The sequence below is a fragment of the Mirounga leonina genome, unplaced genomic scaffold, assembly GCF_011800145.1.
Source record: "Mirounga leonina isolate KUSES-001 unplaced genomic scaffold, KU_Mleo_1.0 Mir_115, whole genome shotgun sequence".
Lineage (NCBI taxonomy): Eukaryota > Metazoa > Chordata > Mammalia > Carnivora > Phocidae > Mirounga > Mirounga leonina.
The window spans coordinates 37,073,850-37,178,206 of NW_023270268.1; the positions used below are offsets into that span (position 1 = coordinate 37,073,850).

The 104,357-nt window shown below is 41.8% G+C and overlaps 1 protein-coding gene, 2 long non-coding RNA genes and 1 pseudogene across 4 annotated transcripts; 2 read left to right on the forward strand and 2 right to left on the reverse strand.

Moving 5' to 3' along the window:
- The first annotated feature begins 23,468 nt into the window (after positions 1 to 23,468).
- GRK7 (G protein-coupled receptor kinase 7) lies at positions 23,469 to 63,890 on the forward strand. Of its 2 annotated transcripts, XR_004677643.1 has the most exons (8): positions 23,469 to 23,680; positions 25,811 to 27,421; positions 28,807 to 29,244; positions 47,261 to 47,535; positions 55,198 to 55,671; positions 57,738 to 57,806; positions 59,458 to 59,525; positions 63,200 to 63,890. XR_004677643.1 is itself a non-coding variant. In XM_034996049.1 (5 exons), the coding sequence occupies exons 2-5, from the start codon at positions 26,810 to 26,812 to the stop codon at positions 55,532 to 55,534; spliced, it is 1,662 nt and encodes a 553-aa protein (XP_034851940.1). In that variant the 5' UTR covers positions 23,469 to 23,680; positions 25,811 to 26,809; the 3' UTR covers positions 55,535 to 56,461. The 2 variants fall into 2 exon arrangements, 1 of the variants encoding a protein (XP_034851940.1); XM_034996049.1 differs by lacking the exons at positions 57,738 to 57,806; positions 59,458 to 59,525; positions 63,200 to 63,890 and having other exon boundaries at positions 55,198 to 56,461.
- LOC118004623 lies at positions 38,654 to 51,128 on the reverse strand. Its single transcript, XR_004677645.1, has 3 exons — positions 51,042 to 51,128; positions 42,465 to 42,624; positions 38,654 to 38,734 (listed from the first exon to the last, which is right to left on the reverse strand). It is a non-coding gene; the product is annotated as an uncharacterized LOC118004623 (long non-coding RNA).
- Positions 63,891 to 73,613: 9,723 nt separating the features above from the next.
- LOC117999968 lies at positions 73,614 to 87,800 on the forward strand. The gene is made up of 3 exons (XR_004676357.1): positions 73,614 to 73,643; positions 86,831 to 86,956; positions 87,616 to 87,800. It is a non-coding gene; the product is annotated as an uncharacterized LOC117999968 (long non-coding RNA).
- A 9,814-nt stretch (positions 87,801 to 97,614) lies between these two features.
- Positions 97,615 to 98,583, reverse strand: LOC117999974 (annotated as a pseudogene).
- Positions 98,584 to 104,357: the final 5,774 nt, after the last annotated feature.

The following is a 104,357-nucleotide window of genomic DNA, read 5'->3' on the forward strand; positions in this document are numbered from 1 at the left end:
TTTATTTTTAAAGATTTTATTTTATTTTTAAGATTTTTTATTTATTTGAAAGAGAGTGCACAGTGGGGAGGGGCAGGGAGGGAGAGAGAGAGAGAGAAGCAGACTCCCTGCTGAGCAGGGAGCCCAAAGTGGGGCTCAATCCCAGGACCCAGAGACTATGACCTGAGTGGAAGTCAGATACTTAACCGATTGAGCCACACAGGCACCCCGATTTTACTTATTTTAGAGAGCACACAAGTAGGGGAGGAGCAGAGGAGAGGGAGATAATCTCCAGCAGACTCCATGCTGAGCACAGAGCGCAGCACTGGGCTCAATCTCAGGATCCTGAGATCATGATGAGCTGAAGCCAAGAGTCGGACACTTACCTGAGACATCTGGGCACCCCAGATGGGCTTCTTTCCTGTAGAGTTACTTTTTCCCTTTTCCATACGGCATTCTTTGGGAGAAAGTCACTAAGTGCAGATAACACTTAGGGAGTGGGAGGTAGGCTTCTACTTTTTGAGGGTAGAGTATTCCATTATTTGGAATTCTTTAGCATTGGATATTTATCTTTTCTCCATTTATATAATCACTTACCTATATCAGTAAATAGTGAAGAGTCCTTTTGGAGAGATTAAAATTTACCAATTCCATGGAAATGAAGGGTTCTTAGATTACTCTGGATAGAACACCATTTTTCTAATGATACCTGTATACAGAATGATAGGGGGATAAAAAAGAAATACAAGGAAAACAGTTTAAGCAACATATTCCTAACACATTTTAGATTAAATCCCAAAGTTTAATCACGCTTTCAACATCTCATTTTGAGGTCTCCAAAAATTCTTAGTATATGCATACCAGAATTTCTTTCCCAACATACTAATATACACAAAATTGAACAGTAGAATCAAGTTCTAGCTGGTTGCTTTTCAAGCTATGATCTTTAATACTTCAGACCTTCCAAACATTTTTGTTTGCCTTAGGTAAACCTAAACAAACATTAAATTGACGCATAACACATCATGTTAATAAAAAAATGGTTTGGGTTTTGATTTTGTTTTGTTTTTGTAGAAAACAGCCATGTGATTAACGTCATATCTTACAGAAAACTGTGACTGAGAGCTATAAGTATATTACTAGCAAAGACTTAAAAAGTTATATGAGTTTCATATGGTAAGTGCTTCATTGAACATCTGTTGAAACCTTAGAATTGAGCAGATTTAAGGGTAAATATGGAGGTAAAGACCTAGAGGAATGACAAAGTGGGAAAATCCCCCTACAGAGATGTAGTTATTTCAAGCCACTATCTCTGCCCCAAACCATATATCACAACACATCCTACATAACCCCTATTTTTTCAGGGATTTTCAACTGAAGAATCAATATAAAGAGAAGAATGAAAATAAAGCAAAAAAAAATAACATTAATGGGGGCGCCTGGGTGGCTCAGTCGTTAAGTGTCTGCCTTCAGCTCAGGTCATGATCCCAGGGTCCTGGGATCGACCCCCGCATCAGGCTCCCTACTCGGTGGGAAGCTTGCTTCTCTCTCTCCCACTCCCCCTGCTTGTGTTTCCTCTCTCGCTGTCTCTCTCTCTCTGTCAAATAAATAAAATCTTTTAAAAAAAATGATAGTCAACCTAGAGAAACATAGTATTGCATCATAAAAGATTAGAAAATATTACCTAAAGACATTTAATTTATTGACTGTGAAAGATGGACAAAAAAAATTTTTTTAAGGATTTATAGGAACAAGCTAACCTGACTATGTTAAGCTTTTTTTTTTTTAAGATTTTTATTTATTTGACAGAGCGAGAGAGCACAAGCAGTAGAGGGAGGGAGAAGCAGGTTCCTCCCAGGACCCTGGGATCATGACCCGAACTGAAGGCAGATGCTTAACCATCTGAGCCACCCAGGCGGCCCTGGATAAAATTTTGTTACGCATGATGTACTGCATTCCTCTTTAGAGTATTTAGAGTAAGTAGCACATAAAATGTTTGCAATATAGTATAGTGTATACAATACATAGAATATAGATTTTATACTTCTAGTACAGATTTGTAATTTTATAGGTAGTAAATTATATGTAGTACAATATATAGTACAGTGTATTATAAATAAAGGTAGATAGATGGATAGATAGTATTGCTTTTTCCTTGCCATAGGACCTGTTGCTTAGAGAAACATTGAAGCTGATCCGTCTATTCTTACCATTTGGTATTGTTTCAAAGATGAATGGCCCCATGGTAACTGTTGAGACATATGCTAAGAAAATAAACACTGAATAAGATGTTACATTGCATCTGAAATGAGGAATACATTTAGAGAGTAAAACGTGAATGCGTTTTTAAAATTGGCATTGTATACTGCTATTTCTTTATCCCCTCTGAGGAAGTCATTAGTCATGCTGTTTCTTCCTAGTAAACTTATATTACATTGACCATTCTGTTTTAGGCACATGTTCTGTAGATGCAGAGGAAGATTTAGAATGTGTACTAGTCAAGCAGCTGAGAAATTACTCTCTCACAGATGATGAGCACCAATACAGATAGCTTAGTGATCAGCCTTATATTTCCATAGTAGTAATTTGCCACGGAGACAGTCCAGCATACTATTTTCCCTGTATCTAGAAAAAAAATAGTAGTTTTTCTTAACAGGATTCATTCTTTTTGCAGTGACTGAAATTAAAAAAAAAAAAAATCTCCATAAAAGCCAGTTAATACAGTTATAAATATACTGGTTCACAATGGGAAAATAGGATTCCATTTCAAATCCCTCCCCCGCCGAAAAACAAGGCATATTTTGATTCAAATTTGTTGAACTTAGATTTGGCTTATTTCAAGCGTATGTGTGTGTATGGATATGTGAGTGTAATATGACACATGTATATGTCCATTCATTAATGTGCTTTTAACTCACTGTTCTCATTGTCCGGGTATATAAAAGAATCAGAAAAGTAAACTCCTTGAAGGATATTTTTGTTTTATAAGAATATGCTAGAGCTGCAACTAGAAAATGTGTGTACCCTATGCAGCAATCAGAAAACATATCTGTAGACAGGACAGTAATGAGTTTTCGGATAGTGGAGTGACTGAGTAGAAATTGATGAGAAAACCACTGAAACATAATATCTGTTTCTAGAAGAAAAACAATAAATAACATAGGAAGGATGAATGGATGAAAAGCTTGAGGAAAGCCCCTGTGAGCCAAAGAATGGGGAAGAAAGACATCCTTTACCATGTAGTAGACATTGAGAAATCAGATATCTATATTTAATAATTCTTTACAAAAATAATATATGCAGAAATGTGTTCAAACAGTATACCTAATCTAACAAAACTAGTCTGATAGTTACATAGGAGTTGGGCATTTACAGTAAGATCAGTGTTACCATATTTAACAAATAAGTTACTGTGAAGGGAGTAGAAATAATTATGAAGGAGTTTGTGTAGATTATTTTATATTTATATTTAATTCCATTTAGTGTGCATAATTTAGACATCATGCCTCACTTGTAAGTTTTTTAAATGGATTGACTATTTTGCATTTATAACATACTTTTGAATGACAAGTTGTTACTGTCCTTATTTGAAAGTCAAGAGAGCTGAAATGTCAAGAGAACTGACCTCGTAACATTTTAACAGATTCCAACCAAAATCCTTGTTTTGGATTTTTGGGGGCACCTTGTCTCAGCTTTGAGTAGCAGTTGGAAAGAGTGTTGCCCCCATCTTCGTAGTTTATCCAGATTGTTTTTCTTTTTTGTAGATTAATGACAACACCTACAAATAATTTTTTTCAGTTTTTCTTTAAAATTATAGTTAGGCTTTTTAGTTTGGGGTGTGTGTGTGTGTGTCCTTTTTCAAGTTCTGTTATTAAAAATGCTTTTCGGGCACCTGGGTGGCTCAGTTGGTTAAGTGACTGCCTTCGGCTCAGGTCATGATCCTGGAGTCCCGGGATCGAGTCCCGCATCGGGCTCCCTGCTCGGCAGGGAGTCTGCTTCTCCCTCTGACCCTCCCCCCTCTCATGTGCTCTCTCTCATTCTCTCTCTCTCAAATAAATAAAATCTTAAAAAAAAAATGCTTTTCTAGGGCATATTTAATGTAATAACTTTGCTAATGTGGTTGATTTTGTAAAGTATATCGAAACATTTGTGTATTGATTAGAAATGAATTTTCTTTCTTGTTTTTCATAATCCTGGTTATGTACTACATGCATATTAAATAACAATAGATTTTTAAAAATTTATTACAATACACAAATATGTTTGACCACTCGAATGTTGATCATTGTACAGTGAGCTATTTGAATAGCTTTTTGTTTGATGTTTTTAAAAGGATGTATTCATAAAATGTGAACCAAATATTTGGTTTGCAGTGAAGAGAGAAATAGTAAGAATGTCAAGTTATTTTAGTCGGTATGACAGTACATAAATAAAATGTGAAGGATGGTGGTAATAAGTAGATTTTCCACACAGCTAAACCACAGGCCCACCGCCTAACAAAGCTGTTTCTACTACACATCAGCATCTGAGGGTAAAAGAGGAGGAGGGGCTGGGACAAAGCAGCACTGATTCTACCCATCCTGGGATGATATCAGCTCATCTGCATAGCCATCTGAAAGTTTAGTACATATTGTTTCATCAGAAAGAACACACTGTGACATTTAATAATGAGTACCAAAGCAAAAGTTAAGCATTGAACAGATTTTTCTTTCCATTTGATTAAACGATGTTGAATTTTATTTTACTAGTATATTGGAAATATGTTTGTCATCTTTAGCTCCTTAATTTTCTGTCTATGCAAGGTGCATTCGTCTATTACAGCTGACATTCAAATCAGTAAATCTTACCCCATCAAACCCATTACTTCTTTTTTTAAATTTAATTTTATTATATTATGTTAATCACCATACATTACATCATTAGTTTTTGATGTAGTGTTCCATGAAACCCATTACTTCATATACAATATGTTCCCATTACTATCCTGAAGTGTAATTCATAAATGTCTCCACACATAATTAAAATATGTATAATAACTTAATTGTAATACCTAAATATGTAATATAAAATAATATAATATGGGAATAAAGGGAAAGTAGTTTATAAGTATTTGCATTTCAGTATCTAAATACTTGGGCATAGTTACACCTGAAGGCATAAAGAAGTAGGCTGATGCATGTCTGGATGTGTGTGTATGTGTCATCACTACAGATAGACAGCAATAACGCGGACTGTTGTGACTCCGTAACATGGGAGCATTTCCACTGATGGTAAGAACTTTCCCACCCAAATGGTGGATCGTGCTTAGTAAAGCTCTGAACAAAACAATGTACAATCTTTTGATTTACATGTTAGTTGCATGGTTGGACATTTCAATGACATGGTTAGTGAATATTCACTTGGCAGTCTTCTAGGCCTAAAGAATAAGCTCAAAATTGTTTTATTTAATTGAAGCTAATGTAGAAGTCTTCAGAAAAAAAAAAAAAAGTTTAAGTGTTCCTTTAGAAGTTTAGCAGACATCTGATAAGAAAGGTAACTTTTTAAAAAATGCTTTTTTGCTTTTTGAAGTTACTCCCAAGAACTAGCTTTTCAGGGTAATGCTCTGAAAAGAAAATTAGAAAATTTCCATGTTTAGTTTAGTAAGCCCAGTTTAAAAATATATATTTAAAGGAAAAATTACATGTGCTCACTTCGGCAGCACATATACTAAAGGAAAAATTACAAGAAAAATTAGAAAGTACAAATATATTTGAAGTTTTAAGCTATTTTATATTGAACATTTGAACGATATAACAAAACACATGACAAATGTTTGTATGGAAGTTCCTCTTTTGCCCTTTTATGTCATTCTGTTTCTGCCATGGTTAGGTTTTGTTCAACAAAATAATGTCTTACAGGAAAATATCTTCTCCGCATTTTGACACTCAGTTAGTGGCTCAGAGCTGACTCTACAGCCAGGATACCTGAATCTGAGTCCCAGCACCTCCACTTGGGTGACCTTGAGTGAGTCACTTACCTCCATTTTCTCTTATACATTGCAAATAACAATAATACCTTCCTCACTAGATTGTTTTGAGAATTGAAGACTAAATGAATTCATACACAGGTAAAACGCTGAGAACAGTTAAGTACCACTGTTACTTCATTTTAGTCAATTTTGGAAGCTCCTCTAATAGAAGTGGCACTTACAAAATAATGTATTTTGGGGCGCCTGGGTGGCTCAGTTGGTTGAGCGACTGCCTTCGGCTCGGGTCATGATCCTGGAGTCCCTGGATCGAGTCCCTGGATCGAGTCCCTGGATCGAGTCCCGCATCGGACTCCCTGCTCGGCAGGGAGCCTGCTTCTGCCTCTGACCCTCCCCCCTCTCATGTGCTCTCTCTCTCTCATTCTCTCTGTCTCAAATAAATAAATAAAATCTTTAAAAAAATAATAATAATAATGTATTTTTAGTTATGGGGTAAAGCACTCTTAACTGTTCTCAATAAAAATTTTGTAAGAAAAAGTTAATTGTAAATACAGGTTACTTGTTGCACTGTGAGCTTTTGTGAAGAGTCATCAGTGAGGCTTTTAATGACTTGCCTGTCACATTTTTTCTAATCATGGGGTCAACATGATTTCCAGATTTTATATTAAGAAAAGGTTTTGTAAATATTGAGCTCTCACTTTAATTTTAGGTTTTCCATCTTAGTAGAAATATTTTACTGGCTGTTGCAGATAAGCATATGGGGTATATTTTTTGATCACTTGATTTTGCAGGAAACCCATATAGCTTAGCAAATTTACCTTTCTTTAAGCCCTCAATTTTCATCTTCATAGCCTTTCAGAACAGTAGTAAGTTTTACAATCAGCCTGCTGCTTTCTCTTGTCTCTACACTCAATAAACCTGGGTCAGTGATCAGAAGAGAACCTGCTTTTCCTAAGTGGGCTGCAAGCAGGCTTTCTCTGGGTGAGTGTAGCTGTGGTATAGAATAGTAGAAAGACTGCAATTTAGGAGTCACTCAGCCTGGCTTGGAATCTTGAGTCTATCATTTACTACCTGTGTGATCCTGTACCAAGTTCTTAACGTCTCTGTCCCTATCTCCTCAACTAAAATGGGAACAACAATATTACCTACCTCATAGAGTTGCTATGAAGATTAAATGAGTTAATACATGTTAACTACCTGGAACAGTGCCTAAAATATAGTAAGCACTCAATAAATATTAGCCATTATTATAGATCAGTATTGCCACTGTCGATTTCTGCCTTCGAGAATGGCCTTGAGATGATTCTTGTAGGAATTAGGATGTTTGTGTGTACTCACAACCTGTGCACAACTGCCAATATGAGTTTTTAGGAGAATGGTTTTCAATTGTTTAAAAACCACCCCAAGGGCGCCTAGGTGGCTCAGATGGTTGAGCGTCTGCCTTCGGCTCAGGTCATGATCCCGGGGTCCTGGGATCGAGTCCCGCATCGGGCTCCCTGCTCCTTGGGAGCCTGCTTCTCCCTCTGCCTCTCTCTCTCTGTCTCTCATGAATAAATAAATAAAAAATCTTAAAAAAAAAAAAAAAAACCACCCCAAGACAATCTGAAAAGCACATTCCCATCAGCAACAATGGGCTCTGCCACAGTGGTTTTCAAAGAAGTGTATGTGTATAAACCAGGCAGGGAGGAGAGTTAGAAAAAACAGCCCAGATGAAAATCTCAGTTAAAAGCTTTTGGAACTATTTCAGTACGGATAAAATGTTCTACGGCATTTGCATTTTATCCTAGCTTTTAAGGAGCTACCTACTAACTCAATTTATTAAGAATTATATAAGAAGTCCAACTAAATTATTTGTACCAAAATTGTATGTAATAAAATAATCAGAATTCTTGCCAGACCACCTGGGGCGAAATTTTATAAAGCAAAAAAATACATAGTATAGAACAAGCTTTGTGTGGTTGGCATAATACAATTGTCATCTAACTCTTTTTTTTTTTTCTTTTTAAAGATTTTATTTATTTATTTGCGAGAGAGAGAATGAGACAGAGAGCATGAGAGGGAGGAAGGCCAGAGGGAGAAGCAGACTCCCTGCTGAGCAGGGAGCCCAATGCGGGACTCGATCCCGGGACTCGATCCCGGGACTCGATCCCGGGACTCCAGGATCATGACCTGAGCCGAAGGCAGTCGCTTAACCAACTGAGCCACCCAGGCGCCCTGTCATCTAACTCTTTAGTGGTGATTCTTAGACCTTCCTTGTGAATTAACATCTGCTATACTAACTCCTGCTCTGCTTTTTCTACCTTTATAGAAATTATATGTTTAATAATAGAAATTTATTATTCACTGCTTGCCTCCTATATATGAGGCTCTGCCTTAATGGTAGAAAGAATTTGAATACAAGTAAGTTTCCTATCTTCAGAGACTGCAGGGTCCGTTAGGGAATGTTAGATTCACAATAGATTTGTAAAGTGTAATGTAATGAACCTTTAAGAGACACATAGTGCCTGGGAAGTCGAAGGGACAAACCACATTCACTTGCAGTATATACAGTATATGATTACAAAGACCATCTCTTGTGTGGATTATGAAAATTCATTCCTACACTATTTAACAATATGTGGTATGTAGGTGCTCCATAGCATTTCTGGGGAAAGAAATGCTCTGTGTCCATGTGTCCCCTTGAAGTAAGTTGTTCCCGTAGCTTCCACTCCCTCACCTACCTACCTTGCCTTCAGCACTTTACATACTCTCATATTTGCCTGCTTGTAACCTTCTGTATAGGGCAGGGGGAGAAGGGGGCCTGCCCACTGACAAAAAAGCCTCCAAAGGAAGAAAATAACATTTAAAATAATTTCTTGAAGGGTATAGGTCTGTGCTATCCAATAATGTAGTCACTAGCCACATGTGGCTATTTACATTTGTATTTTAATTAAAATTTTAAATTTAGTTCCTTAGTCACATTAGCCACGTTACAGGTGTTCAAGAGTCACATGCGGATAATGGCTTCCATATTGGATGTTCCAGAATAAAACATTTCCATCATGGAAGAAAGTTCTGTTGGACAGTGCTGGTGTACCTCATGTGTTTTTAAGACCTATTCTGTCAGAATATAGGAATCATGGAGTCATCAGTTATATCAAATTTAAGTGACCTTCCACCTTCCTTTTAAAGATTATCTTTGGAAACTAGAATGTTGAACATGAGCCTTATTTTACTAATTAAATCTTATCCTTGACAAAGAGAATTACATACTTTTAACTGGTCAGTTCACTACACTTAGGGAAAAAAATTAACCCAAATACAAAGATCCAAAATTATATTGAAACACCTTAGTTTAAAAAAGGATTGTTGACATAGTTTCCTGTTCTTTATATTTTGTAAGAATTTCTTATGTTTTCAAAATGTCTTAATATTTGAAACTATAAATTTGAGGGCGCCTGGGTGGCTCAGTTGGTTAAGCGACTGCCTTCAGCTCAGGTCATGATCCTGGAGTCCCTGGATCGAGTCCCGCATCGGGCTCCCTGCTCGGCGGGGAGTCTGCTTCTCCCTCTGGCCCTCCCCCCTCTCATGTGCTCTCTCTCATTCTCTCTCTCTCAAATAAATAAATAAAATCTTTAAAAAAAAAAAAAAGAAACTATAAATTTGAAACTGTGTAGCTGCTTTTGTATCCTTGATAGATTTATAGCAGTGGTTCTCAACCAGGTAATGATTTTGCCCTGCAGGGGACATTGGGCAATGTCTGGAGACATTTGTGGTTGTCACAACTGATAGTAGTGCTGGGATCTATTGGGTAGGGGCCATGGATGCTGCTAAACATCCTACAGTACACAGGACAGCCCCCCACAATAAAGAATTATCAAGTCAAAAATGTCAGTAGCCCTGAGGTTGAGAAACCATGATTAACAGTAATTTATATACATTTTAATATTTTTGAGAAGTTAGAATTCCCTCTTAGAAACTTCCTGAAATATGGTCAGTAATGATAATAAAACTTACGTAACACTTACTAGGTACCAATTTATCCTCTAAGAGCTTTACATGTAGGGTGCCTGGGTGGCTCAGTCGTTAAGCGTCTGCCTTCGGCTCAGGTCATGATCCCAGGGTCCTGGGATCAAGTCCCACATCGGGCTCCCTGCTCGGCAGGAAGCCTGCTTCTTCCCCTCCCACTCCCCCTGTTTGTGTTCCTGCTCTCGCTATCTCTCTCTCTGTCAAATAAATAAATAAAATCTTTAAAAAAAAAAAAAGAGCTTTACATGTATTAACTCATTTAATCTTAACAAAACCCCCTTTCTGTTATCAACTCCTTTTATAGCTAAAGAAATATAGACATTGAGAGACTGAGTAACCTGCTGCTATGGACTGAATTGTGTCGCCTTCCCCCAAATTCATATGTTGAAGTCCTAACCTTCAATGTGATTGTATTTGGAGGTAAGGCTTTCACCCAGGCACCCCTAACTTTCTGTTATTTAAGCCACTCAGTTGATGGCATTTTGTTATGGCAGCCTGAACTAAGGCATCTGCCTAAGGTTATAAAACCAGTAAATGGAAAGCAGGATATAAACCCAGGCAGTCTGGTTCTAGAATCCATGTTCTTCACTGCTAGCTTATACTGTATTAATAGAATACCTATTTGAACATATTTTATTCCAAGATTGCTTTTCTGAAGTTTGTCCACATACATCTGTTTTTAGTTCTGTAAAGTTACACACAAACCTTTTCATTTATACTTGTATTTTAGAGCTGTATATTTTATGTTTTCAACTATTGGCCAAGCCATTTCATTGTGTTCTATACCATTTCGTTGTGTTCTAGCATACTACTATCATATATGACCTAAATTCGAACATTCATACACTGAAAGCGTAGTTTATATTTGTTCTCAAAGAATAGAAGCATATGAAGAGATCATTGGTAAAAAAAAATATTAAAATGTCTGGTATATTTTTTTTATAAATGCTAAAACAATATTAGAGCAGGTTATTAATAGATTTATCAATTTTTTTTAATTTGGTTCCTAGAGTAGATAATATGGTGAAAAATGTTAAGCCCCTTCTGCTTAAATAAAAGTATAATTATGTCTCAATACTTGGAGTTCCTAGGAAAACCAATTATATCCTTAATAAAGCCAGGCTCAACAGGAAGATATTGGAGCATAATACAAAGAGTTAATTTCATGTTTGGTATGATACCTTCTTTTAAACACTAGTGAATCAGCTGGCAGTACATTTTTCTTCCAACATCAGAAGACCTGACTACGCTGGTTTAATCAGCTAGTGGTTTATTGTCTCACACAACAAGAAGTCTAGGAAGATTAGGGTTAGTACAGTGATCAGTAATGCCCTCGGGAGCCACCCTCCTTCTTTCTAGTCTCAACATCTTCAGCATGAAGCCTTGTTCTCTCCCTCGTGGTCCCAAGATGGCTACTATATTTTCAAGTCTCATATTCACCTTCTTGGGGAAAAGTGAGGGGCTAAAAGATTTCTTTTTCTTTAGTAAGAATGACTTTTACTTGGGAAAGGGTGCCCTCGCTGGTGTCTTTAGTCTATACCACATTGGTCAGAATTACATCCCAGAGCCACTTCTAGATGCAAAAGAAATAAGAGGTGAAGTATTTGGCTTTCCAGCTTTTATTTTTTATTTTTTAGAGGAGGTGGAGTGGGGGGTGGAGAGGCAGAGGGAGAGAGAGAATCTTAAGCAGGCTCCATACCCAGCACAGAGCCTTACACAGGGTTCCATCTCACAATGCTGAGATCATGACCTGAGCCGAAAAATCAAGAGTTGGACGCTTAACTGACTGAGCCACCCAGGTGTCCCTGGCTTTCCAGCTTTTATAGTAGAGGAAGAAAAGGGGAACAATGATTGGAAATAGGTGGTGAATTAATCAACCTATATTATTGTCTGCCATTAGTATTAATGACTAACTTAGCAATTGTTAATACTTGGACAGGTGCTGCTATGTGTACTTCCCTGTCATAAACTCTTAGAATTGGAAGGGATCTTAACAGATCATTTTATCTCCAAAGCAACATCTTTGTGGCTACATTTTTTTAAATGCTGCCTTGTAAAGCAACTTTTCAATGAGCCTTTAGCATGTGTTCATTGTGACATAAATTTGGATAGTCGAATAAAATTATGTTTCAAAATATAACTCCATATGGAAAAAATATGATGTTATATAGACTGTGACACTACTTTTAGATATTTCCCCCAACCCTAATTTTATGCTGAAGTTAGAGAGTAATTGTTCTTTGGGTTCTGAAACAGAACTGAAATAGCACATGGAGCCTTTAACAGATAAAATCATTGCTTCTACAATTGTCCTGGGAAATTTAAACTGTTTGGAAAGATCCAAATCTCATGCTTTTAGCCAGCTTATCTGATTTCTGCCACTGCTGCCTCGATGTCTGCACAGCATACAGCTTCTCCACTAAAGAACATGAGCAGTCAACAGATTACTGCCGGATGAGGCCATATTCTCAACAAAAGCTTCAAGAGCTGGATAACGGGCAAAAGTATTGAAAAGATACTTCACAAAAGAAGACCTACAAATAGGCAGTTAGAACGTGAAAAGGAACCTAGCCTAACATTTCTCATCAGAAATGCAAGTTAAAATTACAACAAAATACCTCTACACAACCCCTAGAATAGCTCAAGTTAAAGAGACTGTTAACACCACGTCTCAGTGAGGATGTGGAGGCCCTGGAACTCTCATACATTGCTGACGGGAATGAAAACTGGAACAGCCAAACAGTAAGGCAGTATCATAAAAAGTTAAATATACATCTACCCTATGACCCCAGCAATTTTGTTTCTAGGTATTTGCCCAAGAGCAATGAAAACTTATGTCCACAAAAAGACATGGATGAATATTCAAAGCTGAATTTTTATATGTGTAACAGCTCAAACTGGAAACAACCCAAATGTCCATCAACAGAAGAATAGTGGTATATTCATAGAATGGAATGCTACTCAGCAGTAAAAAAAAAAAAAAAAAAAAAAAGGAACAAACTGATACATGCAACAACATGAATGAGTCTCAAAACATTATGTGGAACAAAGAATCCAGACACAAAAGAGTACTTAGCTGTATGATTCTGTTTATACGAAGTTCAAGAACAGGCAAAATTAATCTACAGAAATCAGAATGGTTGCCTCTCACTGGGGATATTGACTAGAAAAGCTTCCAGTGGCCATGGCAATGTTGCATATATTGATTTGGATGATGGTTACATGAGTGCATACATTTGTCAAAACTCATTGTTCTGTATATTTTATTCTATGTAAAATAAACCTGAATATTTTTTTTAAAAGACAGGGGGTTATTATTATTTGAGACCACAACCAACACCCTTTCATATTTGCCACTAAGTGGAAAATACAAGAAAATGCATTAATGGTTGTTCCATTTGTCTTATTGTTCAACTCTTCAAGAAAGCACTCAAATCAAAATAATTGTGTTTCTGATCTTGTTCTGGTCCCCTGTGGAGGTAATCTGAGAAAGCTCCTTGGAGTTCATTAGAAGTGTTTCATTTTCAAGAAGTTTATCAAAATGCAGAAGAAATCAGTAATGGAAGAGGTATTTTTTTTAAAAGGGAAGATGTTTTATTCATCCCAGCTCTCTTCTAAAGTATTTTTCAGGGTTTTAAGTGTACAAAGTCTTAGACCTGCTATCAGTCATAAGCTGGAAATTTTAGTGTACCCTGCAATTCCTCACTGAACTCTGAACACCGAACCGAACAACACCGACTCAGGATTTTTCTAACAATAGGCTTAGAACTTAAGGATAAAAGATACGGACTAGGGTCATTCCCATACCTTCTGCTTTCAAAAGCTCTTGACGGCCCTGAGGCTGTAGTGCTGGGTTTCTTTTGGACAGAGGGCCTGGAACTGAGTGAGGTCTTGCGAGTGAGCACACACAGACCCCTTGATAAAGCTTAGGAGTGCTGGAGCCCTCCCATCTCCACTGCAGCCCTGCTGTTAGGTCCTTAGGTGGATGCAAAGTAAAAGGAGTTACCCTTGAAGTCCTGGTGCAGCCCTAAAACCTGCATCTAACCACAAAAATGCCCCAGATCCTTCCAGCTCAGCTCAGACCACCCCTCTGCGAGCTCCACGCACATGGACCAGGTGGGAGGGTGCCCAAGTACTCTCCGTAAGACCTCCCACAACTCAGTGGTCAGGTGGGTTCAGTAGTCTCAGCTCCAGCATCCTGCGTGCCCACACCAGGCCAACACCCCTCCCTGCCCCAAATCTCAGGGCCTGGCCACCACCACTGAGTTATTGAGCCATCAATCTCATCTTGCCTTTCATCCCTAGTTAGGTCCGAAAACACAAAAAATCCATACTTTCCAGGTCACTTCACATTCTCTCAAATCTAATCCCAAGTAGTTCTTTACATCCCCTTATATTCCTTCTTCTCCCACTCCTCCCAACTTCTGAAACTTCCTCTGTGCCCTCCGGTAGTTATACCAACAAAATTTTTCCATCCTCATCCTCTGAAAGTTCCCTTTGCTTTTTTTTTCAATTGAAATATAGTTGACACACAGTGTTACATTAGTTTCAGGTGTACAGCATAGTTATTTGACAAGTCTCTACATTATGCTATGCTCACCACAAGTGTAGCTACCATCTGTCACCATACATGATATCATGGACTACATTCCCTAATTCGTACCTTTTATCCCCATGATTTACTGATTTGATAACTGGAAGCCTGTATCTGCCACTCCCCTTCACCTATTTTGCCCAGTGCTCCACCCCAGTCCCCTCTGGCCACCACCAGTTTGTTCTTTATATTTATAGGAGTTTGCTTCTGCCTTTTGTTTCTTTGTTTATTCATGCATTTTATTTTTTAGATTTCACAAACAAGTGAAATCAAATAGTATTTGTCCTTCTCTGTCTGACTTTCAATAAAGATAATACCCTCTAGATCCATCTATGTTGTCACAAATGGCAAGATCTCATTCCTTTTTATGGCTGAGTAATATTCTACTATATATAAATACCACATCTTCTTTATCCATTCATCTATTGATGGACATTTCAGTTGCTTCCCTATCTTGGCTATTGTAAATAATGCTGCAGTAGGGTTGCATGTATCTTTTTGAGTTAGTGTTTGCATTTTCTTTGGGTAAATACCCAGTAGTAGGATTGTTGTCATATGGTAATTCTATTTTTAATTTTTTGAGGACAGATGGCCTGGAACTGAGGTCTTGTGAGTGACTATAGACAGACCCCTTGATAAAGTTTAGGTGTGCTGATGTATGTAGTCCCAGTAGTTCATTTTGCTTTTGTTTCCCTTGCCTGAGAAGGCATATGTAGAAAAATGTTGCTATGGCTGATGTCAAAGAAATTACTGCCTATATTTTTTTCTAGGAGTTTTATGATCTCAGGTCTCACATTTAGGTCTGTAATCCATCTTGAGTTTATTTTTGTGTATGATGTTAAGAAAGTGCTTCAGTTTCATTTTTGGCACATAGCTGTTCAGTTTTCCCAGTACCATTTATTGAAGAGACTGTCTTTTCCTAATTGTATATTCTTTAAAAAAAAAAAATTATTTATTTATTTATTTGAGACAGAGAGAGCATGAGCTGGGGGAGGGGCAGCAGGAAAGAGACAAGCAGACTCCCTGCTGAGCATGGAACCCAGTGTGGGGCTCAATCCCAGGACCCCAAGATCATGACCTGAGCTGAAGTCAGACACTCAAACCACTGAGCCACCCAGGCACCCCCCTAATTGTATATTCTTGCCTCCTTTGTCAAAGATTGATTGACCATATGATTATGGGTTCATTTCTGGGCTCTCTATTCTGTTCCATTAATCTGTGTGTCCATTTTTGTGCCAACACCATACTGTTCTAATTATTGCAGTTTTGCAGTATACCTTGACATCTGGCATTGTGATACCTCCAGCTTTATTCTTTTTCAAGATTGCTTTAGCTATTCATGGCCTTTTGTGTTTACGTACAAATTTTGCTATTATTTGTTCTAGTTCATGAAAAATGCTTTGGGGGAAAAATGCTTTTGGTATTTTGATAGGGATTGCACTGAATCTGTATGTTGTTTTGGGTAGTATAGGCATTTTAGCAATATTAATTCTTCCAATCTATGAGCATGGAACATATTTCCATTTGTTTGTGTTGTCTTCAATTTCTTTCACCAATGTTTTATAGTTTTCAGAGAACCAATCTTTCACCTCCTTGGTTAAGTTTATTCCTAGGTATTTCATCCTTTTTGGAGCAATTGTTAATGGAAGTACTTTCTTAATTTTTCTTTCTGCCACTTTGTTATTAGTGTATAGAAACACAGCCGATTTCTGTGTATTAATCTTGTGTCCTGCAACTTGGCTGAATTCATTTATGAGTTCTCATAGTTGCTTTGTGGCATCTTGAGGGTTTTCTATGTATAGTATCATGTTATCTGCAAATAGTGACAGTTTAACTTCTTCCTTGCCAATATGCCAATATGGATGCCTTTTATTCCTTTTTTTGTTTGTTTGATTACTATGGCTAGGACCTCCAGTATTATGTTGAATGAAAGTAGGGAGAGTGGAATCCTTGTCTTGCTCCCAATCTTAAAGGAAAAGCTCTCAGTTTCTCACCATTGATGTTAGCTGTGTGTTTCTTTCTTTCTTTTTTTTTTTTTTTTAAAGATTTTATTCATTTATTTGACAGAGAGACAGCGAGAGCAGGAACACAAGCAGGGGGAGTGGGAGAGGGAGAAGCAGACTCCCCGCAGAGCAGGGAGCCTGATGCGGGGCTCAATCCCAGGACCCTGGGATCATGACCTGAGCTGAAGGCAGACGCTTAACGACTGAACCACCCAGGCGCCCCAAGCTGTGTGTTTCTTATATGGCCTTTATTTATTGAGGTTCATTCCCTCTAAACCTAGTATGTTGAGTTTTTATCGTGAACAGATGTTGAATTTTGTCAAATGCTTCTCTGCATCTATTGAGATCATCATATGATTTTTATCCTTCATTGTGATGAAGTGGTGTATCGTGTTGATTGATTTGTGAATATTGAACTGTACTTGCATCTCCAGAATATAATCCCACTTGATGGTGGTGATCCTTCCAATATATTGTTAAATGAGGTTTGCTACTATTTTGAGGATTTTTGCATCTATGTTCATCAGGGATATTGGCTTATAATTTTCTTTTCTTTTTTTAGTGTCCATGTCTGGTTTTGGTATCATGGTAATGCTGGCCTCTTTAGAATGTATTTGGACATGTATCATATGATCTCACTGATCTGAGAAATTCTTAATCTCAGGACACAAACTGAGGGTTGCTGGAGTGGTGGGGGGTGGGAGGGATGGGGTAGCTCGGTGATAGACACTGGGGAGGGTATGTGCTATGGTGAGCGCTGGGAATTGTGTAAGGCTGATGAATCACAGACCTGTACCTCTGAAATAAATAATGCATTATATGTTAAAAAAAAAAGAAGAAGAAGAAGAAGATAGCAGGAAGGGAAAAACGAAGGGGGGGAAATCGGAGGGGGAGACGAACCATGAGAGACTATGGACTCTGAGAAACAAACTGGGGGTTCTGGAGGGGAGGGGGGTGAGGGGATGGGTTAGCCTGGTGATGGGTATTAAAGAGGGCACGTACTGTATGGAGCACTGGGTGTTATACGCAAACAATGAATCATGGAACACTACATCAAAAACTAATGATGTAATGTATGGTGATTAACATAACAATAAAATTTAAAAAATAAATAATACATAAATACATAAAACGCCTAAAAAAAAAAAAGAATGTATTTGGGAGCTTTCCTTCCTCTTGTATTTTTTTTGAATAGTTTGAGGAGAAAAGGCATGGACTCTTCTTAGTATTTGGTTGAATTCCCCTGTGAATCTGTCTGGTCCTGGACTTTTGTTTGTTGGTCGCTTTTTGATTACTGATTCAATTTTGTTATTACTGGTTGGTCTGTTCGGATTTTCTTTCTTCCTGATTCAGGTTTGGAAGATTTTATGTTCCTAGAAATTTATCTGTTTCTTCTTGTTGTCCAATTTGTTGGCATATACATTCTTTGTTGTAGTCTCTTATAAACCTTGGTATTTCTGTGGTGTCAGTTGTTACTTCTCTTTCATTTCCGATTTTATGTATAGGGGTCCTCTCTCTTTTTTTCTTGATGAATCTGGCTAAAGGTTTACCTATTTTTGTTTATCTTTTCAAAGAATTAGCTCTTGGTTTCATCCATCACTTTCTTATTCTCACTGAAACCTGTCCCTCCTTTGAGGACACTGCTTCTTCTGCAACCTTCCTGCTCCCTCCTATCACTGAAGCTGGCAATGGGCAAGGCACCTTCATTTCTTTCTGTTGCTGCTTCCCTCCCTAAAAACATCCAGCTCTGACTCTCGGGTCATTAGACCACCACTCACCACAGTCTTCCTGTGGGCCCAGTCACTCTCCTTTGTTCTTTGAAGATGCTAGCCCCGCTCTCTGTCAGTTCGTCCATCACTTCCCTTTGGGTAATTCTTGGTGATTTCAATATTCACATGGATGATGCTTCTAGTACCCTGGTTTCTAAATTCCCTGACCTCCTCTCCTCCAGCAATCTTATCTCCCCCCTGCCCCGCCGCCCCCACCTTAGCTACTCACTCCAGTGATAATACCCTTGAGCAAAATTCCTCAGGAGACTAGCTTATACTGACCCCATGCCTCCAGTTTACCTTCTTCCATTCGCTACTGAACATACTAATAAAGGTTTCATCATACCACACCATTGAAACTGCTCTTGTCCAGCTCCCTAGTGACCTCCAAATTGCCAAATCTTTTCTGAGTCTCAATATTTTATTAAAATAGCACGTTTAACCAGTTAACCAATAATACATTAACTGTCTCTCCCTGGCAACCCCCCCACCCCCAGAATATGCAGCACAACACCGAGTGACTTCAAATATCCTTGATCATGAAAACTCACAGAAATATAATCATGTTATGTCATGAGAACTCACAGAAATATAACGATGTTATGTGGTTCAACACTCTGATGGCCTCCCGTTGTTCTTAGGACAGAGACCAAATCCTTAAAAGGATGGTTTGACTCCTGGCTGTCCCTACAGCCTCGTCTGGTACCACAGATCTTCCCCCTCATTCACAATACTCCACTGGTCTTTGGCATTGAATTGGCTGCTCCCACTTCTGGAAATGTTCCTCCCCTCCCTCCCTTTCCTTCAGAATAACACTCAGCCCTCCTGACCTGCCTGGCCGATTCCCCTGCCATGCCTGGTCATGGTATCACATAACCCCTGCTGAATCACCTGACACAAATGGAAAATCACACGTTTAATTTTGTCTTCCTCACTAGATGACAAGTTCCATGAGGGCAGGGACCACATCTGCTTTGGCTCCCCACTGTGGCCAGAGCCCCAGCACAATGCCAGGCCTGTAGGTGACCCCAATAAAGACATGTTGAAGAGAAGAACAAAGAAGGCAAGTGGCAGGGCTCTCAGTCATCATTGTACCCGCAGGCCCTAGTTGTGATCTCTGATGCACAGTAGGTGCTCACTCAGTGTTCTGAGTGAATGAATACATGTGTGAATGTTTTCACATAGCCCTTGGCCAGGAGGAAGTAGTAACATACCCAAGTTATAAACGATTTTAGGATAAGCTAAACTGGGTTGGGTAATAAAAAAAACCCCTACATGTCAAGGCTTAACACATAGGTTTGTTTCTGGATAATAGATCATATTAAAGAATATTGGTAATTGTATTAAGGGTGAGAATGGCACAATCATTACACTGATCACTGGCCTATTTGCTCACAGATACTTTCTCTGACTTTGCCCTTTTCTGGTCTGTATCCCTGGGGGCTCACCTCCCATCCTCCCTTGCTGTATTAGCCTGCTCTGGCTGCCACAGCAAACTACCATAGACTGGGTGGCTTACACAACAGAAATTTATTTTCTCACAGTTCTGGAGGCTGGAAGTTCAAGATCAGGGTGCCAGCATAGTTGGGTTCTGAAGAGAGCACTCTTCCTGGTTTGGAGTCTCCCTTTTTGCTGGGTCCTCACATGGCAGGTGTGGGGGTAGTGGAGAGGGATCTTCCCCTCCTTATAAGGCCATAAGTTCTATAGGGCCCCACTCTTATGATCTCATTTGACCTTAATTCCCTCATAACAGCCCCATCTCCAGATACAGTGGCATTGAGGGTTAAGGTTTCAACATATGAATTTGGAGGCAAGCAGTTCAGCCCGTTAGCACTTGCCTCCCGGCTTCTGGCCAGATTCTGCTGATGACGACAGGATACTAGGGTTTCTCTCCTGTCTCTCTCAGGTTCAGGTGGCATCTCTGGCGGCATCTTCTCTGACATCTCAGCTCCCACTGGACAAACTCTGCCTCCCTGGCCCCAGCTTCTACCACACAGCCCCTGTATTACTTTCCTATGATTGCTGTAATGAATTACCACAAACTGGGTGCTTTGCAACGAGTGAAATTTATTCTCTCACAGTTCAGAAGACCAGAAGTCCAAAAGCAAGGTGTCAGCAGGGTTGGGTCCTTCTGCAGGCTCTGAGGGAGAGTCCATTCTATGTCTCTCTCCTAACTTCTGGTGGTTGTTGGTAATCTTTGACATTCCTTGGCCTGTAAATGCATCCCTCCAATCTCTGCTTCCATCTTTATATTGCCTAGTCTCTGTGTGTCTCTTAATCCACATCTCTCTCTTTTCTTATAAAGATACCAGTTATTTACCCACCCACCCCCAATCTAGTATAACCTCATCTTAACTTGATTACATCTGCAAAGTCCCTTTTCCCAAATAAGGTACATTCACGGGTACCGGGGTTTAGGACTTGAACATATCATTCAACCCACTACAGCCCATCATGGTTCTGTGGGTCATTATGCATTTGTGGCCCAAGGGCTCTAGTAACACACCTCATCTCCCCTTTGACCCTCCAGTCCTCAGGTTGGGAGCAGCTTTCTGCTAAGGGCTAATCTCTAAGCTGCTTCACCAACCCCTGCTTGTTATATTATATAAAATATAAATATATAATATGTGTATGTATACAAACATGTATGTATATGTGGTATATATAAATACCAAAGCATTTACAGATATAATGACATGGGATCTTCTTTAAAATAATCCAGCAGGAAAAAAAGGGGTGGTAGGAAGACCCCACTGTAAAATATGAACTTTGGGTGATTATGATGTGTCAGTATAGATTCATTAATTGTAACAAATGTACCACTTGGAAGGGGAGGGGGATGTTGATAGTGGGGGAGGCTGTGCATGTTGTGGGGCAGGGAGTATATGGAAAATCTCTGTACCTTCCTCTTAATTTTGCGTGAATCAAAAACTGATCTGAAAAAATTAAATTGTTAAAAAAAAAAAAGAGGGGCGCCTGGGTAGCTCAGTTGGTTAAGCGTCCAACTCTTGATTTTGGCTCAGGTCCTGATCTCAGGGTTGTGGGATTGCCCGCATCAGCCTCTGCCCTGGGTGTGGAGCCCACTTAAGATTCTCTTTCCCTCTCCCTCTGCCCCTCACCCACCCTCATGCTCTCTCTCTCTCTCTTTCTCAAAAAAAAAAAAAAAAGAACAAACAATACAAGAGGGTGTTCGATGAAAATGAAAGAAAATTGGCAAAATGCTAATAATGCCAATAATAAAGTTGGGTGATGAGTATGGGGAAGTTCATTTTACTATTCTCTGTACTTTTATGTATGTTTGAGATTTTCCATAACAAAAGATCTCTAAAAATGGTGTGATAAAATTGTGATTTTCATCTCCTGTATGATTTTTATACTTAGTTCTCTGAAAATACCTTGTGTATCACTCCTTTCTAATTTCCCTAAGAAAACTTCAGATGTCTCTAGAACTCTGTTGCAGAAAATCCAGCTGGACCACCCATTGGTCTTACTATTCAGTATTTCAACAGAAAAGACAAAGTGCTTGAAGACTAATTTTTTGTGAGAAAACTCTATAACCACATTGAAACAGTAGTCTACAATTTATCTAGCTCCCTAGGTTCTCTGTTTAGTATTCAACAAATTTTATTAATTAATTAATTTATTTTTTAAGATTTTATTTATTTATTTGACAGAGAGACACAGCGAAAAAGGGAATACAAGCAGGGGGAGTGGGAGAGGGAGAAGCAGGCTTCCCGCGGAGCAGGGAGCCTGATGCGGGGCTCCATCCCAGTACCCTGGGATAATGACCCGAGCCGAAGGCAGATGCTGAACAACTGAGCCACCCAGGCGCCCCCATTCAACAAATTTTAACCAATAAGATATCCTTGACTTCCTCAAATCATTAAAATATAAAGTATGCTCAGCTGTTGTTGGAAGTATAAAGACTCTTTTGCTTTTCCTTCCAGTAGAGGGCTTCTACTAAAAGAAAAAAGCAAAATCTTTACTATGGAAAGATTTAAGTCAGAAGTTGAGGAATAATCTGGCTTCTTTGGGTATCCTAATGCTAACCTATTAATCTGCTTCAGAACTTACATTCAATGTTCAAAAGATCTTGTTTCTGAGATCACATCATATCAAGTTGTATTATTTCATAATTCTCCGTCCTCCAATACATGTGCTATTGGGCCATGCAGAGAACTGTCGATTGTAAAAGAGGGTCATGTTCTTTCTAGAAACCTTGCTTTACTATTTTCTTTATCCTAGGATGTATTTTCAATGTTAAAAATCCTTAGAGAGGGTGCCTGGGTGGCTCAGTTGGTTGGGCGACTGCCTTCGGCTCAGGTCATGATCCTGGAGTCCCGGGATCGAGTCCCGCATCGGGCTCCCTGCTCGGCAGGGAGTCTGCTTCTCCCTCTGACCCTCCTCTCTCTCATGCTCTCTGTCTCTCATTCTCTCTGTCTCAAATAAATAAATAAAATCTTTAAAAAAAAAAAAATCCTTAGAGAAACAGACCAAGCCTACCACATTACTAATTTAACCTAATTTTTATTTATGTTCTATGAGTTTCAAATGTCATATGACATCAGAGCATTTTAAAATTTAAGAACATACATATCAGGGACACCTGGGTGGCTCAGATGGTTAAGCATCTGCCTTCGACTCAGGTCATGGTCCCAGGGTCCTGGGATCGAGCCCCGCGTCAGGCTCCCTGCTCAGTGCAGAGCCTGCTTCTCTCTCTCCCTCTGCCATTCCCTCTGCTTGTGCTCTCTGGCTCTGTCTATCTCTCTGTCAAATAAATAAATAAAATCTTAAAAAAAATACATATCAGAAATAATGCTTTAAGCCACATGCTGCAAAATGTAATGGAAGACGGGGCGCCTGGGTGGCTCAGATGGTTGAGCGTCTGCCTTCGGCTCGGGTCATGATCTCGGGGTCCTGGGATCGAGTCCTGCATTGGGCTCCCTGCTCCTTGGGAGCCTGCTTCTCCCTCTGCCTCTCTCTCCCTCTCTCTCTGTCTGTCATGAATAAATAAATAAATAATCTTAAAAAAAAAAATGTAATGGAAGACGTGGGTAAAGAGGTTTTTTTTTTCTTTTCTCTAGGTTACAAAATTAGTCATAAAAGATAGTAAAATATTTTCATTGTTTTCTCCATCATAAAAATTTATTTTCCTTTCAAAATGAAGTATCTCCTCTTTCCACATGACAGAGTTTAATCTTCTGTGTTTATGGCAGAATGTCATAAATCATTTCGTTGCAGCGGTTTATTGTTAGACGTTGTGCTGTCACTTAACGAGTCTGTTCTCTCTGTCTTCCAGCTGCACCAGACCCCACAGCTTTCCAAGGTCACATGAAACCCTGGGTTGGCTGCTCTATGCTAGGTGAGCATTGCACACAGAAGCCCACCTTCTTCCTCATTGCTTAGGTCTCTCCTACCTCATCTCTGCATATCAGAAAAGCATAATTTTAGATGCAGTTTTGATGATAGTCATCATTTAAAAGCAAGTACAGTTCACTGTGCCAACCATTATTTGGCATTTAATTCTCTAAAGAACCTACTCAAGAATCAACACTGATTATTTCCGTTTTCAGATAATGAGACCGAAGCTCAGAAAAGTTAAGTAATTTGCTGAATATCACACAGCCAGGACTTCCTAGAGCCGAGATGCGGCTCTCCCAAGCGGTGCTGGAGTTAGTGCTTGTACCCGTTGGGTCACATCTCCAAGTTTTCTGGTACTTTCCCCACTGACACAGGGTATCCTGAATGTGCCCAGCATTTGGCTCTGCTTTTAAAGCTAAAGATACAATGCTGTTCTTTAATTGGATCTACAGTTACTGTTTCATCAAGTTGGGAACAGCCCTGGACCCTAATTGTTAGTAATCACATAAAGTGTTCCATTTTAAACAGACCTTTTTTTTTTTCACATGCGTAAAACTTAAAAATAATGATACTCTGTTTTAAATTGCCAGTAGGCAACATGTAGTCATTGTGTAACTTTTAAACTTGGTGTTCAAATATTATCTAAATTGTGTTCTCATCAGTCAGATAATTTTTTTTTTTTAAAGATTTTTTATTTATGTACTTGACAGACAGAGACACAGTGAGAGAGGGAACGCAAGCAGGGGGAGTGGGAGAGGGAGAAGCAGGCTTCCTGAGGAGCAGGGAGCCCGATGCGGGGCTCGATCCCAGGACGCTGGGATCATGACCTGAGCGGAAGGCAGACGCTCAACGACTGAGCCACCCAGGCACCCCCAGTCAGATAATTTTTAGTGAATAAGAGAGTGAGTTTTGTTTTGTTTTTTTACATAGATGGTCTATGGGATTCCTAATTAGAAAACAAACAAACCTAAGAACAATTTCTCTTACTTAATGACAAAACTAGGTAAGGAAGGGTTAATTTTGTGTTGTCCAATAAGGTAGCCCCTGGACACATGTGTCTGCTGAGCATTTGAAATGTAGGTAATTTGAATTGAGATGTGTGGTAAGTGTCAAATACAAACATATTTTGAAAACTCAGGACGTAAAAAAGGATGTAAAATGTCTCATTAGCAACTTTTATATCAGTCACATGTTGAAATGATAATATTTTGCATATACTGGGCTAAATAATTACTAAAGTTCATTTCACTCGTTTTTTCTTTACCTTTTTTATTGTGGCTACTAGAAGACCTTAAACTCCCTGTGTGGTCTCGCATATTTCTGTTGACAGAAACTATTGACAGTGCTGGGTGAAGTGATGACTAGATGACTAGTCCAAGTGGAATCAAGCAGTTCATAGCATGTATGTTCGTCAGTGAAAAGCATTCTTTTTTTTTTTTGGTGATAAGGTTAAATATCCATGGGATGACAATTCTACCATTTTCTCAAAGTTCTGCCCTGTTAGATTGCTATTGTATTCATAAGAACCACAGGAAAAGGCATTTCCTCCTGAAGAGTGATTCTCAGACTGATTTTTCACTACTCAGAAATGTGGCCCCAGGATGACACATCAAGAACAAAAAAAAGTACCAACATTTCTTGTGTGAGATTCAAAGCCGATGGTGTGGTTCCTTCTGAGCAGTGGTCACTGGTGTAGCTCACCCATCTCTACCATAGGGGTGATGGTTTACAGCACAGCAGTGCAAAGCCAAAGGGCACCCACGAGTTCATTACATAATTCTTGGTAGCATGAGGCCAAGCGTGCATCTGCTCTGGGGAACGGTGGGCAGGCTCTGACAGGCAGACCGAGGCGGTCATGACGATGTTTTGACAGAGTGTTTGCTAGAAGTTGTTTGTTTGGAAAAAGGCTTACCGGCTTTTTCCCCCCTCCTCCTTTCTCTCTCTCTCTCTTTCTCTTCTTCCCTTTTAAACACTCTGGCATAATACTGAATGACTTTGTTTTTAAGCTGCCTTAGCCTTGCTTTGTGAAGAAAAAGCCTAAGTACTCTTGCCCTGTAGGACACAAGTGTTATTTTTGGAGCAGAGGTTCTTAGCCTGATCTCTGTCTAAACCAATTTCTGTTCTTTGTGAGGTCGTGGTCCGTGGTGGCTCTGAGTGATCTCCATGGAGGGAAGCTTCCTGGCTCCGTGAGGGAGTGTTGGCAAAGATGTCGAGGGGCCACGCCTGAAAGTGCCCTGCCCTGGGTCTCAACACAGAAGGCTCCTTCACATTCAGATTCCACTCAATAGATTGTGCCCTCAGGACCGTTGCAACCACATGTGGTGAAGTGGTGTTCTTTTTCTGCTTATGTCACTTGATGGGATGTTTTGGGTCAAGATGACCCCCCCTTTTCTTAGCCCAGCACTTTAGGTCCCAGGCTCCTGGGAACGAGGAAAGCCATAACTGGACAATCTCTGCAGGCTGTTCAGTGTGCAACTGGCTGTGGGACAGCCACCGCCCACTCCGAGGGCCACAACGTGAGTCCCCGAGGACCTCTGGGAACACGTCTCAGGCCTCAAAGTTCAGAGCATCCCCTTCTGTAACCTGCTCTGAGTCGGGCTGCTGGACAAGGAAGAAAACCTCTCCTGCTTCTCACCATTCCTTTTCCTGACCTGGCATTCCTAGGAGTTTACATAGCTTGAGCCTGCTAGGAGACATGTCAAATTAGAAACAGTTTAGTAAAATAATGCCGTGAGCAACAAATAGTATATCACCTTATGATGACTCCTTTCCTTTGGAAAGTGGTAGCTGCGTATTCCGGGAGCAGCCGTGCATGGAAAAGGCCCCCATGATGAACAAGTAGCCCCCGCAGGTGTGTCAGGCTGCTTTCCTCTCGATGGACGGGAGCGTGACCTGTGCTGTGCCCTTCGCTGGCCGGCTATACATAGCCAGCAAAGCTTCTTACCAGAGAAACCTCTTTCTGTACCCTCCACCAGGCCCACCCGCAGACTAGAAGCCTCGCTGTAAATCCTCTGCAGGCTACTGCACCTGGCAAGGGAAACCGGCCAACTGGCCCCAGACCTGACTGGGTCCCCACCACAGCCTTCCAGCCTTCCTTTTCTTTTCCCGGGAGCATACCCTGTGTTCAGCCATGGTCGACACGGGGGCCCTGGACAACCTGATCGCCAACACGGCCTACCTGCAGGCCCGGAAGACCTCGGATGGAGACAGCAGGGAGCTGCAGCGGCGGCGCCAGAGCCTGGCCCTGCCCGGGCCACAGAGCTGCACCCAGCTGCGCCAGTCCCTGCCCCGGGACTTCAACGGCCTGTGCGAGCAGCAGCCCGTCGGCCGCCGCCTCTTTCGGGACTTCCTAGCCACGGTGCCCCCATACCAAGAGGCCGTGGCCTTCCTCGAGGAGGTGCAGAGCTGGGAGCTGGCCGAGGACGGCCCCGCCAAGGGCAGCACGCTGCAGGGGCTGGTGGCCACTTGTGGGGCTGCCTCTGCTCCAGGGCACCCGCACCCCTTCCTCAGCCCAGCGCTGGCCGCCAAGCGCCAAGCAGCCACCGCCGAGGAAGGGCAGCTGGCCCTGGTAGCACAGGCCAAGGCTGAGGTCATGGCCTTCCTGCAGGCCCAGCCCTTCCAGGATTTCCTGGCCAGCCCCTTCTATGACCAGTTCCTGCAGTGGAAAGCCTTTGAGATGCAACCGGTGTCAGAAAAGTCCTTCAACGAGTTCCGAGTCCTGGGGAGAGGTGGTTTTGGGGAGGTAAGTGTCTCAGAATGGCCAGACTGGAAGGTGAAGTACACAGCATAAAAGGGGTTTGTTTTGCCTTTAAAAAAAAAAAAAAATCTTACGAGAACTTACTTAGAACTAATTTCAGTGCCGCCTGTGGAGAATTCCTAGCTCACTCTCACATCTTTTTTCTGGTCACCACGTGAAATAAAATAAGAGTGGCATAGGAAAGACAAACAAGACGTGGAGCTGGCCAAGAGTCTTTATCATGGGGTCTACACCAGAAGCACGCTGAAGTGCCCTGGACGCTTTGGAGAACGATAGCAACACACAACAGCGGGAGCTCTCCCTTTCCCTTTAATTGTGGTAATGGGTGTAACTTGAGAAAAACTTCAGATATCTGAGAAAACACTTATCTTGAAGTAAAGTCTAGAATCAGTTTTATACCACTGCTGTGGTCAGCCCTTTCTTTTTTTAAGTAGAAAAACATTTTCTAGTATACGTGCTGCCGAGGCGAGCACTAGAAAGACATGTTTTGAGGTAAAATTCGCATAACGTAAAATTAACCACTAACAACAACAACAAAAAAGTATACAATTCAGTGGCACTTAGTACATTCATACTAATGTTGTGTAGGCATCCCCTCTATGTAGTTCCAAGACATTTTCATCACCCCTGTACCCGTTAACAGTTACTCTCCATCCCCCTCCCAACAGCTCCTGGTAACCCCTGGTCGGCTTTCTGTCTCCATGGTTTTGCCGACTCTGATGTTTCGTGTACATGGAGTCACGCGATAAGAAGACGCGCTTCTTTCACCGAGCGTAGTGTTTTAGAGGTTCATTCACATCATAGGTCTACCAGTACTTCATTCCTTTTCATAGCTGACTAGTCTATTGTATGGGTACACTACATTTCACTTATCCATTCATCTGTTGATGGACACTTGGGTTGTTTCCACCTTTTGGCTGTCGTAAACAGTGCTGCTATGAACGTTCATGTACGTGTATTTGAATACCTGTTTTCATTGCTCTTGTGTCTCTGCCCAGGAATGGAATTGCTGGGTCATGTGGCAATTCTATGTTTAACTTTCAGAGGAACCACCAAAATCTTCCACATTTTAGGTTCCCACCAGCAAGGCATGAGGGTTCCAGTTTTTCCACTTCCTTGCTGGCACTTGCTATTTCCCCTTTATTTTTCATTATGGTCCATCTAGTGGGAGGTACAGTGGTACCTCATGGTGGTCCCAGCTCTTTCCTGAAGAACCCCTATTACTCACAGCTTCTCTTTTTCTCAGAAGCCTGCCGTCTTTTTACCTCCCTTGATTTCTGCCCTTCCACACCCTGAATCAGCCTTGCTCCCTTTCCTCTCCAGTGCTTCCTTCTTCTACCTCATCCACTCCCCTTCTTTCTCCCCTTAAGGTGTGTGCTGTCCAGGTGAAAAACACTGGTAAGATGTATGCCTGTAAGAAACTGGACAAGAAGCGGCTGAAGAAGAAAAATGGCGAGAAAATGGCTCTTTTGGAAAAGGAAATCTTGGAAAAGGTCAACAGCCCTTTCATCGTCTCTCTGGCCTACGCCTTTGAGAGCAAGTCCCATCTCTGCCTGGTCATGAGCCTGATGAATGGGGGAGACCTCAAGTTCCACATCTATAGTGTGGGCATGCGGGGCCTGGCCATGAGCAGGGTGGTCTTCTACTCGGCCCAGATGACCTGTGGAGTGCTGCACCTCCACTCCCTCGGCATCGTCTACCGGGACATGAAGCCTGAGAACGTGCTTCTGGACGACCTCGGCAACTGCAGGCTGTCTGACCTGGGGCTGGCCGTGCAGATCCAGGACGGCAAGCCTGTCACACAGAGGGTGAGTGGCTCTCCTCGGTCCTAAGGGTAGGGCACAGAGTCGGAGAGGAGGGGAGAAGGCTGATCTATTCCCCAGGCAAACGGAGCCTTCGGCATAATTCTTCTAATTTCCTTCTTCCTAAAGCCATTATGCTGTCATCTTGCCTTGAGTGGAATGATGTAAGAGGATTAGCTTAACTGGCTATTTGGGGGCTACTTTGCTCTCTTCTTCTGGCAGGCACAGGGAGCCTTCTTTGTGAGCTGGAGATAGTCTGTGCTTTCATGGTGAGATGGAATGAGCTAAATCCATAGTGGGCATCTAGTATGTTCCACCAATAACCACCTCCCCAGTGCCATGATCCTGAGTCAATAGAGACTTGGTTTCCTCCTCTGGAAAATTTTAGGGGTTGGGTCCTAAAATTCCAGGATCCTGGCAGGTAAACTTCAATAGGATAAGAAAAAGAAGAAACCTGGGCGCCTGGGTGGCTCAGTTGGTTAAGTGACTGCCTTCAGCTCAGGTCATGATCCTGGAGTCCCTGGATCGAGTCCCGCATCGGGCTCCCTGCTCGGCAGGGAGTCTGCTTCTCCCTCTGACGCTCCCGACCCTCCCCCCTCTCATGTGCTCTCTCTCTCTCAGTCTCTCCCTCTCAAATAAATAAATAAAATCTTAAAAAAAAAAAAAAGAAGAAGAAACCCCTAATACTTAGTACATTAAAGTAAGTATCTCCTTTCCCACTGAGTGCAGATTGGCGGGGGGGCAGGGAGGGGTTACTTTGGATAAAGGTGAAATTTTGAATGAAAATGTATAGAAGAGAACAAAGGCAACTGATATTTATTTTGATCATTTTGGTTCGAAGTGGCTTGCAGAGAATTCTTTGATTAAAAAGGTATTAATTCTTTCATTAATTTAGCAATTATTTAAGTAAACAATACAAACTCTCTTTGATTCTGACAGGTCTTTACCACTGAGTTTCTTTGCACAAAGGTGGGAGAAAGCGCAGGAAGACAAGGGCCTAAGTCAGGCTCTTAAATATTCACTTGAAACTTTGTTTTTGTACAGTTTCCAACTTATAAGGCAGAGAGGATAATTGGGCAATGAAGTGAGGAAAACCATGGCAAATTTGGGAAAGTGCAGGTGATTTTATGTAGCTGTAATATAAGGGGTGTTGACAAGATGTGTAGGGTTCATGCAAAGTCATTGGAATGCTTTCTTGTGGGGGCCAAGGAGCCATTGAAGGCTTTCAAGGGGAATGACATGAGTAGATTTGCATTTTTAAAAGACCAATTTGAGTTGTAGATGGGAGGCAGAGGACCTAGTTAAGAGGCTAATGCAGTGACCCAGGAAGAGATGGTGGGTACTTGTAGAAAATAGTAGGATTAAAGATGTGGGAGGAGATTGTCACCATTGGAAAGAGACCTGCTAGGACATCAAGACCAGCTGGGTATGATGGTGAGGAACAGAGAAGGTCTCTAGCTCCACTGACTAGAAGGAAGAGCAGAACTGTGGAAAAGCTAGCAAATTCAGTCAGTGATGATTGTGTTGTATATGAGACAGACAGGTAGAGATGTTCCCTGGGCATTTAGACCTGTAGGTCTGGTGCTATGGAGAAAGGTCTGGGCTAGATATTGGGATTTGGAGTCACTGTGACTTGGGAAGTGTCAGGCCCCACTGAGTCACATGGGAAATAATGAGGGAAGAGGACTAGGAATGGCAGCTGGGGAATATCAATATGTAGGGGATGTGGAAGAAGAGCCTTGAAGAGGTTAGGTTAAATAAATAGGATGAGTGGTAGGAATGGCATAGTCATGGGAGCTGTATCAGTTAAGGGTTGATTTCAGCAGCATATCGTAGAAAACCCAAATAGCAGTGGATTAAACCAGACAGGGGTTTATTTTCCTTATGTAACAAGTTGTGTGGAGATTAGTGGCGCTAGTGTTAGTCAGCAGCTGCAGGATGATGAGATCAATATCTCTGGCATTTTGGCCTTTTCCATGTGCCATAACCATCTGAATCTGGAAGCAAATCCTGGGCTCCAGGTAAGAATGCCGCCCAGCAGATATCTTGACTTGGGTCTTGTAAGATCCTAACCAAAGAACCTTGCCATGCTGTACCCAAACTTTTGACCTACAGAACTGTGAGCTAATAGAAGGTAGCTGGGGGAAAGATTTTTGTATGATAGCATTAAAATTAATCAAAAAGATAGTAAGGTGCTAGACATTGTGAGAGGGACAATGTTTTCCTTTCCAACAGGGCTCAGAATGTGTACCATCTATTATAATAGAACTTGAGGCTGTAATAGAATTTGAAACTCTGGACTTGATTCTTCCAAGTGAGTAATTCTTCCCTAGGTAGGAGCTAGTCGTCCTTGAAGGGGTACAGGCCCTTTCAGGCTATTGGGGGATATTAGGTGACGCACTTTGGACATCGCTCTATAGGCAACAGAGAGCCACTGAAGGTTTTTCAACAAGAAAGTGGCATGACTGGAGTGATTCTTTAGGAAGATGATTTGGACACTGTGTAAGATGAATTAAAGAAGAAAGAGACTGGGGGTGGGGGACCCACAAGCAGCTACTGAAAGGATCCACACATGAGGTGATGTGGGTTGAGGAAAGGCCTTGGGCTCTGAGCCGTCCTGTGTCCACAGTTCAGCCCCCCTGGCCTCTCACCTAGGCTCCATCAAGACGCACACCTGAAGGAAAAAAAAAAAAAAAAGACCCACACCTGGACTTCCTTCTCTTAAAACATGGCTGTCCTCAGTGGAGGGGATGAGAAAAGCACGGAACCACGCTTAGAATATGGTGACAGGAGGCACCTCAGGGAAGAAAGACACAGGTGGCTCTGCTCAGGTGTGAGAAAGATGGAGGCAGACATACCAGGAGAGGCAGGGAAGCTTAGGAGTGCTGGCTGGGGAGGCAGAAAACCTGAGTCCCTATCCCAGCTGTGTCACTGACTTACAGTATGCCATCTTATGTAGGCCTTAAGGCCTCCTTCATCTCCAAGTTTTGAGAGAGTCTATGAGAGAGTCTTTGAATTATTTGGAAGAAAAGTCTTGTAAATTCAAAAGATTAACATATGGAATAAGTTACTGTGATTTACTAGACTATCAGTCAGGGTTCTTGTGGGACAAAATGAAGTTATTTAAGAAATGAAATTAATGTTTTTCATACCTAAGAAGCTCAGAGGCTTGGCTTGATCCAGGTGCCTGAGCAGTGGATTCCCTGAGAATCTCTGAGCAGTGGAGGATTCCCTGAGAATCTCTTCCCGTTTCCCTGCTCTGGTGTCCTCAGTGTTAGCCTCACTCTCACTCAGGTGATCCCTGCGCAAAGGCCACCAGCATCTCCATACATATCCTACCAACTGAGCAACCCCATGGAAAGAAAACACTTCTTTACAAACAGTTCTTTCACATTTCCCAGGGTAGACTCTCAATGGACAACTCAAGTCATATGCCCAACCACAACCCATTCCACTGACCAGGATGAGATCACTGCTGTTCCCAGGAGCCAGGGGGAAGGTCTGTCCTGTCTAAATCTCATGGACTGACATCAGAAGAATGTGTTCTCCAAAGGAAAATTAGGATGGAAAAGAATGAGAAATGGATGTCAGCTAAGCAAAGAGTGGATACCCCTAGTAACTGCTGTTACCTCCATGGTTTGAAAAGTTTGAAAGCTTTCTGACCCCTTAATCAAGAGACGATGGGATCTAGATCTTTTTTAAGAAGATTCTATGAGGTAGGAATATTATTAGCTCCGTTTTACAGATGGAGAAATTGAGACCCAGAGAGGTTAAGTTGCCCACTCAAAGACACATTTCTAATATGTGATATGAACCCAGGTACATCAAATTCAAGGGCACTTACAGTCTTGATTCTACCCTGTTAAATGCACACAGCAGGACATGGCCTAGGTTTTTAATGCTATAAAAGGCTTTTCTCCAGTAAAACTCAGAATAAGTATATGTGATGACATTAGCATATCTTCCTCAGGCTGGTCTGATATGGATATCAACCAGAAGTCCAGCTGAACCTCTGACAGAGTTAAGACTTCAAAAAGGAGCACCCCCACCTACGGGAACGATGTGACTAATGTCTCAGAGCCAGCCTCCCACACATAGGCACAACATAAATAAACATGGTCCCAGCCACTGTCTGCGTTCACTTTTAATAAATGTGATAAGCACTCCCGCCTCTATTCAGCTGACATCTACATGCATACAATAAAACTAATTCACATCACTTTTTTAGAGACTCTGGGAAAATATAATAGGAACATTGGGAAGTGGGGTTCATGCTGGGACTTTCAAATTCCTTATTCTAAGTGGAGAACAGTGACCTTCAGATTTTATGGAACATGAATCCTTAAGACGTGTTCTTTTGTCAGGAGTGGGAACGAAGTTGGAACTGTGAGCCAAAAGCTCGTGACACATTTGGTTACCTTGTCCTGCTCTGAAGCTTCTGACCAACTCCTCACATTCAGAGGGAGGATGGGTGACAGAGGATGGGCATTATATTTAGTCTGAAGCTTCTATTGTCCTGAATACAGTGCTAGAGACACACTGAAGAAGTGATTTTTAAAAGATCTCAGAATGTGTTTCATCAAAATTAACACCTTCATACCTCACCATCATTATGACCCTGCTCCAAAATTCTTTCTCTTTGAGAACTCACTTCTGAGAAATAGTGGAAGAGCCTTATAGGAGTGGAATTCTGGTTACTTCTTGGTCACACGTTGGTCTCCATCAAAATTATAACCACCGTCATTGACTAAATTTAGTTCCTAGTAATTTTTTACCACTACCATCCAATCCATTCTGAAAGTATTTATCACTATTAAGGGCATTCAAAAATATTCATTAAAGCCTAAGAATTATTTTTAACATCTCTTCATTCATTCACTCACTCCTTCATTCACCATATATATGTATTGAGCATTTCCCACATGCCAGGACTGCGCTAAACCTAAAGGATAAAAAGATGAGCAAAAAATGGACATGATTTCCTGCCCTCATGGAACTTAGTCTAGGGAAGATAGAACTTAAAAATCACTCACAGGAATATAAAGTGTCAATTATAATAAATGCTGTGAAGATGTGATACATGGGGCTCTCCAAGGAGGATTTGACTTAATTTGTGAGAATCCGAGCGTTAACCATAAGGGGAATACAACTTAACTTGCTATCAGAGGGCTATCAGCAAAGTCCTTGGAGTAGTGTCTTAGGCTGGGTTCCCTGGAAACACACTTGGAGACACGTTTCCATGTGGAAGACTTATTAGGGTGCATTCTCAGGAGATCTACGCATGAGGAAGGCAGGATTGGGCAGAGGGAGAAGCTGATCCACAATGAAGTGGAACCAAGACCTCAGTCTATCCTTCAACAAGCTCTTGAGTTGGGATGGCCCTTCAGAGTTGTCCCAAATAGGGGACAGAGTTTAGGTTTTTGTATGCCCCCATGGGCCAGTCAGTGGCCTTGGCTGGCTGCTAGCAGGGGGGCAGCTTAGGCTAGGCAGTTGCCTGGGGCCGAGAGCAGGTCCCAGGGTGAGGTGCAGCTGTGAGCCATCAGCAGTCAGTGGTCCCAGCTAGGGCTGGCTACATAATTTTCCAGGCTCCTCATGAATTGCACATGGGGGACCCTCATTCAAATGCCGGCAGAAAGCTCTCTCGTTTCTTCCATGATTAATCTTGTTGAAAGTCATGGTGGTTTTTGCTATTCAATGTCACACTCCCTTAGGCTTAGAAAGATAGGAGTAAGGAAGACCCTCGTAGGCATCAGGGCCCCACCCAACGGGTGGGCCTGAGGAAGCAAGTGCCTGACCCCAACCCTGAGCCCAACCCTGCACCTGAGTCCAGGCCCCCCACAGCGGCAGAGGGTCACAACAGTTGCCAAGCGGAGACAGTGGAGGAAACAGCCAGGACGCCAGGGCTAGGAGGCAGAAATGTGGCGGGAGACAGGACTGTGTGTGAGCCAGGCTCCCTACCCCAAGGGCATACTCTATCATCTCACTGGACTTAATTGACAAGATCCAAGATCCAAATTCAGAAATGTGTCAAGACAGCTTCCGCACAGCATCGAACCCCAGCACAGGGCTACTGCTGAGCACAGGGCACGGTTCAGCTGCACCACAGATTGGCCTGATCCCAGCAGCAAGGGAGGCCACACCTGCAGAGGGGATCTGGGCAGAGTACCACAGTCTCCACTCCAGGTGGCAGAGCCAGTGCAAAGTGCCCGAGTACAGGGAACCAGAAGGCCCCAGGACCAGGAAGAGACTGACAGTAAAAGGGTGGTTAAAAATACATGGTGACCAAAGCTGTCCATGTTGGGTGCATAGGAAGGGCACCCAGCCTGACATAGGATTACGGTGTCAGGAAAGGTTTCCTGGAGGAAATAACAACCAAGTTGAGATGTACAAGGCAAACAGAAGCTAGGCAGGTAAGGAAGAAAGAGAATGGGCTATGCAGAGGGTCAGCATAGGTCGTGGTCCTCAACTGAGGGCAATTCTGGCCCCCAGGGGAATTCTGGCAATCTCTGCAGACATTTTGGTTGTCATGATGGGGAAAAAGCTACTGGCATCTAGTGGGTAGAGGCCAGGGATGCCGCTAAACATCTTACAGTGCACAGCACAGCCCCCACCACAAAGAACCATCTGGCCCACAAAGTCCATACTGTCACAGTTGAAAAATCCTGCCCAGCTAAAAGCCTGGAACGAGAGGCCTGGGGCTCAGGCACAGAACGTAGTGACTCTGCAGCTGCTTAGAATGCGGAGTCACAGGGTTGGAAGGGGGTGACAGCCGGTGAGCATAGCAGATGTCAGTCCCTAGGAGGCTGGAGGAGTCCGACAAGGGCATTCCAACTGAGCGCCTAGGGTGTTGGGGAGCCACTGAAGGCTTTCGGGCAGGGAAATGACAAAAGCAGCTTTGGAAGGACACTCAGGAAGAGGGAGCCGGGATGAGAGTAAACAGGAGGGAGTGAGGCAGAGGGCCTGAGACCTGGGGGGGCCCTGGCAGCACACTGTCCAGGGAATTGTAAGAGCGAGGAGAGAGAGCCCACAGGGGCGGCAGGAGGGGACTGTCATGCAGGATGCTATGATCAGGGACCAAAAGGTTGCATCATCGTTGTTGATATGGACACATGTTGGAAGCTCAGAGCGTCCATCCAGATCGAGTGCAGCTGATGAAATACGGCCCGCAGGGCCAACCAGAGGGAAGAAGTGTGTGTGCCGGTCCTGGCTCTGCCACTTCCTATGGCTGCTGGGACAGATGCACAGGCTGACCCCTCACTGGGATGCCTATACGTAGGGACACTGAGGACTGAGGGCCAACTCATGCTCTACATGCCAAGCCATGCAGAGTGCCTTCCGTTAATTGGCACAGACATGCCACTTAGTCTGGCCATAGCCCTGCGCTTGACCCCGGGCAAGTCATGCCTCTTCAGTGAGCCTGGTTAATACAGCCCGCCTCTGAGGTTTGATGAGAAGATTAAGAAGCAAGGCAGATAAATGCCTAGCAGAGGCTCAGCCCTTGGTAGGCACTCAAGGAATGATTGCTGTGATTATTCTACGAAGCCAAGTACCAGACCCCTCGGTCACAATCCCTTCTGTTGCACTGTTTCTGCCTCCCCTGTCGGCACTGTACCTTCTCAGGTAACCTTTGCACCTGTGCTTTGTTCTCTGAGAGGCACAGGGAGCCTGCAGGACCCCAGGGCTGCAGTGTGTACAGTGGGGTGGGGGGCGCACAGCTCCCCTCTTGACCGAGCCAATCAGGCACACGCAGTTGCCTTGCTTGTCACATCCTAGAGACACCATGGAAAATATGCCTCAGCCCGCTGCCGGAGAGATCCAGGGAACATGAAATCACCAAAGAGCACACTCCAGTGGAAGAATCACAACTCTTGATCTCTGCCCATGTGCCAGGCCCTGCCTTTCAATCTGATGGAATCTTAGAGGCTTTGGAGTTTTTCTTCTTGTGTAGCTGTCCTGCCTGAGACACCCGGAACCCAGACTTGGTGACCATGGTCTCTAACACCTGTTGAGGGCCCGCTGTGTGCCAGGCTTTTGGGAGGTACTCAGTGTTTTATCGCTTTAATCCTTATCATGGCCCTGTGGAGGAGGAGCTGTGAGGCTCAGAGAGGTTGAATAACTGGCTGGGGGTGACCAGCTAGTAACTGGGAGAGCTGGGATCTGAGCCACCACCGAATGACGCCAGGCTGGACAGCTGTGGAAAGCAGTATTGCAGAAACCTCTCTTTTGGATCCCTTGCAGGGTCTCTCTGGCATGGGTGTCCTCCCAGGGGTGTCAGAAAGAGCAGGAAGCTGCGTCTGGTGATGTTCCTGCTGCACCTAGGAAGTGGCCAGCAGAAAGCAGACGGGGAGCAAAAGCAAGCCCTCTGGAGGCTGCAGCCTGGGGCTGCGCACGCAGGCGGAGCCTCGAAGCTAAATCCCCTGGGGTCTCAGGCCGCATTCCTCTGAGGTCTGCAAAGGCCACCGCTTAAAGGCGCAGAGGAGCAGCTGGGAACAAGAACAAAGCGGCCAGGCCCCCCTCGGAGGAAGGAAGGAGCGAGCCCCAGGAAACAGCTGATAGCGCTAAGCTCAGCTTGTTTTTTTCCTCTGCTCAACAGTTCTCCTGCCACGGCAAACAAAAGATGTACATTCTGATTCCCTCTTCTGTTTGGATTGTGCTGCCGAGTGGATCTGGTTTGTGATGAGCTGGGGGGAAGAGGCACCCGCGGGCAGTTTCTTGCTCCGCTGGCCAGTTTGCTGGGCCACCACCAACAAACGCAGAGAGCTTCCTTTTCGGCATCTTTCTCCCCGCCCGGTCATCAAATCCAGCTTGGCCTGGACACACCGGGGGCACGATGCTGCCGTTTCTTCTAATTAAGCTTGCCGCCTTTTCAGATTCATTGGGAGCCTGAGGCTTACTGGTTATCTTGACCTTGAAGGACCGGCAACGTACACCTGCATGAATTCACACACACACTTTTTCATGGATATATAAAGCTATTAAGATGTGAACTGTGCCCTCTCAGTCCCACTGAAAGGCCCCTCCCTGTTCTCAGCACTGCCAAGGTCACAGTCCACTGCTGCCCAGAGTCACATTGGGACTGTTCAGAGGACAGAATCCGCCCAGCCTGGCCTTGCCACCAGGCTCCCATGGGCCCAGGGGTAAGGGTGACAACAGCTACAGGGTCAGTGGAAGCCAGCATCCAACAGCAAGGACAATGGAAGGGGTGTCTGCACAGGTCCGGATAGGCTGGCTCTGATCCTGATCCCACCGTAGGGTGTTCACCCTCCTCAAAGTTTCAACACCTGTAGGTGTCCGGTGGTCCTGATGGGCCTAAGCAATACACACGCGGTTGACTGTAGTAGTTGTACTTCTTGCTGCCCCCTGGGGGGCAATATGGAAGGAGGCGTTATTACTGGCTTCCTAAACCCTGTGAGGTCTGATGCTTGATGCCCTGCCATGCTGGGTATACCTTGTTTTGCCTGACCAGGTGTTGACTATGTGGGTCCATCAAAAGGCACTATAAAACAAAAGCAAAACAAAATGAAGGAAACAGAACAAAAAAATATATACAGAAAGCTCCCCTGAGAGTTTTGTGGCTGCTGACACTTGAGTGATCCCTCTAGCCCTGGCAATGGCTGTTCTGGTCACATGGACTGAAAGTGACTGTTTTGATGACACAGAGACTGATGTGTGGAGGCCCTTTGTAACTGCAGGAGTTAAACTGAGCTGTGAGAGGTCAGCGTGGTTGGACCCTGCCTCATGCTGCTTGGCCCGTTCTCTCCTCCCACCCCACTCCGAGGAGGCAGTCCACATGCAGAAGACAAATGGCATAAAGGGCAGGCAATTAATTTTTTCAGCTGGAGGCTGAGATGGAATTTGGGTGCTTAGAGTCTGGAGTGCGCCTCTAATTCCATTCTTCTCTGTGAAATACCTCCACTCCTTAAGGAGGTGATGCCCTTCAAAATTCCATCACTGACATTTTCTGTCTTTAGGGCCAAGAGGTAAATTTAGTCCTGAAAATTATTTGGAAGGGATCTAAAGCTACCCTGCATGCTGTCTTGTGCTCTTTCCATTACACCAAGAGGCTATAGTGCTGTAAAGATGGCGGGCTGATTCTTCATTTATTTCCCTGGGGAGGGAGCAAGGTGGTCCCGGAGCATGGCTCGGGATCTGGTTCCCTCCTCCTAGCAATCTCGGGTAGTGTGGAGCAGCCCAGCCAGCCTGATTAGCAGAGATACAGGCAAAGGATGTTGGGAAAAGGGGAAGGGAAGCAGCTTAAGCAGGAATGGACCAAGATGAGGTCTTGGTCCTTGGTAGATGGGGAGATGGAAGGAGAGGACGCTAAGGAGAGAAAAGAAATCCTGAAGGGAACTTGGAAGGGTAAGAAAAAGCCACATCACCTACTTCCAAAGAGGCAGTGTAATGTAGTGGTTCTAAGTGCAGAGATCTGTGTGAATCTTGCGTGGATGACCTTGGGCAAGATTTAAACCCTCTGTAGTTCAGTTTTCTTTCTTTTTTTTTTTTAGATTTTTTTTTTTTAAATTTATTTATTTGAGAGAGAGAGAAATAGAGAGCACAGGAGGGGGGAGTGTCAGAGGGAGAAGCAGACTCCCCGCTAAGCAGGGAACCCGATGTGGGACTCGATCCCGGGATTCCAGGATCATGACCTGAGCTGAAGGCAGTCTCCCAACCAACTGAGCCACCCAGGCACCCTGTAGTTCAGTTTTCTAATCTGTAAAATGGGAGATAAAAATTGTTTCTATCTCATAGGGTTATCATAAAGATGAAACAAGGGATGCCTGGGTGGCTTAGTCAGTTAAGTGTCTGTCTTCAGCTCAGGTCATGATCCCAGGGTCCTGGGATCGAGTCCTGCATTGGGCTACCTGCTCAGCAAGGAGTCTGCTTCTCCCTCTGCCTGCTCTACCTGCTGTCCCCCCTGCTTGTGCTCTCTCTCTCTCTCTCTCTGACAAATAAATAAATAAATAAAATCTTTAAAAAAAAATAAAGATGAAACAAGAAATTCACATAAAGCACTTGAGAAAATAATTAGCATGTAATGAGCACTTAATAAGCATTTTACATTATTATTTCCAATTTTTCCCCTAGCTGTGTCTCACATCCTTTGTTAGGACAAGGCGTGTTCTCCACTTTCACCCTATACCTTCTACTGAGCAACTGATATTTATCTGGTGACCCAATTAACTATTTTGATCACTAAAGTCACTTGCTTCTGAAATCTGCTCATTGGAAGGGTGCCACACACAGAGCGAACTCACAATCAGTGTTGCTAAGTAGAATTTACCAATCACCACTGTCTGAACTGCAGTTGGATATTGTTTGTAGTCTTTCTCCCTGCTTCTCCCACCCCAGCAGAAGAGATTGAACCAGAGAGAAGCTGGACACAGGAACATATAGTCCAACTGAGAGTTGTAGAGCATGAAATACTATGTGATGTGGGGAGACCCTCAGTCCCCTCCCCACCTTAGCTCCCAGAATGAGAGCAAGCAGGCTGACCCCTCTCAAATGGGGTATTGGAGCATATCTCTCTCTGAGGAAATGGAGTAGCCTAACACAAAAGGTCTGTGGGTACTCACAGGTGGCGTCCCCACTGAAATGGCTTGGCAAGATCACCCTACAGTGAATCCATCAGTTGACAAGCTTCTTGTCAGCTTTTTGGTGTTACATTCTTAAATACAAGTAGTCAAAGATCACTTGTTATTTGAAGGAACCCTCCAAAATGAAAGACTATGCAAAAACAAACAGAAGAGAGAAGCTTATAGAAAGTAGGAACAATGCAATGAGTAGAAGGTAACATTTTTTAAAAATGTATAATTAATATCTTATGAGATTTAAGAGAAGATATTGCATCCATGAAGCAAGAACAGATGCTAGAAAACAAGGAACATTCAGAGAAGAAAAAGGGCATTTGGAAATAAAAAAATTCACAAATAAATTTGCAGGGCAACATGGATAAATCTCAAAAACATTATGTTAAAAAAAGAAGTCAGACACAAAAGAGTATCTACCATACAATTCCATTTACATAAAATCCAAGAACAGACAAAACTAATCTATGGTGACAGAAATCAGAAAGTGGTTGCCTAGGAAGTAGAGAGGAGAATGGACTGGAAAGAGACACAAGGGGACTTTCTGGGTGGATGAAGTATTCTATATCTTGTTTGGGTGGTATTTATGTGGGTGTATTCAATTATCAAAATTTACTAAACTGAACATCTATGATCTGTGCATGCTATTATATGTTAATGATACTTTAATAAAAAACATTTGCAGAAATGAAATTTCAGTAGAAGGATTAAGCCTCTAGATCTAGCTATTAATTCACAGGAAATACAAAGAATAGGGGAACATGTTAATTGACACCACAGGGAGGCAGTCAGCAAAATCTGACCTGGGGCATTCTAGAATTTAGCCAGCTTTTCCAACAAAATCTTCCAGGGGGCTGGGGAGGCAGACAGATGAGGAACTTATATATTCACAGAGATTAAAGAGACATACCAAACAATGACACTGTGTGAACTTTATTTAGATCCAAATTTAAGCAAACTATTTAGAGGACAATTTTATAGCACAATTGGAGAAGTGTAAACATGTCCAGATATTTGATAATGTTAAAGAATTTTTGTTATTTTTAAAGTGAGATAATGATATTGTAGTGCTTTGGTTTTGTTTGTTTGCTTTTAAGTGGCCTTACCTTTTAGAGACTCATAGTGAAATATAAATGATGATGTCTAGGAGAGTCTGGGCCAGTAGGAGTGGGTAGGGGACACAGATGAAACAAGACTGACCATTTGTTGATAATTCTTGAAGCTGAGTATAGCATATACTGGGTTTATTATTCTAGTCTCTCTTTTGTATATGTTTGAAATTTACCATAATAAAATACTTAAAAAAAAAATAGAAGAGTTAGGGAAAAAATAGAGGAAGTTCTCCTAGAAAAAATAAAAAAAGGAAATCCTAGAAAAAGACAAAGAGATGGAAAATAGAAGCAAAAGATAAGCGTAGGGGATACGTTCGGGATTTCCAAAAACAAAAAGAGAGGAAAGAAAATGGAAGGGAGAAAATGATCAAAGAAGTAATATAAGAAAGTTTCCCGATTCTGACAGCCTTTAGATCCTGGATTGAGTGACCTGCCAGTAGCCAGCATCACAAATGAAAAAGCCCCATACCAAAGTAAATCATTGAGAAATTTCATCAAGTTGGAGTACTGGGCCACAAACCTCACACACCTTCTAACAGTCTCTCTCTGCCTCTTCTCTCGCTCCTGGACAGCACTCTGTTGGCTCCACTTGTAGGCTGAGTTGCACCTCCTCTTTTAGAATTGGAGGAAATATCAGACTGCAATGTGAATCCTGGTTTCTAGCAAGCTGCTGAAGGTCTGGACAACATCTAGAAATACAGACAAGTTAGCTTTTGGGTAATCCTTGACAAATGGAAATAGGAGATGGGAGGGAGCTGGGTAGATGGATTCCCTCTTCTTCACTCTCCCCTGTAGGTCCTCTTTATGACCCTTGTAGAAGATTCTATTGTGCCTGATGGACCAGCAGCTACGTATTGCATCCCCTTCTCTCACTCCTTTTCCCCTCCGCATTCTTTTTTTTTTTAAGATTTTATTTATTTATTCGAGAGAGAGAGTGAGAGCACGAGCGGGAGGGAGGGGCAACAGGAGAGGGAAAAGCAGACTCCCCAATGAGCAGGGAGCCCACAACACAGAGCTGGATCCCAGGACCCCGGGATCATGACCTGAGCCAAAGGCAGACGCTTAACCCGCTGAGCCACCCAAGGGCCCCCTTCCCTCTGCATTCTATTATAAAAACTTTCAAACACACAGGAAAGTTGAAAGAATTTCACAGCAAGCACCTGTATACCCATTACCTACCTGTTTTTGTTTGTTTGTTTGTTTTGTTTTGTTTTTTAAAGATTTTATTTATTTATTTGAGAGAGGGAGAATGAGAGACAGAGAGCATGAGAGGGAAGGGGATCAGAGGGAGAAGCAGACCCCCCGCTGAGCGGGGAGCCCGATGTGGGACTCGATCCCGGGACTCCAGGATCATGAACTGAGCTGAAGGCAGTCATTTAACCAACTGAGCCACCCAGAAGCCCCATTACCTACCTGTTTACCATGAACATTTTGAACAGCTTTATTGAGATATAATTTAAATACCGTAAAATTGACCCATTTAAAGTATACAATTCAGTGGGTTTTAGTATATTCATAGAGCAATGCAAACATTATCACAATTTTAGAATCTTTTCTTCACCCCAAAAAGAAACCCCCTGCCCTTTAGCAGTCACTCCCATTCCCCCTGTCCCAACCCTAAGCAACCACTAATCCACTTTCTGGCTCTGTGGAATTGCCGATTTTGGACATTTTACATAAATGGAAACACAATATGTGGCCTTTTGTATTTGGCTTCTTTCACTTAGCATAATGTTTTCAGGGTTCATCCATGTTGTAGCATGTAATTAATACATTCCTTTTTATGGCCAAACAATATTCCATTGTATATCATTAATATTTTATTAGATTCACTTTATCACATGTCTCTCCATCTATCCATCCCTCTATTGATCCATTAATTTGTCTTATATCTTTTAGGTATTTCTAAGTAGGCTTACTCCCCTTTTTCCACAACCCTCAGCACCTTTGCCTTGCATACCTCTCAAATAAAGCTCATATCACATGGTCGCCTTAGGTACAAAGGAAGCTGAGAGATGGAGTGCTCAGCCTTCTGACCTCTCTGGTAGAGGGATACAAGGGAAAAGGGGGACTGGGAATGAATTTTTCCTATTTTGGCATACAGTGTTTCTCAGTCTCATCCACATCTCTTCCTCTAGTCTCCCCTCCCACCATTACATCCCACAGATCTTGTGTTCCAGAAATGCCAAATTCCTTAAAGCTCCCTGAACACCCCACATTATTTCTGGCTCCATCTCTTGCACGTGCTCATTAGCTGGCTAGCCTACTCAGGGGGACAGATTCTTCCCTCATGATTCAGCTCAGCTATCACTCTTCAGTGAAATATCCCCAACACACACACACATACATACCCTCTCACCTCCCTGTGCTTTTTTTATACTCCCATTACAGCATTTACTGTACTCTATTTAATTAACCTTTTGACCTGTCTCCATCAGCCTGTAAATCCTGAAGGGCAACAGCCAGGTATCATATGTCTTGGTATCCGTAGAACTCAATATTGGTTGCATAGTGAATGGAAAACATCTAGTTACCATCTTTACTGTTGTTTATTTAACAAACATTTTGTTGGGTATGCAGCGCGTGAGGCCCTATAGTAAGTTCCTAGTTTGGATACAAAGTCGAGTAAGACTACATCCTGGGCCTCAGGGGAACCTACAGGACCCTTCTGTCTGGACAAATGCAAAACTAGACAAGATGCCAGGACAACAAATGTAAACTGGGACTGTGCTGGGCAAACCGGAACATATGGTCACCCAAATTATATATCAGCTTCTACGAAAACAGCAGTACCATGCTGACTCATGCCCGGCCTGTCAGACCCAGTCACTTCCAGACAGGCCAATTACTTCTCATTAGTGCTTGGGTCATATATGCTTTTCATTGTTGTTACCCATGTAGAAATTATCCATGAAATTTAATATTCCTAGGGCATTATATATATAGTGCATGTAAAAATATATACTTAAGCAATTAGAAAAAAATCACCTGATAAAAAACTAAAAACACTTTCCAGCCTTTTTTGATGTACTGGAATGCATATTTGTAATCAGTGTGTGAAATATATAGTATTAACAATAGACTCTAGTCTGTTGTCTTTATTGACGGGCTTTTGGAGTTTTCCAGCTTGTGACCATTATAAATAATGGAGCTATGAACATCTCTATGTAGATTCCTTTTTCTTTCTTCTGAGTCATTTCTTGGAGGTATATACTCCGAGATGAAGTAAACTGATTATTTTCTGTGACTCTATCTTACTGCTCTCCTAAAAGTCTGGGTCAGTTTACAGAGCACATCTGTTTTTCACAACTCTGCCAGTAATTTATATGATCATTTTTATGTACTAATAGAAGCCTATTGTCATTTTAGGGTGTTCTTTGAATTTTTCCTTTTTTTTCCTTCAAGATTTTATTTATTTATTTATTTATTTATTTGAGAGAGAGAGAGCAAGAGAGAGAAAGCACGAACCAGGTGAGGGGCAGAGGGAGAAGCAGACTCCCCGCTGAGCAGGGAGCCTGCCATGGGACTCAATTCCGGGACCCCAGTATCATGACCTGAGCCAAAGGCAGACAATTAGCCAACTGAGCCACCCAGGCGCCCCAGGTGTTCTTTGAATTTTTAATTGCTGCAGAGGTTATACATTATACTTTAACCAAAAACAAGTTAGTTTTTGGAAAACAATGTGTTTGTGTGTGTGTGTATGTATATATATGTATATTTTATATTACAAGGTATGTTATAGATATTCATTAAATATTTATTGGGGGTACCTGGTTGCTCAGTCAGTTAAGTGTCCAACTCTTGGTTTTGGCTCAGGTTGTGATCTCAGGGTTATAGGATCGAGCCCCATGTGGTGCTCTGTGCTTGGCTTGGAGTCGGCTTGAGATTCTTCCCTCCCCAACCCTCTACCTCTGCCCCTCCCCTTGTGCACACACATACTCTCATTCTCTCTCAAATAAGTAAATAAAATATTTTCAAAAATTTGTCAAATTAATGAATGTATTAAAATAACACATTCACAAAAAGACAATAACTGCATGATTCCCCATACATGAGGTACCTAGAGTGGTCAGATTAGTAGAGACAGAAAGTAGAATGGTGGTTGCCAGGGCCTAGGGAGTGGGGGCAATGGGGAGTTGTAGTTTAATGAGTATAGAGTTTCAGTTTTGCGAGATGGAAAGTGATTATGGTTGCACAACAATGTGAATGTACTTAATACTCTTGAACTGTACATTTAAAAATTATTAAGATGGTAAATTTTAAGTTATATGTATAAATATATATTTTTTAACTCAATGGTCATTTGGCATGTACTGTCAGTAGAAATGTGCCTACAAAATATAGTCATGCATGTTAAATGAATTTTCATGTGTGGAATTTTTTAGATTAAAATGACTGTGCTAGTTTTTCAATGCAGGGATAGGCAGAGATGTGTGATATTAATATCATTATATAGCAAATAGAGGAAGAATCACAGACCAGGTAATATATGAACATTCAATATTAGCAATAAAGTGTTCAACCTTTAAAACCATGCATCTAATTTTCTATTATCTGTGAATAAAATACAGAGGCAGAGCTTAGGGGAATCACAGAGACATCCACTTGAACTTTTCACCTTAATGATGAAATGAGGGGCTAGGTGACTTCCTCATTTCAAGGGCAGCCCATCTGTCCCTTTATTTTATTTATTTATTTATTTACTTACTTATTTACTTACTTATTAAACTCCATGCCCAGCATGACTCACGACCCTGAGAAGACCTCAGCTGAGATTGAGTCAATTGTCTCAGTGATGGGTATTAAGGAGGGCATGTATTGCATGGAGCACTGTGTGTTATACGCAAACAATGAATCATGGAATACTACATCAAAAACTAATGATGTACGTATGGTGACTAACATAACATAATAAAAAATAAACAAACAAATAAATAAAATATTAAATTATATCCATAAGAAAAAAACACAAAGTACGTGATTTCATTAAAGATGATAGGTTGGCATTACTTTACTGAAAAAAATATTTAAAATAAAAGAGTCAGTTGTCTGAACCACCCAGGCACCCCTCATCTGTCCCTTTTATAATGCACTCCAGCTAAATCCTCTTGGCCAGAATGGATGACATGGCCTACCCCAGCTGCCCCAGAGGATGCTAGGAGAGCAAAGACTAGAATAGGTTAGACACATTGCCACCCCAAATACTTAGGATTCACTTAACAAAGAAAGAAAAGGAGAATGGGTATTGGATAGGCAATCAGCAGCATCTGTTACACTCAAATTAGTGTTTTTGTTTTGTTTTGTTTCTTGTTTGGGCTGTTACAGGCTGGAACCAATGGTTATATGGCTCCTGAAATCCTAATGGAAAAAGTGAGTTATTCCTACCCTGTGGACTGGTTTGCAATGGGATGCAGTATTTATGAAATGGTTGCTGGACGAACACCATTCAAAGATTACAAGGAAAAAGTCAGTAAAGAGGATTTAAAGCAAAGAACCCTGAAAGAAGAGGTCAGATTCCAACATGATAACTTCACAGAGGAAGCAAAAGATATTTGCAGACTCTTCTTGGCTAAGAAACCAGAGCAACGTTTAGGAAGCAGGTAAACTACCATGTAACAGAGGTAATTAGCAATGTCAGCATTGTCCACAGGTTTGGATTAATGATGAGGACTTGGGATTAGGTATTATTATTTTCCTATTATTATTTGCATATTATATGGTCAAGTGTTTCTGATACTTTCAAACACTGTGAGCACTTGATGTGGAATGATCTCCAAGATATATTTTAAAGTAAAAAAGTGAGTTGCAAAACAGCATACATCAAAGAAAGAAAGAAAGATAGAAAGAAAGAGGAAAGGGGAAAAGAGAAGAGAAAAGAAAAGTGATCTATAATTCAAATAGTTGCATAGAATATTTTGGGCAGAGTATACAAAGAATGTATATGATTGGTGGTCTCTAATAAAAAGAAATTAGGGGCAGGTGACAGGGATGCAAATGAAGATTTTCACTCTATAGCCCTATTATCTCTTGAATTTTGAATTGTGAATAAATGATTCAAAAAGGAATACAATTAAAACTTAAAACCCATCAGTACCAGGGCACTTTCCTTTTGAAGAAAGTCGAGTTTTATTGCTTATAGGGAATAATAAGATCAAGCTATTTTAGAAGAAACAAAATAAGTAAAAGCTGAGCTGTAAAAAGGCCCTTGGCAGTGGGTAACTGTGTTATATAGAGAAAAAACCAAGGGCTTTAGATTCGCAGACATAGACTCCCATCCCAGCTCTGTATGTCATTTTACCTCAAGCAATTGAATTACTTTCTCAGAGTCTCAATATCCTCATGTATTAAAATTGGGGATTTATGGGTATGATGATTAATTTTATGACAACTTGACTAGGCCACCATACTCAGATATTTGATCAATTATTCTAGATGCTTCTGTGCAGGTATTTTTAAGATAAGCTTAATATATAAATCAGTAGCCTTTGAATAAAGGAGATTATTGTTCATAATGTGGTTGGGTCTCATCCAGTCAGTTGAAGGCCTTCACAGAAAAGGACTGACTTCCCTGGGAGAAGAGGGAATTCTGCTGGCAAACCACCTTTGGACTTGAACTGCAACTCTTCCCTGGGTCTCCAGCTTGATGACCTACCTTGCAGGATTTGGACTTGCCAAACCTCTACAATTGTGCGAGCCAATTCCTTAAAATAATCCATCCATCCTTCCTCCCTCCTTCCCTCCCTCTTTCAATCTCTCTTTCTCTCTCTCTCCATGTCTCTCTCATATACATGCACACATATTGTCAGGGAGAAAAAACTTCTCCTCTACCTTCTTAGAGGCCTACAAACTAAACTGACAAAACACAGATTAGTAAGAGAAAAGACAGGCTTTTTTATTTATGCACGTATACAAGAGTTCACAGAAAAATGTGACTGGGATCAGTTAGAATTATAGACCATCTTAATAGGGTAAGGGGAGGAGCAGAAGGGTACTTGCAGGAAAACAAATAATTTCTTAGAATTGCTGGGGTGGGGGGAGGGCACTTATGGGAGAACAAATGACTTTTAGGAGAATAGGTGGGAGATACGAGAGTTTTGTGACAGTGGCTATTTAGGTGTGGAGCCGACTTCTGTCACTGGTGCTAAGAGTCAGTCTTTCCCAGTTCTAAGACTCCCAGAGAGAAGATTTATGAGTTCAGTTTTTGAAGTCTCTGCTTCTAGGCAGATAAGGGAAATTCAAAACCTGTATCTGTTGACTCGCAAATGCCTTCAGCCCAAAATAATTTTTATGCTACCGTAGTACATTCTGGACCCTTTCAGCATCCTGTTGGTTCTGTTTCTCTAGAGAACCCTGACTTACACAGTCGGAAACTTTGAGGTTTAGATATAACATATATAAAGTAACTGATAGCAATTATTACTAATTTGTTCTAAGAGAGATACCAGATAATATTTTGACTGAACTATGAGCTTGAACGTCTTAAATTCTTAGATTGAATTTTCAAAATTTAAAAATATATACAAATATGAAAACTACAACATGAAGTAATATGACTGCTTTTTACTACCACCCCAGAACATAGGCAGTAAAATTACCCTCAATCTTCCAAGTAGCTGCTACCGAAGGCTCTAGAACAAGGCTGCCTCAGTTCAAAATATTTGAGTATGGAGGTAAGCTTTTAATTTTCGACCTCATTGTTTTAAATAGCGAAACAAGATCCATTTGTAATGACTTTCAAAGCATGACAGACACCAAACTAACAAATGAGTATTTTGAAATTTGACGGAAACTCTACATTTAAGCGAAGGAAAACGTGGAACTGATTTTCCTGTGTGGAGTCCAACGTTGTTGCATCAGTGTGGTCGGAACAGGCCGCGTCATGATAACAAGCAAATCCCAAAGTCTCTGAGGCTTGCAACGACGGGAATTTTTTTCTCCCTCGCACAGAGTGCCTTATGCGTGCAGCAGCACCCTCTTCGGGTACCTCCCTTCGGAGCAGAGGCTCAGAGAGCCAGGCTGCATCCATCTGACGGCTCCCCTGGAGCTCGTGGCTTCCCGTCGCTGTAGCGGAGAAAAGAGCATCCACAACCCCGGGGAGCTTTGTACTGACTCGCCCAGAAGTGACCCGCTCGCGCATCACTTACACTCGCTTGTTTGCCCTGCGCAAGGTCCAAGGGTCTGGCTAGTGTCGTCTTCCCTGTGCCCAGCGAGGAGAGGAGAACTGGAAATGGTGACCCCTGACCGTCTCTACTGCCCGGGTTCTCAAGTGCAGGGAGTCTAAGAGGGCATCCCAACAGCGGCGGAGGCCGCAAAGAAAGCGAACAGCCTCTTCAGGTGACCTCCCTGAAGGTGGCTTTGGGGAAAAAAGAGACAACCTGCCCGCTTGGTATGTTTGATTGAAAAATCTATCTTGACACTCTATAAACACACTTTGGGTATAGAAAATGAAATATTGACAAACTTCTTCAGGAAAATGCCACCTTAGAGCACTGGATCATTGCCTGAAGCTGCTCCATTAAGCAAAACCTTTTTATAAAGCATCTGTTGTTGTGACTGTTTTGAATAAAACTGTTTACAACATTCGAGAAAAGGCATTTAAAAACCAGCTGTTCGGTGAAAGAGAAAACCTTCCAACATTTTCATTTCAACTCTCTGTATTTTTTTTTAATTCAAATGAGATAATGTTTGATTAATCTAGTGGTGTCCTTCAAAGCCAAGCAAATGCCTACTCAACATATTACACAGAAGAGAGGTCAAGTGCCCCCTCCCTCTTGCATTCACAAACATTTGAAATAAATTTTAAAACCCTTTTCCCTCTTTAGACATCACTGAAAGGATCTCCTCCTTTGTCTTCATAGGTCTGTGAATTAATTTTGTTTTGCATGGAAGTTGAAAGCTTTAAAAAAAAAATAAATTGAAAGCTTTTCTGAGCATCTCACAAAAGCTCCAGATAGAGTTTATGATGTTTTCTAATAAAATAAAAGCTGAAGATTACTTAAACATTTTGCAGGTTTTCTGATCAGTCACTGCAGCAGAACAAGATCAACTAATCATGCAAGTCTGACTTAAGTGCTTCTCCGACACATAATTTCATACCAATACATACTGTTCTTGGCAGACCAAACCCCACAGAGTGGTCTTCATGTATGGTCAGGTGGTATCTTTTCTTCATTGACCGTTCCAAGAAAATCCATTGTAATCTCTATGTAGGGTTCAGTAACACAAGAGCTCCTATAAATGCTCCGAAATAGAACCTACTCCAGTCAGCAGGAGAAGTCTTCCTGCAGCTGCCAGGTTGGCTAGGGCAGAAGATGTTGCCCCATCAACAGCCTCTCTTATTTGTCCAAAGTGCACTGCCTAAGGATGGGCCAAAAGATCCCTGCATGAAGCTGCCAGGGCAAGATTCAAGAGTAAAATAACATCCATGCTATTTCTAATTACAGAACTGAGGTAAGAGTCATTAGTGCAAAAGATAAAGTGATCAGATTTGTCGTGGTCCAGACACTGAGTAAAAGGAATAGGGACTGGAAAACCTGGTCTTTTGTTGTTGGCATCAGCAACCACAGACACTTAGTGAGAAAGGGCATAAAGCCTAGGCCCTGCCCTCCAGGGTCACCTAGTCAGGGCGCTGAGGAACATAAAGAAAACCTTTAGTGGCCTGTTGTTCCCTTATCCTCTGTGGCTCGTTGCAAAAGGGCTGAAGTGGCCATCCCTGTCGGGCAAACCAAGGCCATTTGGGCCTGTCACTTGAGGTGTTCCTTGAGAACTGTTCATACTGATGTCAAGACTGGCTTGGCGAATTTCTCAAGGTTACTGAGCCCCTGGGAACTCTTTGTTTATCCAAGTTAAGGCTGCTCAGAGTGAGTTTAAGTTGCTCTCTTGACCTGGGGGATACTGCATTCACGCCTGCTGGTGGCCCTCAAGGTGGTACAAGCTCCTTCCTCACGTCACCTGGTCCCATTCCAGTTCCTTTGTTTTCTTTGAGACACAGAGTCTTGGGGTTCATTCCTGATTTACATAGATGGAATTCTAGCTCTATCCTTGTCCTGCCACCTTTAAATTCTTTTTTTTTTAAGATTTTTTTTTTTTTTAAAGATTTTATTTATTTATTTGAGAGAGAGAATGAGACAGAGAGAGAGAGCATGAGATGCGGGAGGATCAGAGGGAGAAGCAGACTCCCTGCCGAGCAGGAAGCCCGATGCGGGACTCGATCCCGGGACTCCAGGATCATGACCTGAGCCGAAGGCAGTCGCCCAACCAACCGAGCCACCCAGGCGCCCTTTTTTTTTTTTTTTAAGATTTTAATTATGTATTGGAGAGAGAGAGAAAGAGACAGAGATAGCGAGAGAGAAAGAGAGCAGGAGCAGGGAGGAGAGGGAGAAGCAGGCTCCCCGCCGAGCTGGGAGCCCCACACGGGGCTCGATCCCAGGACCCCTGGGATCATGACCTGAGCCGAAGGCAGACGCTTAACCAACGGAGCCACCCAGGCGCCCCTCTATCCTTGTTCTGCCACATTTAAATTTTATCTAATACCCTCCCCGCCACCAAAATCTGATACCTTAAAATGGTGAATGTTGCTGTGAAAATTATACCTCAATAAACCTAAGAGAAAAATCCATCTTTGAAGCTTCGAAGCTATCTCAGTAACCCTCCCTCAAGGCTCTGACTCTACAGGATGTAAACCACACAGACATTGGTCAGTAGGTTCTAGTAGATGGCAAGCCTGCATTTTCCTTCCTTTAAATTGATGGAGACTTGGTGGCTTTGGGGAAAACAGAGACAGCTTGTAGTATCTCATGATACAGTTCTCCATATCTGTTTTTCAGTTGGGTCATAATGAGATAAGTCCAAGGAGTCCTGCATCATTCTGGATGGGGCTAGGCCTGAACCACAGAACAACCCAGGGAATGGCTGGACATCAGATGCCTACAGCTGGATTTCTCTTTTCCATAATAATATTTGATTACAATTTTCCTTTGAAAAATTCACCTATGTTTGGCTTTTTCAGATGCACAGCCATTTATGAATGCAGAAGCAAGTGAAGAGGTTAAAAGTACAATGAAAAGACAGACAGGCATTGTTGTGATGGTAAATGTGATAACATAAGTGCAGAGCTTAACTTTGTATTAGCTGAGAGTAGGTTCTGGATAAATGCCAGTTATTCCCACTATTATTATTAGTAATGTCATTACTGTGTTTAGAACTGTTAGAGTTCACTGCAGTAATTATCTGACATAGCAGGGAATCTGTAAGGGGGCATATGGGAGAAATCCTCAATTCTTTTCCTAAAAGTTTTTGATAACTGGAATAAAAGTAAAGGAAACCTATGAATGTGATTAATTTTTACCAAGGTTGATTTACGACAGAAATTGACTTTTCCCTAAGGGGAGACATTTCTTTCTTTTTCTTTTTTTTTTTTAAGATTTTATTTAATTCAGAGAGTGAGAGAGAGCAGGAGCAGGGGAGGGGCAGAAGGAAAGGGAGAAGCAGAACTCCCCACTGAGCAGGGAGCCCGATGTGGGGCTCAATCCCAGGGCCCTGGGAACATGACCCGAGCCAAAGGCAGATGCTTAACTGACTGAGCCACCCAGGCACCCCTCTTTTTTTTTTTTTAAGATTTATTTATTTATTTTAGAGAGAGAGTATACAGGGGGAGGGGCAGAGAGAGAGGAAGAGAGAGAATCTCAAGCAGACTCCCTGCTGAGTGTAGAGCCCAAGGTGGGATTCAATCCCACAACACTGAGATCATGACCCATGTCAAAATCAAGAGTCAGATGCTTAACGAACATATCTACTCACATAAAAAGGAAAAAATCATTTGAATCTGATGCCACAATACAGCCCCCTTTTTATTTCTTTAAAACCTGGACTTAAGTGTGGTCCCCAAAGATCTCCATCTCCTGTTATCCACACTCTTGTGTAATCCCTTCCCTTAGGGTGGGCTGGACTTAATTCATTTGCTTCTAACAATATGGCAGAAGTGATGAGATGTCATTTCCAATATTAGGTAGTAAAAAGACTGTGCCTTTTATCTTGGGCTCAGGGGAAAGCCAGGTGTAAAGTTATAAGGTAGCTTTGTGGAGAGGCTCACATGGTGAGGGATGGAGACCTGCCAATAACCATGTGAGTGAGCTTGGAAGCAGATTTCCTCCCCTAGTCCCAGTTGAACCTTCAGATGAGACCACAGCGCTGATGAACAACCTCATGAAAGACCTTGAGCCAGAGGCACCCAGTTAAGCCATTTCTAGATTCTTCACCCACAGAAACTGAGATAATAAATATTTGTTGTTTTATTTTTTTTTTTAAGATTTTATTTATTTGATAAAGAGAGACACAGTGAGAGAGGGAACACAAGCAGGGGGAGTGGGAGAGGGAGAAGCAGGCTTCCCCGTGGAGCAGAGAGCACGATGTGGGGCTCGATCCCAGGACCCTGGGATCATGACCTGAGCCTAAGGCAGACGCTTAATGACTGAGCCACCCAGGCACCCAATGTTTGTTGTTTTAAGCTGCTGAATGTTGGGGCAGTTTGTTACACAGCAATAGATAACTAATACAAGAAGTTACACAATTGGGAACATACATTCCCCCCCCCCCCCTTATTCTAAGGCAAATACTGGCATAATTTCTAGCACAAGGAAAGAGGGCTTGGTAACCAATAACCATAGTCTTGAGCATTGAATGTATGCTCATTCATGCTACTAAAAATTACTAATGGATTTTTTTAAAGTCTTTAAAAGTATTGTGGCAATGGGGGAGGTAGGTGGAGCTCCTAAAAATCATGTCATATGAAGACTGAGGCAATATGGGTGCTGTTTTTTAGGATGTGAGTGAGGCTGTGTGTGGATAGACATGCTTCCCTTGTTCTATGTGACCCTGAAGGGTAGAGCAAAATGCAATGGCTGGAAGTTGCAGGGAAGCAGGTTCTGGCCCCACTGAATTTTGCTTGTATTTCCACAAAACACTAAGAATAAAAGTCATGTCAACTGCTTGACTCTAAAAATTAGATCTACATGTGAAGGTTATCTGCAAACAATGAAAATGCTACTGTCTGCATAAGATGGAATTGCGGGTGATTTTTTTAAATTGTGGCTGAAATTTAAAGTTATTATTTTTCCAAAGTATTCTTTACATCGTTATATTGTCTTTGCAATTAAAATGAAATCGTATTACAGGAAAAGAATGCTAGACACTTCGTATTGTTAGAACATTTCCTGTTTTGGTTTGTTACTGTGTCTCAGGCTGACCATCTCCTTTCTTCACAGAGAAAAGTCTGATGATCCCAGGCAACACCCTTTCTTCAAAACCATCAATTTTGCTCGCCTGGAAGCTGGCCTAATTGAGCCCCCATTTGTGCCAGACCCTTCAGTGGTTTATGCCAAAGACATCGCTGAAATTGAAGATTTCTCTGAGGTTCGGGGAATTGAATTTGATGATAAAGATAAGATGTTCTTCCAAAGATTTGCAACAGGTGCTGTCCCTATAGCATGGCAGGAAGAGATTATAGAAACGGGACTGTTTGAAGAATTGAACGACCCCAACAGGCCTGCAGATTGTGGGGATGGTAATTCATCCAAGTCTGGTGTGTGTTTGTTATTATAAGTTGTTCTCTCCACCAGATAGGCAGCAGGAATCTCAGCTGACATAATCCTCGAACGTTCCTAACACATGAAAATCTGTTGAATGAGGACTGATCAATCAGGAGGGGCATTTCAACCACAGAACAGTTCAAAGGACAGGTGAGCTCACCACTAGGACACATTTTTCTCCCCTCTCTCCTTCCCTTCCTCTTCTCCTCTCCTTTCCTCTCCTCTCCTTCTTTCCCTCCTTCTTTCTCTCTCTCTCTCTTTCCCCCCACTTCTTTCTTCTTTCTCTCTTTTTTCATAAAGATGAGTAAAGTCTCAGTTTTCACTGAGGACTGGGAAAAGGAACACTCAGGTTTATTTTGATAAACTAAAAGCATGAGCCCTCCACCATCATGTCCCTGAAAATTACACCAAGTCCTAGGAATAGAGAATGGAACGTTGTGGTATACTCAGAAAATGAGCATTTGCAATTCTTGGTAAATAATCATTTTAGTTTTTCTTTGTTTATATCCTTTCTTCCCTTCATCTTTCAGTATTTCTTCTGCTTCTGTACTTATAAAAAGGATTTGAAAGCTGGAAATAAATGTTCCTGATATTCTCCCCCTAAAAAGGAGTGGATTGTAATATATTGGCAATATTTTAAATTACAGAATAATTTTTAATTTACCGAGAGTCTCTTTTTCATATTTTTGAAATATTTTACCATTATAATGTTGAAGTATTTTAAATGGAAACATTCATGAGATCTGTGAATTAAGGTATTCTGTAAGTTGAGTCCTTTAGGTAACATGCTACAAATTGCTTACATGTATTTTTCCACATGCCATTGGTTCCCAAACTTTGCTGAACTTTAGAATCACCTAGGGATCTTTTAAAAATATCAATATCTGACTCCTACCCCCATATTTTAATTGATCTGGGGGAGGCAGCCTGGGCATCTAGATTTTCAGAAGCTCCCCAGGTACTTCTTTTTTTTTTTTTAAGATTTTATTTATTTATTCATGAGAGACAGAGAGAGAGAGAGGCAGAGGGAGAAGCAGGCTCCCAAGAAGCAGGGAGCCCGATGCAGGACTTGATCCCAGGACCCTGGGATCATGACCTGAGCTGAAGGCAGACGCTTAACCATCTGAGCCACCCAGGCGCCCTCCCCAGGTACTTCTGATGTGTGGCACGTTTGAGAACCAGAGCCATGTAGGCTGAAACGCTGTTATGTATGGGTTCCTGTCTTGGTTGCTCAAAGTTTCAATTATACATTTGACAGCAACTTTTCAAATACCCAAAAAACATGTAATTTTGGCAATTGCAGTATATATGAAACTGAACATCATCTATATTCATCTTGTAGACTTTCCTGTCCTTGTACACTTTAGTTCTTCCCACATATCTTGTGAAGTAGACTCTTGGCTATTTCAAGACCTGAAGGAGAAATATGGCCTTGGCAGCTGATTTGAACAAATGGTAGCCCTCAGTTCAAGTGGCTGCCCAGCCAGCACTTTACTGTAGAATTAGCACTTCTCAAGAGCACAGCCGAAGTGAAAATTCTAAGGGTGTAAAAAAATATTCTGGACACAATTATAAATCTGAGATGATTATACTTATAAAGAAAAAAGGGGGGGGCACCTGGCTGGCTCAGCTGGTAGAGCATGTGACCCTTGATCTGGGGTTGTGAGTTCAAGCCCCATGTTGGGCATAGAGCTTATGAAAAAAAATAATAAATGAAATCTTAAGAAAGGATAAAAAAAGATATATGTATGCATAAGGAAATCTCACTTGTGCCAGTGGTGACAAACCTGGCTGAAATCATTTTAAAAGTTTTATCTCTTGGGCACCTGGGTGGCTCAGTTGGTTAAGCGACTGCCTTCGGCTCAGGTCATGATCCTGGAGTCCCGGGATCGAGTCCCGCATCGGGCTCCCTGCTCGGCAGGGAGTCTGCTTCTCCCTCTGACCCTCTTCCCTCTCATGCTCTCTGTCTCAAATAAATAAATAAAATCTTAAAAAAAAAAAAAAAAGTTTTATCTCTTGAGTACAGGAGCCAAGAGTTGCAAAAATACTCGTCAAAAAATATTTGGTTAACTGGAACCCAGCCAACAGTAATCCTCAACTACAAGACAGCATTGGCCATATCCTGCACAGTAAGTAAGAAGTAAGAAATCCTGTCAGACTTGAGTCCTGGGTTAGTGCACCTGCTACTCACCTTCCTGCTCATTCTCTATCCTCAGCAAGCTCTTGATGCTCCAAATACTGCCCTGGAGATACTGCAGAGACCTGGGTCATCAAAGCACATACAGGTGTGTCCAGCAGATTCTTTTTCCTAAGGCAAGAAAGTAGATTAAAATTTGATGAAATTCGTAACAAGTCTATTTTAACAAAAAACAAATTCACAGTTAACAGAAATCCAACTAACTAGAGCATTCCAAGAGTAGAGGTCTTAGTATTTAGCTTTATAATTAGACATTTAAAAGTAATGTCTTATTGCATTGGTTCCTTAATGTGAATGTCTATTGCTTTTGATAAACTTTAATACAAATCTGTGTTTCATTTCTTTTTTTTTTTTTTAAAGATTTTATTTTATTTATTCATGAGAGACAGAGAGAGAGAAAGAGGCAGAGGGAGAAGCAGGCTCCCAAGGAGCAGGAAGCCTGATGCGGGACTCGATTCCAGGACCCTGAGATCATGACCTGAGCCGAAGGCAGACGCTTAACCATCTGAGCCACCCAGGCGCCCTGTGTTTCATTTCTTAAAACTAACTCAGGAAAGTAATTGAGTAAGATAACTATATTCAAACAATCACCAAGTAAATATGTATTGAGCTAAGTTACACATTGAGCCCTATCCTGGACATTTGGGGGACACCATTGAGAAATAAGACAACTGTCTAAGAGAGGCTATATGGTGTAGGGTAGAATGCAGACTCCTGTCATTGCTATTATTCACATTTTAAATGAGAAACTGGGGCACCTTGGTGGCTCAGTCAGTTGAGCATATGACTTTTGATTTCAGCTCAGGCCGTGATCTCAGGATCATGGGATCAGGCCCAGCATCAGGCTCTGTGGTCAGTGGGGAGTCGGCTTGGGATTCTCTCTCTCCTTCTCCCTCTGCCCTCCTCCCCCACTCCCTCTCTCTCTGAAATAAATAAACAAATCTTAAACAAATGAGAAACTGAAGCTCAGAGATGTTCTGTAGCTTGTCCAAGGTCACACAGCTTTTCAGGGAGGGGTGTAGCAAAGACTAGAAATAATGTATATGAAGCACATAGCACATGACTTGCATACTGTAGGGGCATAATAAATTGAAGACTATAGTCAGTAAGTAGCATCAGGTCAAATGATTCTAGGTCAGGGAACACACTAGTAAGAGCTAAACTTGGCCACCTTAGTTAAAAGGTCCAAAGGAGGTGAGAGATGGAAGAGAGCTGCGTCCCAGGGAGCAGTTTAAAAGGAAAGTTTTTATGCACAATGAAAGAAAAAACTAATTAGAATAAATGGAGACATTGGAGTCCATCCCAGGCCCCATCCTCATCACATGCTAGGTACAGGACCCACCTGGGCCACTTCAGAGTGAAGGAGGCTTCTGGCTAAAGGGTGGGGCAGGTGAGAGACAGAGCTGATCCGGGAGATTAAATATCGGAGATGGAGAGAAATAAGTGAATGTAGAGCCATCTGCACAGGTCGTGGGTGGGATTTAAGTAAAGACTTAAATAAGACGAAACCAGATGTTTCACCAAAAGAAGAAAGTGATTTTTGAAAGGGGATGATGCTTGCTTATTTTCCAAAAGTGAAATTGAGCTTATGTTTTTATAGAGAAGTTTCATAAACATAATGAAACATCAGGGGAAACAAACACATATATGAGTGAGGTATTCAGACAAAGAAGAACCAGAGTGAAGTCATCTTTATTCTTCCAGTTTGTCAGGTTATCTGGAATGTTTGTTTCCTACAGGAGGAGATCGGTTTAAAGGAGATGGATAAGTTGCAGGAAGGGACATAGAGGTACCATCAAAGCAGAAGGTATGCATGAGGTTTTCAAAGAAAACAGTGATGAATTCTTGAGTTTAAGATTGCACGCCACAGGGCGCCTGGGGTGGCTCAGTTGGTTGAGCGACTGCCTTCAGCTCAGGTCATGATCCTGGAGTCCTGGGATCAAGTCCCACATCGGGCTCCCTGCTTGGTGGGGGGTCTGCTTCTCTCTCTGATCCTCTTCCCTCTCGTGCTCTCTGTCTCTCATTCTCTCTCTCTCTCAAATAAATAAATAAAATCTTTAAAAAAAAAAAAAGATTGCATGCCACAAAGAGTTAAAAAATACTCTCAATTGTTTATTTTCAATACCAGGTTTAAGATGTTTTTTATTTAGGTGACCAGGCATGGAAGTGAAAATTCAATTAATTGGCTTCTTAGAAATTACACGTCTTGAAATCATGAGAGTCTACCTGATCAATTTTTAAAGGTTATTATATTGTATGTATCATTAGGGCATTTTAATAATAAAACTTGATTTATGTAAATTGTTTGGACATGAAAACAAGTGAAAATACATAATCCTTGCTTCTTAAAGAGATGTCCTGGGCAGTTTTAAATCTTAAGAGTTTAAAAAAAAAAAAGACACAAGGAAAAAAAATAAATGCAAGAAGGGGGGTGCCAGGAAGACTTATCATATGAGCCATTTTTTTTTTAAAGATTTTATTTATTTGACAGTGAGAGAGACAGCGAGAGAGGGAACACAAGCAGCAGGAGTGGGAGAGGGAGAAGCAGGCTTCCCACGGAGCGGGGAGCCCGATGCGGGGCTCGATCCCAGGACCCTGGGACCATGACCTGAGCCGAAGGCAGATGCTTAACGACTGAGCCACCCAGGCGCCCTCATATTAGCCATTTTGATTATCAAAAAATTTTTCAAAGACTTACTGAGTTTTCTTGGATCATCTAGGATAAATAATTGCAGTTATTTAGGTTTAGTTATTTGTTCAATACATACCGCTACCTGCGTGTGCCAGGCTCCATTTTGGTTTGGGGAGAGATGCTTGGTTTTCTCCCTTTACGATTTTTAGATTGGAAAGTGCTTTTGTTGCCCATGTGTGTCAGTAAACCTTTATATCTCTCTGGGTAGAGATGAATTTTGTTCTTCCCACTTTTTCTCAAGTTTTCTGTACTGACCACATTTTTATTTTAAAAATCAGGAAAAAAATGTATTATTTAAAGCAAGTCGGGCTCCATCATAGCTGGACCTCGGTGTGTGGGGCATGCCCAAGCTGGCTCTGGCAATAATCAGTCCCTGAGGACCCCTTTCTGGCTGAAGGGTATCAGCCTGGATCCTGGGAGTTTCACCAGACCTGACTCCTGGTCTAAACCAGCAGAGTCCCCTTGGACAGAGCCAGCATTTGGTGCCTAAAGTTAAGCCAGATTATTGGTTCCACAAACTAGACTATGAGCTGTGGTGGTTCCTGGTGAGGTTTTACCAAACCTCAGAGAAATGAAAGCAAGTACAATGCAGCAAAGTTTCTCATGCACTATTTACTTCAAAATATCTTTTTATGCAGCAGCTCTTTCTGCCATGGGTCCTATCCCCATGCTTTAATAAAATCACCTTTTTGCGCGCACACACACACACATACAAATCTTTTTATGAAGCAGCTGATATTTTATTTATTTATTTTTTAAAGATTTTACTTATTTATTTGAGAGAGAGAGAGAATGAAAGAGAGAGAGAGAGAGAGAGCACATGAGAGGGGGGAGGGTCAGAGGGAGAAGCGGACTCTCTGCTGAGCAGGGAGCCTGACACGGGACTCGATCCCGGGACCAGGATCATGACCTGAGCCGAAGGCAGTCGCCCAACCAACTGAGCCACCCAGGTGCGCCGCAGCTGATATTTTATAAAAGTAAAATTGGAGACCCTCTGACCATCCCTCAAATTTTTTTTGAAATTTTACGGACCTGTGAGATTTCAAAATCTGGGAACCCCTGAACCAAATGACCTTGAACGCTCTGATTGTAAGGAAACATTTGTGCTTCAGTGGAAAACTGATGCATTGCCTGGAGGAGGATATGCAAACTTCTGTAAAAGACCAGAGTGTAAATATTTTAGACTTTGCAAATGGCAACTACTTATCTCTACCTTTGTAATAGGAGAGCAGCCACAGATAATGCAAGAAGGAATAAGTATGGCTGTGTGCCAATAAAGTTTTATTTATAAAAAACAGGTAGTAGGGCGCCTGGGTGGCTCAGTTGGTTGAGCGACTGTCTTCGGCTCAGGTCGTGATCCTGGAGTCCCGGGATCGAGTCCCGCATCGAGCTCCCTGCTCGGCGGGGAATCTGCTTCTCCCTCTGACCCTCCCCCCTCTCATGCTCTATCTCATTCTCTCTCTCAAATAAATAAATAAAAATCTTTAAAAAAAACAAAAAACAGGTAGTAGGACTAGATTTGGCGCACAAGCAGTAATTTACGGATCCTAGTCATAAATTATCTTACTACTAAACTGAAGAGGTTATCTGACTCTAAAGGAGCTATTTTACAACTCTATTAACCAGATAACTAATGGGAATGCAAAATAATTCTTGTCTATAGACATGCAAATAACCCCCCCCCCACCGCCATTAGTTGGTCAGGGCTAAGATAACAAAGTACTGCAAACTGGGTGGCTTGAAAACCAGAAATTTATTATCTCACAGTTCTGGAGGCTCCAAGTCCAAAGTCAAGGTGTCAGTGCGACTGATTTCTTTTGAGGCCTCTCTCCTTGACTTCTACAAGACTGTCTTCTCCTGTCTGCCCATGATCTTCCTGCTGTGGGTCTCTGTGTCCTAATTTATTCTTATAAGGACACCAGTCATATTGGATTAGGGCCCATCCTAATGACCTCATTTTAACTTAAGCGCCTCTTTTAAAGACCCTATCTCCCAATACAGTCGCAGTCTGGGGTACCTGGGGGTTAGGACTTTATTTTTTTTTTATTTTTAAAGATTTTATTTATTTATTTGAGAGAGAGAATGAGAGAGAGCACATGAGAGGGGGGAGGGTCAGGGGGAAAAGCAGACTCCCTGCTAAGCAGGGAGCCTGATGTGGGACTCGATCCCGGGACTCCAGGATCATGACCTGAGCCGAAGGCAGTCGCTCAACCAACTGAGCCACCCAGGCGCCCATGGGGTTAGGACTTTAACATAGGAATTTTGAGAGATACAACTCAGCCCAACACCCCCTAAGCCAGTTTTATGTGTATTTGCTCTTTCATTTCAACATTCCTTTATTGCATACAGATGTATGGTTTTTATTACCTTTTTTCAACTGGTTGTAACACCAGTTTTCTCATGAATGCGTTAAATAAAATCTTTAACATGTATTCATTTTTATTTCTGTATGACAGTCACGATTTTACTTTTTTTTTTTTTTTTTTTTGGAGGATTATCCATTGACACAGCCCAGAATGTCATAATGCCATCAAGGACCCTGAGGCATATTTTTGAAATTCTGCTTCCATTAACGAAAGTTCACACCAAGAGCCCTTTCTCTTGTTGTTCTCTTATGAAACACACAGCAGAAAGAAGAGCCCCTAAATAGGGGGCTGGTGGGAGTGGTGGCAAGCCCAGAAAGCAGCTAGCATTTCCCCAGCAGTTTGGTTGAGGTGCGTGGGCCAGCTGACTAGTACATATTTTTAAACCAGTTCTCTTCGCCCTGCCTCTCCCATCTGCACCGCCAGTTGTCAAGTACATTCCTGCCGTGCCCATACTTCCTGCGTGCCGTGCCGCAGGAGACGCTACTGGGGAAAGAGAGGCAGAGAGGAGAAAGCCAGGAGCCAGAAGAACCAAGAACAGCTTCAGAGGTTCACCTGCTAGTACACAGTGTGCTGAGCCCCCGAGGCAAGCAGGCATTCCAGAGACACACCCAGTGGCAGGCACCATTTTCAAGTCCCTGTGCTAACAACTCCCCGGCAAGGTTTGCCAGGTCCAATGCAGGATGTCAGGTACGTTTGAATTGCTGAAAGCAAATTAATTTTTTTTCCAGCATCATTAGGTCCCCGATGTTGCACCAGACATACCTCAGCTAAAAAATTATCTGTCGTCCATGAGTATAGATAATCAAATAAGAATAGTCTGTGGTCAGGATGGGAGAAAACACAGGAAAACCAGCCCAGCACCTGGCTCACAGTCAGAGTGAATTGCCTGGATCTATCAATTCTGTGCTGCAATACAGCTTCTGCAAATTTCTGTGGCCAGTCCACACGTGTGCTCGCTCCCATTCGAGGAGCTGGCCAGGCGCTGTGGGCAGCATCACCGCTGCTACTGCCAATAATAATGATGCAACAAAAGTTTCCATTGGCTGAGCACCTACTATGTGCTGGGCACTGTACTTGGTACCTTTTGTGTATTACTCCCAAGGCTCACACTCATCCTGTGAAGTAGGTATTATTTTCTGCACTTTATTGATGAAGAAAAGAAAGCTGCAGAGGTTAATAGTCTTCTTCAAGTACACAGTTCAGTGCTGAGTAAACCCAGGTCCACCTGACACCTCTTGGCTCTGAGGTCATTGGTTTCCCGGGTGGGAGCTGCCTCTGTCCCTATTCCCGGCAATGTTTCCTGTGAGGCTCAGAGCAGACTTAGTGGACCAAACCCAAGGAAGAAATAATTTCTAAGAAATATTCTGTAGGCCCTAGATGGAGTAGCAGGGCTGGGACTAGAGTGAGGTGAGCGGGGCAGCCAGGGTATAATATTTAAGGCAGCGCTCGGTCTCAGGAGCACACAAGTGGCATGGAAACGTGCACAAACTGAAAGTGAATGTTCCAGTCGCGCACCTTGGACCTTGCATCTCACTCACCCAACTTCTGGTCCTGTGGGCTAATGGCTCGGGTGTAGATACTTAGAAAAATCCTTTTGAAACTACACTTCTTTATTTCTTTGTCCCCTCAAAAATAATCATATACATTCACTCGTTCAACAAATACTAATTCAGGGTTTACCATGTACTAGGCCTTGTGGTAGGAGACAGGAATGGAGCCCAAGACAGACCATGACCATCCTGAATACTTCCCCCTTTGGCTGGATATCTCTATGAGCCAATGTGGGTCAATAATTTTTCCTGCTTCTCTTTAGTTGATGCCAAGGACCAAGAAGCATAATGCCTAGGGGGATTTAAGAACCAGAATCCAGTTTTCCCTCTTCCTTTCCTCTTTATAAGAATTTCTCGGGGCGCCTGGGTGGCTCAGTTGGTTAAGCAACTGCCTTCGGCTCAGGTCATGATCCTGGAGTCCCGGGATCGAGTCCCGGATCGGGCTCCCTGCTCAGCAGGGAGTCTGCTTCTCCCTCTCCCGCTCCCCCCTCTTGTGCTCTGTCTCTAAAATAAATAAATAAAATCTTAAAAAAAAAAAAAAAAAAGAATTTCTCCCAGGTTTATGCTTTAAAAATCCTTGTTCTTGGGGCGCCTGGGTGGCTCAGTTGGTTAAGCGACTGCCTTCGGCTCAGGTCATGATCCTGGAGTCCTGGGATTGAGTCCCGCATCGGGCTCTCTGCTCTGCGGGAAGCCTGCTTCTCCCTCTGACCCTCCCCCCTCTCATGCTCTCTCTCTCTCTCATTCTCTCTGTCTCAAATAAATAAATAAAAAATCTTAAAAAAAAAAAATCCTTGTTCTTAAAAAGCTGTGCAATTAGGACTTGTAAACTCCTTATTACATCTCCCTTAAAGTGGAAAGTTACAGGCAAGCTAAAAGACACATCCAGACTGGATCTCGGCGAATGTTTTTTTAACAAATGCCAGTGGAATGAAGGGGAGAAGGCCGCTTGGGCACATGTCATAACTGGTAACAAGGCAGACAATGGTGAAATAGCAACTCAACCAAACAAACATTCGGATGCCCTTATCCACGCCCGGCTTCCTGGGGAGTGGTATGCCCTCCGGCCCTCACCTTTGCTTGGTTCTGTGCTGGGCTGGGCCCATAAAACAGAAGAGCAGATACTGCAGGGCAGAAGTTTGCCCGGGCATGTGGAATTTTCACTGTTTTTATTACTTTATGCATCTTCACTGGCAACATTTCATAGTCCAGCGTTTGATCAATTCTGTCACTTAGTTCTGACATGCAGTGTGTAGGCTGTTCAGTCATCTTGCCTCTCCCTCCCACAGTCCCCTCTAGTCACTTTGTCACTCACCCTGCCCTACGCCACCATGTGTGGCGATGCACAAAGGAAGTGAAATAAATCCCTCCATTTGATTTTGGAAGAGGAGTTTAAGAAGAAGGTAGAAACCATGAACTGACATCTGGATTCTCTGAGAATTTAAATTATCTACTCTATCTGCTCACCTTCTCCCACCCACCACCCCCTTCTTTATTTTCCTGTAGCACAGAAAGCTCAGCTAATTCATCTCAGGTGTTACATTAAGTTGAGAATCTTCTTGTGTGTAACACTGGAGACCCACGGAAGGAGCCAGTTGCTTTTCCTCCTCCCCTGCATGGTGACTGTCTTGCCGGTAAAAGTGACTGATTATAAGCCAGCATTACTCCACACAAGGAACAAGGAACAGTGGAGAAGACAATGAGCAAAATGCAATTCTAACTCAAAGTTTACTTTCAGTCACACTCCCATGCCACCAAAGCCTGACTTGGGGAGAATGGGTGTGAAAAGTTTCCTTTGGCAAAACTTCCAGAGGGAATGTTTGGGAGGTAGCAGACTACTGCAATATCGCGTCGCGAGGACAGACCTGCCCTTGGCCCAGGGAACAGATGGTGTGCACCTCTTCTCAATTCCACTTTCAGCCTCCCCTGACTTCATCTTGGTAGCTTGAATTAGGCCATGGTGGGTAGATCTGCAACCCAAAAAAACAGCGGATCCCACAATTAAGGGTTTGTTTTCCTGGAGAGTGGGTTGTTAAGCATTTACCAGCACTTCACTGACTTGCCCCTGAAATAAACTGTGGTTGGTTAGTTGTGACTCGGTCCAGAATCTGGCAAGGTGTACCCCAAGCTTGGTTCCATTTTTAGGAGATAGACAAGGTTGTAGGGGAGAAACCAACTAGAGTCACAAGTCACAGCCCATGGAAGATATTCACCAGACAGAGAGGCTAAGAAATGCCAGGGAAAGCTAGATACAAAGCTTCCAATATCTAAAAGATGAGAGAACATGAAAGTCAGGGGCAAGGACCAGAACCAGAACAACAACCAAAAAAGAAACAAATACAGAGATAGGAAAACAGACTGAGTGGTCTATAAACTCACTACAGAAATTTTACATAATGTCCTGATAGCTTGAATCATCACTCCACAGTGGGGGGTTCATTAAAAATGTGATGAAGCTCATGGTGGCACGTGATTTATTTGATTAAAGTTACTTTACATTAATGGGATCTGCCACTTCTTCCATATGCACTGTCTTAAAGCAAACCTGATTCATTTACCTGCAAAAGTAGAAAACAGAGAGAGTTGCAAGTGTCCCCCATAGGCTCCTGAGAAAGACTTCCTTCTAATGAGAATTCTGTCCTTCAGGCATAAACACCACCCCAAGCACCTGCCACAAACCTAAACCATAGACCCCAAACCTGCAATTATGAGCGGCTGGGTTGCTGAACATCATTGAGAAGACATTGGAACTCCCTCCTGCCCTGAAGTTCCCCCTTCTAAAAGTTTTGAGATTGGAGGATCAGGAACATGTGGTGGGCTGAATATTCGTGTCCTAATTCCCTATAAATGCTATATGGCAAAAGGGGCTTTGTAGACGTGATCAATTTGAGGACCTTGAGATAAGGAGATGATGGTGAACAATCACAACCCTCCTTCTAAGAGGGATACAGGAGGAGTTGGTCAGAGAAAGCTGTGTGATACAGAGAAGCTGATGCCCTTGGTGGAGTCATGCACACTGAAGAAAAAGGCCCACAAGCCGAGGAATAAAGGAAGTCACTAGAGACTAAATAAAACAAGGAAATGGATTCTCCCCAGATCCTTGAGAAGGAACAAGCCCACAGCCAATACCTGGACTTTCAGCCCAGTGAAACTTTTGGGTTTGGGATTTCTGGCCTCCAGAACTATAAGAGAATAAATTTGTGTTATTAATTTTGTGGTAATTTATTACAGCAGCCATAGAAAACTAATACAGGATATAACATACTTTTCCCAGCCTTGGAATTAAAGAATTTTCTGAGGCCTTAGGAGAGTTAGGAAAACACAAGGTCAAATTATTCTGCAAAAGGATAAATATGAATTTCACTAATGAGCAGACCATGTCCCCTGTTCCCCAACCCTGACCTTGACCCTGCCCAGGCCTTCTACTTTCTAGGCTTGTTAGAGGAAAGACATGAGAGGAAGAAGAAAGGGGTTATATATCAGCCTACCCAAAAATGACCTCTCCTCCTTCCTTGCACACAGATGTCAAATATTTCCGAGGGAAGCCACATGCCCTGACCTAGAGGATGAATTAGGATTGGTCTTTTTGCCAGTAATTGGGCTAGACATTGTCATGTGACCTCACCTTGGTCAATGAGAGTAAACAGCTGCTTGTTGGGCTGTTCTTAGATGGATTTTTTGGCCTAAATAAGAGAGAGACATGTGAAAAAAAAAAAAGCCATTTTGACCCCTTCCTTTTTTATGTCATCATGTTATAAGAAGACAATGATGCCTTGCCCTGGGGCAGCCATCTGCAACCGTAGGTCATGGGCTTGAAAACAAGAGCTAACACACCAGGAGGCAGAGCGGCAAGATGGAAGGACCTGGGTTTTCGATGACATCACTGAGCTGTCACACATACTGGGCAACCCTCCTTCTTTCAGACTTCTTAAGGAGCTCGTAGCCTCTTTAGAGTTTAGATTTGCACTGACAGCCGAGTTTCTGGCTACTTGCTGCCAAACACATTTAAAGAATGAAAGAAGGAAGGAAAGAAGAAAGAAGGAAAGCCAGAGGAATGCAGGTCGGCCTTTGCAGAAGTGAGCTGTCAAGTCTATAGCTGCTGCCAGAGCCCCAAAAGTGAGAGTCCCCGAAGTGGACTGGAGGACTTCCTGTGGGGGCAGGGGGCACCCAGCACACCTTTGGCTAGTAAAACTACATTTGTGCTCTGCCTGCTTACCACAGATCCCTTCTCAAACCCTGGGGCCAGTTATGCAAGTGACAGTGTCACCTAGGGCACCACCACCAAAACCATGAGAAAAGCATGTGACAGCAAACACCGAATAGTCATAGGGAAAAATTAATTTTTTTTAACTCTCTTACCCTAATCCAGAATTTGATGTGATTTGGATTTGGATTACATATGGTAAGAGGCACACTATTTTTGGTGTTCCAACTCCCAAACAATGAAATCACAGAGTCATTAATTGTACCAGCCCTAGGGCCAGGGGGCTTAGGTGTGAATCCTAGTTCTGTTACTCACCGGTTGTATGACCGTGGGCAAGTTGCTTGGGTGCTCTTGGTCTCAATTTCCCCATCTCTAAAAAGGTAATGATGCTGGTAATAGCACTTGCCTCTTACGGTTGTTAGGAGGCTTTAACTAGTATTTATATCTAACATTTAGACAGTGCCTGGCACAGAGCAGAGGCTATATCTTTATAAGTTGCCGCTGTTATGACTATTCTTACTGTTAGAACCTCTAAATATCTCAGCCTGGTCCCCTTGGTCACAGGGAAATGACAAGACCCAAGGTCCATCAGACAGAGACCTCCCCTGGTTGTATGACTGAGAGCGGTGGGACCCGTCCCTCCCTTGCTGAGAGGCTGTGAGCTGACATGCCTGGGACTCAGGTCAGCAGCATGAGAGTAATAAGCCCAAGGCCCTAGGGACACTCCGCATCCATCAGCCACCCCTCCCTCTGCCTGCACTCCAGTGGGATCACAAGAGCCAACTGTTCCCCACATTCACTCGTCAGAGGTGGGTTTCTGACACTTGCACGGAAGCTAGTCTTGACTGAGATGTTTGCCTGATGAAGATCTGGCCTAGGTCTGTGCAGAACTGCTCTTACTTGCTCCTGATAAGATTAAAAATGGCAATGCTCTGGACCACTATGAATATTGAACTAATTTTCTTATTATTTGGCCTGTAGTTGGAATGAAATGAAAAATAATTCCTCTTATACAGTCTTGAAAAAATTTTAAGTCATTTTTTTCTATTAAAAATACAAGGTGAGGGGCGCCTGGGTGGCGCAGATGGTTAAGCGTCTGCCTTGGGCTCAGGTCATGATCCTGAGGTCCTGGAATTGAGCCCCACATGGGGCTCCTGGCTCAGCGAGGAGCCTGCTTCTCCTTCTCCCTCTGCCTCTCTCCCTGCTCATGCTTTCTCTCTCTCTCTGTATCTCTGTGTCTCAAATGAATAAATAAAATCTTTAGAAAAAAATTACAAGGTGAAACAAAATTGGTCATAAGCTAATAATTGCTGAAGTTGATGGGCACGTGGCCACAGTGGGGATGGGAGTGGGGTAGCTATCACAATTCTTTCTCTTTTTATGTTTTAATTTCTCCAAAACAAACAGAAAAAAGCACATGTTCATTGTATAAAACTGATTTTTAAAAGAAGGAAAATACCAATCACTATCTTGAGATTAGCTCTCTTTATATTTTAGTGGCTATATTTAGTGGACTGGTAATAGATTTGGTTCATTTGGTGAATTTTTGGTGGATCTATCTATCTATCTATCTATCATCTATCTATATCTATATTGGTTTTTAACCCTTCTGGGATCACAATGTATATATATTGTTTGATAATCTGTTTTTTCATTTATATATATATATATATATTTTTTTTTTAAGATTTTATTTTTTTGACAGATAGAGACACAGTGAGAGAGGGAACCCAAGCAGGGGGAGTGGGAGAGGGAGAAGCAGGCTTCCCGTGGAGCAGGGAGCCCGATGCGGGGCTCGATCCCAGGACCCTGGAACCATGACCTGAGTTGAAGGCAGACGCTTAAGCGACTGAGCCACCCAGGCGCCCCTTCATTTAGCAATATATTGTAAGCATCTTGCCATGTCAAAAAAAAATTCCTTGTTAATCATATTTAGAACTGCATTTCATTACATGGATGCACTATAATTTGTCTACCCAATCCTGTTTTTATTATCACTATTTTCCAGTTTTTCCTTATTACAAATAATCCTGTAATGAACATCCTTATGGCTATCTTGCAACATCCTTTATTATTTATCATTGTCCTAGTATAAACTCCTAGAATTGGAATGTTGAGGTATAAATACTTTTAAGGCTTTTGATAAATATTGCCAGATGACCTCCAGAAAGGTTATACTGGGTTGTACTTGCCAGGAGCCCCAGGTTGTGATCTTCTGATAAGATAATAGAAGACTAGCAGCACCGGAGATTGGTGGCCAGCTACCTCCCCAGCCTGTCTTTACTGGGTTGCCTTGTGTCAAGGACAGATTCTACTTGTAGGCCTCAATATTTCCATTAGGAAAATGCAAAGAATGTAATTCTAGGCTTTTAAAGTCAGTTTGGACCTTATCTGGACAACTCCCTCATTTTACAGATAGGAAAATTCAGCCCCAAGATTGCACAGCTAATTAAAAACTTTCTGGAATTTCTGTAGTACAGAAGAGCTATTGTGATGTTGTAGCCCCGATGACAATAATAGCTAACATCTGTTGAGCACTTACTCTGCTTTCCATGAATTGATCATTTGATCCCTCCCCAGCCCCATGGTGTTGGTACCATTATATCCCCATTTTACATTTAAGTTAAGGGGGCACTAAGAGGGGAAGTAACTAGACAAAGGACGTACAACAAATACTTTGAGAATCCCAGGTTCAAATCCAGGTACACAATGTCCAAAACCCAAATTTAGCCATAGATTGTCAGCACATCTGTTATTTTTGATCATGGAAGGGAAATTTACTCTATAGTTCCTCTCAAGCCAGGACTCTTGTCCCTACTATTATATACCTCACCTACCCTCCTGCCTGTCACTGCTCACCTCCTCACAATGGAAGGATTTTTTTTTTTTATCAAACTTCATTTTTATAAATTTCTTTTCTGATCAATGATAGAAACTACTAATTTTTTTTTGATTTATTTATTTATTTTAGAGAGTGAGAGAGCAAGAGCATGAGCTAGAGGGGTAGAAGGAGAGGGAGAGAGAATCTCAAGCAGATGCCACACTGAGCTTGGAGCCTGACACAGGGCTCAATCCCGACACAGGGCTCGATCCCAGGACCCTGAGATCACGACCTGAGCCAAAACCAAGAGTCAGACACTTAACTGACTGAGCCACCCAGGTGCCCCGAGAGACTATTATTCTTAAGCCAACCCTTTCTGGGTACAGACTGAGGAAACAATGTTTGTGATTTCCTTCTCCTCATTCTGGTCAGAGTTGGACATCCAAATTTTAGCTCCTCAGTAGCACTGGAAATGTCAAGTACCCACCAATTGTATGTTGTGAACAGTTACTAATTGATAGCTCTTCCTGGGGTCTTCCTGTCAGAAGAAAAGAGTCCTGGCTGCACCTGGACTATTATTCGGTTTAAAACAATGAAAGCACTCACAATAGCAATGAGGAAAAAGTTACTAGGCTCGAAAATAATGTAACCTGCAAATAATACCCAGGTCTCTTTGGAGCAAACCAAGGCAGAATTTTAAAAGCTCTTTCCCTCTCGCGTCTTCCAAGGCAGCAAACATAATGAATTGTAGTGCTGGGACAGGGGCAACCATGACTCAGTTGCAGGGCAGGTCTGCAGCCCTCACAGGAAGGGAAGGCAGAGGAAATGGACCCACTTATAATAAAAGTCCTTCATCTCAACTTTATCCCCCTTTCCAGCCCTAACCTACACTTAGAATTCTGAAAGAGAACGTGGTCATTAAAGAATAAGACAGCCACCAGCAGATTACAATCTTATTGTTTTTTTTGCCAGAAAGGAGTACCCCACCTCATGAATCATCCAACCACTATTCTTTGTTCGGCTTTTTCTCAGCTCATTTCCTTAGTTCTATCAATTGCCTTTTTTTTTTTTTTCCCTGCTTGAGGAAAAACCTCACTTCGGGTTAATCCCCCATCCTTGGTGCCAAAGCTTTCCAGCCCCACAACCCACTTGAGATAGGGGGCGTCTTAATTGTCTATGGCAGGAAGGAGCAATGGCGGACAGGTTCTGTGGTATCTGGGGCTGTGAGCTGGGGGACAGAGAGCCTGGACACCCTTGACTTGCTCCAGGGTGTTGGCAGAGCCAGCCCCACACTCACTTGTCACAAGGTAGTCAAACCAGCTACATTGCCTTTCCCTATCTGTGTGTTCTGTTGGGTGGTCCTGGCAGAACTTAATGGTTATTAGTGAAACGTTATTATTTCTGTCGTTGTGCACAGTGCCGTCTGCAACACCCCACGTCACAGAACATTGTGCCTGTTCCAGGATTACAGCTCCTCCATCCTTCTGCCAGGTCAGGCCGGCAGCTCGAAGGCTCTGAGTCATTCCCAGGTTCTCTTTCTTCACTTTTCTCTCAATCTTTACCTCATCACAGCACTTCATTTCCAACCCTGCCCGTTGTCTCTCTCTTCAGCGGTTTCATTAGGATTTCTCAAAGTTCCTAAACCTGGGTCAGCCAGTTTTTGTACTTTTTAAAACTCAAAACTCTGAACAAGTAGGTAAACATTCAGAAACACCTTTCAGAGATACAGATGACCCTCACGAACATTCCATAGGCTGCACTGAATTCAAAGCAGATGAGGAGAGTTTGACTTTGAGAAGGGTGGACTCTAGGCTGAATTTCAAAGAGATAAAGTAAATAATCAAGAGTCTCTTCTTGTAAATGGTCACTATCATGAATAAATTAACCTGGCTGAAAGACAGTAGAGGGAAATGGGTAAACATGTGGACTCAGAATCAGACCTGCCTGAGTTTAAATCCCACCTCTTACTAGCTGTGTGACTGTGGTCACATTACCTAAGGTCTCCCCATCTGTAAAATGGAGGTCAGCAAAGTAGCATATCTCACAGGATTGTTGTGATGATTAACAATGTTTTTATAATTAACTATTTTTTTAAAGATTTATTTATTTATTTATTTATTTTAGCAGGGATGGGCAGAGGGAGAGAGAGAGAATCCCAAGCGGACTCCCCACCCAGCTTGAAGCCCGAGGTGGGGCTCGATCCCAAGACCCAGAGATCACGACCTGAGCCAAACCCAAGACCCAGATGCTCAACCGACTGAGCCACCTAGGCACCCCTATAATTAATTATTAACAGTAAGAAATCATATAAAGTACTTATAAAAGTATCTGACACGTGGTAAGCACAGAGGAAATGTTAATTATTAATATTTTCAGAGGATCACAAAGTGCCAGGAGAATGTAAGTGATTTTGCTAATGAAACTTAGTCTTTTGTTCATAGAGTTTTCCCAGAAGATGGGTTGATCTTTGCCTCCTTAAATTTGTATTTGCTGCAAGCAGATTCTGACCTCCTAGAGTTTATGGCAACAATTCATACTTATTAGCAATAAACTGCAATCACCAAAGCTTGGCCTAACATTCTATTTATATATAATATAAATAATATATGTCTCCTAGGTTTAATTGGATGTGCTAAATATCTTCTAGGTTAGTATTCCCAGGAATTTCCCTTTATTCTCCTATGTCCCATGCTTGGGAGCAGTCTCTATAGGTCAAAAGGTAAGGTCATGATTTCCTCTTTTACCCACAGACGTAAGGCAAATGTTAAATTTTCCTAGGACACACACTCGTACACACACACAATCTTACATTTGCATAATGGTGAACAGTTTGTAAAGAACTTTCAAATACACTCGCCTTCTATCCCTGGAATAACACTTTGGAGTAAGTGGGGCACCTCTTCTTGCCTTCATTCCTGGAACCTGACACTTAGAGAAGTTCAGTGACTCAACTGTTCACCTACCATTCCCCTGTGATTCTATGAATTTTCACACCTCCTAGGCTGGTCTGCGCTCCCTTTTCTGCCTACCATGCCTCTTCTAGAAGGGTCAGCTCCAATGCCATGCTCTGCGACATGCCTTTGCTCCTAGCCCATGTAACTGCTCCCTCCCCTGAGCTCCCAGGGAATACTTGTATCATAATGGGGCTGGTGGGGGTTCCATGGACTCAAGAGGGAACAGCCCAGGTTTGAGTCTCCGATCCTTCCTTTGCTAGCCAGGTGACTTTGGGCAAACCCAACCCAACCTCGGCTCTGAGTCTTCTTGAGTTAAATGAGAAAAATATTTCTACCATTTATTATGTACATGCGTCAGGCACCTTACAAATTAGCTCATTTATTTCTCCCCAAAGTTTGGGCAGATTTTGACCCCAGGCTATCTGACTCCCACCAATTTCTTTCTAATAGATTATCCTCTACCTTTTAAACGGAAATGATTCTTTTGTGATTCCTGCTGCCCCAGTCTTTGAGAAGGTTAAATAGACAAGTATGTAAACAGCTTTGAGACTCAGTAAATGGGTTGGTCTCCTTGTTTCTTTGCCCAAGTTACATGGTCTCACTGGTTCTCCACCAGACTGGCCTGACAAGGTGCAGGCTCAGAGAGGTCCTCAATATACATCATAGATATACATCACACACTGAAGATACGTAATGTTTGCATCCACTAGCGACTGACTCCAAAAAATACTGACCTCAATCTTTGTAAAAACGCAGGCACAATTTTTAAACTGTGAAAAACAACACATTGTTAAAAAGAAAACCACAGGCCCAAGATGCAGTCACTTATGCTAGGCCAAGTCACCAAACCTGGACTTAATACTTACCCAAATTGCACTTTCAACCTCCCCCAGAAATGTAGGCTTCACCAGTCAGAAATTTTCCAGTCAGTCCCAGTAAGGCAATCTGTCACATGGGTCCCCCCCACAACCTCCCAAATAGAGATGAGGTAACCTGCATGATAAGACCCTCTGTCCTTCCCCACCCCACCCTCCACCAAGGGAAAGTGACCTTTGCAGAAACAATTCCTCCTTTTCTTTTGCTAATAACTTCCTTGCCCCATCCTCCTGCCTATAAAAACCTTCTTTTTCGTACAACCCTTTGAAGCTCCCCTCTATTTGCTGCCTGGGGTGCTGCCTGATTCATGAATCACTTAATAAAGCCAATTAGATCTTCAAATATACTCAGCTGAATTTTGTTCTTTAACAACACATACCTAACAATGCATAAAACATAAGAATTATTATAAAGTAAAAACCCACGTAAATAGCCCCCAGGTCAAGAAATAGCTTATCACCAGCACCCAGAAGCCCCCATCATGCCCTTTTCTAAACACAGCTCCCACTCTCTCTTGCCAGAGTTAACCACCGCTCTTTCATAGAAATCACTTCTTTACTTTTCTTTTTTTTTTTTTTAATTTTTTTTTTTTTAAGACTTTATTTGCGAGAGAGAGAATGAGAGACAGAGAGCATGAGAGGGAGGAGGGTCAGAGGGAGAAGCAGACTCCCTGCTGAGCAGGGAGCCCGATGAGGGACTCGATCCCAGGACCCTGAGATCATGACCTGAGCTGAAGGCAGTCGCTTAACCAACTGAGCCACCCAGGCACCCACTTCTTTACTTTTCTTGATAATGAACCACCCAGTAGGCATCCCCAAACACTATAGTTACATCTTGCCTATTGTTGAACTTTATGTAAATGGGGTCAGACAATATGTATTCTTCTGTGTCAGGCTTCTTTCACCCAACATTATGTTTTGAGAGGCACCCATGTTCTATGTGAAAGCAGCTTGTCCTTTTTCATTGCTGTATAGTATTCCATTGCAGGAGAAACCATATATACCATCCAGCTGCTGTGGTTTATTTTAGATTTCCATTGTTTCATATATGTACGTGTATATATGTGTTTATGTATATATTACATGTATATATGTGTGTTTATGTATATATTACAATTTACTTTTCACTTCTACTGCAGACAGATATGGGGATCCCTCCAGTTTGGGGCTATGATGAATAATGATGCTTCAAAGACCCCTAGTGTATTGAGTCTAGTGGCCTTTTTCTCTAATCCACAGGTGTGTTCCATCTCTCCACTGTCCAGAAGTAATAATTTTTCCCTAAAACACACTACCCCACCCCTACCACTTTGCCTGCTGTTTAGCTTGGAAATGTTAACACATAACAGTACAAGCTGGAAACCAAAAGCTATTAAAGAAATGGGAGGTCAGAGACTTTCCGGAGGCCTCCCTTCCTTTCTGCTTTAGATGTGACTTCTGATAACAATAGCAACAACAACAACAAAATACTTAAAAACATGAAAAGAATTCTTATTCATTTCCTCCAGGTCTTGGGGGGAAGTAGAGGAGAAAGTGCTGATCTTATTGGTATTGCTAGTAAGGCTGGGCCTAGGTTCTTAAAGCTCTCAAGCAGAGAGGTGATTCCACTTCTGCATAAGGCCAGGGCAAGGGAGAAGTGGCTGAGCTTCCTGCTGTCTGGGCTTCTGCTCCCATGCAGGGCATGCTCTACAGCCAGTTTTCAGATAATTTGGGGGGAAGGACAGTGAGACCAGCAGCAAAGGGCTCCTTCAAGCTGCAGACCATGCGAGAGGCTGTTTGGGCTATCTGGGCCATCAGCTCGCTCCATCAACCTGCTCAGAGAAAGTGGGCCTATGTGAACTAGAGGGAGGGTCTCCTTTCCTTCTTACTCCAAGAGGTGCCTGAGTGAACTCCACCACAATGGAGAAGGTGTATCTGACCACATGGGCTTCTTACTGGGTAGATCAAATATGGAGGGCTTGGTATAGTTTACAGAGGACAAGGCTTGAGTAGAGTAAGACTTTTCTACAGGCCATGAACGAGCCCATGAATCTCTGTCCCCAACTCACAGTTTCCTGGGTCATCAGAAAGAGACACCATCCAGCTGCTGTGATTTATTTTGGATTTCCATTGTTTTAGTGTGTTGAACTTAAATTTTTTTGACAATACAATGCTGGCAGAAACATAATTGGTGCCATCTTTCTGAAGGACTATTTGGTAATAAGAATCAGAAGCTGGAAAATGTGCTTTCCCTTTGACCTAGCAATTCTACATCTAGGAAGACGTCCTAAGGGAATAATCAGAAATAGACACGAGAATATTCATCCCAGTATTGTGTATAATATGGAAAAACTCCAGACAACCCCCACAGCCACAATAAGGAACCAGTTAAATAAATCTCTTTTCATCCTTATAGAAATATCATCAAAGAATGGGCGCCTGGGTGGCTCAGTTGGTTAAGCGACTGCCTTCGGCTCAGGTCATGATCCTGGAGTCCCTGGATCGAGTCCTGCATCGGGTTCCCTGCTTGGCAGGGGGTCTGCTTCTCCCTCTGACCCTCCCCCCTCTCATGTGCTCTCTCTCATTCTCTCTCTCTCTCAAATAAATAAATAAAATCTTTTAAAAAAAAAGAAATATCATCAAAGAATGTTTAATAGCATGGGGTGATGTTAACTCATATGATAACATGATAGTTAAGTGTCCTCCCAAAGGGGAAAAAGACTGAAAAGATATACGTCTTCATAGAAATATATCTATGGATTCATATGAAATTACAGAATCAGTATATGTTATATATAATATTTTAAAATCTTTATTTATTTTTTTTACTATGAAAGTAATGCATAGTCATCAAAAAAATTTAAAGTGAAAGCACCACTCTCACATCATTAGTCAAGGTCACTCCTCGGAGGTAACCACCGTCAACAGTTCACATTGACAGTTTCAAAGAGAAGTTCACAAAACAAACACCTCTTCATTCTCACAACAATCCCTGCAGTAGTTTTATTTTCCTGATTTTTACAGCTGAAGAAACAGGCTCAAAATGGTTAAATCTGGAACACCATCACTATTTTCTAAAATACAAAATGTACATCAACATGAAGAGTCATATCTTTGGCTGGTCCTAGACCACTTTGTAGCATCAGTTCTGTGGCCCTTTGGAGATTTTTGAGGTGACGGCCTTCAACCCCCTCATGGTAGAGGAGTTCCTTCTGCTCCACTCAGAGAGGTGGCCCTTCAGCCACTTCTTGCACATGCCCAGGGACAGGGCCCCTGCTTTCCAAGGGAGCCTCCTTCACTTCAGGGAGCTGAAACCTACCCACCTGCAACTTGAAGTCTCTGGCCCTAGTTTCTCTTCTGAGTCCAGGTCCAATTGGTGAATCCTGGCAAACCTGGCAGTGTATTTACCCAGAGGGCTAGAGGCAGCATTCCAAGAGGGGAAATACAATCATGATAAAGAAAAAAGGAGCTAGGCCACAGGTTGGACTAAGGGTCAGGTTTGAGAGCCAGCTTCTAGGCCCCAAATAGAAAATGAGTCAAATGGTCTGGGGCCTGAAGAAAAAAAAAACAGTCTGGAAGTTGCCTGTATGTTAGGGCAGGCATGCTGCTATTGGACTGCTTCCAACAACTAGCCCTGCGTAGAGTTGGGCTAGACACTGTAATAGTGCAGAAATCCACTCACTCTTCATATAACAGCACTCCAAATATTTGCACCCCTGCCATCATGATTCACCTTAATCTTCTCTTCTAAATACCCCTTCAAGGTTCTGATGTCCTTTCCCACCCAGCTAATATTTATGGAGATATGGTACATTGAATCTTTTCGTTGTTAATTTGGTTTTAATTAGCCATGTTCACTGATCGATGGAAGAACGTCCTATCCTACACTTTGTTCACTGGGAGTGGGACACAAGGGACTTCACTAATAAGGGATGCATGAATAAGGGATGGTAGATACATGAGCATTTGCTGTGTTATTCTTTCTATCTCTGTGTTGTATTAAATATCTCACTAAGAACATCCCAAGTCTCCTTAGAGGATGTGGGAGCACAGCTGCCTCCACTCACGCACAAACTACCATGCTAGCTAAATGGCAGCCTGGTAAGCTTCCACCTTCCCTGGAGCTACAGAGGAATCCACTTCGCACTCTATTTTTTTTTTTTTTTAAGATTTTATTCATTTATTTGAGAGAGAGAATGAGAGAGAGAGAGCAGGAGAGGGGGGAGGGTCAGAGGGAGAAGCAGGCTCCCCGCTGAGCAGGGAGCCCGACACGGGACTCGATCCCGGGACTCCAGGATCATGACCTGAGCCGAAGGCAGCCGCTTAACCAACTGAGCCACCCAGGTGCACTCTAAAGGCTGGATGACTTCCACTTCTAAGGCAAGCAAAGACTCTTTAATGAAACAGCTAATTGATCTTTAGGTCTTGTTCTTCCCTCGGGCTTCCTCCAAATTTAGTGGAATTATAAGGAAGTTTGTTGACTATACCAAGCCATAGAGTGAAATACTTGATACTGAGCCCCAAGTGGTCCTTTCTACACACACACACACACACACACACACACACACACACAGCTGCCTGATGGGCAGTATCCAAATAAGATTGAGTATGTTAACTTGATACTTTGACAAGACTAGTAGAAAATTCCAAGTTACATTCCTTTTATAAATAAGAAAATAGAGAATATGAAATCTAGTGATATTCAGATTAAATATTCTAGCTCCTATATTTCTGATTTAAAGTAAACTCCCTACGGGCACCTGGCTGGCTTAGTTCATGGAGCATGTGACTCTTGATTTCCAGGTTGTGGGTTTGAGCTCCACGTTGGGTGTAGGGTTTATTTAAAAAAAATTTTTTTTAATTAAAAAAAAAGCAAACCACCCTAAAATGGAAAATGTTCATCAACCTAGCTATTTGAGGTCTTGAAGACCAAAAATCCCCTAAGGAGTTACTAGATTGAAGCCACGCTTTTCATCTTTATATTCAAGGTATAAGCTAGTAAAAAAAAAAAAAAAAAAGATATATGGTAGTAAAATAAAACTATTGTATTTATAAAAACATATAACTTTCAAATAATTTATTCATTCACTTATTCACTCATTTGGTTCTGAATGATAAGGAGCCGGCCATGCACAGATCTGGGAAAGAACATTCCAGAGAGAGGAAATAGCAAGGCCAAAGGCTCTAAATGCAATTGAGCTTGGGAGTTCCTGAGAAAGCAAGAGACCAGTAAAGCTAGAGTATAGTAGTAAGGTGACAAGAAGAGAGGTAAGGAATGAAGCCATAGGAGTGGGCAACTTAATACAGGTCAAGGCAGAAGTCCAGGCTGGAGATAGAAATTTGGAAGTCAGCACCAGTAGATGGTATTTAAAGCCTTGAGATTGGAAGTGAACACCTACTGAGTATGTTCAGAGTACTGGGATATGTCAACTGTTAGAGATTCAGAATGACGAGGCTGAGGAGGAAAGGCCCGCAAATTAGAAGGAGAACTGAGTCAAACAAAGGAAGTGCTGGAAAAAGGAGAGAGGGATCCTGTGTATCATACTGCTGCAAAAGTCTGGTAAGAATGAGGACTGAGAAATGCCCAGTGGATCTGGAAACATAAAGGCCCTGGGGACATTGGCAGGCACTATTTCTGCAGAGTAGAGGAGATAAAAGCTTGGCTGGGGTGGACTCAAAAGAGGAGGAGAGGAAGTAAAGACAAAACACAGATAATTCAAGAAGTTCTGCTATAAATGGGGAGCAAAGAGATGGGACTGGGGTCAAGGAAAAAAAATTTTTTTAAATGAGAGGCATGATGGCATGCTTGCATATTGGTGGAAACAACGCACGAGAGGGAAAAGCTGATGATGGTACATATACCCCAGATAAACAGGGGCTTACCTCCACCGAAAGACACAAGAATGTTCACAGCCACTTTATTCACAATAGCCAAACACTAAAACACCCCACATATCGACCAGCAGTTTTCTGGCTATCAATTGTTGTATAACACACAATTCTAAAACTTAGAGGTTTAAACTGAGAATGTATCGGTATGATTATATCTTATGGTTTGTGGGTCAGGAAATCAGACCGTGCACAGCAGAGACAGCTCATCATTGCTCTATGGTCTCTGAGGAACTCACTGGGATGACCTGAATGTATAGGGACTGGCAGAGCATCTCTCGTTTTCTACCCCCAGCCTCCTCACATGGCCAGCTGGGGCTTCCTTGCAGCATGGCACCTTCCGAATAATCTTCTTACATGGTGGTTCCAGGCTCCAAGAGGAAGCAGAAACTGCCCAACCTTCTAAAAGCTAGGCCTGGAATTAGCATAGGCTCATCTCCATCAGGTTCTATTGGTCAGGGCAGACACAGGCCAGCCCCATCAAGGAGACACAGAACTTACCCTCAGTGGGAGAAATATCAAAGAAGTTGCAGCCATCTTAAATCTGCCATAATCAGTAAAATAGGTAAATAAATTGTTGTATACTCATACAATGAAGACTGCACAGCAATAAATGAGAATGAACTACTGCTACTACAGGGAGTGAATCTCACAGACATACTGCTAAATGAAATGTCAGACACAAAAGAATACATTCTGTCATGTTTCATTTATATGACGTTTTCTTTGCATCCCTGATATAGAGTGATAATGGCGGGTAGAAGTTGGAATGGTGGGTACACTTGAGGGGGTACTTCCTTGGATAAGGCCTGGTGGAGATGTCAAGAGTGCTGGAAATGTTCTGGATCATAGTAACACAGGTATATACATATGCAAACATTTGCCAAACAACGCATTTAAGATCAGTGTTCTTTACTGTATTATTAAGTAGACATATATATATATATATTTTTTTTAAACAACTCTAAAAGAAGAACAAAATGGTGCAGGATAGAGGAGACCATTGCTGGAAGATTGGGTCAGAAGTAAGAGGGGATAGGATCCCAGGGCATAGGGTGGTTGGTGTGGTAGAAGTGCATGGAACTGCTCTTTTGATTGCTGCTATTTTCTCACTGGAAAGAGGAAGTGGGTCAGAAGCTGACAAAGAGAAGAGGCAGGAAAGTGGAGGGCTAAAGAGAAGAAAAATTGGGAAAGACCAATCTAAGAAGGAAATGTTGGGGGACTCCCAGCATTACTAAAAACCCAATTGATGTATTTGGCCACGAATTTAAAGGGAGGCGAGGGGGATGGGTGAAATAAGTGAAGGGGATTAAGAGTACCCTTACTGTGATGAGCACTGAGTCATGTATAAAATTGTTGAATCATTATATTGTACACAGGAAACTAGTATAACACTGTGTGTTAATTATATTTCAATTAAAAATATTTTTAAAGTAGGGGTGACTGGGTGGCTCAGTTGGCGAAGCATCTGGCTCTTGGTTTCAGTTCAGGTCAGGATTTCAGGGTCGTGGGATCAAGCCCTGCATCGGACTCTGTGCTGGGCGTGGAGCCTCCTTGGGATTCTCTCTCTCCCTCTCCCTCTGCCCCCCACCCATGCTCTCTTCCCCTCTCTCTCTCTTTCTCTAAAATAAATTTTTTTAATAAAAATAAATAAGTGTGGCAAGTCAGCATGGTTCTGTGTGTCCACATTCACTAAATGCAGGCAGGGAGGTGGACTCCATCCCAGCAGGGGTTTTGCTAGGAAAGTACGGTGGAAAGAAGCAGGGACAAGGGAGGTGAACATATATACAAGGGAGTAAAAATCAGAGGATGAGAGTCCATGGGTTAGGAGGAAAGTGAGGCTGACAGATTGGTAGAGTTTCAATATTAGAGGAAAGTAGCTGAAAATTTAGCAAACGAGGAGAGGAGGAAAATTGAAATGGAGGTTATGGAGGAGCCAGAACTATTGGTAATAATAATGACTAAACAGGGTGGGTGACTGAGGTTGGCGTATTGGTCAGGCTAGCTGCTGTAACAAAAACAACCCCTAAATCTTAGTGGCTCAACACATAAGGTTTACTGCTTGCTCTCACCCACAATCTCATGCTTGTTGGTGGGGCGGGGGTGAGAGTTGACTCCCTGTAGTCTCTTTCCATGGCAGCTCAAACTCTCAGGCCACACTTGCCAATACTGAGCTTTTGAAATGTGACTTGTGCAACTAAGAAACTAAATTTAAGATATTATTGATGCTTAATTAATTTAAAATTGTGAAAGAATGCTTGGAACAATTTCAGTATGTGCATCTGCTTTATGAAATTACAGTAGTACCCCTCATCTGTGGGGGGTGCATTCCAAGATCCCCAGTAGATGCCTGAAACTGCAGTTAGTGTCAAATTTGTCTTCTACATACATACCTATGATAAAGCTTAATTTATAAAGTAGGCACAGTAAGAGATTAAAAACAAGAACTATCAATAACATATAAGAATTATAGCAATATACTGTAATAAGATTTATGTGAATATGAATATGGTCTCTCTCTCCCAAAATATCTTATTGTATTTGCCCTTCTTGTGTTGAAATGAGATGTTAAAATGCCTATCTGATGAGACGAAGCAAGGCAAATGATGTAGGCATTGTGGTGTAGCATAGTCTACCACTGACCTAATGATTCCTCAGAAGGAGGATCATCTGCTTCTTGGCCTGATTGACCTTGGGTACCTGAAACCATGGAAGGCAAAATCGCAGATAAGGGGGGGAAGCTATTGTACATAGAGATCAAGTATTTTTGATGAAAACTTAGCATCCGAATTGATATGTGCTAAAGTATAAATTACACATTAGATTTCAGGGCCTTAGTATAAAGAAAGACTATAAAATACAGTTGACCCTTGAGCAACGCCAGTTTGAATTGTGTGGATTCACTCATACATGAATTTTTCACAGTATAGTACTGTAAATGTAGTTTCTCTTTCTTACGACTTTCTTCGTAACATTCTTATACTAGCTTACTTTATTGAAAGAACATATAATACATATAACTACAAAATATGTGTTAATTGACCATGTCATCAGTAAGGCTTCTAGTCAACAGTAGGCTATTAGTAGTTAAGTTTTGGGGGAGTCAAAAGTTATGCATGGATTTTCAACTGGGTGGGGGTCAGCACCCCTAACTTCCGTGTTGCACCTCATTATAATTTTTATATTATTCCATGTTGAAATGATAATATTTTTGATACATTGGGTTAAATATTATTAAAATGAACTTCACGGGTTTCTTACTGCATTTTTTCCAGCAACTATCAGAAAGTTTAAAATTACGTATGTGGCCCACATTACATTTCTGCTGGACGGTGCTGTTCTAAGGACCTTGGAATTCTCCATTGGATCCTCTCCATCCAGCCAGCAGATAATGAGAGGGAGAAAGGGCAGTTTCCCCTATGGCTTTGTGCCAAGCTCAGTGATGATACCACACTGAACGGTGAAGGAAGAGAGCAAACGTAGTCCACTCAGGAAGGAGAGGAAGCAGATTTGGGAAGCAGCGAGCTGGCCTCTGACACAGGTAGGGTGGAAGGACAAGATCACTGAGGAGAGGCTGCTGAGGTGCTGACAGGTTACTGGCAAGGTTGTCTCCATGGGTTTTGAGACTACCATGAATTTGGAAAAGAGTCACTGGGAACAAAAATCTTTAAGACCTCCATGACTACAGTTGAGTCAACAAAGGGGAATCTTTTTTTTTTTTTTAATTTTTTATTCTTATGTTAATCCCCATACATTACATCATTAGTTCTAGATGAAGTGTTCCATGATTCATTGTTTGTGCACAACACCCAGTGCTCCATGCAGAATGTGCCCTCCTCAATACCCACCACCAGGCTAACCCATCCTCCCACCCCCTTCCCCTCTAGAACCCTGTTTGTTTTTCAGAGTCCATCATCTCTCATGGTTCGTCTACCCCTCCGATTTCCCCCGCTTCATTCTTCCCCTCCCGCTACCTTCTTCTTCTTCTTTTTTTTTTTTCTTAGCATATATTGCATTATTTGTTTCAGAGGTACAGATCTGAGATTCAACAGTCTTGCACAATTCACAGCGCTCACCAGAGCACACACTCTCCCCAGTGTCTATCACCCAGTCACCCCATCCCTCCCACCCCACCCCCCACTCCAACAACCCTCAGTTTGATTCCTGCGATTAAGAATTCCTCATATCAGTGAGATCATATGATACATGTCTTTCTCTGTTTGACTTATTTCACTCAACATAATACCCTCCAGTTCCATCCACATCGTTGCAAATGGCAAGATCTCATTCCTTTTGATGGCTGCATAATATTCCATTGTATATATATACCACATCTTCTTTATCCATTCATCTGTCGATGGACATCTTGGCTCTTTCCACAGTTTGGCTATTGTGGACATTGCTGCTATAAACATCGGGGTGCACGTACCCCTTTGGATCCCTACTTTTGTATCTTTGGGGTAAATACCCAGTAGTGCAATTGCTGGATCATATGGTAGCTCTATTTTCAACTTTTTGAGGAATCTCCATACAGTTTTCCAGAGTGGCTGCACCAGCTTGCATTCCCACCAACAGTGTAGGAGGGTTCCCCAACAAAGGGGAATCTTTAATAGCCTCTGATAACATGTGCATCAAAGCTCAGAGCTTTTAAGGAAAGAGGAACAATGATCTTGAAGAAGTAATTGGGAGACATGAGAACACCTCTCCAACCCTCAGGCCCAGGGTCCCAGGGTATGCAGGGAAGAGGAAAAGAAGCCCCTCCAGAAATGGATCTGGCAAAGTAGTCTCTTTACCAGGGAGTAGCATTCAGTGTGTGACCTTAAGCAAGTTATTTAACCATTCTGTTTGAGGCTTCCTTATCTTACAAGAGGGATGATAATAATAATACTTATCTTGGGTGCCTGGGTGGTTCAGTCAGTTGAGTGGCTGACTTTTGGTTTTGCTCAGGTCATGATCTCAGGGTCATGGGATCAAGCCCCGCACTGGGCTCTGCACTCAGTGGGGAGTCTGCTTGAGACTCTCCCTCTTCCTCTGCCCCTCCCCCACTCAAGTGCATGTGCACTCTCTAAAATAAATAAAATTTTAATAATAATAATAATACTTGTCTTACAGGGTTGTTGTGTTAAATACTGATACCTGTATTTAGCATGTAGAAATGACTATATAAAACAATTTCTGAACATTGTACTTAAAGCACACTGGTTTCTCCTTTCTTTATATCTTCTTCCTTTGTGTATTTACTTTCCTTTGTGTGAGCATCCATCTGGCCATGCCCTCAGATAAATGAAAGCAATCTGTTAGTTCTGCCCTTGTTCTAGAACATGATTCACTAGCAAAAATCACCAGTTTCATGTAAATTTATGTTGCCATTCAGAAGAAAGAGTTGGCTTTGACGTGAGGTGAAATGGATTTGATCTTGCACTCTTGTTTGGGAAAGGAGCACACATTTTTTTCTATAAATAGAACGAAAATCTCATTTTCAAAAGGAAAAAGCTTTGTGTGTGGAGAGGGAAGTCCTGAGAGGAGGGTGTGGCTCCTTTCAAATCACAGTAGATGAAATTGCTCAGAGACGTTTTTCTTATTGCCTAATATGGACTTGTATATAAATGGCAAAAGGGGGAGAGATGCTGAGCAGTCCTTCCAATGTTCCATTTTTGCCACACCATTTCCAGAGCAGTGCCCAGAGAGTCAAAGGCTTCCATTAATGTACCAAATAAGATACTTCAGCAGGACATCCTGGATATAAGAATTAAATTAGTGCTCTGGATTATTCTTTGCTTTCCAGAGGGAACATCCTACAAATCACTCTTCAAATCTCACACTAGAAACTAAAGAGCTCGTTAGACCTTCCTCTGAACCGTGATTGTGCTGGGGGACAGGTGCCGGTCAGAGCCTCAGGCTAGGAAAGGAGGTAAGTGATTCTTCTGCTCCCCGTGGCTAGATGAGAACGGTGAAGCCCATCCTCCCTGTTAGAAAGTTTCATCTGGTGCATAATTAAAAAAAATAAAAAACTCTTATCAGTGACTTGGCCTAGGAGAGGGGGAATCTGACCCTTTGCGATGGTTTTGCGAGTTTCTGTCCACCAAGTCTGACATGCAGGGCGCTCTGCTGAGTACTGAGTGGGTCTGGGGGCCTACCCCATCCAACCTCACCCCTGGAGCAGGTCCCGATATTTAACATCAGAACTGGATCCAAAAGCTTGAGGCATTCCAAGGATGCAAAACATGAATTTTTCAGAAGCTTCCTCCCCGTGGTGTTTCATACCACTGGCACATAAGTTCTCATCAAATCCTGTAAGGAAGGTGTTGCTGTCCTTGTTTTACACATGAGGGAGAGGACTCTTGGAGCAGTTATGTCTTTTCTAAGGTCCTATGGTGATAAGAAGGGAGCAGAGGTTGGGTCAAACGGGCCCTCTGAGGTCAAGTGCGGGGCTCTCACGCAATGCCCACTCTTGTGATTAAAAACCAAACTGAGCCAAAATGAGATTAAGTACTGCTTCCTCATCTAGCTGATTTTATCACAGAATCACAATGACCAGTGATTCCGAGTACATGGCACCCACTTTCCTAGATGGCGGTCACAGCCACCAGCGGTCCCTGAGCCCTCCAGGAGGTATTCCCAGTGTGTGAACTCTTAGGCAATATGGGTCAAAAGCAAATGGAAGGTAACTGCACATTCTGCTCTGCCTGCACCTGAGTTCTTTAGTATTTTTCCAATGGTTCCTCTATATTAGTGACTAGTAACTTATAAAGTGTGTGTATGTGGGGGGGGGGGGATTACTGAGCCTGATCATCAATCACTTAAATTCAAAAACCTGGCCATCAATTCCTCCCCCTCATGCTGTAAACCTCCCAAGAGATCCCAAGACTTACAAAATCCCCTCTAAATTTGTAGCCAGGAATCCAAGGGCCTGCATAACCTGGCCCTCAGCCACCATTCCAAGTTTATTTCCCTGGAATCTTCTGTAAAACTGCTTGCCCTCTCTAGCTGGTGCTCCCTGCCCTCCCAACCCACAGTTTCATATAGTTAAACGACTTCCCAAGCGTCAGGGCCTCATTCCAACCTCATCTCTCTAGAGGAAACTCCCCTGACCTCTACAGCTAGAGGTCCTTCTCCTGAAATTCAATAGTAATGATGGTTTGACAGCTAACCATCATCTTATCAATAAATATTTGTTAACTGAATGAGTATTCCCAAATGAATTGTAAATCTCCAGAAGGATGTAACCAGTTCTTCAGATCACCAACACAATGTGTCTGATTGAAGGGGATATGATTGATTGACTGATTGATTGATTGATTGGCTGATTTTGCTTCCAGTGTTTGCTGTTTGCATTCCAGAAAGTAATCTATTACCCTGGCTCAGGAGCAAGAGCTGGTGAAAACAGTTTGGCCATTTTGGCTTATCTGATAAACAATGGTGATTCTTTCTGAGAGCTTATGGTGCTAATGGTGCCTGGGGCCCTCCATTCTTTGGGGGGGTTATACAAAGGGACAAATCAGATCCCTCTTGTTCACAGAGATGCACTGGGCACCTCTCTGAGGAGAATGGAGGCCTATGGCTGTTGTCTCGCTATCTGTCCATGTTCCCCCTTTCTATCTATTTATTTATTATTTATTATATATCGTATATGGCATTCTAGCCAAAAATGTTTAATTTGAATCTAACCAAAGGTTTATATCTAACTTATTTACATGAATTATAGGGGATAGAGGAATAAGCTGAACAACAATATGGGGAAGCAAACAAGCTAAAAAGGTGGTACATTCTTTAGGACAACTGGCCTGGGCTCTTCAACAAATCAATGTAATAAGAAAAGCAACTGTTCTAGGTTAAAAGGTAGATTAAAAACAACAATTACACAGAGCATATGGTTCTGGATTGGTTTGTGGTTTGTACAAACCAGATAGAAACAACATTTGGGGGCCAAATGAGGAAGTTTGAATGTGTATTAAGTATCAGATAATATTAAGAAATTATCATTAATTTTTTTAGATATGAAAATTTAATTTTTGGCTCTACGGGGAGATGCTCTTATTTTTGAGGCATGCATAGTGAAGTATTTAAGGCTGTTTCAAGAGTTTAAAGCAACAAAGATTTATTTCTCACTAACACTACATCACTGTCCCAAGTCAGCTGCCACTTTCCATGTCATCTTCAGTCTGGTGTGAAGGCTGAAAGAGCAGGCCTGTCTTAGCACATTGTTCCAGAAGTAAAATAAAGATGATGAATCAGATCATGACTCAAAATGTCGGTTTCACTTCCACTCATATTTATCAGCTAACACAAGTCAAGTGGCTGAGTCTAGTATCAGTGGGGTAAGGTATAATTCTCCCACAGGGTGGGGCAGTAGAATTATTAAGAAACCAATGACGATGAGAACAAAGTATCTAAAACTCTACATCAGGGGCGCCTGGGTGGCTCAGTTGGTTAAGCGACTGCCTTCGGCTCAGGTCGTGATCCTGGAGTCCCGGGATCGAGTCTCGCATCGGGCTCCCTGCTCAGCGGGGAGTCTGCTTCTCCCTCTGACCCTCCCCCCCTCTCATGTGCTCTCTCTCTCAAATAAATAAATAAAATCTTAAATAAATAAATAAATAAATAAAAATAAAACTCTACATCATAACAAAATTGTTACTCAGGGAACAAATTATAATGTTAAATCCAGATGTTAGAAAGCAAGAGAGACTGAAAATAAATGAACTTAACTTTCAACTGTAGAAACTACAAAAGATATAACATATAAACCAAGGAAGGGAGAAGGAAGGAATTAATAAAGAGAAGATAGATAACATGAAATAGAAAACCAAAAACAATAGACTTAAATTCTATGCTTTGACAAGATCAAAACAAAGAAAGCCTTTGGCAAGCCTTATCTAGTAAAGAAAGAAAGAAAAAAGACACAATAACATTAGAAATGAAAACAGGATGCTAGAGATTTAAAAAAAAATTTTGAGATTAAAAAAATTTTACATGCTATCTACAACTTTATTCCAATGACTTTAAAAATCCAGACCATGAAGAGTGACTTTCTAGAAAAATGTAAATTCCAAAAATAAGGAATGAATTTACCAATAATAGCATAAAAAATAGGTAGTCAAAGATCTACCTTCAAAAATAGAAGTCCGCACAGCCCATTAGGGTGAGTACTACCAAGACTTTAAGGGGCAGATGAACTCCATAGAATATGAAATGTCTCATGGCTTAGTAAAGGTAGAAGGCTTACCAAGAGCAGATTATCACTTTTTAGCTAAAGATACCACATGACTAAGTTCTGGTCAATGAGATGGCAGAAGAGGGAGAGAGGGGTGCTTTTGGGAAAGGTTTTCTTCTCCAACAAAAAGAAAGGGATGTCTGTGAGGAGACCCTGGTCCTTCCTCCCTGCGTGGGGATAGGTCCCTGTGGATCTGCTGGGACCCTGAGGGAACACATGGCTGACCCACTGAGAAGGAGATGGGACGTCTTGGATTCTTTATAATGTTGTTGAGTGTTGAACCAACTCTGGCACCTCCTACATGAGAAAAACACATTCTTGTTGTATAAACCACTTTTTAAAAAATTGGTTTTTGTTACAGGCAGCTGAAAACACCCTAACTAAAATATGTGGGCCCTATCAAACTTTAATAGCATAAATACCGTAAGTGATATCAATGGTTTCAGAGGCCAGAACAAATGCAAGAGCTTTACAGCTTACAGCTTTGCATGTATTGATCATATGTGATGCTCATACAACAACTAAATATTTTCATATACCATTTCGAAAGTGAATTTTTTTCTTTTAAATCCTATGCTGCCACTGGTTTATTGGGACTTTTCAATGATAAAATAGAGACAGAAACCCCTGTCCTTAAGAAAAGATGCTCCAAACAAATTCTTACCTGTGAAGTTGAAGTACATTTTTTTCTGCCAAGATAACTTAGAGACAAAACAGAATATATCAATTTCTATATTAGTTACCCCTCCCCTGTTTTAAACAGCAAGATGATTATGGCAATTGTTATGACTATGATTCTTAATTCTTAAGCTTTTGATTTCTTGTAAGAACTAAAATGGGATTTTTGACCAAATGGCTATTACAGTAGGTTCGTATTTTATTGAAATGTTCATCCATATCTTTTCTGATCTTTCAGGTTCTTCCTGCTTATATTATGGGGTGTTAGGTGATTTCTCAGTTTATGTGGCCCATCTTGTCTGTGTTCCTGTCAGCTGATATAATTCAATGTAAGCAAGTTAATGAGTTGTGTTCAGTGAGACTCAGGGCATTCAATAAGTTTAATAGCTCAAGTGTGAAATTTTCTGTTTGTTAAAAATAAAAGAAAATTAAAGCTAAGTGATATATATGCCCCAAATGAAAATGCTAACACTCTCATACCTGCGTTAGGTTAAGTGATTGCATACCAAGGAAAGTGATATGTATGCAGATGACTCAAGCAGAGTTTAGGACTCAGGGTCAGACAAATTCATGGAAGAACTAGAGGGCAATGATCTTACTAAGGAACTGGGAGGGAAATGCAATTACTAAGGACTCAGGAACAGAGCAAGGGTCAGCCATGAAGAAGAAAGTAGGCAGATAACTTGGTTACTAGAAACCCGGAAACCAAGGTCAAAGCAGTGGCAGGAAAGAGCAAGACCAACTGTATCCTGAGGCAGTGAGTTTACCACCAGGGCTCTGGAGACCTCCTGCCCATAAGAGGCAGAGTTGGAGGCAATGCTGAGTCTGGGGGTGGGAGGTGCAGGTAGTCAGGAACCAAGCAAAAGCTCCAAGCCAAGTTCATTACACCAGACAAATGAACTATTTCTTCAGAATCTCAAGTGCAGTCAGAAATGGCTGACAAACTACTGCTAGAAGAAGAAGACCCATTTATCTCCTGGGACTAAAAGGAGCTAAATCTGGAAGAAATTATGAAGACAACAAGTCTTGTGTTTAGTGTGTGTAAACCCCCTTCCAACCCCCAGTTAACTCCAGTAATCGAAACACATTCATTTTAGAAGGCTGGCTCATCCGAGAAGTCCAAAGTGCTTGAAAGACATCACCTAATTAAGCCCCTCTTACAAAGACTGGCAGATAAACACCTTGTCCTAACTTCCAGTGGAACTATTTGAGGATCAGTTCTATTTGTAAATCTGGGGAACACAAAAGGAAGTTAATCTCTGCTGGTATTAGCCTGTTTGAGAGAATTCATCCCTAAAGGCCATAGGTAGCAAGTAGCAATGTCAGCTCAAAAGCCATGCTCTTGGGAATGTCCTGCAAAAGAAGAGCATGGAGACGAGATGGGGACTAAAGCTTGGATTTCACTTTCCTCCTGGCCAATGTGCGTCTGTCTTAGAGATAAGAGCCCACCTTTCTATTGCACTGCCGTTGTCTCCCTCAACAACACCTAAAGGACTTCCACTAAAATATTTACTATGGGCATGAAGTCAAGCGTTGGTAAAAATTAAGGAACATCTTTTTTCCTACCATTTTGCCAACTTGGGTCAAAGACCTGCTGCTGCCTTTCTCTACTGTTCCATTTGTCTTCTCTTTTCCATTTCCTCTCCCACCTTCCAAGTTTACATTCAGTGTGCCTGCCGTCAGGCAAGGGCACTGGAACAAGTCCCATAGTTTACACTAGTAGGATCAGAGCATCCCGGTTAAACACCAAAGCATTTATTCCCCGCCCCCAGAAAAGGAAATAGAAAGGATCCTCAAGGTCCACAGATATAGTGAGATTAATTAAAAAAAAAAAAAAAAAAAGCAGCAGCTGTGCTTAACATATGGTACAATCGCCAGGGCCTTCCCCTCTTCATGATATCCTAGATGTGTAGCAACTTCATTTGGTTATTTCAGAATGTTTTGTAAACAGGGCAGGCACAATCAAAGAACGGTTAACAACATTTCAGTTGTATTTGTCTCTTATTTTCTGCATGTGTTTTCCCAAAGGCTTCTTTCTCAAAGGGAGCCTGGAGAGGGGCCTTAATCATCTGTTATCTCTCTTGCTGCTTCCTGCTCAGTCAGTGGGAACATTGAAATATATGAACGATTTTGTATAACGCACGTGCTCAAGAGAGTAAGTTTCTGATCTAACTCCACCCAGGACTTGGGTGGCATTTGGGAACCCAAGTCCTACCACTATATGCTGCAACTACCTCTCTCCTCAACTTAGGTAAAAGGTGATCTCTCCTAAGAAGTAGAATGTGCTTATCTTTCTTTGGCCATTCAGAAAAGCAAGACTCTGTTTCAAATGTCACTCTCAAAACATAATAACATTGTAAATCCTATATATAGAAGTGGATCACCTATATATCTTCGTGATCATATTAGCCCAGGGGTTCTGAACCCGGGCCTGTGAATGGGCTTTAAGGAGTCTGTTAACCTCCAAATTGTGAATGGTACAGCTGGAAGATGTGCCTGGATAGGATGTGCCGAAGGTGAGATACTGTTTCTCTTTCTTTCCCAGAAAGCTGAAAATGTAAGGAATGAGTCCTAAAAATATGGATGTTGTGGGAAACCAGTTTTCCTAATCTCTCTCATAATTCTGCCCTCACTCCGAGGTCCATATCTTAGACTTTGTTCTTGCTCTTAAGGGGGAACCTGGAAATGGAGTGGAAAAGAATGGAGTCAAGACCTCACATACAGTGAGCCCTGAAAAAAATGTTAGTTGAATGGATCAGTGAATGCAAGAATGGCTTTAGGTTGAGATGCTAGTTTCGGAAAATGTTTAAATAGAAGGTTGTAAGATTTATCTCCCCTTCCCTCTCCCTAAGACTACTTTAAAATAAATTTCTGAATCATGTGTTTGAGAGGAATTGACCCCACCCCCAGGTCAAAAGTGAAACCTCCTGGGCTTGACCCTATCAGCATATCCCATCTCTCTGGCCTTCAGAGTTGGTTTAGGACACATACAGTCACAAGTCAGGGCAGTAGAGGTCCAAAGAGACTACATTTGGGAGTTTTATTTAAGCTATTGAGGATGCTGACACTCTTCTGCTGGATCTGAGCCTAGAGGTATGTAGGCCCAGAAGCTTTGTAAACTAACCCTAAGATCATGGAACCAATAAGTGGAAAGCAAGAATCCAGAATTTGTTTACTTCATTTGGGCCCCAGGTCAAACCTTCCCCAAAGTCAGTAAACCTCTGGACTTTAAGCTATGTTCACCTGTAAATTCTCCTTATAGCTTAGGGCAATCTGAGTTTGCTTTCTCTGTCTTGATATGGAAAGATCATTAACTAACATAAACTTATGTGCTTTGCAGGAAGTTGAAACACAATATGCATTTACGGGGATTTCCCAACTCCCAAACCATTGTTCAACCAAAAGACAACTTTCCTCATAATATTGCCAGTAAGGCAGTTATATACTTGTATACAATGCATTAGAGATAATGAGGTTGTGTAAAAGTAATTAAGTTATGGTCATAGAGTGAGTTGGTTGCAACACAATAATTCGAATCAAGGAACTTGAATTCCCACGCCCCTCGAGACATTATCAAGTCTCTTAGGAAATAGTGTTGAGATATTGCCTAAAGTGACATTTAAATTTTCCCTCATGTTCCTCTTAGTCGGATTGTGACAGATAGTTCCTGCTAAAAAGAACATAGTCACTTCTCTGACACAATTATTTTCCACTAAAAACAAAACATCAAACTGAAAGGAAAAGAGATTGTTGAAATAATAAGTCAGTTATTTATTAATACTATCAGATAACACAATCCTGGAACTAGAAAATTGGATTCAAGTTCTGAATTGCTCCAACTTTGCCCTAGGAGTTGTCTGGCAACCACACCAGAAGCCCACAGCTTATTTGAATAGAGGGAAATGAGTCTTGATCCCAATTTGTGAGATACCTTTGTTCAAATAAAGATGGAATATGGATAGATAGAACCTACTATTCTTTTAGCCCACATTTCCTTATTCATAGAAGGATGTCCTAGACTTCAGGATATGGAAAGAATTTTGTTTACCATCATTACTCCTGACCTTTGAGGAGCAACATTTTTTTTTATTTATAGAATTTCTGGAGAGTCATGATTTTCCAGGTTTACAAAAGTTCATTTTAAACTAGTTTCTTGTTCTTTAAACACTGATATTTTTGGTGGTGAGTGTCTGAGTTGAGGAAACAACACAGTGTAACAGAAAGAAGGTCTCACCAGGAGCTGAATGCTCTCTGGTCACTTTATCTATCTCATGAACTTCCTGTATAGAATAGATTTCTGTCTCTGAGACTCCGTTTTCTCCTCTACTAACAATGGGGCTTAGACCAGTTGATCTCAAGGGTTTCTCCCTCAGAGATGTAGGAGTCTAAGAGCAATATGATGATCCTTACTATAATGTCAGGAACTATCATTTGAAACTACACATCCTCTGTAGCGTTTAGTCCTCCATTGTAACAATCAGAAATAAATTCTCACTTATAGAATGACCAATACTCATGAAAGATTCTTGATTAAGGAATAGAATATGTCAAATTTGGCAGGAATATTTGAGTTTTATAAACAACGACAACAAAAAAATCCTAGGGCTAACTTTTGAGATTTAGATACTATCAAGTTATGCTGTAAAACAATGATTAAGTAGGAGATATTATTCTTAAATCTGTTTTGCCCTTATACAAGGAAATGCTTTCTGATCCTTCTTTAGTTAGCACTCATCATGAAAGAAGTAAATTGAAATTTTTCAGTGCATGTATTACTTCAGCGTATCACATGGGCAAGGGGCCTGACTATTCAATAGATGCCTTAGTGTGACATCCTTTTAGTTTCAAATTTGAGTTAAATTAGCATGCTGCTTTGCAACGGACATATGAAACAACAGTATACCAAAACTCACGGAAGACTGATGGCTTAGCTTTTTCTTTCTATGACTGAAAGTAGCTTTGTGTTTTTGACAGAGTCCTGTGGTTTAAAATAATTGTTTTTAGTTAAGTAGAAAAATCAATATAAAAAATTAAACGAATGGTATAACAGGCCATAATTATGGTTCTGGCTTCATTTCCACTCCTTTAGTGAAATGAGCATATATTAAGTTGAACCATATGACATTGCTATCTTCATAGGTCAAAATTTCATTTGGTTTCACCTAATACTTTATAACTCATTTATTTAAGCATTGGTTCTTACCCTATAACTGAAGAACTTATATCTTCCTTTAAAGAGGAAAAAAAAGTTTGCAGTTAGGAACTGTGGGTCTCAGAGTTTATAATGGAAGGAGACAGTTGAACTAAAGTGCTTTTTCCCAATCATTTAATTTAATTATTTTATTTATTTAGGTGGGGAGGGGCAGAGGGAGAGGGAGAGAGAGAATCTTAAGCAGCGTGGAGCCTAACGCAGGGCTGGATCTCACAATCCTGAGATCATGACCTAAGCCAAAATCAAGAGTTGGATGCTTAACCGACTGAGACACCCCCCCACTGCAACCCTTTAATTTAAACTATCAAAGTAGTACAACATGTACATTGGTAAAAAATATAAAAAAATAGTACAAAAGGACTAAAAAAAGAAAAGTACATGTATCTTGTCCTCCATCCCACTAGAAAAACGTGATATTCATTGAACTCCCTAGGCAATCACTTTAAATCCTTTCTAACTTTATTTCATTTGGTCACTGCTATGGGTCTGAATGTTTGTGTCCCCCACTACCCCCCAAATCCTTATGTTCAAATCCTATCCCCTAAGGTGATGGTATTAGGAGGGGCCTTTGCAGGTGATTAGATCATGAGGATGGAGCCTAGGAATTCGACTAATGCCCTCATAAAAGAGGCTCCAGAAGGATCCCTCCCTGTTTGGCCATGTGAGGTGACAACCAGAAGTTTGCAACCTGGAAGAGGACTCCATGCTGGCACTCTGATCTTGGACTTCCAGCCTCCAAAACTGTGAGAAATAAATTTCTGTTGTTTATAAACTACCCAGTCTATGGTATCTTGCTATAGCAGCCCAAATGGTTTAAGACGGTCATTCTCTCCTTAGCTTTAAATAACATGCTTATATACCTTTTCTTTTTGGTCAGTTTTAAACACTATTAACTCCCTGGCAAAGAAGATGATAAATGAGCTATTTATGTATTATGTCCTACTTCATCCTCCATTTCATATTTTGTTATTTGTAGTATTATTTTAGTATTAAAAATACACAGTACTATTTAGTATTTACTTTTTCTATTGGTTATATTTACAACCTTAAAGAAATACATACTTAATATTTCCACTTCCAGCTCCACCATCTTGAAACTCTTAAAAGCTCCCTATTTTTTTTTTTTAAAGATACATTTATTCAGTGCCATGACCAGACTATTATATTTAGCAATCAACAGCATGGGTGCAAAAAAAAAAAAAAAACAACCTACATTAAAACCCTTTGTTGGAATGCTTTACACTTTCCATAGAAGAGAAACTAAAATAACCTGTTATACAATTAGTCACAAATACAGTCCTCAAGTTATTTGCCCATACACATGAGTATTGTTTAAAACATGTCTTCTTCATAGCAGCTAGGCCCTGCTACCACCGTGCTTGGCTGAGTTCACAAATCTGTTGTAACCTGTAGCTTCCCTGTCACTTCTCTGGCTCTCCTCTCCTGCTAAGCTGTTTCCTGGCAGTAATTAAAACCTCCTGCCACTTCCATAGCTACTGCTGCTGCTGGAACCACCATAGCCACCTTGGTTTCATGGGTTGGCAAAGTATTGGCCTCCCCCACCATAGGGGCCAGAGCTTCTGCTCCAAAATTTCCCCCTTTAATGGGTCCAAAATTTGAAGATGATTGTAATTGTCAAAATCATTACAGCTTCCGCCACCTCCAAAATTGCTTCCATCATTACCAAATCCATTATAGCCATCCCCACTACCACCATATCCACCACCATCTTGACCACCACCAAAGCCACCTCACCAATGAAGTTTCCTCTGTGATCAAAGTTGTCATTCCCACCAAAACCACTTCCATGACTACCACCAGAGTTTCCAGAACCACTATGACCTCTTTGGCTGAATGAAGCACTAGCCATCTCTTGTTTAGATGGGGCTTTCCTTACTTCACAGTCATGGCCATTCACAGTATGGTATTTTTGAATGACAATCTTGTCCACAGAGTCATGGTCATTAGATGTTACAAAAGGAAAGCCTCTCTTCTTGCCACTGCCTTGGTCAGTCATGATTTCAGTCACTTCAATTTTCCCATACTGTTCAAAAATAATCTCTTAGATGGTGTACTTCAATGTCTTCTTTAATGCCACCAACAAAAATCTTTTTCACATTTAAGTGGGCACCAGGTGTTTGAGAATATTCTCTTGAGACAGAGAATATTGTGTCTTTGGTTCCACAACAATTCCATCCACCTTGTGTGGCCTTGCACTCGTGGCTGCATCCACCTCCTCCACAGGGACATACGTGACAAACCCAAAGCCTCTGGAGTGCTTGGTGTTTGGATCTCTCATTGCCACACAGTCTGTGAGCATTCCCCGTTGCTCAGAATGGCTCCTCAGACTCTTGTTGGTTGGTTCAAAGCTCAAAACCCCAACGAAGAGCTTCTGCAGCTGTTCAGCAGGCTCTTTGGGAGACTCTGACTTATACATGACAACAGTGGGAGGAGGGACTTTAATGATGCTTACTCAGTGGTGTCCAGGGGTGGAAAGCAACTCTTAACATCTCTTATCTTATTATTTATTATGTAAGAGAAAGAACACATCTAAATTTCCCTTCAACTTTCTTCCTTCAACTCTCTCTTCTCCATAGACCTCTTTTTTTTTTTTTTTTTTTTTTAAAGATTTTTATTTATTTATTTGACAGAGAGAGACACAGCGAGAGAGGGGACACAAGCAGGGGGAGTGGGAGAGGGAGAAGCAGGCTCCCTGCAGAGCAGGGAGCCCGATGCGGGACTCGATCCCAGGACCCTGGGATCATGACCTGAGCTGAAGGCAGTCGCTTAACCAACTGAGCCACCCAGGCGCCCCCTCCATAGACCTCTTGACTTCTGTCAACTCCACCATTATTTTTATATTGTTAGAATTTATAACATTCACCTTTTGTTCTGTGAATGGCCATTCAGTGTTGACACTAAATATTGAAAGTCAATAAAGTGTAATTATACTATTTTGCTTATGTAAATAGTATTCACTATAGAACAAAATGCATCAGTTAGAATAGAAAAGGCAAATCTGTATCACTGGCCCATAGCACTAGGAGGGATGCTTCAAACGTCAGGATTATATAATTACATTTTCTTTTTTTTTTTTAAGATTTTATTTATTTATTTGACAGAGACACAGCAAGAGAGGGAACACAAGCAGGGGGAGTGGGAGAGGGAGAAGCAGGCTTCCTGCTGAGCAGGGAGCCCAATGCGGGGCTCCATCCCAGGACTCTGGGATCATGACCTGAGCTGAAGGCAGATGCTTAATGGCTGAGCCACCCAGGTGCCCCTATAATTACATTTTCAAATACTCCATTAGAAGCACTAAATAATAACACATTTTAGTTTGCTTTATATTTGGAATGCAGTTTTGTTTTAATTGCTTTCCATTTTTCCTCTTAACAGTGGAAGCACATGCCTTCACCATCTGACTAAATTTGCCCAGGATCTTAATCCTAGTCTCTGTGGCATGGAATCCACTTTTTGCCTGAGGACATTCTTCTCCAGTTCACTATCAGTTGCTCTCTTAGTCTGTTGTATAGCTATTGTTCTAGGCCTTACTTTCATTGGGTTAGGCATTAGTGTTTCTTGGATCTCAGGTTTTTCTGACTCTTGGATTCCTTTTTCTTTTTACTGTTTCATCCCCCCCCCCCTTTTTTTTAAGATTTTATTTATTTGACAGAGAGAGACACAGCGAGAGAGGGAACACAAGCAGGGGGAGGGGGAGAGGGAGAAGCAGGCTTCCCGCGGAGCAGGGAGCCCAATGTGGGACTCGATCCCAGGACCCTGGGATCATGACCCCAGCCGAAGGCAGATGCTTAACGGCTGAGCCACCCAGGCGCCCATTTACCGTTTCATCCTTAATTGATTTTTTGAGAAAGAATTTTTGAGAGGTGAGCTTTCTGAGTTCTTACATGTCTGAACATGTCTTCATTTTACCCTTATAGCTGAGTGATAGCTTAGCTAGTTATGATACTCAGCTCTTCAGAACTCTGAAAGCAGTACTCTACTTCTGGCACTGAGTGCTGTTGATGAGAAGACTAGTGCCAATTAAATTTTTGTTCTGTTGTAGTTAACCTGTTGCTTGTTCTCTGGAAGCTTTTAGAATCTTCTCTTAGTATTTAATGTACAATAAAATCACAAGTTTATGTTGAAGTAGGGATTTATTTTCATTTATTTTGCGTGGCACTTGGTAAGCCCTTTTACTCTGAAGACTCCTATCTTAGCTCTAAGAAATGTTCTTCTATTATTGCTCTCATTACTTTTTCCCCTGAGTTTTCTTGTCTCCTTCTGGAACTATTAGTTGGCTATTATCCTCCCTGGATTGACCGTACATAGTTTTTCAACTTCTAAAAATATTTCTTCCCCTTTGTCTTTTTGATTTACACTTTGGGAGATTCTACTGACTTTTTATTTCAGCTCTTCTGTTGACTTTTTTTTTAAAGATTTTATTTATTTATTTGAGAGAAACAGAGGACGACTGGAGGTGGGGGGCAGTGGCAGAAGGAGAGAGACAAGCAGACTCCTTTTTTTTTTTTTTTTAAAGATTTTATTTATTTATTCATGAGAGAGAGAGAGGCAGAGCGAGAAGCAGGCTCCCAAGGAGCAGGGAGCCCGATGCGGGACTCGATCCCAGGACCCTGAGATCATGACCTGAGCCGAAGGCAGACGCTTAACCATCTGAGCCACCCAGACGCCCAACAAGCAGACTCGTTGCAGGACCCTGGGATCACAACCTGAGATGAAGGCAGACGCTTAACCACTGAGCCACCCAGGTGCCCCCGATTTTTCTAATTTTTTTTAATTAGAGGAATTAATTATATTTTAAATTTCCAACAATTCTTTTTTTGTCCCTACTATCTATACCTATATCTATATAAATATATAGATATAAATATATAGATATGTCTATATATAAATATATATATAAACTTGTTTTATGGATACACGGGCTTCTCAAATTTTCCTGAAGTCACTAGAATACAAAAAAGAAAAAAAAGAATTTTCTGTTTCTCTGAGGTCAGCTTCTTTTTATTTTTTTATTTTTTATTTTTTAAAGATTTTATTTATTTATTTGAGAGAGAGACTGAGATAGAGAGAGCATGAGAGGGGGGAGGGTCAGAGGGAGGAGCAGACTCCCTGCTGAGCAGGGAGCCCGATGTGGGACTCGATCCCAGGACTCCAGGATCATGACCTGAGCCGAAGGCAGTCGCTAACCAACTGAGCCACCCAGGTGCCCTGGTCAGCTTCTTTTTAAACAGTTCTTTTGAAAATTATTAAAACTATACCTTCTTTGGGTTATTTTTCAACGAAGTGAACCAGAAAAATGTGTATCAGGAAAATTGCCTAACCTTTGCCCCATTTAAAAAAATAAGTTCTATTATGAAAAATTTCACTGATGTACAAAGTAAACAAAATATGATGAACTCAATGGACTCATCACCCAGCTTCAATAAATATCAACATTCTGCCATTCTTGTTTCACTTATACCTTCACCTTCTCCTGTAAATTTTTATAACCAAGTTATTAAATAGTTCACATTGAGTTGGTCATTTGAATTTATTTTTCATTTAGTAAATTATCCCGTAAGATCATATCATACACTTTTCAAAGTCACCTAATCCAGTGAATGACAGTATTAAAAATTATAACAAAAACCCGACCATGTAACAGAGCACTTTCTATGCCATATACTATGTCATGCTTTACAAAAACACTCTTTCATTTATTTTAAGATGATTAATAATGCAGGTGTCTACCTTTTAATCTGCAAAGGGTGTAGAGATGTTGTTTGTTAAAGGATTAGTAAAAGCATTCAATATGAAAATTAATGTGTGGACAAGGACGTTCTCTGTAAAGAGAAGTATGTGTTCATGACTGTGTTTCTTGGATACAATAAAATGCCAACACAACTGTAGCTGCTGTTTTAAGGAAGGACTATTTCTAAGGAAATCTTAGTATCCTCCTAGGGACAAATAATGGCCTTTCAGTGATTCAGTATCAAAGTCACATCAGTTATAACACCAAATTATAAATAAGATGCTGCTATAAAAACTGAAATATTTTTTCTGTACACATGATTCTAAAATTCAGGAATAAACTAAGAGTTTTAGCAAATTAAGAGCCAAAAGATCTTGTTTATACCCATAGAAGGCAGAAAATGGATTCTGCTGACTGGAGAGAATACTCAACCAAGTGCCCCACAACCATTTCTCTCATTTTCTCTCATTCCAGCTCATTCAGCTTTGTGAAGTTTCCCCAGAGCTCTGCCATCATTCACTGGGGAACCAGTACTGGGTAGTTGGAGGAAAGATGGGGATTTGAATCAATGTACTGTTGTTTGATAGCTTTTTGACCATGGGGAAGTTACTTAATTTCTCTAAACCTCATTTTCCTCATTTACAAAATTAGGGAAACAATATCTCCCTCTCAGGGTATTTGTAAAGATTAAGAAATACATCACACTAAGGGAGTAGTACAGGGCCTAGGACTTAACTATGTATATATGATCATTATTATTCCTGTGGGATTCATAGGTATCCTCTACGGGTAGGGCAGCAAGATTTAGCAAATAAAAATACAGGATATCTAGGTAAATTTGAATTTCAGGTAGATAAGAATAATTTTTTAGTCTAAATATGTCCCAAATATTGCATGGAATATACTTATACTAAAAAATTATCCATTGTCGGGCGCCTGGGTGGCTCAGTCGGTTAAGCGACTGCCTTCAGCTCAGGTCATGATCCTGGAGTCCCGGGATCGAGTCCCGCATCGGGCTCCCTGCTCGGCAGGGAGTCTGCTTCTCCCTCTGACCCTCCTCCCTCTCATGCTCTCTGTCTCTCATTCTCTCTCTCTCAAATAAATAAATAAATAAATAAATCTTAAAAAAAAAAATTATCCATTGTCTATCTGAAATTCAAAGTTAAGTGGGAATCCTGGCAAAATAACCTCTCTCTCTCTCTTTTTTTAAAGATTTTATTTATTTATTCATGATAGACAGAGAGAGAGAGAGAGAGAAACAGAGGGAGAAGCAGGCTCCCAAGGAGCAGGGAGCCCGATGCGGGACTCGATCCCAGGACCCTGGGATCATGACCTGAGCCCAAGGCAGACGCTTAACCATCTGAGCCACCCAGGCGCCCATAACCTCTCTTTTAAAAGAAAAATGAGGTATAGTAAAATAAACTTATAAGAAATAAAGTTGCGATTAAAGTTGATATTTTATCTGCTCAAACTTGGTAGTCTCCTATCCCCCAGTACACTCAGTATTTTCTCTTCCCGGTAATGCTCAAGTATCATATTACAGAGAAACAGTGCCTGTATTTTGGAGTAGAATGTCAACTTTTCCCCAAACTAAAATCTGTTGGATCAGTTACTATCTTAAACTAGGCATGGGTTTTCAAACTACTTACTGAATTATATTTGTATTTAAATATTCATTTGGAAAACCACAAAGCACTACATACGAAAGTCATATCGAGGACCACTAAAAATAAGCAAACTACAAATCTGACAGCACTCAATCTTCTAAACACTATTTTCAAAATGTTCTTGTTTACCATGTTTTCTTTGTGCGTACCAGGTAATTATTTTTCAAATGTGCTTGTTACGAGCACACACGGAGACTCACAAGATAAATAAAGCAGATGGGTTTTATACTTTATTTCAATCAGACTGTATTTCTTAACCTCTTATCTCAACTAAAAAGCCTGTTTTCAACCCTACTAGTATTTTAGCTAATTTGTAGTTAGATTTTTAATGAGATAAAAATACCTTTCCTAAAGGCAAGGTGGCTGGGAATTATTTTATAGTAATATATTCTTCTACCTCTTTCCATCTGTGGGAGACGTAATCCGTAATTCCTTGCTTCAAAAAGCAAAGTGAGGAAACAAGAGATGCCAGAATCTCTTTATCCATTACCTCTTTAAAGCATTTGCAGGCGGTGTTTAAACTTCCAGATAGATTATAATGCAATTATTCCAAAACATAATGTGTGTGCTACATTTCCTCATTCATAATTTTTTATTTGCCAATAAAACAGAAGCAGCGCTCCATTTATTTTTCCTAAAAAACCGCACCTTCTGCCCAAACTCAGCTCTATTTCTTTTCATTCTGTCGCCATGGTCGCAGTGCACTGTACTCTTGAGCGCCATCTCGTGTAGAAAAACGTCGACTGCACCCTCAGCTCCGACCCCGGGGAGCATCCACGACAGTGGAAAAGA

Bases quoted from the DNA above. Each gene is read 5' to 3' on its own strand.
- GRK7 (XM_034996049.1), top strand. From the start codon at position 26,810: ATGGTCGACACGGGGGCCCTGGACAACCTGATCGCCAACACGGCCTAC. The intron at 27,422-28,806 runs GTAAGTGTCTCA...TCTCCCCTTAAG, and splicing joins GGAGAGGTGGTTTTGGGGAG to GTGTGTGCTGTCCAGGTGAA. The intron at 47,536-55,197 runs GTAAACTACCAT...CTTTCTTCACAG, and splicing joins GAGCAACGTTTAGGAAGCAG to AGAAAAGTCTGATGATCCCA.